Raw genomic sequence first — 125,117 nt, forward strand, 5'->3', positions numbered from 1 at the left:
GCCAAAGAAGAAGAAGGGGAATGGCAAGAGGGTGGTCGGCAAGTCGTTGCAGCCGGCTGATGACGACAGCCCAGAACGGAGGAAGTGGACGGACGCGGAGAACGTCGCGTTGTCCAAGGCGTGGGTGAGTGTTTTCGATGATCCCCTCGCCTCGAACAATCAGAGGATCGTCAACTTGTGGGCTAAAATAGCAGCAGCCTACAAGCCATTTTGCCCGGAGGGGAGGCCACGCAGCGGGGAGGAGTGCCGGAAGGGGTGGGACCGAATCAGGGTTGGGGTCTCTCAATTTTCGGGCTTGTACACCAACGCCCTCCACATGCAGACTAGTGGCCAAACTGAGGACGACTGCAGGAGGATAGCGGAGAAAGCCTTCCCTGTGCCCGGGTTTTATAAGGAGTTCACCTACTGGAACTGCTATGAGGTGCTGATGGACTCCAAGAAGTTTCGGGCAGGTGTCGATGCTGGCTGGCCGAAGAAGCAGCGCCTGAACTATACCGGTGATTACAGCGGCGGCAGCAGCGGCTGTTCCCACGACCTCCCCGAGGATGTACAGGAGTTCCCGTCCCCTCCCGCGTTTGCTCGCCGCACTAGTCCGGTTGGTCAAAGGCGGGCGCAACGGGCTCGCCAGGCCTCCCAGGAGGTCCAGTCGGCATCCCCCCTGTTGGCGGGTTGACAGCCGAGCTCCTCTTCTTCGCGCGTCAACAAATGCGAGCTCAGATGTACAAGATCTTAGCTGAATGGAGGGCGGCAACTGACCCCGAGAAGAAGAGTTTTCTTCCCGCAATGCTCGTGAGTATGCGGGCCGATTTGAATCCCGCCGCGGCACAGGTGGGGGCTCAGACGCGGGCTCAGATGCCGCATATTTGGGGGTCCCGGATAGCGGCGGCGGCGACAGCGACGACGGCGAGGAGTTAGGCGGAGGCGAGGGGCTCGTGTGTGGCGGAGGAGTTTTTTTTTAGATTAATGTGATTTTGTTTTAATTAATGTATGGCTGGCCTATTGCTTGTCTAGTTATTTGTCTTGATAATGTGGCAAGAGGAGTTTTTAGTGCTGCTGATGTGGCAGGAGGAGTTTGTGGTTAGGCTATGGTTGAGCTATTTAGCTGTTGTGGAGACTGCATACACGGTACACATGTTCAATTCTGGATACTGATCACAAAATACTACTACTACAAGTACTATTAAAAATGTGATGATTGAACAAATTGAATAAGGTCTATTGTATTAGAAAATAGTATTGCGTCTGAACTAGATCAAATATCGGGGCATTTGTAACTTTCTCGATTTTGACCTTTTTTCTAATACTAATAACTTTATCCATCCACAATTTAGAATTTCACTTTTACTTAGTACGGTTTCTAAGAAATGTCTACAATTTCAGATCCAAATTCATTTGACCTGGAAAAAAATATTATTTTTATATCGGACTCTAGCCTCTAGCAAGTATTGGTAACATTTTATTACTCTATAATACATTTATATCCTCTCTAGAAATTTTGAATATACTAATAAACAAATAATTTACATATTTATTAACGACTAAAGGTCAAATATGGTCCTAAACATATGAAAATTTTATGAATTTGGTCCAGAACATTATCTTAAGAATTATTTCGCCCCCCACAAATAAAAGCGGGTCACATTTAGTCTTAATTGGACGACACTGTTTAGAATTAACAGTCAAAGACCGTTAATTTGATTTTGACCGGATTAAGAGTTTATATTCGAATTTTTTTCTTTTTTAAAAAAATTATAATTTTATTCGATATTTTTTTAAAAAAAGAACCGCTTGTCTTTATAAAGACGCTGCAACCATAGTGATAATTTTACATTCTACTCCCTCCGTCCGTCATTAGGAGTCATTTTTTAGCTTCACGAATTTTAAGAAATGTTAAGAAAAGTGAGTGAAAAAAATTTAGTGGAATATGAGTCCTACTTGTATATACGGCCTCCGTCGACAAATTGTTGTCCATGTTTGACCCGACACGGATTTTAAGAAATGTAAAGAAAAATGAGTGGAAAAAAGTTAGTGGATTGTAGGTTTCACATTTATATATTGGTTTTATAATAAAAATGTGAGTGTAATGAGTTAGTGGAAAGTGAGGACCATTTACCAAATTGAAAAAAAAAACAAAGTGGACAACCTTTTGGGGAACAGACTAAAATGGAAAATCTGGACAACATTTCACGGATGGAGGGAGTATTAGTTTTAAATGAAATGTGAATGTAGGTCCCTATTACCATTTATGGTAAAAGTGAACCGGGACTCTTATTCGCAGACGGACTAAAATGGAAAAACGGGACTCCTGTTCGCGGATGGGGGGAGTATTTCTCATTCATCTTCTTCCTCTGTTCATAGTGGAGAAGAACCCTAGTTCTTGTAAGAACCTCAAGTAACCCAAACTCGTCAACCATGGACTGTTCGATCTACAGTAGAGAGACCGGTGAGAGTGGCAGCGGATGTGACCTCCGATTCTGGTACGAATTTTGTCATTGCAGGAATCGGGCTTCACTCTGAATCGTCAACACCCATGGAAAACCAACAAGGGGGAAGCTATACTTTATTTGTGAAAGAAAATATTGCCGTTTTTTCAAGTGGTGTGAGCCAATCAACGAAGACGACGCCGTGATTTCTTCAATGTCACTGTTGGAGGCCGAATGTGAGTTTTAGTTTGATTTTGTCATCAACCAATGAGAATAATAGGGCAATAGAGAAATTACGTAGTGTCGGTTGAATTTTAGGTTTTTCGCCGATTGAATTTTAAGAACCTCACCGGTTAGAACTAGGGTTTTCCAATTGTGAAGAGAGAGCGGGGAGAAAGACAGCGATTGTTTAGGTGTGAAGAGAAGAGGAGGGGAGAGGCAGCGATTCATTTCTTTTTTTTGTGAAAATCATTTTTAGGTTTTAAATTATTCTTGGAAAAATCATTTTAAGTTTTAAGTAGACAGTGCCGTCCAATTCTTGGAAAAGTCATTTGCAAAAATCATTTAAGTGTTAATTAGACATTAATAAAGCATAATTATTAACTTAATACGGTTAAAATCAAATTAACAGTTATTGACTATTAATTTGAAACAGTGCCATCCAATTCGGACTAAATATGACCCATTTTTATTTGTGAGGGATAGAATAATTCAGAATAATTCAAAAGATAGTGGTCTTGATCAAATTTGTAAAATCTTCATTTATTTAGGACTAAAAATGGCCTTTAGTCTTTATTAAACCACCTTAAGTAGCTGATAATATTAACTAAAAATATACTATACTCCATAAGCTAAGCCAACAAAATGCAGAACGCCTAATTCAAAAAATCATGCACATAAATGGAGTATTTAAAAAGGTTGGCTACAATACAAAGCACTACCAAATTATTGACTCAGGCTACAAAAATACAGCTACAAGTCATAAAAAGCAGCACTAAGAATACAATCAGTACACAACAGAAAACTAGTTCTACAACACAAATAAAATAACGAAGTTATCGAAACTGATACTCAAATAAAGCAACATGAAGAGAGTGTACAAGTTGAAGATTTTCCAAACCACATAATTGATCTACGACTGCTTTGAGAGAGCGCCAGCAGCAAATAAAAGGTTTCTTCTGGAGAACTGTTAAAGCAATCAAGAGTAGATCCGGTTAGATAAAGCAAAGGGTTAAAGGTGAAGTGATGGATGATTTTACCTGCAGAGCATAAACGGGAGTAGATTTGGTGGGCAAAGTTTTCAGAGATCTCAGTCTGCTAATGTTTCCATTCTTGCCACTGATGATGAAGACCCAATTATACATAAAACAATAATGATGAAAATTATAGTATAACTATATATCTTATAGTTAAACTTACTTCTCATCTGATTTTGGCACTCTTGAGCTTGCAGCTACATCCCATATTTTCACAGTGCAATCAGCAGAACCAGAAGCTAGAAGCGAACCTTCACAGCTGAAATGAAGGTATTTAGCGGTAAAAAGACTGAGAAGTCATCTTCTACTTGATACAAGACCATAAAATTTAAAGTAGAAGATGCTAGAGAAGCACACTGTACCTGAAAGCCAGTGACCAAATGCAAGAGCCATGGCCGACTAATGGGACAACGCAGCGACCAGATGCAAGATCCCACATCATTATCGCACCATCTTCGTCACCCGATGCCATATAGCGACCATCAGGTGACATTGCCAAACTTAAGATCATACTTCTGTGACCAATGAATATTCTAACACATTCACCACTCTGGACATCCCATAGGCGCACTGTTTTATCACTAGATCCGGTGGCAAGATAGTTGCAATTTGCATGCCATTGCACGCACTGAAAGATAGAAACCAAAGAAGGCAATATAACTTCTCCAATACTCTGAAGATTGTACTAGTAGAACAAACATGCTTAGCCACCAAGTGAACTACTTACATCTACATCAGATAAATGACCTGCCATAATCCTTAGAGGATGTACTCTGTCCATTGACCAGATCCTTGCTGTGCGATCATGCGAAGCACTAGCAAAATAGTGGCCAAGTGGACTAAACTGCAAGAAATTATCACAGATACATTAGTTCAGGCATGAATATATCAAAATTTATACAGGTCTTCTCCTCTGTTTATCCAATAAAGTGAACGGGAGAGGAATAGCAATATACTGCAATACTATATGAATAGGAGAAGAGACAGTTCATAACATTTGGAGCATTAAGCTTTTACTCCTACCTGTACATCCCATACAGGGTAATTATGACCCTTGTAGCAGACAAGATTTGCATTCAATTTTGAACTCCATAGTCGAACTGCAATTCGATGACATTGCTTGCTTAAGGGAAATGAGTAGAGAAGCAGAGGAAAGAATTATAGTGAACTACTACTATAACTTACTTGTAGAATCTGATGAAGAAGACAGAATGAAATCCCCAAACGGACTAAAAGTGGCAGAATGCACAGGTCCAGCGTGACCTCGAAATAATGTGTAATTTCTTCCCCCAGCTCTTGAGCTTGGCTCATTGGTAGCCAAATCATTTTCACCCTGCAAATGAGCTGACATTCTAGAGTCAATATCGACATACACTGATAAATGTACATACATCATGTTTTGACATCAAAAAGGGGAAGACTCCTACATAAAAACCATAGGGTAAAAAATGGCATGAAAATCACCAACATAACTTCAGAGATAATATAAAAAATCTCACCAAAAGTGTCCCTAGAATCTCAAGATTATCTCTATCTATATGCATGACCAAAATCACAAAAAAAATTCAAAGGGGGATGAGATCAACATTAAGCAACTCAAAGCAAGAAATATGACAAGGGTAAAGACTCGCTAATCACCATACTATAGCTTGTAAGCATGAACAAATATCCACCTACACTGAAGCCTTTTTCACTTACGGTAAATTCATCACTCAGATATTAAAAGTAGAACATAAAGAACATAAAATTTATTTTAATGGGATAATTATATTTTTACATCCCAAGTTTGCCAAATTTAAAAAACTATATATAACACACCCCAAGTTTGCCAAATTTAAAAAACTATATATAACATACTCCCGACTTTTACATATTAGTACTCAGTAAATGTATTCCTTATTCAAATCTACAGTCCTAGACAGGGTCAACTTTTTCGGTACCAGATAGTTGTGTTGGCAGTCTGACATCCACATGGAATTTGAGCAAAATATAAAATAGTGAGGCAGATCTATCATACTATCATATTATAAAAATTCAACACAAATTTCAGACTGTCACATGGGGTATACGGTACTGGAAAAGTGGAACCGGTCTAGATTTGGAAAACAGAATACATGTAATGGGTAGTTATATGTCAAAATCATGCATGGTCTATTCTGAAAATTGGGAATACTTTGGGTTGGAAAGTGTAATTGGCCTTTTATTAAAAAAAGTGGAGAGAACTAATAAATCAACTTACAGGTTACATTCTGTTTCCCAAGCTTTGCCATGTCCCAAACCTGTCCATTGAACTTTAATTAGCACATCAATGAGAAAAGACAACTGATTATGATAATAAAGTGCATAGAACAATAAGCAACCTTCAGTGATGAGTCTGAAAATCCACCAGCTACCAATGACCCATCATGAGATATTGAAGCACAATTCAAGCTACAGAAATTAACGGTTTTAGTTATCACTATAATATCAATACTCGTAGACTGCAAATAGAATTAATATTTATTTATTTACGAAAAGCATACCTGTCATGAGTGTTGATGAAAGTATATAAGCTAACAGAAGGCAATGCCATGCTACTCAGCTGCACACGGTTTCTCAAATCTTCAAGGATGGACTGTTCCACCTCTACTGGTCTAAATATACAGAAAATTAATAATTAGTCAAAATTCTCTTCCCAAATTAGCTAGAAAAATTCACTTAAGATGAACCAAGGAATTCCAGATGTATACTATTGGCAACTTGGTATTAAATGAACAAATTGAGGTAAGGAATACCAATTGTCTAAATTAAAAGGCTCCCTATAATGATTAAGCTACTATCTAGTATCTACCATGAAACAGGAAAGGCATTATTATTATTATTATTATTATTATTATTATTATTATTATTATTATTATTATTATTATCATCATCATTATCATTATCATAGGAATAGGAATAAAGCACGACCCGACAAGGTTAATATAGATATACATTACTGGCAATGCTAGCTCAGGTTTTACACGTGGTGCTCCAGACGCAGCAACACTATCTGAACGATGAGCTTTTGCTGTGGCACCAACAACAACCTTATCCTTTTTCAACTTTTTGGGTGTAGTGCCTTGCTTGCCACCATCAGACCTTTTCTGGATATAAATTGTAGAAAACATTTATCAGCTAGATGAAAAAGGAGAAGGTTGCTTCTGCCAGTAATACAGTTTGAGAGAACCTCTATACAAGCAAACAACCTTATTTTCTTCTTGTTCACCTTCTCTTACTTCTCCATCTGCTTTGTCGGAATCCATATTTGGTGCCCCCATCTTTTCCAACCTTTCTTCCAAAGAATCTTCAAGCAACTGTTATATTTATACAGTATAAGAATGCCAGGATAAGATACTCTTCCAGCTAAAGTATGCTCTTTACAATAAGCAATAAGGGGGAAGGAACTGTAACAAAGATACTGAAAAAATACAGATGACAAAAAACAAACATAATGTCTTAATACCAGCTCAAGCATTTTTTATTAGATTATCTACCAGTTGTTTGAATCCATCAAGTATCAACCACGTGCCTTTGTAAACATCCAGCATATAGAGAAAGGAAAAGTTCTCATTTCTACACTACCAACACAATAGAGCAACAACTTGAAATATTGATAAGTAAGATCCAGCATGATCATTGATCATCAATGAATTCTAGAACCAAAACCAATTAGAGATTTATCCGTTCTTAAAGAAGTAAATAGTTGAGGACATAACATAGCCATCTGTTATCACCACTTCATAATAAGTCCAAATGAATACTGCAGTGAGTTAAATCTCTCCTCCATGGTATTCCAAATAGTGCAAATATGAAGATCTATTAGCATTAACTTTGTAAATAATACGCATGTGATGCTAAAATTAAGGGGACAAAGTGCAAAATGACTAAAAAAAGAAGCCCTATGGCTACTGCTGACTCACCCCCCAGTGAATTTCTTTCTGGTTAATTAAATTAGCAGCATCCTGTTCACTTCCAAAAAACGTGACGTATTCAGCATCATCAGCAATGGAGTTCGGTTGTCCAGGAGAAACTGCAAACCAGATTAACAGTTAGTATCTTTATTCACCATGAAAAAAAGTGCACCAAAGGGGAGGTCAAAGCAGATAAAAAGCACCAATAAAATAATAAAGAACCAGGAAGAAGAGGGAACTGCACCTTGAAAGTTGATGTGTTCATTGACAATTCCAAGCATTGTAATTGATTGAGATTTGTGCAAGTATTGTAGAAGTAGATCATAGGAATACTGAAATGAAAAATTAAAAAACTAAGCATGGACCAGACCCTCTTGTTATGTAATTATACATAACTCATGTTTAGAGCATCAGTGAGTTTCTACTCTCGTATGTAATACATGTAACACAAAAAGGAATTTGCAAGAGAGAGAGGCAGAGAGATTACTTGACAGATCTTGATGCCAACTTTGCTCTGTCTTAGAGAATGTGCAAATTCCATTTCCTACATAAAAGTAAGTGGAGATTTTAGGATGGTTTGCACTTGCGCTTGAATGCATCAACTTACAGAATTTGAGATATCATTCTAGGAAAGTGATGGACCTCCAGATGTGAGGGAGAAAGAACACCTTCTAACTTTTGAAGGTCGCGTGTATGCATGACTTCATGGTCTCCTCGAAAGCTATTAAAAAAAGATCGGGCTGGAAAAGCAAGCGATGATTTCAAGCAGTTGCATTCGTGATGTGTTTTGGAATTTCAAAATATTTAATTCACCTTCTTGGATATGACCCTTTGCAACAAGATCCATGAATGCGTGGATAAATACTGGATACAAGACTCTAACCAACTCATGCTGCATGGAAATGGGAAGCATTGTTACAGAGTAAAGTCAAATTAGTCTATCTACTAAAGGGTCCAAAATAACAATGCTGCAACCCTTTGGTTACTGGAACGAATTAAAAATTGCTGTTAAACAACGGCTTTGTCCCAACATAAGTTTTAATTGGAAATGTAATCCCATAATAGCAAAATAGGGGGTGGCAACCTGCACTAATCTTCGGAAGGGCAGATGATACAATTTCAAAATGAAAAAAAACAAACTTCAAACTGGAATATGGAAATAATCTTCAAACTGGAATGTATACTTCATGGCCTTCCTGATTGGATCAGGGGCATTCCCAACTCTTCAACCCTGTTGTAAGGAGTATTTAAAACAAGCACCTTTACTCCTAAGTTATGATACCTTCCTTCCCATCTTCACTCTCTCTTCAATTTCATGCAAATCATTGCTTTTTATTTTGTTGTACCATATTACTGAAGGAATACCAACCATAACTCTCAAAGAGATACTGAGTTATAGTCGCACAAAATAAAACTGATAATGGGAAGCCTATTTGTTAAACATAGGAAGATAAATTAAAACAATAAGAGTGCCAATAGAAGCACAGATTGCTATATTAGACTTAGAGCCTCCAATAAATGTCAAATAGACCTACCGCAAATAAAGGTGCATTAACAGTTGAATAAAAACAACAACACTGCGTACAAGCCAGCAGAAGGAATTCTCTTTTACACGATTAACAAATTAGTATAGTGCAGAAAGCAATAAGAACCACGAGAAGATACACATTAATCACCTGGTACTGATCCAGAGAACTATAAGCCCAAGACCGTAGCTTGCTATAACCTTCCTGGTACTGCGCGGGCCCATCGACTCTGAAAATCATGATATACATAAAACCGTCAAATGCCAAACACCGATCAATGAGGATTGACACTCTTCTGCAATTTTACTTTCACGAATTTAACAGAAACATCACAGTTTACAGCCTGTTGATATCGATACAAATAAAAGGGGATAATATAATCAGGATAGCTAATAGCAGTCGATTTTGCAGCTCAGTGAACGTGTGAAACTGTCGTACAACTCGGGCTGAAGAGCAACTAAACACGCACACACACAGACACACACTTGAATTCTGTCTTCTACCAAACAAATAGTTATATTCACAAAATATAACTAAAATTCAGCGTAAATTGAAGAATGCCGGAAAATATGGGTAAATTTTGGTTCATACTCAGAGAGAGAGAGAATTTGTTTGGCAATATCAGGATCAATCTGTGCAGTGGAGGAGGCGTTGCTGCCTTTACTGTTTTGCTGCTTCTCTTGCTGAAGAGCGAGGCCCGCTTGCTTGAAACCCCTCTTGTCCAAGTACGCGAGTACCACTTTATCGATCTCTTCTTGATCCATTGTCTCTCTATGTTTTCTGGGTTGAGAACAGAACCCTAAACCCCCAAAATTTAAGTGGATTGTAATCAAACTAGTTAACTTCCTCTGTCGTGATGAAATTGCTTTATATACTTTTCTAAAGAACACGTACAAATTAATTACATAACATAAAATACTAGTAAATTATTTTATGTGGAGGGTAATTACAATACAAAAAAAAAATCATAGAAATGTATAGCAACAGTTTAAGTATAGAAGAACAAAATATTACTATATCAAAAGTTGATTTGGTAATTAAGTTATTTATAATAAATTAGCTAATCAAATTATATATTCACCTTTTGTATTCATTGCTGATTAAAAAGCTATTTAATAATTGACTTCTTAACAAAATAAACATCAATCAATAACATAATTATGATGAGTTACCCAATCCATAATATTTTTCACATTCAATTACGTGTAATAAGAATATAAATACATTCCAGGTTATTAATAGTATTAATTTTAATTCGTATATAGTATTTAACTTTCATCTTGTGATGTGATATAAGTTGCCATAGCTTAATATTATCAAATATCAGTATAAGTTTAATTTTAATAAATATATTCAAAATTTCTAACTATCATAGGCTTATTCACTTTTAACTAGATTTGTATAATATAAAATATAATGAATACATTTTAAAAATAAAAATTACAATTGTAGCCAATTATTACGAACGTAATGAATGCGTAGTCGAATGCGAATTCATAGTTTATACTTTATATATGTATAATTAAATATATATTTTTTATTTCTTTTTTTTTATTCACTCGGTTTCATTATTTCACTTTTTTTGTTTTTTCCCTTATATATTGTGAATGTTACGATACCCACGGTCCTGTCAGGTTGAGATTTTTTTATATTGAGATGCATTTTCAGCAACTCATCCATAACATTTTCGAAATGTCAATTGCAGGTAGATTATATCAACTCGGGGTATTATCGTCAATAGCATGCACATCAAATGTCAACAACTTATAGTTGACATTATATGTGTATAGTTGACATGAATTGTATGCGTAGTTGACATTATATGTGTGTAGCTGACATAAATTGTATATATAGTTGACATGAATTGTACATATAGTTGACATTATATGTGTGTAGTTGACATGAATTGTATATGTAGTTGACATTATATGTGTGTATGTAGATGACAAAAAAAATTTAAAAAATATAAAAATAAAATTTTAAAAAATATTCATTGAATAAAATGTACCATTAAATTACCATTCTGCATTTCATAATTAATTAATCTATATATATTTTCCATGTGGCAAATTCTGGATCACTCATTTAATAAAAATGAGAGACTGATAATGCATCTCAATTAGGCTTAAAAATCTCAATTGACATATACCCACAGTGTGAAAGGTTTTGTCTACCACTTTATAGATAATATTCTCTTCATCCCAATTGCATATGAAAGTATTTCATACAAAACCAAAGCATTTAATTTTCAATATTTTTTTAACTCTACTAATTTATCACTTATTTACTAGTACTACTATTCAGTCAGTTACGCATTTCCACCCAATTTAACTTAAACATGAGTACATTCCCACTCAATTTAACTTAAACATGAGTACATTCTTTAATCTTTATGTCTGAAAGAAACACATCAATTAAGGTGGGATGGCCGGACGGTGAAATATTTTTTTACATGAGTTCTTTTTATATAAATGTGTAATATTTGATCCAGTTAATGGTGTTAGACTCTGACGTCCAAAATTTCAAATCAGATCCTGAATTCTACTATTTTAAGGACAACTGTTCTAGGGATCACAATTTTTTGTTGATTTTCAATTTCATGTTACAAAATTTTCAAAATTTGCAATTACAACATAGACTATATTTTCAATAAAACAAATATGACATAGTTAGTAAATCGACATTGTTTCAGCTCCTTCATAACAGAAATAGAAAAAGTGCCCCAACCAGCAAACATCAAATTTACACAATAAAATACTTTTCAGTAATATAACAATCATGATGGCACAAAATCTTGACCCATTCGATTATAATAGTCTTTATAGATATAGATCACTACCTTCTGCATCAACATGGATAAATTCAAGTCAAAATGTGAAGAAATGAACAAGGAAATGTGAAAGTAAAAAAATTAAACATAAGAAGAAGTAAGAACAAGACTAATTTCCTGGCTGTTTAATGGATATGCTGGCGCTGTTCCACCACCATCTTAGGTTTCTCTGTTGATTCCCCTCACATAATTATCAAACATTTTCTTTGTCTCCCATCTGCTTCAAAGGGGATTAGATCCGTGAAGCAAAATAGCTTACATATGCAGATAGATCTAAACATGAAAATTTCCAGGTTAGGAATCAATATGGAGCACTTCTTTAGCAGCCTTGTCTTCTTTTTTTCGTGATCTTCTTTCTCTTCCGATCAGATTGAGGTTCTTTTGCTTTTAGATTATTGGAGACAGTGGCGGATCCAGGACCCGAAAATGGTGGGGGCGGAACTTATATTTAAATATTTAATTTAATATTATTTTTAATAATAAAATAAATAAATATTATATTAATATTTAAGTAGCACTAGCTTCATTAATAAAATATAAACATGCTTCAGCTTGCAAATATGTATTATTCATTTTAAAATAAAAAATTATATAAATATAAAAATGCTTTAGCTTGCAAATATGTATTATTCATTTTAAAATATAAAATTATTGTAAATATATGTACATTTAAAATCACTGTAAATATTATATACAAAAGTGATATAAGTAGAGCACTAAATATTTATATTTCAAAAATATTTAAAATGTTTATTTTGTTACATAGAGAATAATTAAGATGCATGGATCAAATTATAAGTACTTTAGGATAAAAAAGACTTTAACACAAGATTAAAAATTGTTTTCCTAAAAAACGTTAAAGTAGTATGAACATAAATAATAATGAATCTGCGATCTTATCTGCTTCTCTTCCCCTTCACCAAATTGATGTAGAGAGAAAAAGTAATTAAAGTATTGTTAGTGGAGAATGGGTCCCACTGCATTAGAGAAGAAAATAATAATTAGAAAGTGCATATTCTTATGTGACAGACTAAAAATGAAATAACGCACATTCTTGTGAGAAGGATGGAGTGGTAATATTCAATTTTATGTGTAATATTTTTACAATTTTTAAATCCCAAATCTTAAATTCACACAATCATAAATGCAAAACACAACCCAAATCCCTAACTATCTCATTTCAAAATCAATATATTAAATTATAGTATAAATTTACAAATTTGAATTAACTATCGTAATTTTTAAATGTGCAAATTTAAATTGAATACATAAATATAGTATTGAGCCTCGTCTAGATAATTTTAAAAAACTAGATTCAACTAGAAATTAGAAAATATTTAATTTAATTTTACCGTTTCTGATAATCTGATCTATTGATCATCTAGATCATTTTAAAAAGAGCATATATATAGCACATATTTAATTAGATTTTAACTTATATTTTCAAATGAAATAAGTGAGTACAATTTAGTATATTAGAAGTAAGTAAATTGGTAGTAAATGTTAAACTCTATAAAGGGGAGAGTGATAGCTGGTAAATATAGGTGCCTATTTTCTTATAGTGATGTATTTTGTGTGGATTGGGACGAGTGATCACGGAGTCCATTTTGTTCTTAGTTTTCTAACTGAGCTTCCTCTTCAAAGATTGTTGTGACACAAATTGATGCTAAACTTACAAATTTATTTATCAGCTTTTATTAATAAAACATTGTCCAATTATTTGAATAAGACAAAAATAAAAACAAAAACAACAAAGACTAACACACTAAGCAGAGGTCCACAATTCCACCATCTTCCCGAGCGCCGCAACCGAAGATCCCCCATTCGCCATGGCTTCCCTCGCTTCCACGCTCTTCTTCTCCACCTCCCTCCTCACCTCCTCTGCCCCCTCCATCAGCTCCACCACCCGCTTCTCCATCTCCTCCGCTGACACGAACCCCTCATTGGGCGGAGTTCCGGATGCCGTGGGGTCGGGGGCTGTTGGGAGGAGTCTTCCGGCGGTTCTCCGGGGACGGCGGTGGGGTCAGCCGACCCCACGCGACCCCACCTGCATCCGCCGATGATTGGAGAAGGACCTCAGTGATGCAGATAGATGATCATTGCGATGAGCTGAAAGCAATCCCAACAAAATCAAAGAATCCGTAATCATATAAATTAAAAATCATTCACGAAGAATATGTGAAAGAACAAAGATAAACCAGATGAAGAGGAGCTGCTGTGTTATATACCCAACGATCACTGACAATAAAGTTTTGACAGTGTATGTATGTTATGCAGTTAGAGTGTGCATTAGATGAATCCATAGAATCTTACCAGAAAGTATGACGTCTTCCATGTTTATAGACTTGCGACCAGCATGCTGTGCAAAAAATTCAACGTCTCTTGCTAACTGCTCTGTATTTCCAACAACAGTAGGTTTACCTTTAGCAAGAATTCAACCCCTCTTTTCATAATGTGTGGAGATATCTCACAGCTGTTTGAACTGATAGGACTATGTACCCACTAACAAAATTATTGACTCTTACAAATACTACATACAGACCTCTTACCAAAGAACATATCGTCTCTCTCATTTCCCTCATCTCTCACGATTCTACCTCTCTCGCATACCAAACTGAACCATGACGACGACACCAACAGTTCTAGTTCATCGGAGTCAGGTAGTTCGACATCTGAAGCCTTAGATGCAACCGTTGAAGATGCCATGGCGGAATGCTTTGCGGAAATGTAGCGCGAGGAGGCGGCGGCAGCAGCGACGGTGGCGGCCGAGCAGGTACATAGGCCTATTCGACGTCGGACGTATGTCCCACGCGACCACGCGGCAGCTCACCAACGTCTGGTTGAAGACTATTTTGCCGATCAACCACTGTGGGGACCGACTGTTTTCCGCCACCGGTTTAGAATGTCGCGTTACCTTTTTCTCAGCATTGTTCGGACGTTGTCGTCACGTGATGAATACTTCACGTATCAGGAAGACGGCATCGACAAACCCGACCTTACACCATTGCAAAAGTGCACGGCTGCAATCCGTCAGTTGGCCTACGGCACCACGACGGACCTATTCGACGAATACCTCCACGTCGGGGAAACAACCGGTCGCGAGTGCCTGAAGAGCTTTTGTAGGGGGACCGTGGAGGCCTACGACAACACATATTTGCGCAAGCCGACTGCCACTGATTGCCAGGGCCTGATGAAGATGCACGAGACAGTGCACGGCTTTCCTGTGATGCTAGGGAGAATCGACTGTATGCACTGGCAGTGGAAGAATTGTCTGATGGCATGGAGAGGCCAATTCACTAGTGGTTACAAGGGCAGCCACCCGACGATGATCCTCGAAGCCGTCGCTGACTATCGACTCTGGATCTGACGTGCTTACTTCGGCGTAGCCGGATCGAACAACGACATTAACGTCCCCAACTCATCCACCCTCTTCACCGAGGAATGTAACGGCAGCGGCCCGACCATCGAGTTCACTACCAATAGGCGCCAATACCACATGGGGTACTACTTGGCCGATGACATCTACCCACGATGGCCTATTTTTGTGAAGATGATCAGCTATCCAATTGGTGAGAAGAGGGTTTTATTTGCGCACAAGCAGGAGTCGGCGAGGAAGGATGTCAAGCGGACATTTGGTGTGCTCCAAGCACGGTGGGCGATTGTGAAAGGCCGGCTCGTTTCTGGTTCAAGGAAGCATCACAAGTTGGAACGAAGATGACGGTGCATCTAGTTCGTCCAGCACGTCGACCGAGCCAACCGCTAGAGGATTACCGTCGGGCTTCAATGAGGTTCTAGTTAGACAGGTCTCAATGCGCAACCAACAAGATCATGCTTAGCTCATGAACGACATGGTTGAAGAACTGTGGGCCCGTAACCACCGTCGTTGAATTTGCGTATTTTTTTTAATTCGTACTGTAATGTATTAATTTTTATAAATGAAATGAAGTTTTTTCCTATTTTTTTTAGTTATTTAAATATTCAAATAAAAAAATGCATAAGGCGCGCCTTAGAGTGCCACACTGCAAGTGGGGGTAGGAGGATAAAACTGATGACGTGGTGCGACTTAAAGCGCCCCATTGCTAAGGCCATCCACAATAGGCGCCCAGCGACCGCCCAGCCGAGCGCCGGCGCTGGGCGGTTCGCTGGGCGGTCTATTGCAGTCGCCCAGCGGACGATTGGAGAGAGAAACCGCGCAGCGCTGGGCGGTCCGCTCGGCGCTATTGCAGCGCCCGGATCGCCCAGCGCGATTTTTTTTTAAATTCGAATTTTTGAAATTTGAATTTTTTTAAAAAAATCAAATATAAAAAAATATTATTTATTTATAAAAATTGTTTTCTATATATAAAAATCAATTTTTATAAATAAATTTATACTACAAATTCGTAATAGCCCATATATATTTAATGGGCTTGCGAATTTATGAAACTCATTATTGGTTGTCTCTCTTTTATAAAGACATCCTTGAATGTTTTATGTTCCACTTTCGATGTGGGACAAACTCATTCTTGGTTGCCTCTATTTTATAGAGACATCCTTGAATGTTTTATGTTTCACTTTCGATGTGGGACAAACTCATTCCAAGGATGTTTCTCTTTTATAAAGAGATATCCTTGAATGTTTTATGTTCCACTTTCGATGTGGGACAATCTCATTTAAGGATGTTTCTCTTTTATAGAGAGATATTCTTGAATGTTTTATGTTCCACTTTCGATGTGGGACAATCTCATTCAAGGATTTTCTATAAAATTGTATTTTAAATTATGTCATTTTTATTTTTTTAAGATTTTAATTATGTCTTTTTTTTTATTTTTTTACTCTAAGTTGTAATGTTATTTTAAATTTTCATTTGTAAATTTAATTAATGTAATTTTTTTAATTATGTACTTTTTAAATTTTATTAATATTAGTGAATTTTCCCGTATATGTCTCGTAAATTAAATTTCGTATATTACGTTATTGTTAATTATTGCATTTTGTATATATTTGTTAATAGTGATGTGGATAGTATGTGGCTAGGCTATGGCTGGGCTATTGCTGGGCTATTTGCTTGTTTTGATGATGTGGCAGGAGGATTTTTAGTGCTGCTGATGTGGCAGTGGCTAGGCTATGACTGAGCTATTGCTGGGCTATTTCTACTGTGGATGGCCTAATGGTCTCAGCCAATCAATCTACAGATTTTGAGTTAGAAATTCTAGGGCCCCATCGCTCGATTCTTAAAAAAATTGGCAGAAAACAAATTATGCGCGGGAAAATAGAGAGGAGAAGTCGTAGGGACGAAACAAAGTCGCTTTCTGGTTACAGCTATTGAATATTTTATTGAATGTTTTTTTAGTCCCACGTTTGCGATATTTTAATTCATTTTTTAAATTTGTGATATAGAAAGAAGTCATGTACTACTAGAAGTTAATTTAGATACGTCAAAAAGGATAAAAAAAGTACAGTAAAAACTAAGTTACTTTACATACAAATAACTCTCTATCCATTATAAAATTAGCATAAAATTAAATTCAAAACGGAAGATTACATGTTGCATCCTCAGCTGAAATGTGTACTACTATCAGCCAAAGTTTGGTAATTCAACAGCATAATCTGTAATGATCAAGGATTAAAAAAAAAGTAAATGTGGAGTTTGATAACTCTATTTCTGAATCAAAAACTTAAAATGACAGTCCCCTCTCTCGATAAAGAGAATTACAGTGAGTTGCTGGACCTCTTCACTCCGCTCCTCTTTTTCCAATACGCCTCCACCAAAATCCAATTTTCAAGTCAATAAATTTATCTTCTGCTTGTCATTTGCTGCAGACCACATCCGCAATCCACTGATACCCTTGTTTGTTCTTTGGTACCAAATGTTAATGGGACAAGAGTAGGTATTGATCCATTTTCTGGGGTGGGTTGCTCTATTTCTCTACTTGGCTGCTGCCTGGGTCGATTCCAGCTGCAATTATATACCATGGCTGCATTTGGGGTTTTAGCGGTGGTCTTGAGTGTGTACTGTATGTGTTTTTTGGTGGAGGGGACGTACATGGTTTACAACACCTCGGGAGGCGTTGTTCCAGGGAAGATTAACGTGCATTTGGTTCCTCACACGCATGATGATGTTGGGTGGTTGAAGACTGTTGATCAGTACTATGTTGGATCGAATAACTCAATTCAGGTACTTTGATTCGTCTATTGATGAATTGGGGGTTTTGAGTTTCTTTCTCCCAGTTGACTTAATTGTTGGCTTAATATACTGATTGAATAGTTTGTGTGGAATTTGTTGAGTTGCAAAAATGGATCAATTGATTCCAGCATGCTTGTGTAGGTTGCATGTGTGCAGAATGTGTTGGATTCACTTATTCCAGCGCTGTTGGCTGATAAAAACCGGAAATTCATTTATGTTGAACAGGTATCAGTTTTCTGAAATATAAGCCCGTTTATTCGATGAAAAAGTTGATGGAATGCATTGCTTATGTTAGATGCTTTTATGTTGTGATAGGCGTTTTTTCAGCGGTGGTGGAGACAGCAGAGTGATGGGATGAAGGATACGGTCAAAGTCCTAGTTAGCTCGGGTCAACTTGAGTTCATGTACTAATTTTTATATTTGTATTGTTATGAAAAATTCGAAAAGAAGAGAAAATCCTATGTAGCTGGTAGGATGCACTGCTGTATGTTTGTTTTTGAGGTTTTGTTGTAGAGGTGTATGTGTTAGAAGCATCACATGGTTCACATCAGCTGATGAGGATTTTGGTTCATAGTTTTTCATTCTCATGTTCCGTTGAATCTGCATTTGCAGAAATGGCGGTATGTGCATGCATGATGAGGCAGCAACGCATTACATTGATATGATAGACCAGACAACACTAGGCCACTGGTACATTAAACGGGACTTCAATGTCACTCCTAGAATTGGCTGGCAGATTGATCCTTTCGGTCATTCTGCTGTACAGGCTTACCTTTTGGGAGCAGAGGTACCATTTTCTAGAAAATGCACCTATACGCACTTATGTTTTCTGACTTCTGATTTACATGTTTTTGATCTCTTGACTTTTTTATAGTCATTACAGAAGTAATGTATTAATAAATTATACTCCAGTATATTTCTTTATCTAAGTTGAATCCCTGTTCTTGTCGGACTCTTAGGTGGGCTTCGACGCTCTATACTTTGCACGTATTGACTACCAAGATAGAGCCAAGAGGTCTGCTGAGAAGAACCTCGAGGTTATCTGGCAGGGTTCAAAAAGTCGTGGTTTTTCCTCCCAGGTTTCAATACTTTTAACAATTTGATAAAATCTCAACTTATTGCCTAGTTACTGGGCCGTCTGATTTTCTTTTAATTACTGCAGATATTTACTGGTGCTTTCTATGCTGGAAATTATGAGCCTCCAACTGGTTTTTATTATGAAGTCAATGACGATTCCCCTATAGTACAGGTAACTCTTTAGAGGACCATGTGTCGCCTCAACTTTTATGTTATGCTGATACTGATATTTTCCATGTTTCTTGACTGAAGGATGACATCGAGCTGTTTGATTACAATGTTCAAGAACGTGTCAATGCCTTTGTAGCTGCTGCCTATTTTCAGGTGCGGTCTAACATTTATGGCTGCAAATCTATTATTTATTGTGGACTTTTGCTGATGCCTATTCAATTCATACACTGTTATCTTCACCATTTCATTTTCCTTTCAGTTTGGTTTATATGTTGTGATTTGAAACTTTTCAAATAAGTACGTTTCTGACAAAAATCATCTTGGTATACTTGTTAATTTCAATTGGTTTTGTTTGCAGGCTAATGTTACTCGTTCCAATCATATAATGTGGACTATGGGAACAGATTTCAAATATCAATACGCGCATACGTGGTTCAGGAATATGGACAAGCTCATACATTATGTGAATCAAGTTAGTGATGCTTCCTGATGGTTAATGATTATTGGCAGAAATATCTGTATTTGAACTTCTTACTTGCCTTCCCTGACACTCTTAATTGTTTGTTACATGAAGATATCCTATTCTATTAGAAACCTACACACATGAGGAAGTGTGTCATTATTGTCTTTCGTTAATGAACAGCCCAATATTATTTTCTAGGAAATTATGTTGTTGCTTATGAAGTGTTATTGCCAACAATCAACTATATGAATAATATTGATGTGCGTTTGTTCTGTTTTCAATGATATGTAGTTTATATTTCTGAGCCTGCTTGCAGGATGGCCGCGTCAATGCCTTCTATTCAACTCCATCTATTTACACTGATGTGAAACATGCTCTGGATGAATCGTGGCCTCTTAAATCCGATGACTTTTTCCCGTGAGCTCAATATTAAATATCTGAGGTTTATGTACAATTCTACTTCAGTTCTTTATTAACAAAATCAAGTTGTGTATCAGGTATGCCGACCGTGAAAATGCTTACTGGACTGGATATTTTACGAGTAGGCCTACCAGTAAAGGATATATCAGAGTGCTGAGTGGCTACTATTTGGTATGCCTAGAAACTCCTCTATATGTGTTTGATCATCAAGGATTTATGACATTCCTTACTTGTATACTTATTAGGCAGCAAGACAGTTAGAGTTCTTTGTAGGAAGAAACAAATCCGGTCTTACAACTGATTCCTTAGCTGATGCTTTGGCAATAGCACAACACCATGATGCTGCTACAGGTACTGAGAAGCAGCACGTGGCTGATGACTATGCAAAACGACTTTCAATAGGTTACGAGGAGGTAGGGTCTCCCCCCGATATTATGAATTTGCCATGAGTATAGTTGCTCACCTCCACTTTCTCTTTTTTGTGAAATCATTATCTTCTGACCTGAACTGTGCAGTCCAAGGATGTTGTAGCTGCTTCCCTTGGTTGTCTAACACAATCACCATTGTCTTCAGAATGCAAAACTTCTATCACAAACTTCAACCAGGCAAGAAATCATGCACTTTCCGTTCTATCTGACTTATCATTTGTTATCTATGGATACATGGAGTCCGGAGTGTTGTCTTCATTTTAACCTCGTTTATGTTTCCCTCACCATTTCAGTTACTAGTTCGATATGATAATTTTTCTTGCGGAATTAATTATATGCATGAAATGTTTTTTTTACAGTGCCCGCTGCTGAATATAAGTTATTGTCCTGCAACAGAAGTTGATCTTTCCGCCGGGAAAAAATTAGTAAGTAATATATTGACTTGACCGTGTGACGATTAATTAAAATAATAATTCACATGTTCTTTTTCATTATATTTTATAATTTAACTTGCTCTCTGTTTTCCATCTGCAGGCAGTTCTTGTTTACAACCCTCTTGGGTGGAAAAGAACATCTGTTGTCAGGATTCCTGTGAGCCTCTTGTGTTCGCTTCATTTTTTACTAAATTGTTAGTATGGTTTAATAAGATCTTGTTCATTTTCATTCTTGATCAACTTCACCCAGGTCATCAACGAGAATCTCTCCGTATCAGATTCTACTGGAAAATTGATTTTGTCGCAGCTTCTTCCTATAGTTAACGCTTCAGTAGCCACGAGAAAATTCTATGCTAGTGCATATACGGGTGAATCCCCTTCATCTGTCCCCAAATATTGGCTCGCTTTCACAGCAGTAGTTCCACCTCTGGGTTTTAGTACTTATGTGATCTCAAGTGAACAATGTAAGCCTTAGATCTTATCTTTAAAGCAGTGGAGTATAGTGCATTACTAATACTTACATGTTGCAATCTAGCTTCTGCCACGACTGAACTTATACCAAACACCGTTGGTATTGGTGGCATTGAAGTCGGGTCAGGCAATTTGAAGCTTATATACTCTGGAAAGGATGGCAAGCTTATGAAATACAGTAACCTCAGAAACTCGGTAAGCCAATTAGAGAATGTGTTATTATATTAGTCTTTTTCATGTCATCTTCATTCAATCAGGTAATATGCTCAAGGTCAAAGTCAAATATTACTACTGTCTATTACTAGCCATTCTTGTGCCCAAACGATATACATTTTTTTGTTGAAGGTCAATGTCTCTCTGGAGCAATCATATACTTATTATGTTGGGAGTACTGATGAACTTCAGGTAATCCTTATGCGTGGTTGAGACTTCCCTTGTAGAGTTATTGCATTGAGTTTAATCTGTCATATACTTACTGCTTGAAGGCTTCTGGAGCATATGTTTTTCGACCAAATGGCACTCATACAATACAGTCTGAAGAAAAGGTATTTGTATTTCTGATACTGCTACAGTTTTTTCTATTCTGACCCGATCAAGCTGTAATTGTTCATCGCGTGTTGTAGATTCCGCTAACAGTATATAGGGGGCCACTCTATGATGAAGTTCATCAGGCATTTAGTTCATGGGTACATCAGGTATGTTACACAAAAAAAATCAGGTATGTTACAGATTAGTTATAATAACACTTTTTAGAGAGAATGATTGCGCTCTAACACGTGACGGGCTTTATGAAGAATTGGGACCTCTTGTTGTACGATAACTTTTTTCTCTTTTATAGATACCTATGTTTCTTTTGATATTATTGAAGCAAAGTTCAAAATTATGTTTTTGGTTGACTGATTAACTGTGTTTGCATAGACCACAAGAGTTTACAAGGAGAAAGAACATGCTGAGATTGAATTTGCTGTAAGTTAATAGTCTTTCTTCGGTAAATTATATGCTATCAATCTGTTTAATTTAACTCTGTTATATGTCAAGTTTGAGAATATAAAAATAATCGAAATTCTCATATCAGAGACCTTATTAATTCCCTTAATATTAGGTCGGACCCATACCCATAGACGATGGGAATGGAAAAGAGATTGTGACTCAACTCAAAACCATGATAGGAAACAACAAAACATTCTATACAGACTCAAATGGGCGTGATTTTCTGGAACGGGTATGTATATCTGCTGTTAAATTTTAAATATTCCATTCCAAAGTGTGTTCATTCTAGTTAATGCTAATATCAAAATTTGTGCTGACGTTGTAAGTTTAACCGGTTCTTCTCAGGTTCGAGACTACAGAGCTGACTGGGACCTTAAAGTCGACCAACCAATTGCTGGAAATTACTACCCAGTATGTTTGCACTAAAGTCTCACATAAACTGTGTTTTTTCCTTACAATGTTATGTTGTGGTTTATGTACGGAGGAAATTTTGTAAGCTTAGTAAAAAAGCCTTAAAAAGTGTGAATCCATGAAACTCATACATGAAGGATTTGCTCAGTTGTATGCCTATAAGCATCAATCCATGAGAAAAGTCGTAGTTTCATTGGATGTGGTTACAACATTTGTAATTTCTTAAGGTTCATTTCACATACTTCTTGCTAAAACTCACTTTTCGGCGGAGCAAGATAGATCTGACCTCACTATTTCTGTACTCGAAAATGGGAAATCCACGGAATGCAAATTTAAGATCAGTCTTGGTTTATAGTAGTTTATCTTATGCACACCTCTGTTTCCCTTTCAGATTAATCTTGGAATTTACATCAAAGATACGAGCACAGAGATGTCAGTTTTGGTGGATAGATCAGTTGGAGGGTCAAGTATTATTGATGGCGAAATTGAGATAATGCTACACAGGTCTATCTGCTCCTTTTGTCTTCTATGTAAACATTCACTTGTTTTCTTTTGTCTCACTTAGTCACTTTTTTCTAGTTTATAGAAGTATTAATAATTTATTCCGCAAACACATGCAGCTTTAAGATATTTACATTTGGCATCAATTGCAGGAGGTTGCTTCATGATGATGGTAGAGGTGTTGACGAGGCTCTAAATGAAACAGTATGTGCCCTTGATACCTGCACAGGTTTAACTGTAAGTATAAAATGCTTACATGGATTTATTTTATCCTTGTTCTGAATGCCATGATAGCAGATGATGGATGTTTGCAGCCATTTATGTAGTTGTTGGCAAATGATACAAACATATCTCACATTGGTGTAAAGAGAGAAGTAGAACCACTATTTAAGTCTCATGTGCTACTCCACTTATCACCAATTGGTTTTAAGATGGAACCCATGGACTTGTATCATGGTATCATCATCGTCATCATCGTCTTAATATGTCCCACATCGATGTAAAGAGAGAACTCAAATGATTAGATATTGCCTGGTTTTCATGGTTAAAGATTTATATATTTTGAATAAGATTTATCAATGATATTTCACACAGGTCCAAGGAAAGTACTATCTCAGATTTGATCCACTCGGAGAGGGATCCAAGTGGCGTCGATCGTTTGGACAGGAGATATACTCACCTTTCCTCCTGGCCTTCAGTGAGCAGGTAAAAGCCATGGATAAGCTGCCCCTGTCACCGATTTTTCGACATTTATGTGCTTGATATTGCATTCGTATACAAGCAGGATGATAAGTGGACACATTTCCCAACACCAACTTTTTCGGCCATGGATCCTTCTTACAGCCTACCTGATAACATCGCAATTATAACACTCCAGGTAAAATAGTCAAAATGAAGAAAGTACGAAGAATATTGAATTTTATATATACCAAGACATGAAGTATCATGCGAGGTGATCATTGTTCTTGTGTCGCATCAGGAACTTCAAGACGGCGCTGTTCTCCTCCGTTTGGCGCATTTATATGAGGTTTATGTTCTTATATCATGCTTTGTGTGACTGTGTCAGTTCCCACTTCGGTGCACCTAAAGATCCAATTTTCCCTGCAAAATGCAGTAAATTTCTGAAAAATAGCATCAACTTCTGGTGCATAACTTCATACACTGATCTATTTCTCATATGGTATCAGGTTGGAGAGGACACAGATTTGTCTAGCTTGGCAACTGTGGAACTGAAGCGGGTTTTTCAAAATCGGAAGGTGAAACGACCATAAGTCGATAATAATCCTTATTATCATGGTTCTCTCTTGGAATATATTTTCATATAATGGTCTATTTTCGTATCAGATCAACAAAATCAAGGAAATGAGTCTATCTGCCAACCAAGAAAGGGCAGAAATGGAAAGGAAAAGACTACCTTGGAAAGTAGAGGGCTCCAACACAAAGCCGCACTCTGATTTGAGAGGTGGTCCTATAGATCATGTGAAGCTGGTAGTCGAGCTCGCCCCCATGGAAGTACGGACCTTCATCCTTGACTTCAACTCAGATATTGTTCCATACAACACGAGGTGAGTTAGTTTTCATGCTGCATTCTGGAGCAATGCTCGGGAATGACATCGATCTTGTTAGTGGGATGCCTATGTAAATAGCTCGATAGAGAGCTCGAATAAGATAGAGAGCTCGAATAACGGGTCCTGACATGTCGGATGGATCAGAAGTTTCGGCTGGTTTTCTTGGTGAGATGTGATCATTATTGCTTTGTTGTCTCTATCTCTCTTGTATTAGAAACATGGATCAGTTGTGACTTTTTACTTGTGTAGTAGTAATAACAAGGACTTTTCCTGCAATATTTGAATTCATAGCTGACGAAGATCTATGGTTCAGTATGTTCAGAATTCGTGATTTGCTAGAGGGGAGAACTAGAGAAGACAACCACATTTAAAAGTTTTAACTTAAAACTAATGTAATTATGAAACTAAAAATTAAAATGAATAGAAGATTAAAAACTTAATTCCAATTAAAATTTCGGTTTTTTGGATCGATTCACGGTCAACTAATCTAACCTAAATCTAACTAATATAATTTTCGATCCTCATTTAACCTATAACTAACATTTTTGGTTCCCTCAATTATAATTTTGAAACAAATACAGTCAACCCGATCCAAAGGATCCGATACACTCACTAAACAACACTCGTAGTCGTAAATCACTGTACGGAATCAACAGTAGAGGCGGACATCAAGTGACACGAAACCGAATCCCTTCACAAAATCCGCCCCTGCTACAGCCCCCGCCGGCGCACCGTGTAATATTCCTCCATTTGCCCCATTTCTACCATCAACCTTTAATCTATCTCCGGCGCTCACTGGATCTCAAATTCTATCGATGGCAAAGGGAGACGACGTTGCTAGGATGGAAATCGATCAGGATTCATCCGCCTCGGATCAGATTAGTAACCCTAAATTCTCTATCAATGGTGGTTCCCTCTCCTTCTGAATGGATCAGTTTATCTATACGTGTGTGGATTAGATTCCTTATTTTGGCTGTGAATTTCGCAGTGTTGCAGCTATTGAAATCAGCACAAATGCAGCACGGATTGCGCTTCAGTGATTACGCTCGTTACAGGTAGGGCTAAGTCATGTTTGTTTGAAATTCAGGCTTACTCATGCAATATACCTATTGGGGATCTGCTGTTTGGCTGGGAGGAAGGTTTCTGAGCATTATGGGTATTGAGATTGATGTTATCATCACTGAGATATATTGAATTTCGAATTTGATTTTTCAGGAGGTACTGCACTGCACGCTTGCGGAGATTGTACAAGTCCTTGAAATTCACCCATGGCCGTGGAAAATATTCCAAGAGAGCCATATCGTCATCTACTGTTACTGAAGTCAGGTACTATGTAATGCATTTCATTTGTATTTTGTGTCAACAAACTGGTTAATTCCTGAATCTATGGTCCTCTTGCCACTCTCAATGAGAGGCTGTGATACTCCTTATGGAGCTAATTCTAATACGTGCTTTTTCTTTCTCTGGCCAAGAAGCAAATAACCAATTGTCAAATTCCGGTGTGCAGCTGGCTGCTATGTATGTTCATGACTTCCCATTCAACATTTAGCTATAGATTTAGTTATATCCTGATCCTGAAGTAGGTTGATGCTTTTCTTGCGTGCTGTAATAAGCATCCTACAAAATAGTAGGCAATTATTGATAATAGAACTAATAGTAGTAGTTAGAAGCATTAACATCATAAACAAACTAATGGGCTGCATTAATCTTTGCTGATCCTCCTGCCGGCATCTGAGATGATCAGTTGATTCAGTTTTCTAAGGCTCCTGGAATTCATTTTAGGTTTCTACATTTGCTTCTATATGCTGCTGAAAGAGCATGGAGCCATGCAATGGAAAAGAAAACTTTACCAGATGGCCCAAATGCACGTCAGAGGAGCTACCTAATTGGCAGGTTAAAGAAGGCCGTAAAATGGGCTTCCCAGTTTCAAGAGTTGTGTGCCATCAAGGGAGACTCGAGAACATCTCTGGAAGCTGAGGTGTGAATCAGATCTTTTACTATAAGCTCCTATTATTTTTTCGTGCTAACTTATGGATGATTTGTTTGACCGTCTTCTGCTTTCCCTACTGAAATGATACATTAACGTATGCTGTACAAATACATATTTTCTTGAAGATGTTCATCTTTTCTGTGAGTTGATGTTGAAAAACGATCTTGTGGAGCTATGATCTATATTATTAATTTTGTGACTCCACAAGCGTTTCAAGAACATTATAATATAAATAGGTCAAACAGTTTTATCAGATTGAGTCTTCTTCAAAAATTTATATTCTGTTTCAAGAAGCTGGGGCCAAGAAAGAAGGGCGCACGACTTCACTTGTCAGTGTCCCCAGTTTTAGGATCACTTGTTATGTTTATTTTCCAAGCTGTGTAGGCCACATATTTTTTGACAGTAGTTCCCATAATTTTGTTTTCATTAAGGATTAAAAGTTAGTCTATATTGGTTGCTTGGAGTTTTACAAAATATGTCTTTTCTTATGGAGAACCTTTTTTTGGGTGTAATATCCAGGCGTATGCCTCTTATATGAAAGGGAGTTTGTTATTCGAGCGAGATGAACACTGGGACATCGCGCTAAAGTGCTTCAAAAGTGCCAGGTAATTTTTATCTCAAGTTTCTGGACAAATAAAATTAATAAATGGTTTTTCTTTTGACTTATGAAATTGGCCTTAGTGGCATATTTTGCTAGTTCATCTCTTCTACTGCTTCATTAAAAAATTTAAGCTTTTGCTGTAGTTGCTCTCACGAAGACTTGTCTGTTGATGGCTAACTTCCTTCATTTTGACAGGGCCGTGTATGAGGAACTGGGAAAGTATGGGGATCTAGAGAACCAAGTTTTATGCCGGGAGCGGGTTGAGGAACTTGAGCCTAGCATAAGATATTGTCTACACAAAGTTGGGGAGTCAAATTTACAGACTTCTGAACTAGTCCATATAGGAGAAATGGAAGGGCCTGCCCTGGACCTTTTTAAAGCTAAATTGGAGGTGAGTCTATATCATCAAGGCAACGTACGATATATATTTATTAACTGCCAGCTCCTTCACACACGAATCTATCTCAAAGCAGTTTGTTCTGTCCTTTTCAAGTTTTGTATCCTTGCTGCATTTCTCATTCCGTGTATTGTTATTGGTAATTTGATTTGCCATCATCACCAGGCGGTCATGGCCGAAGCCCGATCTCAACAAGCGGCATCATTGACTGAATTTCATTGGCTTGGCCACAGATTTCCCATTTTAAATGCAAAGATTCGGGTTGCCATACTCAAAGGTACATGGTTTTTGGATGCATTATAAGTACCGTGGAGCGTGGACATGAACAAATCCTAGTGAACTTGAGCAAATGCCTTGAATTGCAATTAATATATAACTTTGGAAATGCTGTAATTACAAACACCATAGTTTAGTTGTTTTTGCAACATCCTTCAATTCTTTTTGACGAAATTTGTCGCATGAACGACTTCATTTGCAAAAATTGTAGATGTTGTATTGCAAAAGATTCAAATATGATGTCGCAATAGTAATGTTTTAGAAATTGTGTTAATGTTAGTAATTAAAAATTGAGTCAATATTATGTTTGCAGCAATTGACCCTTTCTTTTCCTGCTTGATGCATAATGGCATGACAGAAAAAGGCTAAGTGAGTTGTGTTTGTATGGCTTTTATAGAAGACGACCAAGCCATGTATCTGGGAACCCATAGTGAAGCCTTATCTTTGTGCCATTTTGGATGATCATGCTTCCAGGAGCTCCTTAATTCAGTTAGTTACTGGATGCACCTAGCACTAACTCACAATGTGTATTACATTTTTAGTTTCCATTTGATCAGCCTAGAGTTTTGTTTTCAATTTTCCTGCTGTGGTTGAGCTTAGGCTAACACATATTTTAAAGGTGAATAGAACTCATAGTGGAAGTTTTAGCCTTATGTTTGCATGCTATTTATGTATGGGAAGCTCTGCATATATTTTCATATTCCTGAAGCCTAATTTTTATTTTTCATATGACGTATAGCTCAGTTATGTATGTGCAGCACATATGCCAGTTGGATTTTATCGGGTTCCATTACTGCTATGATTATACTCATGGATTCTTAAACTCGCAAATACCAAATCTAAAACCCTCTTGTTTGATTTTTTTATCAGCCCAGGAACTGGAGAAAGATATTAATGTTCCAGTAGTGGATTCCGTACCTGCAGAGAAAAAACTAGCCATATTTGACAAAATATTTGCTGCTTATAGTGAAGCCAGGAGCTGCATAAGGAATGACTTGGTGAGTTCTGCTTAAGTTATGTGATCTGTGCTTACCCTATGTATTTTCTACATGTGCCAGTTTATGCATTAAAGTGTTTGACCGTATTTTTTCTGCTGTAGGCTAACACAGGTAATTCTGAGAGCATTAAGGATGACCTGAGTGGCCTTGATAAAGCTATTGGTGCTATCCTAGGAGAGAGAACAATCGAACGTAACCAATTGCTTGTGCACATTGCAAAGAACAAGCTCAGTAAGGTTCGTGATGACAAAAATGAAAAGGTTACAAAACCTGAAGAGCTTGTCCGATTGTATGATCTCCTGCTACAGGTGAGTACCTAAAGACTGACACTATCTTCATATTAATATTAGCTCTAATTAAGTTTTTAAAAAGCTAAGCAGCTTCTTCTTCAAACAGAATGCTGCTGATCTTTCTGATCTGGTTAGTTCGGGAAGAGACAGAAAACCAGAAGAAGTGGCCCTCAGTGAAGAATGTGAACTGAAAAGTTTAGTTTTCCGAGCAGAAAGGTTTGGCCCTTGTAATGTTTTGGAGTCCATTGTATCTTGCTTTTATCTCCAGACAGTTTATGTTTCATGTTGATTTAGTTCCATTTTGGTATCCAGAAAATTAATTTCCTCAAAGTAAAAATGATGCATACCTATCCTCAATGTGATAGCAGTAAAGATATTTGTTGTTTATGAAACCATTTCACAGTTGTTGGTTTATTGGTTTATGAAATAGTCGCCGCACTTTATTTACCAGATTTAATTTTTCTTATTTACTTGTTTCCTAGATAAATACCTAGCTCTTTTTGTATAGCATCTTCAAGATCCCTAATGAGCCTTCTGTTTTTGCTTAGCTCACCTTTGTTTCTGAATGGCATCCTCTGGGTAATGATCTATTCATCACTTTCCTGTAGGTGCTTTTACTTGGCAAAATCTTATAGTTTGGCTGGAAAAAGGGTAGAAGCATATGCTTTATTCTGCAGAGCTCGTTCTTTAGTTGATGATGCTCTTAAGAAGCTTCAGAGTTCGACCCATGCTGATCAGGTCCTTGCATTGCATTCCCTACTACTTCAGTATACTCCTTTTCACTGCCATCTGACAATATGTTTCCTTGGCCATGCTCTGTTGTATTGAAAACTCCTTTTAAATAAGTGGGAAAACACTATTCCTTATTCATATGGTGGCCTAAGTGGTTAATATCTGTTACCAATTAGAGTAGGGACTAGGGAGATTTTCATTTGCAGTAGCATAGTTCATTTGAACTTTTTATTGCCATGTGGCCGGTGCAATTTGCTTGAATCTAGTAAGCATCATGCATTTTAAATCCGTACTTTGGGAATTCATTTTGGACTCAAACAATACTTGTTTTATTACAGGCTGCTATCAAGGAACTGAAGATGCTTTACAATGACTGTCGATCCAACATTTGCATAGAACATGCAACAGGAGTTATGGAGGAGGAGAAGGCTCCAGAAAATCTTTCTAAAAAGATATCAAGTATCTCATTAACAGGAAATGACAAGAAGGTATGCATTGTAACTTTATCTTTGCCTTGGTTCAATCTGGAAAGTAGTTAATGATTTTGAGATTCTGATATATCTTCTTGTACTAACTTGTTGGTTGGGAGGACTTGTACTTTTTCTTTTTCTTTTGGCCTATGTTACTTGAATAAATTTTTAAACTAATTAGTTGAAAATTGAATTCACAGCAGCTAGAATTTTTAAATTAATAATTAATATCATAGTACTTTGTTACTTCCTTTGAATACTTTCCTAAATAATTTTACCTATTTCTTTGCCTAGGCCAACTATTTTCAGGAACCCTGAACTAATGAGATTCTGTATTCAATCGTACAGTATGTATGATCTTGATCAGTGCTACACCCATAAACTAAACAGAAACAGAGAAAAAGTTATCAGTGCTTGAGTTTATCAAATGACCTTTTGTGATAATTCCACAACCAGCCCAAGAAACGTTACTTATACTAATGTATCTGAAATATATCTATATTTTAGGTGGATAGTGTTTGTGCTGTGAAGTTCTAGTCTACAACAAGAGTTGACTGTGTGAAATAAGAGAAAAGTTATGGATAGATTTCTGTGGCCGGTCTCTGTATGGGTCGGGATGGGTTCAAGTGTAGGCTGGGGTGGGTTTTCTTATGTTTGAGTTTAGGGATCTTTTTCTCTACAATCTTTTTTAATACCCTGAGATGACTTTTTATCCATGTACTCTGTTGCTTCAGCTTGAAAAGCTGCTAATGGAGAACCTGGAGAATTACGAATCAGCTGTTGGTGATCCTGCTACAAAGTCAATCCCACGCATTTCGGTCTTCCCGCCTGCCTTTCAAGCAGTCCCGCGCAATCCAGTTATAATGGATCTTGCCTACAATTCCATTGACTTCCCGTCACTGGAGAACAGGATGAAGAAAGACAAGAAAGGATTGCTGAGTAGATTTTGGGGATAAATTTCTTCTACGGATTAAATCTAGATTTTGACCCTTCTTTCTTCTCTCCTTAATTTGTGTTTGAAATATTACCGGGCAGACAGGAAAGAGAGCTTCTTACTTAAGGTGAAAGTTTTGACTTCTCAGGCTGTAAAACAGCTACATAAACTTGTGAGATGGGTAATTGTTAATTTGCGAGAAAACGTTCAAGAAACTGGTTCTTGGTGTTGAAATTTAGCAAAATATACGTAGTGTGACAGTCCATTTTCTCATATGCTTGCCGTTTGATTCAAATTTCTTCTAAAAACACATTTCTTTTTGTAAGTACTTGAGTTCTTTTCAACATTAGTAATCTATACATATATGAAACCTCAATTGAGAGAATGAAATAAACCTTAATTGACCACAATTAATTGATATTATTGTGGTATGAGTAAAACATAAAACAAGTCTCTATAAATACCCACTCACAAAACTACTTCTTTCAGCGAAATTCCAACAATAAAAATTAAGAAGAAAGGAAGGTTGGCGAGTGATCCAAACTAATAAGGAATGCAAATTGTCGAATTTGATTTTAAAACTAGTGAGTATTTTATGAAATTTTATAGTCATGAACTTTTGTTACTATTGCGATTTTCAATAGTGGACTTCTTGCATAATTTTATATCATGTACTATTGTGGTCAAACACAAGTTACAATATAAGATCCGTGAGTGATTTTTGTTTGAAGTTCTTTCCAACGAATGGAATGCAAACTGATTGGATGAAAAAAATGACACTGGCGTATGACAATGGAAGTGCTAGAAAAGATTACCGAAGAAGATGAAGATTACTTATATAATGGAGGCGGAAAGAAAAAGTTGGGGGAGAATATAACTTAAAAACGTATTAAAGCATATATAAGAGAAGGTGGTGGGGAATTCTTTAACCTAATTAAAAAAAATTCATTATTTATTGATAAATGGTTTGTTGATTGATTCTTTAAGTGATGTAATCATGGAATGCTAATTGAGTTTAGCACGGAAAGTCTACAATCATTTATACCAATTAGCATGGAATGCTAATTGAGTTCACTTTCAATAATATTGATATCATTTGGATAATTATACAGTGCCAATTGGAAGGTTTAGATTATTCCACTACCAAGATTAATCAAATATTGGATGTATATTAAAATATTATTATATTATATGAAATTGGTATTTTTTTTTCAATCAGCATACAATAATGGGGAATGCCTTCTTGGGTAATTAGGAGGATCTGATGAGATGCGTAATCAATTTAAACATAAATAGAGAGTATAATTTTTTACATTACTAAAATAATCAACAACAAAATTCACTTATGGAAAGCTATTTTAAAATTTCGAAATTACCAAAATAATGATCATAATCATTTATAGGATTGTTTCCTAATTAATGGAATTGATTGGTACGTAATTAATGAGATTATTGATATGAATTGCTTAGTGAGATTAATGAGGTTATTTTGTTAAAATGTTTTTTTATTTTTATTTTGTAAACAGTGGATTTAAGGCGTAACTTAAATAAATTGCATAACACATATAAGTATGTTTAATGTGTTTTAATTTGCAAACTTTGTAATTTATTGAATAAATTATACATTTAATACATAAATTAACGATAAAATGTCCTTAATGCAACTGGAAAAGTATATTCCAAAATAAATGGATGTAGAATATTTTTTGTTTATAATTTTATAAAATTATTTCATAAATTCAAATAAGTATGGAAAAAATAAAATGGGTCGTGCATCGCACGGGAGTGGTACTAGTTATTATAAATGTTTGGTTCGACAAATATAAGAGTAAACAACTATCTACTATTCAAGTAAAACATCATGTCAGTACAAAATAGTAATAATAAAGTTCTCTTATAATTTATAAACAACTCCATCCTATCAATACGAGCAGACCAACTATCGTAAAATCCGAAAAAACTTTTAGTTAACGATAATTAAGAATGTCGTTAATCCATTACATACTCATATAATCAATTTTAAGACCATTAGCAGTGGGGCGCCCTAGAGCAAGCCACGTCATCAGTTTTATCCTCCTACCCCCACCTGCAGTGGGGCGCCATAAGGCGCGCTCTATGCATTTTTTTATTTGAATATTTAAATAACTACAAAAATTAGGAAAAAATTTCATTTCATTTATAAAAATTAATACATTACAATACGAATTAAAAAAAAATACGCAAACTCAGCTACGGTGGTTACGGGCCCACATTTTTTCAATCATGTCTTTCATGAGCTGAGCATGATCTTGTTGGTATGCGAGAGAGATAGAATCGTGAGAGATGAGCGAAATGAGAGAGACGATATGTTCGTATGAACAAGTGAATGAGAAACGAGGTTTAAATAGGAAAATAAAAAACGCGTGTCATCGTCCTCGACCATCGTCCGCCGATCCCACAGTGGGGCGGACGATGGCGCCGACGATAGGCCATCGTCTGCGCTATACGCCGCGGACGATCTATCGGGCATCTGCTTCGGGCGCGCCCGATGGCAGGCACCCACAATGGTGCCATCGTCCGCGCCCGAGGACGATGGACGCCATTGGACGTGCCATCGGGCGCCCCATTGTAGGTGCTCTAAATAATTTCTCGTAGATATTACTGCCCCAAATTTATCTCTCTCATCTTATATTCTGAGCAAAAGTGCTTCGTGGTTCAACACGATTTTGTCACACAAACTCATCCTCTGCACAAATAACAACCCTTATATTTTCAATATATTTTGTGCTAGTATCGATAAAGATTAGTTATTTGCCTATAAATTTCTATACTTTTTGATGAATTCTAATTACTTTAAACTTCAAATACAATTATTAAACTATTAATTTAATCTGTTTTTGCAGCGGATGAAAATTAAAACATATATTAGCTGGTTAACTACTACTGCTAGTAAGAGCATCTCCTAGGAAGAGGCTAAATGGAGAGGTAAAGAGAAATAATTACCATATTTACTTCTTCTTCATAAAATTTCATACTCCAAGGGAAAATGTATTTTGAGAAGGTATTTTTAACTCTTCTTGATAGAAAAGGTATAAAGTTAGTTATTTTATTTATTTTTTTAATTTACCTTCTTTCCTTGGAATCCATTACTTTTTAAGAAGGATAATAATCTTTTTGAAAAGCTAAATGAGAAATATATCTTATCAATATATCTTTTTCCCCTCGGAGATGCTCTAAAACGAGGACATAATCAGTGAGAATTAAAACGACATCGTATGATGCGTATAAAAATGTTAGAAAAATAATGAAGTATGGGTGGAAACATCACCCGTTACAACGCTCTAGTTGTCTTGAAGCCCATGACCAATCTCTCTCTCTCTAGTTTCTGTCCCATCAACTATTAGCTCACAGTATAGCTCCGCCCAATAGCTCACCTTTTGAGCTTCCTTGCTTCACGATATCCTTGCTTTTGTGTTAAATTCTCTAAATTCTGTTCCACGCCGACATGGTGAAGATTCAATCTAATTTATATAAGTGTAGACAACCCTCCCCTTAAAAGGCCTTATAAGGGGAGGGTTGTCCACACTTATATAGATTAGATTGGATCTTCACCAAGTCGATGTGAGACAGAATTTAGAGAATTTAACACGCCCCCTCACGTGTGTCCTGGAAAGGACATCGGTCTTCCACTCTTAGATAAGAAATAAGAGAAAACCATAATCGACTTGGGCCCACTCTAATACCATATTAGAAATAAGTCACTCACCACCTGTAAGGTAGATAAGAGAAAACCATCATCGACTTGGGCCCGCTCTGATATTATATTAGAAATGAGTCACTCACCCCTTAAAAGGCTAAGAGAAAACCATCATCTACTTTGGCTCGCTCTGATACCATATTAGAAATGGACCACTCATCTCTTAAAAGCCTTATAAGGGGGAGGTTATTCACACTTTAGATTAGATGGGATCTTGAACATATTTGAGGGATTGTCTCATGGGTTTCCTTTTTTTTTGTTAGCTTTTCCTAGTCAGAAATTTATTTAGCTCTCTGCTCATAGTTTGGGGGTTCTTGGTTGTAGGTGGAGGCATCCACTAATCAGAGCTCGGACCAGCAGATGCCAGTGTACAATCTTCCTTCTAAGATCCTTTTCCGAGTGGTTAATGTCCAGTTGAAGGTACTCTATAATTTGGTTTAAGTATTTGCGAGAGTTGTAATTTCAGCTATTGGATTTTCGGGGTTGTATAAATTGTTTTTGGGCTCTTGTGATTCATGTCTTACTGTGATCTTGTGCTTGGTTGGTGATCAGGCCGAAGCAGATACAGATGAAGTGTTTGCTCAGTTACATTGATGCCTGAAACTAATGTACATGCTATGATCTGTGTTGCATTATGTACATGCTATGATCTGTGTTGCATAATGTACATGCTATGTATTTCCATGTTTTAGTTAAATGTCCCGCGGGTTATTTTGTACTAAGTAGATTTTCTGTTGCAGCAAGATGAAAATGTAGAGAGGAAAGAACCACCTCCTCCTCCTGCGGCACACTTCCATGTCTTTTCTTTTTGTAAAACTCTTACTGCATCAGATACAAGCACTCATGGTGGATTCTCAGTGCTCAGACGTCATGCTGATGAATGTTTGCCACCACTGGTTAGGACGACGCCTCCTAAACTCTGTGAAGTTCACTTCCTGGGGATCTTTTTTACTGCTAGTTATAAGGTTTTGTCTTCTATGATAGGACATGTCATGGCAACCTCCAACCCAGGAGCTAGTGGCCAAAGATTTGCACGGACAAGAGTGGCGGTTCAGGCATATATTTCGTGGTACATATATTATCTACAAAACTAAGTTCACAGTTAAAACAAGATGGACAACTGAATGCAACCTGTACTATAAGTTCACAGATATAACTTTCACTTTAGACTGGAAAATGTTCACTTGTGTAGGGCAATTTGGTTCTGAAATGTCAGGTCAACCACGCAGGCACTTTCTTCAGAGTGGTTGGAGTGTCTTTGTTAGTTCAAAGAGGCTGGTTGCTCGGGATGCCTTCATATTTTTGAGGTTTGATGCTGCTCTAGATATTGCTGTATAATGATTTTACTAATATTCATAATCTAAAAATGAGCGCTGAACTTGCAGAGGAGAGGATGGAGAGCTACGTGCTGGAGTTAGGCGCGCCATGAGACAACAGGGTAATGTTCCATCATCTGTCATATCTAGCCACAGCATGCATCTTGGCGTCCTTGCAACAGCTTGGCATGCTATTCAAACTAATGCCATGTTCACTGTTTATTACAAGCCCAGGTATGTGACTTGATTCATGGTTGACTTGTGTCCCTTCTGTCTTGGTGAATTAGCCCATTCATGTCTCTGTTGTTTTAGAAGCAGCTGAGGGTTTTTGTCTTCTGTTAAAATTCTTGATATCTTGTCCCACATCGACTTGGTAACGATCTTAGCTCACCTATAAAAGTATGGATAACCATCCCCCTTATAAGGCCTTTTAAGGGGTGAGTGGCTCATTTCTAATATGTCTTGTTTTCCTTTTTAATGATAGGTTATCTTATCTATCTCATTCACCTTTGTCAAGTGTCGATTAAATGTTGAATTCTTGTGTGTGTGATCAGTATGGATGCTAACCCAATGTCCTTATGATGTCTGTTATATGTTACAGGACAAGCCCAGCTGAATTTATTGTTCCATATGATCAATACATGGACTCTATTAAAAAAAATTATTCAATAGAAATGAGATTTAAAATGAGATTCGAAGGTGAAGAAGCTCCAAAACAGAGGTAGGGGGCATCCTAGCATATCGTGACATCAACAAAGAATTCAATGAGCCTTGAGTGAAATTTTTATTCCAATGTTGATTACGTAGGTTTACTGGAACTATTGTTGATACTGAGGATGCAGATCCAAATAGGTGGAAAAATTCTAAATGGAGATGCCTTAAGGTATAGTATTATTTTCCCTCTAATGATGACTAGGATTCAAGACTCATGCTATCCCACTATTAATGTTTTCAACTCATCATTCTGGTAAGCTTATCGCATTTTTCCTGGTTAAGGTGCGGTGGGACGAAACTTCAGCAATTGTTCGACCTGAGAGAGTTTCGCCCTGGAAAATTGAACAAACACTTTCTCCTCCTGCATTGAATCCTGTTCCAGTGCCCAGACCAAAAAGGCCTCGATCAAGTGCCCTACCCTCATCTTCTGATTCCTCTGTGCTTACTAGGGAAGTTCTGTTTATTTCTGTTTTCTCTCTCCTGGAGGAACTGCTGTTAGAGCTGTATAATCTTATTATCAGCGGTTGAGTGTATCTCTTACCCAATCTACTGTGGTGCAATACAGGTCCTACAAAGTTGACTGCAGACCCTGCACCTGTTAACAATGGGTCCCCACTGGTCTTGCAAGGCGAAGAATCATTGACCTTGACAGGCACTTTCTCTGAGAATAATGAGTTGGGTTCCTCTGAAAAGTCATGTTTATGGAAGCCCTCACTGGAAGACGAGAAGATTGATTTTTCTGCTTCAAGAAGATACGGAGTAGATAATTGGTCGCCTTTAGGGCGCTCTGAGTCATCATTTACAGATCTGTTATCAGGATTTGGTTTGAAAACTAATGTGCCCCGTGATCTCAGTATGCCAATTGGCAATCAAGCAAATTCTAAGCGACAAACACTAGAGTGCGATGCAAAGTTTAGCTTAATGGGGAATATTTGGTCTTCTGATGCCTTCTGGTCGTTCACTTAATCTGATGGATTCTAGTATGAAGAATCATGTACAGGGCACTGAAGCTTCTTATCTAGATCGTGGAGGTGGTAGACATGGAGCCTTTGGAGACTTTTCCATGATTAGTGATCCTAGAGGTGACAATCAGGCATCAAACTGGTCAATGCCCCCAGCTGTTTCAACATGCCTTCAGATGAGGCCTTCTCAGCCAAGAGAGTTGATGCCAAAGCCTATATTTGCAGAGCAACATGGTGCTATGAAGCCAAAGGAAGGGAACTGCAAGCTCTTGGTATTCCCCTCATAAGTAAATCTTCATCATTGGAGCCACAAATGTCAAATAGAAATGTGCTAAACCCATCTGGTTTTACTCAAAATTCGGGCCATTTTCATTTCTCTGCATTTGAATTAGATCAGAGGCCAGATCAATCAAAGGGATTGAAAATGGGAGATCATGGAGTTTCTGCCAGTGATCAAGAGAATCAATTCCAATTCTTCCATCCTTCAGCAACAGAGAGAGAAACGATAGGTCATTCTGGTTCAACAAGGAGTTGCACCAAGGTTTTCATCTGGAGCTTGATGTTTTCTGTTTAGAGGAATGTTTATTTATTCCTTTCTCTTTTTCTGAAAGTCTTGTGATTTCAGGTTCAAAAGCAGGGGTCCGCCCTTGGTAGGTCTGTGGATCTGGCCAAATTCAACAACTATGATGAATTGATCTCTGAGTTGGACAATCTCTTCGAATTTAAGGGTGAACTCAAGGCTAGGAAAAAGAACTGGCTAGTTGTCTACACTGATGATGAGGATGACATGATGCTTGTAGGAGATGATCCTTGGGCGTAAGATATTACCTGGAACATGTCAAAGAATTTTAAATTTGTCTTTGGAATGCTGATTTCACTATAATTCCTTCTAATATCGTCGCATGCTCATATTTTCTGGTATCTCCTTGAAAACAGGGAATTTTGTTGCACGCAAGCTCTTAATCCTTACAAAAGAGGAACTGCTATTGATGAATTTCTCAATCTCTGTGTAAATAATGTAATTTGGAGAGCACTTAAATTTTAGCTGCTATGCTATTGCTATCTCACAGGTGTGTTCAAGCATGGCCTGGCTGTATAATCCATCTGACCATTGAATTTTGGGAACATTGAATGGTGTCCCTTCAGCATGACGACCAGATTGCTCTTATTATAAAGATACACCTAAGAAATTGCAATTTTGGATCCGTTTTGACATAATTGCTCTTACCGGATCACAAATCCGTCGCTAATCCGTCACTAACTGGGAGAAATTGATCCGTCACTAATCTATCACTAATCCGTCACTAACACGGTGCGGCCGTTGTGGTTGAGGGAATTCCACAGTAGGGTTTCGTGGCTAAGACGAGGAGGTTGTAGGAGGCGGCGCAACGGAAGAGCATGGCGGCGACGGTGTTCAGCTCGTCGGCGGACATGAGGCGGTTGGAGGAGGCGTTGAGGGCGGCGTAGTGGAGAAGCGTGTCGAAGACGGAGTTGGGGAGGCTGGATTTGGTCCCCAACTTGACCTCATCCTCCCAATCGTGATCCACCTGCGGTTCATTTCACTGCTTTCTCCTCAATTTTGATTGCCCTTTTTCGGCGTAGACTCACCTCTCTCAACAGAGAGAAACAACAAAACACCTCATATAAATAAATACACCCAAAATCCCTCTCTCTCCCTCTCTCTATCGGTCGTCGCAGCTTCGGCATATGGCTTTACATCTGTTGCTAAACCACATTCCTCAAACCTAACCTCACTTCCCTCTTCAATTTCAATGTCTACTGCTACTCTCACACTCCTCGTCGTGGCTCTTTGTGCCATTCTAACAAATAGCTTCACACGCGCCGCCGTTGGCCCCCGAGATCGAAGCCTTACTCTCCTTCTAGCAGAATCTGCACGATCCACGCGGCGCATTGGGCTGATGGGACGCCTCCACTCCCGCCACCCCCTGCGATTGGCGTGGCAATGGATGCTCCGCCGGCAGAGTCGTCGAGCTCCGCCTGCCGGCCTCCAGCTCAGCGGCATCCTCATCGACTTTCTTGCTGGTCTCTCCCAGCTCCAGAGGCTGAGGGATGAGATGGTGACGACGGTGGTGGGGGCGATGAGGGGGAATCGGGAGGCGGGGAGGGCGGCGGAGATGGTGGAGATGCGGGAGGAGGGATGAGGGGGGTTATTTTTTTATTTATAATATAAAAGTTTTTTATTTATAATAATAATTATGGATTAGTGATGGATCAGTTTCTCACAGTTAGTGACGGATTAGTGACGGGTTTGTGACTCGGTAATTAAAACCGTCAAAAATTTGACGGAACCGTCCAAAATGGACCAAATGTGATCTGATTTCAAATGTGAGGGACCGAATAATTCAAAAGATAATGTTTTGGACCAGAATAAAAAAAATGCAATATGTTAAGGACTAAATTTGGACTTTAGTCGGTGATTCATGTTTTTTAAAATCATGTAACCATTGTCTTGATCTTAGATACAAATGCAAGTTTATAATCAAATGCAAACTCGAAGTATTGTACAAACTCCAAACTATGACCTAGACTGTTAGAAAATGTCAATAAATTATAAAATAATATTAATAAAAAATGTCTACCCAATGTCAAAGGTTGGTGCTATATTGTCATTTTGTTGAAACTGTGTTGACGTTTTTTGTTGTTGTTATTTTGTCATCTGTTGACATTTTTTAACGGTCCAAATCATAATTTGGAGTTTGTATAGTATATAGAGTTTGCATTTTATTACCACCCGACTTAAGAATAAGGGAGCTCTAATTCAATAAGTGTGTTGATGCAAATTAGACGACTCTCCTATTTATAGGCTCAACCCACGATATGGGGCCTCCTGTTATCAATTCAGCTGGAGAAGTCACTGTCCTATTGTAAATGCTCTGAATAGATGCAAAGTTGTTAATTGCGAGTTTGCGACAATTATGAGTAGGTGCAAATTTGTTAATTCAGTCCGATATAGATTCATTTTATATAATTTGTTACCATTTTTCTTAGCTTACTCGTGTATATAGATCTTTGAACTTAAACTTGTTACGAACATATCAAACACAAGTTGACGACCATAGCTAAGAGAAAAAAAAAGGAAATAGATTACACAATTTTCATGCCTCTGTATAATTAATGATAATGACATTTACCATAGAACTTTTAAATAATTACGGCTCCAAAACCAACTTGTTAGGCCATTATGGTTTACAATAGAAACTTATTCTCACAAAATTATCTTGAAAATAATCTTGGTCAACATGTATGTTTCGATCACATTAAATGCAATTAGAATTTCCAAATTTGCACAATTTTATATAATCAATGATCATGACAATTATAGCATAGAGCTTTTAAATAATTGTGGCCCGAAATACCACTTCCTTGATCTTTTTCATTATAATCTTTTCGATTATAACTTAGTAAAAAATACATGTCATAAATTTCACACCTTCTATTATTTTTATAATCTTAATATAATAATACGAACTCCCAAAAATAAAATTCCCAAAATTCCTTGTTTCTAGTCCCCCGTCACAAGAAAAATGAAACATTTCTTTTGGGCATGAGATTTAATAAATTGATATTTAAATAGTTAAAATAGAGAGATGAAATTATGAGAGAGAGAAAAATAGAGAAGTAAAGAGAGAATAAAGTATGTAGAGAATAAGTACGAGATGATTTTTTTGCTAAAAGGGAAATGACTTACAGTTAATATCTTCTTTAGACTTGTGTTTGGGAAGAGTTATAGAGGTGATCCAGGATATGGAACGGATCCTTTCACGGATCTTCTTTCCAAAACTCTGCTTGTAATTGGAGGGTTTTTTATGGAGGATTACTCAGCCTCTCTGGAATGGCTGCAAAGCTTGATAAGAATTTTCATCACATGAATTCTTTTTGTCAAGAATTGATTGAAGAGCATATGAATCGGAATAGGCCTAAATCTATGGAAGGTGACTTCATCCATAGTTTGTTAGGGATTAAAGAAAATGGACCCTCTTCCTTTCCTCCTACTTTAAACCACATCAAAGTTGTACGTACTATTGGTAATGAATTTTATATTGAGATTAATTCTAGATACAATAATTTGAGTAACAATTGCTTAGGTGATTAATTACGAGTTTGTTTGCAGGATATGATAACCGGAAGCAGCGACACCGTAGCAAGTGCTATATAGTGTGGACAATGACGTCGACGGCGTTGATGAAGAAGCCTTTGGTGATGAAGAAGTTGCAAGAGGAGATAAGGCGGTTGGCCGGAAAGAAAGATATGATAGATAAACAAGTGCTATATAGTGTGGACAATGACGTCGACGGCGTTGATGAAGAAGCCTTTGGTGATGAAGAAGTTGCAAGAGGAGATAAGGCGGTTTGCCGGAAAGAAAGATATGATAGATAAACAAGTCATAGAGGAACTTCCATATTTGAGGACAGTTATAAAAGAGGCTTTGAGATTGTATCCACCAGCTCCACTTTCAGTGCCAAGAGAGACTACTAATAAGTGTAGTGTAAATGGTTATGAAATAGAAAGTGGAACTATGGTGTATATCTATGTTTGGGCTATCATAAAATTGCCAAAGCTATCATATAAAGTTTAGTATTTTAGATAGGCCTGCTTATTCGGCCGGTTCTGGTTCTACCCGGTTGCTAATTTTCATGAATCTTGGACCCGAAATCGGACGGTTCCGGTTCGGAACCGGAACTGATTTGTAATGTTAATTTTAATTTATATATAATAAGTAACGGTAAGTTATTTATTATTTGCCATAATTTTAATCTAACACCACCAGAATTAGCTTAGATTCAACAAAAATCACACCATCTCCACTAAGTAATAGTAGTATGAAGAAATTTGATCCTCCCATTAGCTCACGAGCTGCGGTCAACCCAAGCTAGCATTTATGTTAAGCAATATCCAAGTAGCAAAAGAATACATCCAGTAAAACTAAAGAATTAAAACCAACCTTGACAAATATTATTAAATAATTTACAATTAATTACTATACTTAAATTTTAGGAAAAAATTTCAGTTTTATAAAATTGAAAATCTAAAATTGATATATTATTTGGTTCCAGGTAAGAATCGGAACCGGAATTTTTAAAAACATTAGAACCGGTACCGGAACCGGCTCTCTGGTTCCCGGCTCCTCAATTACCTGGTCGGTTCCGATTCCGATTCTGATTCCGATTCCGATTCCGAGTACTTGAGAACCAAAGAACCGGTTAAGCAGTCCTAATTTTAGAGAGTAATCATCTCCGTAAATAAAGGATTCTAATAAAATGAATCTGCCGAGATAATATTTAGAAATATTATACTCACACAATGATATGAATAAGATTATTTTTTTTTACTTCTTAATAGCTCCTTCTTCAATTCAGAGTAAAAATCACACGGTACTATTTTCTGTTATCTATATGAGGAGGATAATCTACGGGTGCACAATAATATTCTCTATTGTATCAACAATTCATTCAAACAATATTTATAACTATAAGCATGATCGTATAGGCACATACAATCTTATTTTATTGTCAACCTTCACTTTCAAAGCATACATCTTTGATCGATTTAACTCAGAAACCCTAATAGTTCGGAATTCAAAAGCTTAGTCGAAAGCCCACGCTCTAGATACCAGTTTGTTATGACATAATAGATTGATTGTGTAATCGAGACAAACAGAAACGTAAATAGACACAAATTTACGTGGTTCACCTACGTCCACATGCAGAAAATGAGCACAGATATTATAACGGTTTCAGATTACAGAGTTTGGTGTCATATATCTATATATACACACACGAACGGGCTAAGCCCAATATGACAATTAAGCGAGACTCTTGTTTAGCTAGCGGAAAACTACGTAGATTCAAGATATACTAATAAAACCCTTACACACTATCAATAAACGCTCATTTATATATGTTGAACACGATAACATTAATTAATGCTTTAATCACAAAATCCAAAACATTAAATATTATATCATCTACTCCTTCCGTCCCTGAAATTTTGTCACATTTTTTCATTTTCGTCCGTCCCACAAAATTTATCACATTTCACTTTTTTTTACCATTTTTGGTAATAGACTCCACATTTCACTAACTTATTCTCACTCATATTTGATTATTCCCTCCGTTCCATGTTAATAGAGTCATTTTTCTATTTTTGGAAGTTCCAAATTAATTGAGTCATTTTTATTTTTGGCAAAAAGTAATTCTCCATTTTACTTTATTCTCTTTTCATCTCTCTTATTTTTTTACCATCCATTTAACACACTATTCTTAAACTCCGTGCCGAAAAAAAATGCCTCTATTAACAAGGAACGAAGGGAGTATAAAACTAATACTTTAAAGTAGGACTCACATTTTATCAGCTTTTTCAACCCAAACCCGTGCCCGGTCAAAGTGTGAAAAAATTTAGAGGGATTGACTTCTCTAGTTAATACATAAAACATCACTTTTTTAAGGGATTGTACATGACCAAAAGAATGAAGTATTGGAAAATAGGGGCAGAATAGGTAAATCAAGAAAATCCAACCTACCAAATAATCTCGTCCTGCCATAGCTGAAGTAGCTGAGTACACGCTTTAAAGGATTGTACATAGTTTACTATCGTACCCACTGCCTCTAGTAGTATACATGTTATCCATATACATGATAAATGAACTGAGGCCGTCAGATCGTATTGCTTTCGAATCAAACGGCTATACCAAGAATTTGGAGTGTGCTTGTGGAAATAGTACTATAAGCTAATGGTAGTAGCGTAGAAGAAAACGGTAACGTAAATTCCGTAAATAAGAAAATAAAATCAAAGAGGGGAGAGAGAGAGGCAATTATCGATTTATCATCCACATTTATCTATATATCTCTTGCATATCGGCATTTGAGCTCGTGGAAATCCGGCCGACTAAATTTAGGGTGGTTCTTCTTTTTCTCTCTTGAAAACGGAACGGACCCTTTTCCTACCTTTTTTTTTCATCAATCTCATCCTCTTTAATTGTTGGATTAGTGTATCTGCGATTGCTTTTTTCCTTCATTCCAGTGAGTTATTCTTCTTCTTCACCTGATTTACCGATGTGGGTTCCGGTTTAATTTTATGAGTTGTTGTGGTCTTCGATTAATTCGAGGTCTCGTTGAAAAAAACCTGGTCTTTCTCTCTGTTGCTTGCGAGCGGTGAAAGCTTGTAATTGAAATTCAGTGTTGCTTTGGTCAATTTATTGTATACAAATCAGAATTGATTTTTGGGATTTTGGTAGTATTGCTTACTATTAGCATGTATCTGTAATTAAATTATGCAAATTACTGCTGGTTGCTAAGATTTGAGCTTTCCACTCTTATTAAAATTCGGACGGTATCTTGATCTCATTTCAGCTGGTGGCAGACTTCAAGTATATTTTTTGTTTGTAGAGAAAGTTGATTTCATGTTAATTATTGTCTCTGGGATATGAACTGTGGAATTTGTTGATTGTAGGGATACATGTTTCTTGTATGTTTATTGCATAATGATCAATCGAGTGTTGGTACAGTGACTTTTCTAGCAATACTCTGCTTGAGAGACCTGTCTAACTGCTTTTGTTGATTTATACCCAGTCCTTTGGAGGTATACATGGCGCACGTTTTAGTTCAATCAACCAGGTTTCCATCTTCAGTTGGTTTGGTAAATAATGGGCAGTTTGAGGGATCAAGCAAAAACAGAAAGGCATCCACAATGCTCTGCTGTACAAAGTCGGCCCCTGTGAGAGTGAGGAGTTACTCAGGACTTCGAGGAGTTAATGCCTTGGACATGTTGGTGAGAAAACGTGGTCAGACACTCCAATCAAAGGTTGCCTCAGCCACCTTTGGCAAGCGAGGGAAGAAACAGCGAATGGTGCCACGGGCAATGTTTGAGCGCTTCACAGAAAAAGCAATTAAAGTCATTATGCTTGCACAGGAGGAGGCAAGACGGCTTGGCCATAACTTTGTTGGAACAGAACAGATTTTGCTGGGGCTTATTGGTGAGGGCACTGGTATTGCTGCAAAGGTGCTCAAGTCCATGGGTATCAATCTCAAGGATGCACGTGTGGAGGTTGAGAAAATAATTGGACGAGGTAGTGGATTTGTGGCAGTGGAGATCCCTTTCACGCCTCGTGCAAAGCGTGTCTTAGAACTCTCTTTGGAGGAAGCCCGTCAGCTTGGTAAGTTTGTTTTGCACGATTGTGTTTTTCTTCTTGCATTTTGTGTTCCTCACCTAATGGATACAACTATTCCTGCAACATTGACTATGTTCTTTTGTTTTTAAGATTTAGCCCTTTGATTATCGAAATGATGCAGTACATGTATTGGACCTGTTCACTGTGGGTCATCTATGTTTTCACGTTGGTGCTCCCTGTTAATTCAGGTCACAATTACATTGGATCGGAGCACTTGTTGTTGGGATTGCTGCGTGAGGGTGAAGGTGTGGCAGCTCGTGTCCTTGAGAATTTAGGTGCTGACCCTAGCAACATTAGAACTCAGGTAAGTATTTCTTCATTTTTTTTGTTTACTTCACAATTCACATTTTTTTTGTAATTTAGAAACTAAGTAAATTATTATGGTGATTAGGTTATCAGAATGGTGGGTGAAAGTGCTGAGGCTGTTGGAGCTGGTGTTGGGGGTGGGAGCTCGGGCAACAAGATGCCCACACTAGAGGAGTACGGTACTAATTTGACCAAGCTAGCAGAGGAGGTAATATTTTTCTTAAGTTCTATATCATATTAAAAATTTTTATTAATGAACTTCTATATCTAATCCTCATGATTATTTTAGGGTAAGCTAGATCCAGTTGTCGGAAGGCAGGATCAAATTGAGCGTGTGACTCAAATTCTGGGACGTCGCACTAAAAATAACCCCTGTCTCATCGGAGAACCAGGAGTTGGAAAAACAGCAATTGCTGAGGGTCTTGCTCAGAGAATTGCCACTGGGGATGTTCCAGAGACAATTGAGGGGAAGAAGGTTAGCTAGTGGACACTGTTACGATAAGAGTAGTACTTAAAATGTATATGCAGGTTGCTAATAGTTAATCTTGGAGGGACAAAGTACAAAAAGATGCAGATACTCAAATTTTGAATATATTAAATGGTGCATTTGATAATGAATAATGATGGAACATGAAAATAATTGGAGGGAAAATTTAGTTTATGTGCTGATACACGAATTTTCTCTCTCCTTTTTTTTCTGAATATTGGTGCTACTATTACTGGAACTGCAATTTTGAGGTTTATAATTTTGAGGTTTTTATTTGGTTTATATCAGGTTATTACTCTAGATATGGGTCTTCTTGTTGCTGGGACTAAGTATCGTGGTGAATTTGAAGAAAGATTGAAGAAGCTGATGGAGGAAATTAAGCAAAGTGATGAAATCATTCTCTTCATTGATGAGGTGCACACATTGATTGGAGCAGGAGCTGCAGAAGGAGCAATCGATGCTGCAAACATATTGAAGCCTGCTTTGGCTCGTGGTGAATTACAGGTAAGCTGGGATATAGATTGTTGTATTTGCTAGCTACTTTTTGCATAAGTCACTATGAAAGTTTCTGTAACATGCAGTGTTGAGATCGAATAATCCAGTGCTTATTAATGTGATGAAATGTCATCAACAAAATTGTGTTCATGTTTCTAAGATGTACTTCACTGTGGGGGTTTTTTTCGAGATGTATTTACTTACTAATGCCAACTATGATCTACTTGCAGTGTATAGGTGCCACTACACTTGATGAGTACCGGAAACACATTGAGAAGGATCCTGCGCTCGAAAGGAGGTTTCAACCTGTCAAGGTCCCTGAACCAACGGTAGATGAAACCATTCAGATTCTTAAAGGGCTTCGAGAGCGCTACGAGATCCACCACAAGCTTCGTTACACTGATGAATCTTTAGTTGCTGCAGCACAATTGTCCTATCAGTATATCAGGTATGGAGGTTTCAGTCTCATTATTTGTTAACGTTTCTCTCTTTCTTTTTTGTTTTTTTTCCCTTTTAAAATCTTTTTATCAGTAGCTCTTTTCAATTTTGGTATAGTTGGTTATATGAACACTCTGTACTTACAATCACTTTGCCTGTTCCAGTGATCGATTTTTGCCTGATAAGGCAATTGACTTGGTTGATGAAGCTGGTTCCCGAGTCCGACTTCGTCATGCACAGGTAGGCCCGTTCTTAGAGGTTTACTTGCTTTTTCTTGGTGTTATATGTTTTGGTGGTAATATATGGTGGTGATTTATCATTTTATCCTCTGCAGCTACCTGAAGAAGCTAGAGAGCTCGAGAGAGAACTCAGGCAGATCACTAAGGAGAAGAACGAGGCTGTCCGAGGTCAAGACTTTGAGAAGGTAAATTTAGATTTATGATTTATGGTGTATGTTCTATTTGTGCCTGGTTACCAAACTAAATAACGTCAAGCAAATTGTTAGGCTGGGGAGCTGCGTGATAGAGAAATGGATCTAAAGGCTCAGATATCGGCTCTCGTAGACAAAAACAAGGAGATGTCGAAGGCAGAGAGTGAGGCTGGGGATGGAGGTCCAGTAGTCACAGAGGTTGACATTCAACACATTGTTTCTTCTTGGACCGGCATCCCTGTAGAGAAGGTGTCCACTGACGAATCCGACCGACTCCTCAAGATGGAGGAGACCCTTCACACGAGGGTCATCGGGCAAGACGAAGCCGTCAAAGCCATTAGTCGTGCTATTCGCCGGGCCCGTGTTGGTCTCAAGAATCCAAACCGCCCTATTGCTAGCTTCATCTTCTCCGGTCCAACTGGTGTGGGTAAATCAGAACTGGCTAAAGCACTCGCTGCCTACTACTTTGGATCTGAAGAGGCCATGATCCGGCTCGATATGAGTGAGTTCATGGAGCGACACACTGTATCAAAGCTTATCGGTTCGCCTCCTGGTTATGTTGGCTACACTGAAGGTGGACAGCTAACAGAGGCCGTCCGGCGCCGCCCGTATACCGTTGTGCTCTTTGATGAAATTGAGAAGGCTCATCCTGATGTCTTCAACATGATGCTTCAAATTCTTGAAGATGGAAGGTTGACCGACAGCAAAGGTAGAACCGTGGACTTCAAAAACACGCTGCTCATAATGACTTCAAATGTTGGAAGCAGTGTAATTGAGAAGGGAGGCCGTCGTATAGGTTTTGATCTGGACTACGACGAGAAGGATAGCAGTTACAACCGGATCAAGAGTTTGGTGACGGAAGAGCTGAAACAATACTTCCGGCCAGAGTTCTTGAACAGGTTGGACGAGATGATTGTATTCCGGCAGCTCACCAAGCTTGAGGTGAAGGAGATTGCGGATATAATGCTGAAGGAGGTCTTCGAGAGGCTCAAAACCAAGGAAATAGAGCTTCAGGTGACAGAGAGATTCAGAGATAGGGTGGTGGACGAAGGATACAATCCGAGCTACGGAGCTAGGCCCCTCCGAAGAGCCATCATGAGACTCTTGGAGGATAGCATGGCTGAGAAGATGCTCGCACGTGAGATAAAGGAAGGCGATTCCGTTATTGTGGATGTGGATTCAGATGGGAACGTGATCGTTCTCAATGGGAGCAGTGGTACCCCTCCCGAACCGGCAGCGCCTGAGCCCATGGTAGTTTAGACTTGGCCTTTGAGTTATCGACTGTGGTGGTGTTGTCTGTATTGCGTTTGAATTTGTCCGCGAATGGTCATCCGGCGATGCAGTGGTCATCGTCCGTGAACAGCGGCCAGCACCAGCAGCTCTTTAGATTATTATATCAACTTCTCTGATGAACTGCATGAGAATTGTAGCCTTTTAGTAGGGATGAGTTGTGACTGTTGCAGAGTATATGTTGTTTCGGAATGGTGATTCGCTTGAGACATTGCTTCTCTCTGTTTGTTTCTTGCTGTCTGTATTAAACTGTTGATCGGTAGTAGCATAAAACTTATTCATCAGCATTTTGCAGAGTCAAGATGTAATAACAATTTTGTTTTTTGTAGTATGTCATTGTCATTGAAAGTCATTTTTGAGTTACTACTTATATGGGAACACCAACCAAAATGAAACACCTAGTACTTGATTTTAACCTAATAATTATGTATCCTGCTTACTACAAAACAACTAAGTCGTTGTAGTATAGTGGTAAGTATTCCCGCCTGTCACGCGGGTGACCCGGGTTCGATCCCCGGCAACGGCGTATTTTTTTTATTTTTTATTTTAAATTTTTGATTGATTTTAAATCAATTAGCGCCAGTAGGACCCTACATAGTAATTGGAACTTTACCGAAAGCAATTGAATTTGAATAATTTAATCAAATCAAAACATCATAGAAGATGCAACTTGAATCAAATAAATTCAGTGCAAAGACTACAATTAGACAGTGTTGGAATTGGAATAATCCAAAGCCCAAACTCATGTAACCTTTGAATCCCGATTTCACCCATTTCACAAAATTAGTAGATATATTAGAAATTCGAATGGAGCTTTCATGTCCTCATGGATCTGGACTACTACAACATAGAATATACCAAAATTCAAACTAGAATTATTTTTCTCCCCCTCCCTCGCCAAATCCCAATCTCAAAGATTGTATCTCAAAAGAAAAAAAATCCCACAAAATGAAGGTATCAAGATTTGTTGGCAACAAGCTGTTCAATGAGATCAGCAGCTTCCTGGATGCATGATATGTTGTCTTGGTTATCCTCTTGGACTGTAATGTCAAACTCTTCTTCCAGCCCCATTACTATTTCCACCTGCACATCATAATCACACATTCAAAATCAGATACTACTCAATATTCCATTCTGTTTCCAAATCCACGACAAGGCGGCAAGCCAGCTTTTTCGGATTTGTAGGCAATCAGAAATCTAGAAATAGGCGAATGACTTTATTCATTCACACGGTCTGTTTCCAACATGATCTCAAAGTACATGAAAAAGTGGGTATGTCCTATATCTGGAACTTGGAAGGCAAATCCATTTGTTATTGTCAGAAGTATGAGAGACTATGTGAAATGTAAGCTCGTTTTTTTCAAATCTACTCAGTAAATTCATCTTATTTTCCAAATCTAGGAAGAGCATATTTTTTGGTCAGTTCTACATTTTGAAATCGAAGTTACACTGTTCTGTACTAATGATCATTATCGAAAGCATGAGACATTTATTAAAAAAGGGAGCAGAAGTAAGTGAAAGAGAATGGTGAGGGTTGGTTACAGTGTCAAGGGAGTCAGCTCCAAGATCTGTAAAAGTAGTCTGAGGGGTGATTTCCTTGTCAGCAGGCAGTGCAAGCTGCTTCCTCACTATTTCACACACTTTGTCCACTGTTTCTTTCTTTGCCTGCACCATAAACATATCTCAGCATGAGAGAGGGGGGAGGCGAGATGGGGAGATGTAAGGATGTATGGGTTCTTACAGCACAAGTAATTTGGAAGCGGGAAGTAGTTAGACGAGATGTACTCCTCCAACCAACTGTCGCCAATCTTAAACTCTTGCACGGCATCATCTGCCATTATGTTATTACATCACATTCTATACATAATTAAACATACATTCCAGATCTGCTTCGTAATTATTATCTTAGTCTTGATCCAGCGTGTGAAATAATGGATTCATAAAAGAAAGAATGCAAAAACAGACTCTAGCTACTGGAAGTTTTCCAAAATTGAACATGGAAATGCTATTATAAAAGCTAAAATCGTACTAACAAGAATATAGAAACTTTTTGACCTGGTTGGGCAGTCGAACTGCACAAAGAAAATTGGTAGAAACAGAAGGCATAGTTGAGTAGAGACGATGAAGCAAGCAAAGCAGAAAGTGGAAACTCAAATTTGGTAATTAATCGAGGTGTGAAAAAAGAGTGGTGAATATTCAGTCTTATCAACTGCATATATATCCTCTAATTTGTTGTTTTCTGCAATCACCTTTGGATTAGTAGGGCCCTTTTTTCTGACTAGTTGGCAAACTATCCAACAATTTTGTTTGCTTTTCACAAAATCGGATGCATTAGTCGGTCAAACTCAAAAGGTTGGATTTGTTAAACGATGGTGCGACTCAGAAAGATGGATAAATGAATACTACTGTATTGCCCAATTTCAAAGATTAGATGCGCTACTTAATCAATGCCCAATTTGAATTTTGTAGCACACTATTATTCTTTAGCTCTAGAACAGTTTTGAGTATATAATCGACATGAACGTTTCGTGTTTTTTATTTTTTATTTTTTTTATTTTGCGCCTAAATATACAAACGGCAATGGTTCAAGCTTTAAAGACTTCATCTTGAAATGAAACCTCCAATATAACTGTTGTTCCAAGTCTAAATACACCGCATAATTTACATAATTTTGAATTTCAACGAGCTAAAACGAAACTTGAGAAAATGAGTAACAGAAGCAAGAAATTAAGAGATAAAGATAAACAACTCACAAATTCTAGTCCAGCCAATTTGAAATAATCCGCTCCAGTAAATGCACAACCTTCTCTGAAACACAAGTATCCCCATCACTCCCTGAAGTACAACTCCCCAATGCAGCATTGAGCTCCAAAGCTTCCCTAACCCTCGCCTCCCTCAACAAACCCCTGTAAACACAAACCCTAATTTCATCCCCAATTACCAATTTTTCACATGCCATCACGACTCTTAAAACACGGAGACTGTCCAACATCATCCCATTCCTGCAAAATCCATTAACCAAACCAGCGTAGAGTTCCAGGTCCGCCGCCACACCTCCGGGAAAATCGGGCCGCGCCACCCACTGGAAAATCTTAACGGCCATCTTCGGCCGACCGTTCTCGAAGAGTGAGGCGAGGATCATTTTCACGACGGGGATTAGAACTGAGGGATCCGATGCGTTAGGGTTGAATTTGAGGGAGTTGTGTCAAATTTTGATTACGGTGAAAATCAGAGATGAAACATGAAGAACAAGAGGGGAAAAGAAGATGTTGCTGCCATTGATGGAGAACATTTACAGAGATGGAGAGAACCGAAATTTCACTATGGACTACATTTTATCAAGTTGTGTTTACAATGAACCATGGAAGGCCTATATATAGCTAATCAACTAACCGACTAACCGCCTTCCTAACTAATTCATAACTGCTAGTCCACGTCATACTTCGAGCTGTCATCTTCGAGCTGTTGCTTCCTGTTGCACACTTGCTGCACTTGCACCTACTCTAATAGCCCCCTCAAGATGGAAGCAACAATTGCTACCATCTTGACAACAAACATCAAACTACATGAGAAACATAAAAAAAAAATATGCATCAAACTACAAAACTAATTCACTCAAATTCCACGCATGGTTGAGCAAGGTGGTCCAGCAATTGATCAAGCAAGTAGCAGCTTGTATGTGATCAATCGAGCAGAAGCGTCCTTTATCAAGCATTGATTTAGATCAAGCGAGTAACAGCTCCATCTTGAGCATCCAACTGATCAAGCAAGTGACAACTCCATCTTGAGCATCCAACTAATCACGCAAGTGATGCAGACAGACATTTCATCAAAAGTTTGAAACAGATAGAGAGAATCATGACAATATTTCACAACACCAACAGATAAAAAAAATGAAAAAGAGGAGAACAGACTTGATTAGAAAAGAAAATCGAAATAGAGATGGAGAAGACAATCTTAGAAATAGAAACAGAGGATTCATCCGACGATTTCATCGGTGAGAATTGAAAAAAAAATGAAAAAAAACAGAGAATCATCCGAGTTGAGAGAGAACAGATATTGAGATTGATATTTCGGATTCATAGAATCCTATTTCAATCCTTGAGAATAGAGAAAACCGAAAACTATCGATGAAATTAGAGAAACCGAAATCTATCGGTGAAATCAGAGAAACCAAAAAAAAAAAAAACTGAAGAACTCCGTCGATGCGGCGGAGAATCGAACCGATTAAAAAAAGAAAAAAAAGAGGTATAGATCGAGAATCAGAGTGATATGCTGAAGATTTTGCTCTGATACCATGTCAAATTTTGATCACGGTGAAAATCAGAGATGAAACATGAAGAACAAGAGGGGAAAAGAAGATGTTGCTGCCATTGATGGAGAACATTTACAGAGATGGAGAGAACCGAAATTTCACTATGGACTACATTTTGTCAAGTTGTGTTTACAATGAACCATGGAAGGCCTATATATAGCTAATCAACTAACCGACTAACCGCCTTCCTAACTAATTCATAACGGCTAGTCCACGTCATACTTCGATCTGTCATCTTCGAGCTGTTGCTTCCTGTTGCACACTTGCTGCACTTGCACCTACTCTAATAAGTTGAGCAGGTGCATTGGGTAGGTGAGATCGGGTTGGGAAGCGAGGCGGCTGATGAGAGAGGAGACAGGGAGTGAAGCGAGAGGAGGTCTGGCGGTGGAGAGGGCCGCGGAGATGAGATCGGTAGCTTCTTTGAGGTGGTTTGAGTCGCATAGGCGGCGGATTACGGCGTTGATTTGGTTAACTTCTTCCTCGGTTAGGGCGTTGGTCGTTATTGTAGACGTCTTCAATTGTCTGGATGAAGAGTATGGAGAGAGATTGAGGGATGAGCTTCGGTGGAAGAAGCGGAGCTTCTCCGCCGCAGATCGCATGGCGGCGGGTAGGAAAATAGAGTGCGTAGAGAATTCAAAGTTAGTAGTGATAATGGGTAAATAATAAATATTCGTAAGCTAGTTAAACATTGATCCTATTTTTAAATGTTACCGCAAAATATTTTTGTGACACGAAAACCTATTAAAATGAAAAAATATAAAAAAATGTACATATTGTAGGAGTATTAACTAGCATGCATATACCTCAAAAAACCAGTACTAGCACAATTCGTTTTTAAATTGCCTCTAATTATAAGATTGCGAGCATCAACCAAATAAGAATTACAGTAGTAATCGTAGTACTAATACATTACAAAACACATGCCATACAAAAATTCAATATTTTTCTACATACCAAAAAATATCAATTTAAAAGCTTTCCGTTCGCGCATTTGATGGTTACTACTATTAGTTATGCAAATTGGGTTTAAAATAGCCATGTAATGTAGTGTATTAAATAAACATTGATTAAAAGAAAGTGACGATCATAATATCCTGTTTCGGAATATCTTTAAGTTGCTATGACATTTAAAATTACTTTGAGAATGGACCCAATCAACTAGAAAAGCAATATCAACCTCTCCAAAGAATAAGTTCGAATATCTAAATACGTACTCCATAATACTACTTCTTATACGATACTATTATATATCAATTATTTCTTGATATTTTTGTATTATTGCATTTGTCTAGTTTTGTTTAAAAGTCATTCAATCACGCAAGCATGTACGTCAGAATATGTGCGTCACCAATATTCCAAAATTACTGTGACAAAAAAAGAAATACTCTCGTTTGTACTGATACTTGTGGGGCAGTCAAGATTATCTCTTTCAAAACATTTCATCGCAAAATTATACTAGTAGAAAACAAAAACAAAATCGGTGGAGCAATTTTTTCGTACCAAAATTATTACATTTTGATCACTTTGTCTAGAATGTAAATTTTTTATCTTTGAAAATCTATATAGAGGAGGAGAGAAGAAACTAAAATATGAGTTGTTCTAACGTTTAAACTTCATTTTCTCTAAATAATTTCTAAAATAACTAACGTCAATAACAATTCAGGTTATTTGAATCGAAGGTATAAAGCAAAATAAATAGTAGTACTAAAAGTAAATTAAGTAAAAATGTTGCTCATATAACATATTTAGCATAACATCACTTATTTGTTATGCATTAATATTTTATTACTAGTATAAAAGATAAATGACAATTAATATCTATCGAGTCGATTAATCCAACAAAGATTGGTTGATGGAGGGATAAGTGGTCCAACATAGTTTTGCCGGCTTCAAGAACACAACAACAAGGGAGAGATATATAGTTTGTGACAAAATTCCATTGTTTTATGCTTTGGTGGCCTAAGTAGCTAGCAAATAGGATACATCTATCAACAACAAGGCCACCTATATAGAATAACTATATTGCATTACACTTATTCCTTTATTCATATATTCTTGTGTTTCATAATCATATCCTAATACATTAAGGTGACGTTCGATTGCCATGACTACTATCATGAGACTATCCATCTAGAATTAAGTTGTGGGATTATTTTAGTTGGAGGGGGAGGCTATGACTAATTATCATGAGACTATCCATCTAGGATTAAGTTGAAGTGTTCAATCTTATGAACCAAACATGATATATATTTAATTATGAGATTTAATCTTGCCAACCGAAAACCCCCTAAGTTTATGCATTGTTCTAACTAACACCCCCCACCCCAAGACTTTGCATTTTGGGTCCGGCATGAGTTGGCTTTAAAGTGTGATAAAGTTGTGGTTTCATAGAAATTGGACTCATGTGTCATAAATTCAGTTTCCTAGCCCCACTCTTAGTGATCCTACACACATTTGTTGGAATCTAACATTAATTTCCATCCAAATGTATATCGGTTCAAAGAACACTGAACAAATACATAGATGTAAAATATATTTGTGATGACGTGGAAAATGGACTTCCACAAGCAGTTCTACTTGATATTTTTGAAAATTCATATCAAGGCTTTAAAAATACTTGTGTAATGAAAAATAATTTTCCTCCAAAATTATATTGGTGTGATATAAACTAGTACATCACCAACTCAGATGAAATATAGTATATTAACTATAATGAAAGTTCAAAAATCTCATTAACAGTAAATTCACATGCAATGAAGATAAAGATTGCTTACCAAATTTTAGGGATTTTGGAGTATCTCTATTTTCCATCACGAATCCTAATCGGATTCCATGGAGTGAGTCAAGTTTCCATAAACCCAAGATTCTGAAGATTCTCTCTCTAGAATTTGGAATCTTGTTCTTATTCTTCTCCATTTGACATTATTAAAAAGAGAAAAACTGAAATTAATTTCCATTCGTTGCATACCTACTTTACCATTTTGAATAACAGAATTTATTCCTTGATAGTATGATTTTAAGGAATCTTCGGATTATTGCGAATTTCGGAATATTAATTGATTCTCTGCATGAAAATTTTCTCCCAACTACAAGTTTTGTCATTTTCGAAACTAAACTAGCTTCATATACAAAACATAAAGAGGATTGCATCGTCAAGTCACTCATCAACAAGCCCTCAATACGGAATATCTAATTTAAAAAATAGAGTATGTAATTAATATAAGTTGAAATAGTCTTGTATATTTGAAAAAGAAAAAGCAAGAAGCATGGAACGAGTGCAAAAAAGGATTTGAGATTTCTATATAAAAATACTATATATGAGCCGAAAATTGTTCATTTGAAACGAAAATAAATACCACAGTACTAACTTTAATTATCAAAAACTGAATAGTCGACCCATATAATTGATTAGTAGAGAAGACATATAGTTATCAGTAAAGCATCTCCAATTCATTAGTATGGTTGGTTGAACCTCACCACTTGTTCGCCAACTACTCTTGTGAGGAAAATAATACTCCACCGAGTAATAATAATAATAATAATAATAATAATAATAATAATAATAATAATAATAATAATAATAATAATAATAATAATAATAATAATAATTTCCATCAAAGAGCCTAGGCTGCCTGCAATCAAATTATTTCTTTATTTTTTTATGGGAAGAAAATCAAGTTTAGTTTGGAAGAAAAATATAGTACTACTTAAAATTTGATTCATGTCACTCCTTGTAAGAGCTGGCTCAAGTTGGCCACTCTAAACAGATGAATATTCTTATCCATATTTTAGATTATTTTTTGTTCTATTTCCGAAAAACAAAGTGTGCAATTTGTAAATTCCAACGCTGTTTAAAAATTGTGATGTCTGTTGACGCTGTCAATAAATAGAAGGCAGAAGAGTGATAATTAGCAAACAAAGCAAGTTGTCATTTTAATTGATCTAGTGCAAAAAATGGCTCTGCTCAACGATCTCATCAACTTGGATCTCTCCAACGTTACCGAGAAAATCATAGCGGAGTATATATGGTTAGTTATTAATTCGGTGATGTTTTTATTAAATCCTTCATGTTTGTTTCATACATATATGTTATGGTATGTGTTTTGATGATTGATCAGGATTGGAGGAAGTGGTCTAGATCTCCGAAGCAAGGCCAGGGTAATATATAATTCTATTGAAACATACTATATATATGTATGTACGTTGGATGTTTGGTTTTGATAATAAGCATAAATATGTTTGAATGAATCCAGACGCTCGCCGGCCCTGTTAGTGATCCATCGGAGCTGCCAAAATGGAATTATGACGGCTCCAGCACCGGCCAAGCGCCCGGTGAAGACTCTGAAGTCATCATCTAGTACTAATTTTCCTCTAAATCTCTGTTTCATTCTAGTTATTTATGTTAGTTATATGAATGCAATAAATGGAGTATTTGTTTAGTCCTCAGGCAATTTTCCGTGATCCTTTCAGGAGAGGAAACCACATTCTGGTAAGACATTTTCTTCCTTGTATTGTATTGTACATATAGATAGCAGTATGTATGTATGTATGTATGTATGTAAATTGATAATAAGTATGATATTTGTAGGTGATGTGTGATGCATACACACCAGCAGGGGAGCCTATTCCAACCAACAACAGGCATAATGCTGCTAAAATATTTAGCCAGCCTCAGGTTGCTGGTGAGGTGCCCTGGTATGGCATAGAGCAAGAATACACTTTACTGCAGAAGGAGGTGAAGTGGCCGGAGGGGTGGCCGGTTGGCGGCTTCCCGGGGCCTCAGGGGCCATACTACTGCGGGATTGGTGCCGATAAGGCTTTCGGACGCGACATTGTAGATTCTCACTACAAAGCATGTCTGTACGCCGGAATCAACATCAGCGGCATTAATGCCGAAGTCATGCCTGGCCAGGTTAGTACTATGTTTTTCTTTTCATCAATCAATCTTGTTTTCATCAACTTCCTTTCCTTTCCTTAGTGGGAATTTCAAGTTGGACCTTCTGTCGGCATCTCTGCAGCTGATCAACTTTGGATGGCTCGTTACATCCTTGAGGTATCATTTATCAGTCAATTTACATATATGTTCTTTTTTTAAAAGCTTCATTGGTTGGTGACAGAGGATTACAGAGACGGCCGGGGTTGTTCTTTCCTTCGATCCTAAGCCTATTCCGGTAACCTATTGCTCATTTCAATACCAACCTAAGCTACGTTTCTTTCAACTTATTTTGAGTGTTTTGTTTCTTTGGGTTAGGGGGATTGGAATGGTGCAGGTGCTCATACAAATTACAGGTACATATGGAGAGTGTATTTTAATTATTTTTTTATGACAAATGAATTAATGGTTGAGATGTGAAATCAGCACAAAATCGATGAGAGAAGAGGGCGGATACGAAGTGATAAAGAAGGCGATCGAGAAGCTGGGACTGAAGCATAAGGAACATATCGCTGCCTACGGTGAGGGTAATGAGCGTCGTCTCACCGGGAGGCACGAGACCGCCGACATCAACACTTTCTTATGGGTAATAATCTTCATTTTAACTACTACTCTTACACAAGACTTCTATTTACCCATCTTAAACTTGTTCGTATTGTATTGTTGATGAAGGGCGTGGCAAACCGGGGGGCCTCGATTAGGGTGGGCCGGGATACGGAGAAGGCGGGCAAGGGCTATTTCGAGGATCGAAGGCCGGCGTCCAATATGGATCCCTATGTTGTCACCTCTATGATTGCTGAGACAACCCTCCTTTGAGGATTCATTGCATGATTTGGACAAGGATTCTAATAAGCATTTGTTGCCACTTTTATTTTTATGAACTTCTCTTTCTTGATGTACTAAATGTGGGATCTCTTTTTCTTCTTCGTGTGTGTATTTATTGCTCTTATTTAGTTTTGCATCCAATACCATTGTATTATGGTTGGTAATTATAACTCTTATTGCCAAAGATTTGTATTTTGTCGTTTTTATTATTTTCACCATAACTCTTTGGTTGCCAATTATATACTCCTAGTAACTAATTTGATTTTGTTTTTTATTTCCATTTTGAAGATCATCAATAACGTGATTACAGCCACGAATGTCTCTTACCGTAGTCTATTTTATTTGTGCAAATACACATATTAATGATAAACAAGAAAACAAATCGATCAACTTCCTTTCCCACCGGATGGGTCTAATCTTATAATTGTTGTTAAATAGATGGACGTCAATATCATACCTAATGCTCAATATTTTATTTTCTAGCCAATTGTTTCATATGTAATGAAGTCGTCTTTGCCTCTTTGGAAGTCATTAAAAATTGATTGAATGTCACTCTTTGAGCAGAAATAAAAGCATCGGACAAGTAATTGCTCATGGAATGACAACATCTCTAATATCATGGCTAGTTTAAGTATAATTATAAGATTAGATTTCGTGATTTTCATTGGAATAGTCAAAGCCAATTAAGTTGTTGCAATGCCTAAACCTTAAATACTAAACATAAAAACCATCACTTCTGGGTCAAGCGCATGAATCACACGTTCTGATTAATTTATTAGTACTACTTTTTTAACACTCGAATGCTTTTATTTAATAGGATAATGGTGGATGCAAATGCATCATCAACCCAACTTGGAGGAAAAGCATAAGAGATAAGATTAAGTCACAAGAAATGTTTGCAAAAAAGTCACTTTTCTTCTAGTATATATTTAAGATAGCACCCATGTCTGTGGAATGCTCTTTTCGGACCAATACAGATCCACATAAGAAGTATTACCATCCAATATCCATTTTTTCAGATTATCTGTTTAAATACTAATCTCTTTAGTATTGATCATATACAGCACATTATCCTTCACTAGTAAGAAACATGGACAATTTGACCCAGCCCATATGCAAAAGGAAAATATTTTGTTGGAAAATATTTATAATACACTCGGGTGGATACTGTCATCCTATTCATCGCCCATAATTTAGTTACTTTCTTATGTTTCGAAATTCAAATTTATTTTTTAGGTGAATACATATTGGACTTGACCACTAAAAATGTCAAATTACTCGTATTCTATATGATTAAATAATATTTTACTATATAGGCCGACATCAATGTAATGTTGTTTGTCATTCTAGAAATATATTTTTTGATAGATTACTAATCTTGTATGTGTATTTAAATGTAAAAAATGTTACAATTCTAAACTTATATATTGAGTGGTTCAGTTTAATTAATTAATTGACGTATTAATTATATTATAATTAATAAAAATAAAATTTGTTCAACACACGATTGAAGGTTATAAGATTTCCTTGCATATTAAATACTCTCTCCGTCCTTCAAATATTGTCCACTTTGACCTGGCACAAGTTTTAATAAATGTAATGAAAAGTGAGTTGAAAAAATTAATGGAATGTGAGTCATACTTTTATATATTAGTTTTATAATAAAATGTGAGTATGAATGAGTCAGTGGAATATGAGTTTCACTACCAAAAAATAGTAAAAAGTGAAATGGAACAAATTTTGTGGGACGGACAGAAATAAAAAAAAATGGGATAAAGTTTCAGGAACGGAAGGGAGGGAGTACATAAATAAAGTAAGAATTCTAAAATTAGTAAAAATAAGTATATTCACTAGTATAGTGCGTCTGGACTCAGCATGGAAATGCAATTAAATGAAAAATGAATGTGCATTGATGGATTTCATAATCTGATTAAGAAGGTCCATTTAATTATATCGGGAAAATATTTTTTGTCTCAGGTTCAATTCATATCAAAAGTCATCCCAGTGTTTTCCAGTTCAAATTCTCAACGTGACAACGCATGATTTTGTGGCTTGATTGATAGTTTCTGACATGAATTGAGCAAAAAACATAGATTTACCAATCAAACAATTGACTTTATATTTTCTTGCTCATAAAATTAAAATTAGACACATACATGCATATGCATTATATTGACCGATCGAACAATTGAATAGATGTTGAGGAATGGATTGGCATGTGGTTTGTTTTCTGTTATTCTGTAAAGGATGCACATGCCTTTCCCTTTTAATCCTACACAAGTTTATAAAGTTCAAATTAATACACAATCTTATTTTTCTATATGTGACCCTTACCAAACATTCCGGCATACTATTTTGTCGCAATAATTCACATATATCACTCTTTTTTCAATGATCACATGCCATTCCACGAAAACCCTCCAACTCCACCCTTTCAGATGAGATTGCAACTTAATTAATAAAATATTTCTCCACCATTCAATAATTCTCTTAGTTTTTTTTCCGACATACTTAAAATTAATCCATATCAAACGCTACTATATAAATCACTAATTATCTGAAGGAAACAAAAACCAGAAATTGGAACGTTCATAAAGATTAATGCGATCCCCCAATCATTATGGCTGCAAACAATTATTTTTGTTCATCGCGTCAAGTTAGTTAGCTAAGCCGAATAATAACATTATAATCTGTATATAATAATTTGCAACACAACCGACTATTATGATACTAATAAGGAAGATCTTCAAACTTTGGCGTGAAATTAAATTTTAAAAAATTGTAGTGCTACAATCGTGGTTTCGAAATCAATATTTAAATCAGTCAGATTATTATTATTATTATTATTATTATTATTATTATTATTTTGATTCATCATTACAAAATATAGCTTTTTTATGCAAATATTTGACTTCGCTATTTTTGTTATTATTTTACATAAGAGCGCAGATGATAATTTTGCATGTAACACGGATTCTTTCCGCAATGATGATTTCGGCTCTAACCAAATGTGCTCCTTAGTTGTACTATGACATAAGTTTAGTATAAAACGTTTAAAAATAACTTTCAAGTTCTAGGGTAGTAAGTGGTTTTCTTTCACGAAATTTCATTAACCTTTCTTCTTCTTAAAAGTAAAAGTATTTCTAATCGGTCATATGGCGTCATACTCCCTCCGTCCGCCATTAGAAATCTCATTTTTTAGCGATGCGGTTTTAAGAAATTTGAAGAAAAGTGGATGGAAAAAAAATAGTGGAACATGAGTTTCACTTGCTTATATTAGTTTTAAATGAAATATAAGTAGAATAGTCAGTAGAATGCGAGACCATGTTATCATTTATAGTAATATATATTGAACTGAGATTCCTATTCGCAGACCGACTAAAATCCTATTTGTGGACTGAGGGAGTACAATATATACTTCTTCCATCCATGAAATAATAGTCTCATTTTGTCATTTCGGAATATCCAAAAAAATAGTCTCATTTCAAAAAATGTAAATTTTCTCTCTCATATTTTATCAACTTTTCTCTTACCTCTCTTACTTTATCCACTTTTCCATCTTTTCTCTCATACTTTACCAATTTCTCGTAAATATATTGCCGTCTACAAATGAAAATATTTTTTTAGACAGAATGAGTATATATTAAGAGAGGGGTATATTAGTTCTGATTATTTGTATTAATTAAATTTATTTAAAAAATCGAAAATTAATAATTAAAATAATGAGGTGTTTATTTATTTCATAAAAACAATATAAATTTTATCTAGTTCATTACTTGGGATCTGAATTATTATAAATATAAATAAAATCATCATGAGTAAGTGCAGGAGTAAACACCCGCATACGACGCTTGAACACTGGAAATCGATGGCATACGCGTTCATACTAATATACTCCTAGTCCTAGGCTTAATTTTTTGAATCAATAATCATAATTAAAGAAAGCATGTGAGTGTTTTTTTAAAAAGTTATGATAGGAGTAATTTAGTTCCCCCAACCCCATTGCCACATAATGTCTGAGTCAAGAGGCCCGACAATTAATTTTAATTAGGTTTATTTAATTTTGTTTTGGTATGATTTAGTATCTATTTTGAAAACCCATTTATAACAATATAAATTTAATCCAACATGCATTCAAAATAATCAAATTCAGAATAAATTTACTACTCCATCAAATTCAATTAAGGGGACAAAAACATCTTGTGAATTTACATATAGAGAGCAGAGCCCACCACCCATCGAAAGGTCTATTCTATATAATTAATCAGTGGATGAACCATTTCAGTCATCATCCACAAAAACCTTCAATTATTTCCCCCCCATTTGTCGTCTCCCGACAAGCATAAATTAGAGCTTATTATCCCACACGCCGTTACCAATTTGCAAATTTTAATTCTTGGGCATACTAAATCATCGTACTCATACTATATCAGAGACGCAGATTTCCGGCATTGCCGATTTTTGTGGAGCTAACCGCAACTGTTTTTAACCGAATTTTACCCTTCTTTTGATTTCTTTGGAGGGAGCTTCTTTTCTCCCGGGGAAAAAAGATTCATTTTTTTCATCTGCTCTCTAAATTATCCCCAACAAACAATCCCTTTCCTTTTCCGATTTCGTTTGTTTGTTTATCATGCAAATCATGAAGCTAGTTGCTTTGCCGTCTCGCACTGGGAGGCATCTGCAGCGCTATAATAAGGGATTTCGTCAGGTTGTTGGGTATGTTTCTTATATCCTCTTTCATTCTCAATTTCTCGTCTGATTTTTCTGTCTTTTTCGCCAACTGTTTGTTGAATTTCCCCTTTGGCTTTTATTTTCTTAAAATTATTATCTTTCTTGAATTCTGTCTAATATTCTTTCCCGTTTCTGCAAAATTATGCAGATGTGTTCCATATAGAATCAGAGACACCACAAAAACTCAGCTGGTCGATGATATCACACTTGATGACTTGGAGATTCTTTTGATCAGCTCTCAAAAGAGTACAAGACTTATGTTCCCTAAGGTAAAAATTCGATGAACGCCTTAATATTCTTATATGAAAAACCAAATTATGACATGAAAATATGTAGTCTTGAACATTGATCTAAACATTGGTTGGTTTGCAATTGATTTCATCAGGGTGGATGGGAACTCGATGAAGATATCGAATTGGCAGCTTCACGAGAGACCTTAGAGGAAGCCGGTGTAGTTGGCCTTCTAGGGGTAAGTTGCTGGCTAATATTATCGATAGGATACATATGTGTATTACTACAATTCTGGATTCATCACTAATGCTCTTTATTTTCCATTTACTGCAGGAAAAATTGGGTGAATGGATTTTCAAAAGCAAAAGCCAAGAGAAGTTTCATGAGGGATCCATGTTCCCATTGTATGTTACCGAGGAATTGGAAATATGGCCAGAGAAAAACCTTCGTCATCGTGTTTGGGTATGCCCTCAAGCTCCTTGACTCTTAAATTGATAATATGAATGCCATTATGAATCTAACCTATAACTCAAAGTAAACAACACCTACATAAATGTGCAAACTTTTACGAACATGATGGTTGTTATACGGTCCTAGTTCTGATGTGGGCTGTATCATTTTCTTGCAGATGACTGTTAATGAAGCTCGGCAAGCTTGTGCAGCTGTGTGGATGAAAGAAGCTTTGGAGGAATTCGTTTGCCAGTTCACATGCCGATCAAGAAAAGTAGAGGTCAACCAAGACCCTCTCACATCTTGTTTATTAGCATTGTATGGCAGCGAGGATTTAAGCTTCACAGCGCAAACTGCTGACAAGGAAGTTGATCGCTACTTGATAAGTTGAAGAAGTCGATGTGCTCGAATCTTTCACCAAAATGGAGCTGCAACATGAGTTGCTTGAAGATGAGGAGTACCAGATTGACAAAAGTGTATAAATTGCTAACCTTTATTCTTCCATTCGTGGAAGATCTGTTGATTCTTCAAGCTGTTGTGTTTTCGAAGTTGTTGGGAAATTAGGGGCAAAATCAGCAATCAACTTCTTTGTCTGTAAATGAGATCTGTGATGAAGAAATTCATGTTATCATGGATATAGAGCTAGGCCATTGCATTATTAATCGATGTCCAATGAACGTATATATACTAAAAAAAAATCCTTTGTACATTCACTTGGATTATTGGAAAATATATTTTATGGTGTGTGTATATCTCTTGTATGTTCTGGGGATTATTTGTTTGTTCGTTGAGCCTACAACATAAAGAAGTTTTGGTTCCATCTTATATTATAAACAGAGATGTGATGAGAATGCTGCTGAAAGAGGCTTTTCCAAATGTGAATGACTTGAAAAGCCGAGGTGCAATCTCCCTTGGATTAAAGGTTAACTAAATCATCTTTTTATCGAATCTTGAATAAATTACCATTAGAAGGGCTAACACGCTGTATCAGTAGGCATCTCCAACAAGTAAATTTTGAAAAGAAATGTTTGTCTAAACACACATTCATACTTTTGACTATGATAGCAGCTTCTACGATAGAGACTCAGGCTCTCTACACGCTTCCATGTCATGATGTCATCTGCCTCTGGCTCTTGTAAGGGATGCTGTCATCACGGATTCCATCATCGGAGATGGCTGCATTCTATGTCTCATTCTTGGATACTGTTATTAGCACAGTCATGATTCTGTTGATCTCCATGAATATCTTCATTTGATAAGCAGCAGCAGCAGCAATCAAACTCATGGGCATCAAGGATTTCACTAGCCAACCCTCGCACCATGATATTCTCTTCTCTGAGATAGGGTGAGATTATCAATAGTAGTATCAGGAGGTGTACAAATACTTAAACCACCCCACATTGAAACCTCATTTCTAGGTGATAGTTTCACTCCCTCAAGAATTTCAGTTATTGAATCAAGTTCAGGCCAAAAAGAGTTGCTAATTAAGATGCACCTAGAACCTAGACGCGTTCCACAACACGTTTCTGAATCCAGTGTCTAAATGATAGCTACATTTGTCCTACCAATTGCTACATTTCTTACTTCACCATTATTACTATAGCTAATATTAGCTCACAAGAAATCCATTGTATTTTCACAAATAATTGAATGTAAAGATAACGAGTCGATATAGAAGGGAGAAAACGAAGAAGGTATTAGAAATGGGCCACTCACAAAGGGACAAGTTATAAGAGTTTTAACACTCCCCCTCACGTGAGGGCCGGAATGATTGACTTGAGCCCGCTCTAATACCATATTAGAAATGAATCACTCACCCCTTAAAATGCCTTATATGGGGAAGAGTTATCCATACTTATATAGACAAGCTAGGATCATCACCAAATCGATGTGGGACAAGTTATAAGAGTTTTAACAGAAGGTGATCCAAGATTCCAACTCCATCAATTCGGAGACGGACGAAGCCACACAAGTGAAGATCACCACGGGTTTTACATCTTTTGGTGTAATTTACATTGTTACGTTCGGCTACTTTTCTTCATTGCTCTTCCACAATGCATGGATTATATTATAGTACTAGATTTTTATTTACAATTATGACTTTCTTTGGTTTCAATTCTCTTCTTTTAATCATGATCATTTATGCTATTGTAGAGACATATTTCTAGCTTTCTAGATGAGGAATTTAGGATTATTGCTTGTTTAGAGTAGGAATTTTGGATGGATAAAATGAATTTATGATTTAGATATTAGATTACTACGGTTTCGTAGATTCTTTAATCTGTTGATTATGAATGTGGTGTTGGTATTTTTAGGGTGTAGATAATTTGCTGGTTAAGAGTACAACTTAATTCTGAGTATTTTATAATATCGAATATTTACTTTTAAACTGAAGAGTCCCATTCTAATTCCATACGTTGAAGTTCAAATTTTGAAAGAAAACGTTAGGTTAGACAAAAAGAAATTGGAATTCCGAGTTTAGACATGCTCTGGTGTATCATAGCCCCATTCGACTCTTAAATGAAAATGATAGCGATATGTCATATGTCTAAATATTATGATTTCGACACATTGGCAATATATCTAAAATTATTTAACAATTAGAATATATGGAAATAGTTCCTGTTGTTTCTAATGGAATAAAATGGGCCCCTCCTTTTAATAACTGCATGGAATAAAATGGGCCCCTCCTTTTAATAACTGTACTAGTTTTGCTAGTCCCTTCACTCCCTTCGTCCTATTCTAACTAATACTCCCTCCGTCCCACGTTACTTGAGGCGTTTCTTTTTTGCACGAGATGTAAGAAAATTGTGTTTAGTTAGTTAAATAAAGTAGATGAGAGAATAAAGTAATAAAAATAAGAGAGAGTAAAGTAAAAGAAAGAATAAAGTATGTGAGATTGGATATTTTGTTTTTAATCAAAAAAGAAATGACTCAAGTAACTTGAAACAACCAAAAAAAGAATACGACTCAGGTAACTTAGGACGGATGGAGTTTACATTTTTTTTAGATCTTATTCTAACTGATATATTTTTAAATAAAAAAACATCATTTTTGTATTTTTTCTTTTATTCATAATACAATAATCTCATACACTAAATTAAAAATGTTTCACTTAAAAATGAGATAGGGAAAAGAGAAAATATTGGTTACTAGCGTTTGCAGAATCCTACGGTCATCACTCACCAACTAGATTTAGATACCTAATTGGATATTTTGCTATGTTTTTAAAACTATGGAATTCGATGTTTGGGGACATTAGAGCATGCACAACGCATGCGCAAGAGCATGTCTGTGACGTCAGCATGGCATAGCACAAGCTTGCCATTGAGCTTGTGTTCAGCACGGCATAGCACAAGCTTGCCATTGAGCTCGTGTTAGTAGCACGAGTGTGCTCTTGCAAGCGAGCTTTGCTCAGCGGCCAGAGCACACGCGCCCATCTCAAGTGGTGCGTCATGGGCTGGGCGTGACGCCCACACGCCCCGCCAGTGGGCGTCGTTTTTATCCATTTAATTTATTATTTTAAAAAATTCATAAAAAAATTTAAAAACAAAACAAAAAAATTTTAAAAAATTCTCACATCCCAAAATATGACCCCTTTTCCATTTTTTTTTCATTTCTTTAATCCTTAATTTATCTAAATCATCTATAAATACCCTCATTCAATACCCTATTTTTTACATCAAACCAAACAATCTCTCAAATATTTTTCTCAGTTCAAGTATGTCTAAGGGACGAGACAGGCCAAACCAAACGATCCACGATTCTTCCACAACGATTTTATTTGAAATGTTGTACGTTGCTACAACGATCGACACTTCCCGTATGTCGCCGTCAAAATGAGCGACACGTCAACAAACAATTGCACTCCTTATGTCTCGTTTGAACATGCCGCCACCAGAAGAGTAACTTTTTTAACTACTTCATGATTTAAAATTATGTAATTTTTACTGTGATTTTTAATTTTTAGGATTTAAATTATATACTTTTAAAGCTTTACTTTACGTAAATTTTAAATTTTAGGAATTTGTAATGTCATTTTCGGGTTTTATATTAAATTTTTATTATTAATGAAATATTTTTGGTAACTGTAGCATTTAAATCGAATAATAGAATAGTGCGACCCATATATAGTGAAGAGCATGCTCTTGGGAAAGCACATGATCGTGTGTCTTAATTAAGAGCAGAGAGAATAAAATATGAATACAAGTGGAGCGGAGCCCATGAATGGTGAAGAGCAAGTTCTCCGTCGAGAGCATGGTTGTTCTTGCTCTTATGATTCAGATTTTACTAATTAATTGGAGTTAATTAATGTTAAAACAGTTTATCTATTATTCAATGATATGATAAATGTTTTTAAAGACATGAGAATATTCAATATACCTGTGCTTTAGAGCATCCTTATCCATGCTCTTGCCAAAGAGCATGGATGTGGGCCCATACCCACATTTATTAATTTTTTTACTTCCTACTATTCCCCAAGAGCACAACACCCACATCCATGCTCTTCCGCAAGGACATGCTTAAGGGTCTCACCAGTCTATTATTCAATTTAAATAAAATCATTTCCACAATATTAAAATGCATTACAAATATCCAAAATACTATTACTAATTACTAAAAAATTAAAAATTACATAATTAAAAGCCTAAAAATTAAAAATTTCAAAATTAAAGTCTAAAAAATAAAAATTACATAATTTAAATCCTAAAAATTAAAAATTACATAATTAAATTCATAAAATTAAAAAAATCCACTACTCGTTGCCGAATTTCGCCCAAATGTGTTTGATTAGGTCTTCTTGCAGTTCAATGTGAGTTTTGGTATCACGCATTGTGCGTCTTGTTTCGATATTGTTCATAGTATTCTTGTTCTTCGCGTTCCGCTTCCGCAATGATATCGTTGATATCTATTTTTGAATTTAGAGAGGGTTTGAGTGAGAGAGGAAGATGTAGATGAGTTGTATGAAAAAATATGAATGAGAGATAATTTGATGTGAAAAATGGATGATGAATGTGTGTATTTATTGATGATTTTGAGATTAATTTTTTTAAAATATATTAAAAAAATCTAAAAAACGTTAATAAAACGGCTATATTTTTGGGATTCCGAAAATTAGTTTTTAAAATTTTTGGTATTATTTTTTATTTAAAAAAAAGAAAAGAAAATGCCAACGGCTAAGCCGTTGGCGAATAGAAACGCGCCACGTCGCCCTGCTCAGCGGCACGGACGTGCTCAATACATTGAGCAGCGCCGTGCCGTCGGCAAGAGCACAATGGCGGAAGGGGGGTGCCGCGCCGACGGCACGGACGCCGTCCTTCTCCACAAGTACCGATGGGGATGCTCTTAATAACTTGAGCACAGTTACATGTCTTTTTAATCAACACAAAAATCTCTAGCACTAAATAGTTGAACAGTTAACATTTTAAACTATTCATATAATATTTTCATTTTATTTAAAAATACATTAAATACTAAATTTTCAGATTTTTAAAATAATCAATAGTGTTGCCTATGAGATATGTTTAAGTGGTAAAGTGACGACAATACAAAAGTTTTTCACAGGGAAAGGCCTTCATTCAAGAATTTGGTATGCGTATGTGTGATATATTTGTCACATGATAAGTGTCATGCTCTGTCGGGTGCAAATTTATACTAGGATGTAAATAATGTATAAGTATTTTTCATTTCTAACTAGTTTGACAGTATATACTAACTTTTAAAGAGTGAGCTAAAAACAAATTATATGGAGTACATACTTAGTGTTGAGTAGATAATACCAAACGTGAATTTAGGATCATACTCTTATTATTGTTGTTTTAACACGAATTGGGTGTATTTAACCATTAATCTATTTATAATCTTATTCACTCTCTCTGGCGTCCCAGCCTGGACATATCTCCGTGTCTCTCTATTTCTCATAGAAACACACACAATTACAAATATACGAGAGAGCACGCATTGATAGTGTCAGCACAACTCCCCATCCAAATTACCCTTCCTTTCTCCCTCTCCCTCTCCCTCTCCCTCTCCCTCTCTTCTCACACACACAATGGCGACTACACTCCAACTCCCCCCATTACTGCTACCGCTTCTTCTCCTCCTCCTCCTCTCCGCCGCCTCAGATCTCTCCACCGACCGCGCCGCCCTCCTAGGCCTCCGCTCCGCCGTCGGCGGCCGCACCCTGTTCTGGAACATCACACTAACCACCCCATGCAACTGGGCGGGCGTCGGCGGAGGTGCTGGGGAAGGGGAGGTTTGGGACGGCGTACAAGGCGGTGCTGGAGGTGGGGACGGTGGTGGCAGTGAAGAGGCTCAAGGATGTGACCATTTCGGAGAAGGAGTTCAAGGACAAGATTGATAGTGTTGGAGCTATGGATCATCTGAATTTGGTGCCTCTTAGGGCTTACTACTATAGCAGGGAGGAGAAGCTTCTTGTCTATAACTACATGCCTATGGGAAGCCTTTCTGCACTTCTACATGGTCAGCCCTCTGCCAATCTTGTCTTCATTTATATTGTTCTGATTTGCATTGTGGTGTGGATTTGTGGGATTCAAGAAAGTGAGGATGCATGCTTGTTTGATAGTTCTTGAATTGCATTGCTGTCTTAGTTTATGGTTCTTGATTGTTTGCCAATATCTTGTGTTTAATCCTAATTAAATGCTAGTACATTACTTTGATTGAGATAGTTACCTTTTCTTTAGTGTAGCTTTATTGTAAAATGCTAGTAGTCTAATCATCACCATTTCCAAGTGTTAACTTGCTTTATGTGGAGTTGTTGACATGAATATCTATTGCTGCTGCTGTCTTGCTTTATTGTGTGTTTGGTTGGTGATGAAAATCTGTAGTGGTTCTTGTTCTTGACCAGGAATTATAAGGGAGCTGGCCTGACGCCGTTGAACTTGGCGATGAGGTCCGGCATTGCCCTTGGAGCTGGACGTGGCATCGAATACCTCCACCAGCAAGGCCCCGGCGTCTCCCACGGCAACATAAAGTCATCCAACATCCTCCTCACCAAGTCACACGATGCACGCGTCTCAGACTTCGGCATGAACCATCTAGTCGGGCCCCCATCCTCCCCTACACGTGTTGCTGGCTACAGCGCCCCGGAGGTGACAGACCCCCGCAGAGTCTCCCAATGGGCTGATGTCGGTGTCCTCCTGCTGGAGCTGCTCACGGGGAAGGCGCCCACGCATGCCCTCTTGAATGAGGACGGTGTGGACCTGCCGCGGTGGGTGCAGTCTGTGGTTCGTGAGGAGTGGACCTCAGAGGTGTTCGACCTCGAGCTCCTCCGCCACCAGGATTTGGAGGAGGAGATGGTCCAGCTCCTCCAGCTCGGGATAGACTGCACGGCTCAGTACCCGGACAATCGGCCCTCGATCTCTCAGGTCGCAGCCGGTATCGAGGAGCTCCGGTCCTCCGGCTTGAAAGGCTTTGAAGAACAGCCTGATCAAGTGAGCGAAACAGATTGATTTATAATTTAACTGATTGGTTCTAGTTGAGATTTGAAGGTAAAAAAGAGAAAGTAGCCTCAACATTTTTACTCGATCTTGATCTCTGCATGAAGTTGTTGTACTCGTTTGTTAAATTTGAGCTCTCAATTCTTGTTTGTCAGAAATATACATCAACATTACGACTGACAGAACTACCGATTGACAAGTCCCCATACATAGTTGAATTGACGGGGTGGAAATGAATGATTTTGCCACGCCATTCGAGATATATATTTGGCGGGGAATATTTAAGGTCGCAAACAACCCAATACTTCCAACAACTATTCTATATGCACGACGAACAACACAACATCAACTACATGCATTAGGCAACGGCATAGAGGATCGCATACACTAATGGTCACATAGATTATGTTTTTTCATTATGTGATTTGATGAAATTTGTATTTTGAACTATAAATTTAATTAAAATATTATAAAATAAGTAAGTGCGAATTAAAACAATAAAAAGAATTGTGGGTAACAAGTGACATGAGATCATAAATACTACTCCATACTAAGTGATGGCTAAAGGACCCGACCCGTGTTAATGCTATTGCTACCGAAACTTATAAAAAAATCATCGAATTTTAATGTTGCACTTCATGTTAACTAATCTGATCTCGTGTTTTAGTGCATACATATTCTTAGTGATATAATATCTCCAATCAAGACATTTCCTTGAGGAACAAAAAATACCTTATTTCCATTTCTGGAGTAAAACCCAAAGATGAATTTCTGGAGCAAAATTCCAATTACGGTAAGCCAAAAATTCTATTTCATCATCGGTACATTTACATTGTACACAGTATATCTCTGTCTGTATCATAAACAAGATTAATTGGCCGAGATAATCCAAAATATATTTACAAGGATCGGAAACTGGGAATCTGTTCCCCCAAGAAATCATGCATGTATGCAGGTACAAGGGAGTAGGGAAATAGAGAGATGAGATCACCGTTACGTACTGGAATTCGTAGGTGGATCATCTTTCCAACCTTTGGTGAGCAAGTCGTAGTTGATGGATGCGAGCTGGGAAAGATTCTGTAGTCACCAAAAAATGAAACCAAATGAGAAGCAAATACAGAAAGAAAGGCTGGCATTTGAGCATGAGTAAGGTACTAGCTCTTTGCATTGCAGCAAGAATCAACTTTCTTGCCGCTTGGCATTCACATAAAAAATGAGAAATAAGGGCAGAAAAAACATAGTTCCCATTTTAAATGATTGACGTTCTGGAATTCTTTTATATCGAATGCAATCTTCATAACTAGAGAAGAAAACGTATCATTGGATTACCTTAAATGAGAAATTGCTGAATGAGTAATTGATATCATTGCTCAAGTCAAATTCAGCAAGTCCCCCACATTCATCCCCCTGCTATTGCCACCAAATTTTTAGTTAAGATGCTAGAGAAGCAACATAACACAACTAATTGGTTCCAATTATTTAAATAATGCAAGTACCACTTCTTCGCGCCTATTGCTTAGGCAACTGCTGCTACCACTTAAGCTTCCATTGTCACTGGAATCCTCAAAATCACTACCTGCATAAACATGTTCGTCTGTAGTATTCCAGGAGTAGCGACTAGTAAAGTAACTAGTATCCATTGCACCATCTGATGCAGGAACAAAAGCAGCCTGCGAGAGCACAAGAATATTAGGCATCACTGCATTTGGCAGGACAGACCAAAACGATGTTCATATACATATACAATCAAAACCTTTTGCCTAGCAAGTGTATCCCAGTTAATATCTCTGAAAAATGGATGCTCCTTGACCTGCACATTATGAATATATTTTTTTATCAGATGGATGATAGAATGCAGAAGAAATCAAATGGGACCATTACACGACATGTTACTACCTCTGAAGCTCCTACAGCTCCAAGTCTTTGATTAGGATCTTCAGTTAATAACCTGCCAGTGGATATGAAAATGAATAAAATATCCAGATCAAAAGATTTGTGAATGTAACATATATGCCAACCAATCTGTCGAACATGTGGTCATACTGAGATTTTGAAATTTGAATTGACAAAAAGATCATGTAAGCAGCAACTAGACAATGCAGAAGATTTTATAAATGATATCCGCACATACAGAGAACGTAAAAAAAGAACAAGCATGGTTTGAAACTCCAGAGGGGAGTTTCAAGCAGGTGAATTGAGTACTGACTCTTATTCAGAAAATCTGTGATACTAGAGTCTTCATAACATGAACTAACAAAGACAAGCAACTTAATAGGAAGAAACTTTAAAAGCAGAAATGCTTTTAGGCACGGTATGCATACTGTCCTTGCATCAGAAAGAGTAGAAACAGATACAATGATTTTCTTACCTATCGATCAAATCAAATGCCTCGTAGCTCATTTCATCAGGCACCTCAGGCCAAGGGATCTTCCGATTCAGAATGTTGTCAAATATTTTCTACAAAGAAAGTTAAAAACAAGAAATGTAGTTTTAGGACCCTGTATGAGGAGTAGCATAGCAAACCAAAATAAATGGATGGCCTATTCTCTTCAAAAGTCGAAATGATAATCAGGGTGATTTATAAATGATAGATTTTCTTGTAAAGGGGAGGCAGAGGATGATTTCTATTTAATCAGGGTCAATTGGGGGACATGAGTTATCTTGTTGAGAAATTACATTCCCGGTTAAATGTTTTTATAATTTGAATAAATAAGAAACACAGTCATGTTTCCTCAATCAGGTCTCACAAGAATTGGCATTCTTTGCTCAATGGTGCTATAAGCTCATCAGTTTTAAAGGTGGACATGTAAAATAACTGGTGGACTCGAAGTCATTTGATTTTTATGTGATCATTATATTTTATATAGAGAGATGTTGGAACCCCAAAATAATATCACAAGCACTAAAAAAACATCTTAGGAGGTGAATCACTATGCATAAAAAATGTAAGAGTATGATATTATCCAAAAACTAGATTGCAAAGAATGTGTTTTGTTGATTATGCAAAAAGTTGACAGTCAAAGAGGGAGCCCAGTGACATCCCTAAATTTCATGCAGAAGCATCTCATACATTTGTTTGTTCTAGGTTTCCAATCTACAAATACACGAATTCAAACTCAGATATGCACATTACCTGAGTCCAGCTAAACTCCGAGAAATAAAAAGTTCTACCATTCGGCATAAGTGGAAAAAAAATCACAACAACGCAGATGATTAAACAACATAGATATGATATATGAGCTCAAGATGACCTAAAATATCCTCAGATGTATAATGCACATTCCTATACTCCACGTAGAATTCTCAGCCATAAACCCAAAAAGAAGAATGTCTACGAATGAAAGTACATATAAAGCTATGATGGAGAAGATAGGATCAAAATTGAACAATATAATAACCTGAGGGTGCTCAGCATTGAAAGGAGGGATGCCAACAATCAACTCGAATAATATAACTCCCACAGACCACCAATCAGCAGTAAATCCTGAAGAAGGGCGCACATAAACAATATAGTTATGCATTTCAAATCAACAAGTTATATGCAAGATATAAATGAGAAAATCTCACTTGGAAAAATAAAATCTTAAAAATACCAAAAGGAGAAAAGATGCTAGAACTCATCAGTCGACAATGTTTATAATATAAAAAAACTGAGTAAAGATGAACAAACTGCAAATAGTTCAATTCAATACCTGGACCCCTAGTGGAGAACTCTTACTTCACAGAAATACTACTAATTTAAATTAATTCTAAAGTACAACACATTGACAAGCTTCGTTTCTAAAGAAAGCAAGGAATGCCACAGTCTCATTCTTTTCTTCTCTCTGCATTTTCTAATCATAAGCAGTACTAGTAGGTAATGATACCACTTTAGCAAGAACTACACTGGCAAAGATATTCTGCTTCATTTTAGCTGGTGCTCAGATTATCCTAATGAAATTGGTGTGGCACTTCTATGTACTTAATAAAACCAAAAATGAAATAGGAAAAGTTGCACCAACCATGCCCAGTTCCAAGAAGAATCTCAGGTGCTAAGTAATCTGGGGTACCCACAGCAGACCGCTTTTTACGCCTTTTTTGTTGATGCTCCGAAGCAGATAATGGTGGTTCGTCTTCATCCATTAAAGATGTTCCACTGACGGCCGGACCCGACAAATCATCAGTGGCAGTGCTGTTGATAAGACCCACTTTTGATAGTCCAAAGTCTGTTAACTGTTCACATTGTTAGCAAGAGTCTTTGTACCTCAGAATGCAAGAATCATGAGGTTCCCTTACATATAATTATGACATGACACAAGTTCCATGTGCTTCAGTTGTCACATTATAATTTCCTGTGAGAACTCCTACGTTTGATGTTTATAAAACCATAAATAAAATTTAATTCAAAGTTTATCGTATGACAGTATAGTGCTCATGAGTTGTTAAAAGTAAATTATTTTCTTAAAACAACAATTCAAGCAACCTACATATAAAATTTGAAAACAAATCAATTCCCCAGTTTCTGACAAATTCTATGTTAACCTATAATGCTCAAATACACGATAGTTGTGTGCGTGCAAGGCCAGTGATATAATAGTTACACAATCAAATAAAAGTTCACTAATGGAATCATAAATCAACAGGCAAACCAATAGAAGAAACATCCAGAGGCAAAAGTTAAGTAAATCTATGAGAATTTAACATAAAAGCATAAAATGACTATCGGGAAATGGGAAAACCTTTATATGGCCATCATGTGCAATTAACAAATTATCTGGTTTCAGATCACGGTGAACCACGCGTAGAGAATGCAGATACTCCAAAGCAAGCACCTATTCATTATTGTAGGCGAATCATGTCTTTTAGTTACCCTGTTACCCAGGTATAAGGAAACGGATAAGTGGAAAAGGTCGCAAAAGAAACTTACAACTTCAGCAATATATATGCGAGCAACATCTTCATCCAAGCAACCTAGATTTCTCAACATGGAATAAAGATCTCCCCCATTCAAGTACTCCATTACCAGATACAGATTATCACGACAAGTGAATGAATAGAAGAAGCGGACCTAGGAAATCAGATATAATTTTAAAATGAGATAGATGATCATAACACATAATTAGAGCAAATCATGATAATACATATATGGCTCACCACAAAAGGATTGCGAACAGATATCAATATATCACGTTCTGCTAAAATACTCTCCACTGCATTCTTGCGAATCATATCTGCTTTTTTAAGAACCTGCAGAATAGATAAATTAGGTACATCAAGCTACTCTGTTAGTTCAATATTATCCTTCCTATATTTTTATCTGCACTATCTAAAAACCAGATATGCTCTGGTATTATATACCCTATATGTAGAAGTTTTCCACATACCTTTATTGCAAATAGATCTCCTGTTGTTCTCTTTTTTGCCAGGAACACCCGACCAAATGCACCACGACTGATTGGTTTTATGATCTCAAAGTCATCTATCGAGGTACGGTCTTTGGAAGAATGAACTGGGCTACTTCGTAGACTACGCAAAACATCATCTTCCAGCGGAGCATCTTCATCAATCACAGTGCTTGTTATATCAACTTTATCATCATCGACTAGTTCACATAGTTGTAGATACTTCTCCCTGGGTGATTTAATAAATTATCAGAATGGTTACTCCATAACTAGTCTAAAACAATGTTCAAACAAGATCTCTAACTTGCCTGATTAATTTCTCAATACGAGCTCCAAAGGTCTCTACCGTTAGGGAGTCAAACTTCCTACGTTCCGTGACAACTTTCAAGTCTTCAAGACAAGAAAGCAGGTACTGCAAAGAGCGATCATCATCCAAAGGGGTGTTTGCTACACATTTAGTGATATCAGCGAGTTCATTCATCTGCATTGGCCAAAAGTCCATATGATATTGTTGACAGATATTGTTAAAAATATTAGTATTCTGTCCCACATCGGTGATGTGGCATAGCCTAGCTTAGTGTTTTGTACTATATATATGTGGCATGTGTTGAGTAATAAAATACACCAAATACACTACTACTTTCTCTACTATGTCTATTTACTTTTCCGCTTTATTCTCATTCCCAGTTCTGGCGGAAATCGCCCCCTAGCACCTCAACTAGGGTTTATCTTGTTCTTCATAATCCTTCGAGTGCTCTATTGCTGATCGATATGATACAACATCCTATCAATTGGTGCTCTCATTGATTACTCTTCCTCCATCAAAATTGATCTCTCGAAATCAATCAATCTTCCTCACGCCAGTTCACACAAATCATTCTGCACTATTATGGTTCTGCTATACCACTCTTTCCGAAATTACAGTTCTGCTATGCTCTACTCCGCTACTCTGCCCAAACTACGGTTTTTACGTTACTGCATTCTGCGCTATTATTTGCATGCTGTTCTACTCCTGCTCCGTTGCTCTGCGCTATTATCTGCCTGCGCTCTTGCTTGCTTTTTATCTACCTGTGCTCTGACTCTTGCAGTTATTATTCTACTCCTCTACACCTACTCTGCTACAACTGTCACTACTACCCTGCATCTACTACTTCTGCTCTACAGTTGCTACTCTGCTACAACTGTCACTGCCCTGCATCTGCTACTTTTGCTACAGTTGCAACAACTGCCATAAAGCTGCTACTCCTGCTACTCCGCTACAGCTGATACTAACTACCATGCATCTGCTACTCCTGCTACTCCGCTACAGCTGATACTAACTACCATGCATCTGCTACTCTGCTACAGTTGCTACTACTGCTCTGCATCTGCTACTTCTGCCCTATAGCTGCTACTCTGCTACAGCTACTACTACTCTGCCTTGCAACTCTACTTATGCAATAGCTGCAACTACTACTGCCCTATAGTTTCGGCTAGTACTATTGCTGCCGATGTTTGAGAAAAAACATTTTTGAGAACTTTGTACCAAGCTGGACAATATAGATGTTCCCGCTTGAGGGGGAGTGTTAAGAATATTAGTATTCTGTCCCACATCGATGATGTGACATAGCCTAGCTTAGTGTTTTGTACTATATATATGTGGCCTGTGTTGAGTAATAAAATACAACAAATACACTACTACTTTTACTTTCTCTACTATGTCTATTTACTTTTCCGCTTATATCTATATTTTACTGTTCTACAGATATGGTTAGCAAAAGTGTCAAAATTATCTAGCAAAGAATTGAAAGCTAATATACAACTATGTTACTACATCATAGTGCATAAGACCGGTATACTATACTTCTTAATTCTTATCGCATTAAAGCTGATTATCACTAAAGCATAGGCCCTATACTACATAAAGAATAGTTCCATAAAAGTTTAAGGATTAAGATAAAAAAAACTTAAGTTTTAAATGGAAGAAAGAGCAAGAGAGCAAGAGAACAGGGGAAAAAAATAAACTCACTGACTTGTAATTTTGAAATTGAGTTAACAAGACCCCTAATCCTCTGAGCAAAATATTTTTAACTTAAAACATTCAAAGGCATGATATCTATGCTAGCCTAAGGCATGTAGTCCATTTGAGTGGAAAAGCATGCCCAACCCTTATACAATGCATATCTTGATGGATCCTCCAATGACATGCAACAAAATAACTGGATGCAATAGACTATCGTATATTTACCAGAACAACAAGAAATCATTGCATTTTAATAGTTAACTTCCCATTCAAAAGCAGATGTCAAGATAATTATGTTACAAAAAATGAAAGACGAATGGAGACTGTAGAACAAAGCCAAGAAGGATGATTGCCATGGTAAGCTCAATAAGAAATTAAGATGCATCAGTTTCATCTGAATCTAAGAGGTGATGGTCAATTATAATTGTTCAAGCTAAAAAGACACAGTAGAAAAAAGATAATAGCAATAAATTATTGCAAGCCGGTGATATACCTGAGGAAGATCACCATGTTCAGAGAAAGCACCTTTTCCAGACAATAGCAAGTCTATTGGGCTCGTGCGTGGTGTCATTAATGGTGACCTAGGAGTCATGCTGCCTGCTGATGATGTTGTCATTCCTTGATCAGACTTTGGACCAAATCGAGTTTTACATGACATGGAAGTTTTCATATCATCCGTGGTACTATTATCGGGTTCAGCAAAACAGTCTAGCATATCTTCAGAGCCCCTGCGGGACCAGTCACTATATTTTGGAGAAAGAAGCTCGGACTCTTCAGTCACACTTGAGTTAGATACTTTAGCACCATCTGGGCTTACAGCACCATGTTGCATGTCCTTTGTTGAAAAAGATTCCATCAGTTTCTCAAGAGTTTCAGCAATTCTAGTGAGGCGCTCATTGACTCTTAGACCCTTTTGATCACATCGATCGGCAATGGCACATATTCTAGAGTGGTCTTCAACATGCAAAGTAGGAACCTCCTCCTCACAAATGCGACATATTATTGAACTTTCATCAGATACACTTGGCTGATCTCCCCAATACCCCCAGGAGGGTTTTTGTTGGTGCTTAGGATTTATGGATGTGGCATGTGCATCTTTAGAAGAGGGAAGCTCGGGCACCTTGTCAGTAGCTAGCTCAGCATCACTGATTCCTCTACTACCTAGTGTTTTTGAAGCTTGCATGATACTGTCACTACTCTCCTCCTTTACAGAGGCAGCTTGTTTTGGGCTTTTCCCAGAAGGAGAAGGAAATTTCTTCCAAGATGCCATCCTGTTTCTACTGGCAGCAGAGTCCAGGTTCTTTGTGGCTTCAGCAAGCAAAGGTTGTAAATTTACTGGTACAGCATGGTCTTTCTTCCATTCTGATTGCTCTTGACTGTAAAACTTCCTTGTAGATGTAGGCTTACTAACTTTTAAATCTATTGGATGCATTTCTTCTTTCTCTGGACCTTGAGGAACTTGTTTATCTGCTGTCTGTAGCGATTGACGAATAGGGAATACATGCTCATCCTCAGCCAACCCACTTTCTTTGTGAAATTGCAACAATCTAGTGCATCTGGTGAGAATAAAAAGGATTCGGGTATGAAGTTGCTTTAACATGCCCATGGGAAGTTCCTGACGACTGTCATCCAATTCTTGCACTATTCCTTCACATTGTAGCCAAAATTCACCAGAAGAACTCATAGCACAAGTCCGAGCCAGAACCAGCAAGTCCTCTATAGTCTCCTGCCAATCCGGATGAGTTTCGGCATTCTTTTCAAGAATTCCTACCAAATCTGCTGCAAAAATATGCAGATCGGCATCCACTTCTTCCTTTGCTTTGTCAAACTTAGTTCTTATCATAGCCAAAACCTCCTGTTTTAATTATTAAGTATCCATGAAAATCCAGAAGTAAAATAATCAAAAAGTCTTTTGTAGAGTAATTATTACCTCCAAATTATTTAATCTTCGAGGCTTCCAAAATGGGTAAGGACGTACACCTTTAGAATTCAACTCATGAGAGAAACTCTTGATATCACCAGGAAACCTCTTCCTAGGAACACTTGTAACACGGAGTATGGCTTGAAAACGTGGTGACTCAGACTCTTTTGGATTATCACAATCATATGTCTACATAAGCATTAAAAATTAGCTAGTTTGCAGACGTAGATGCAAATCTAAATTCAACTGGAAATTTAGAATTGGATGCTTTGTAACATCAAAGAAAATACACCCTTTCACCTTCATCTCAGGAGTACATGCATCTGAATTCCTGAGAGCTCCAGATTCATCCCATGATGAGCCAAATTGGCCTGAATAAGCCCAAGTGAAAGATGATGAATGCAGACTTTCCAATAAGAGGTTTTAATCAAAAGATGTTTTCAACATATTCCTTTATTATAATCATTCCTTCAACACAGTTCACATAAAGTAACATATCTTAGAAGGCCACATATGCCCAAGGTGTTTTCCATTATGGACACTATGGACGCAACAGGCTTGAGTGCCTGGACTCCACATGAGCATGAAGAAAAACAACAGAACAGGAGAAGATTGAAAAGTAAGCTACATAATGAAAAAAGGCAGTAATCTTTCAAGATTGCCTAGAAAGGTGCTATGTTGTAATTTACAAATGAGTATTTTGCACAATAATTGTGGATCTCCAGTCACTTGTAGTGTGAAAAACTGAGCCACTAGTGCATATCATTAGTTATCTTCACTTTGAAAGATAATAAGGTCCTGGTAAAAGCATTGATTAGGAATAGACATAAGTACCTTCTTCATAGTACTATTTTGATTTTTTTCGACAATTCTCGCTTACATATTTACCTTGAATGCTAACACCTTATAATATGCCAATCATGTGAACATGTTTCTTAACCAATACCTGTTGTCATTGAGTTTATTTGAAAGAGAAGGTATCCTTACAATCATTGTTAAGACCATCACCTAGATAAACTTGTACACAAACTATTTACTAGATTAAACTTGGTATGACTTGCCAAGTTACTTACAGCTTACTTTCTAAAACCAAGATGTGATTTTCCTTATAGATTCATTCTACTAGACCCTCAAGACTTTACATATTACACAACTATTAGCATTTAGCACATGAGAGTTGGTAACCTCCTAAGCATCCTCTAATGTTATATACTCCTACATTATACTCTAAATGAGGGAGTGATATGCTAATCGCATGATTCCATCATTTGACCTACTACTGTATTTAAGCAAAGTAAAGATATGATTTTGACATATTTTTCTCTAAAGTAAAGATATGATTTTGACATATTTTTCTTCTAAGTTTGTCTTAACTGACAATCTGGCCTGACAGTTGCTTTTAAGAAACCAATGTCAGTCTTGAGAATAAGAAGATTTGAGTGGTTGAGATGGTTTAGAAACCCAATCAGACAAATAAACCAAAATCCAATGCTAGTTGATCCTTGTTTAAATTTCTAGAATAAATGGGGTAAAGTCCAGGTAATCCAGTCAAAAAGTTCAAAACCAGTCAACTAGTCAAGAAATTTGACTTGAGTCAATTCTTTGCCATCTAGAATTCTAAAGGGAACGAGAAACTATTCTATGTTTCTCATGATTTAACTTAGCTGCAAAAGGTGGATTTCCACTTTAAACTAATTATAAAAAATGTGCAGAATAAAATATGAATTAAAAAAATCTTGTTTATTTTGGTTTATATATTAAGATATGATTGGCTTAAATTAGCTCTTCCTTTCATTACATGTTATGAAGGTAGCTGCTTTTGATTCTACATATGATGCAAAGGGCTTCAGAGAGACCTGGGGACCCATTAAAACTATTTGTTACTTATCACGCAGGGGGAAATTGAAATATCGGTGGTTGACCCCAACTAATCTTAGATGTCAAAGCAGTGTTATCCAATACTACTTTTATATTAACTGTGGTTTAAGATGCCTTCTAAAGTTGCTGCAGAACTAGATCAATGCTCTTTATTTGTACATTTCCTTGTATGTTAACTGAAAAATAGCCAAATCAATAATTGTGCCATACCAAAGTAAAGGCATGCATTCACTTGTGTGTGTAAGACTAAGAATAATAATTGGCCAAATAATGCATTTTTCTATGAGACTATCACCAGCTACACATAATAGGTGCTAAATAATGAAAGAAGAAGAACATATCAATTCCATTTTACCAGATTTAGCAAACTCATGCATTTTTTCGAATCAATTTGACCACATGTGATTTAGACCAAATCATGCACTTTTCGAATGATACTAAAGAAGCAAATAAATCATCTTCCCAAGTAATATGTTCGATAAATCAATTCCAAACCTAAAATGATGAATGGAACCAAGCATCAAGAAATGACAGCATACCGGTAGCTCCGGATGAAGATTCAGCATTCTGGAGGCGCGATCGTTCCTGCACCTGGAGCACATGAGGGCTCTGATCCCTAGATGCCCCACTCTCCGTGGACATGGTGTCCGAATTACTCCCATTATCCGCATTCTCAAGAAACGATTTGTCCTTCTTCCTTCCGCCATCATTGCCACCAATGCCCAACGGCCGCGATAAGTTACTAGCACCCAAAGAAACGCCCTTCTCCCTGCTCCCGAAGTTGAAGAAACTCTCCTGCGGCAGCGGCCCTGATCGCGTCTTTATCTTGTTGAGCCCCAGCGACGAAGCCACAATTGGGGACACAGACAACGAGGCCGGTCCCGCCTCCTCCAATTTCCTCAGCTGCGACGGAGACGCTGAGAAGCTCGATGTGGCCTTGCTAGGATTGGGCGATTCTTTCCCCTTCAACGGGGCCTTCTTCTTCAGAAGGCTTTTGGCTGCGCTTTTAGGCGTGCTGGCGGCGGAGGACGCAGGAGAGCTGTCTTTGGACTTCTTCTTATCGGATCGGATAGGCGAATTGGAGTTGGAGCCGAAAGATCGCGGGCTGTTGGATGATCCATCTGGGCTTGAAGTGTCGGATTTTTTGGAAGAGAAAAATCTGCCCTTGAACACCATTTTAAGAAATTAGAGTGATTTTGGGAGAACAGAGTGGGGGAAGAGGAGAACAGAGAAAGCATGGAACTGGAGGCGATGAGAAGAAGAACCCCTTATTTTCCGGTTTATTTAGTAAGAGAGTGTGGTTTTTGAACGGTTTGAGAGAGAGGGCGGATAGATTTGAGTGAAAAGGAAATCACTCTTTTGCAATTTAATATGTTAATATGGATTAGTAGGCAAAATTGAAGTTTTATTACAAGAGCATATTTTTACCACACTCATAGTCCATAGAATCAATTATTTAACCTTATAAAATGAAAAACTATCAATACACTATATTCTTTGAATTACTATAATCATTGACAATAAATAGATGGTGACACATGTAGACTAGACTCAACTAAATTCAAACATGGAATTTCTAAACCAAATTCAAACGTGGATATTTTTTAAAAGATGAAAACACGTCATTTGCCACGTATGCAACCGAGTCTGATTTTCTATGTCAATTAATTATGACAATATCATTAATCATGTGGAATCATGTCAAATTAAAGCAAGCCTAACATCATGTTAAAGAGCCCATCCAATTAAATAAATAGTCTTAGCCCAGCCATCTAATATTTCAGCCCAAAAAAGAGATCAGGCCCAACTCTTAATTGAAATCTAATAACTAAGGCCCAAGTGGATATGCCCAATCTTCCTTATTCACAGATGAAGTAAAACAGAAGATCCGCAACAATCGCCGTCGGACTTTCCTATCGAGCAATACCAGATTAAAAACGTGAATTTAGATGGTGGCCATTACATTCTATCCTTCTTAAAAAAATTCATCCCGAAATTTGCATAGCTTATTAATTAATGAGACATCTTATGTACTATCTTTCTTTCATTTTTTCCCTTGAGCTCCCATGTAACTCCCACGATTAAAAGGAATTTGATTCACTTATTGGTTAATTTGATGTGTCAAATTTACCTTAATAAAAAAAAAAGAAATAGGAGCTAACAAGTCAGGGCAAGTGAGAGGAGAAAGTTTGAAAAATTCTAAGCATGTCAAGTCTACCATTGGGGATTTCATTGAGTATAAGTGGTTGGATATTTTAGTGTAATCGGATTAACTTGATTGATCAATATGATCATCATGATACATCAAATAAGTTGGAAGTGCGTATACACTTACTTTGAATTCGTTATGATTAGACGGGGGTTCGAGGGCAGCGCCCCCGAGTAGCGGGGTCCAAAGGGCAGAGCCCCTGGTTGGGGTCGAGCTGACTTGGAAATTTTTTATTTCCATTAAAATTGTTGTATAGAAAATGCATCCGAAAATATAATTTCTGAAAATTTTGAAGGACTAAAATGCAATTTTCTAAACCCGTCAAAACTGTTAAAAACAGTTATAAAATTGAAGAGATGCAACGTTTCATCTTCAACCTCTTTTTGTTGATCATTTTATGGTTCAAAGAGACTGAACAGAAAAAAAAATATACGAATTCTTCAATACCTGAATTGTATCCGATCAAATATTGGTAGAACCACCATATTGATTTGATCTGAAAGTGTTTCACGCCTTTCAGGATATCCGATTTATTCTCATTTTTGTAAATCTCCCTAACATAAGCAGAGGCAACAAAATGAAGAATTAGTTACAAAGCAGCCGTTAACGCTAGACCCGAGAAGCCACACAGTTATGCGTGGCGACATGTGTGGTTCAAAGAACAGTGGACAAGGCTCCACCAGAGCACCTGAAGCAGATAGACCGGACCTTGATGTTGAGCAACGTTTGACACAAGCTTTTGGTAGGCCTCCAGATCGAGAGGCGAGAGAATTCGATGAGAATGATGTGATGGAGTTGGAGGAGAATGGGAGGCCAATAGAGGGGTTCGTGGATGAGACGGAAAGGGGCGAAGAGCGCTCTCTTTATAAGAGCTTTACAGACTTTGATTCAGTTGTACAGACCACATATTATAGTGTTACTTGAACCCCGTATTAGTGGGAAGAATGCAGACAAAAGTATTAGAAGGATCGGTTATCCGAACTTCCACAGGATGGAGGCTAATGGGTTCTCTGGAGGTATTTGGCTGCTATGGGATGACTTTTGGCATGTTGAGGTTCTTGACACGAAAAATCAATTCATTCACTGTCGGGTTTGGGACGAAAGAGATATGAATTTCAAGTTCACTGCAGTCTATGGACACCCTTCTCCTAGTCGGCGTGACATACTCTGGCAACAATTAACAGATATTCAAACTGCGAGTGAGCTGCCATGGGTTCTCTTGGGAGACTTTAACTCTATTGCTCGCGGCTCAGAGAGAGTGGGTGGCTCAGCGAATCGAAGTGGGGTTAGCCTACAATTTGTTTGGTGGCTTATGACGTCGGGGCTGATTGATCTTGGGTTTTTGGGCCCAAGCTTTATGTGGAGGAGAGGTACTCTACATGAAAGGTTGGACATAGGCCTTTGTAGCTCTGAGTGGCGGCTTGCCTATCCAAAAGCATCGGTCTTGCATCTTGTAAGATACCAATCTGATAATAGACCTCTACTTTTAAATCTTTGTAGTCCCTCGCCCTCTATGGTGGCTAGACCGTTTTGATTTATCACAGCTTGGATGTCTCATGAGAAGTATAATGCTTTAGTCACATATAATTAGGGTAAGAGGCATGATTTTGTGGATTCTTTCAATTCTTTCACAGAAAAATTACAGAAATGGAATAAGGAGGTGTTTGGCAATATTTTTTGCCAAAAACAAAAATTATTGACTCATATTGCAGGTATTCAAAGAGTACTTGAGCATAGAGGTGTCCCTAGCCTTAATGCTCTTGAGATATAGTTAAAAGAGGAGCTGGACAAAATCTTGTTGAAAGAAGAATCCTTGTGGCATCAAAAATCACACAATGAATGGGTGCATCTTGGAGACCGAAATACATCTTTTTTCATCTGCAAACTATCAGACGTAAAAAACGCAACAGGATAGAGATGCTTCAGAATGGAGAAGATGAATGGGTTCAAGACCAAGAGCATCTTAAGTTAATGGATGTGCCCTTCAATGATGACTTATATAGTGAAGACAATCTACACCGACCTTTATATGGGCATTGCAGTTTGTTTCCCTCAATCAGTCTGTTGCAGATAGAGGAGATACGAAAACAATTCACAGCAGAGGATGTCCGGGCTGCTCTCTTTGAAATGAAGCCTTGGAAGGCACTGGGAGTTGATGGGATACAAGCAGGTTTTTATCAAAAGCACTGGGAACTTGTAGGTGGTGATAATAGTGCTGAAGTTATCCGAATTTTAGAGGGAGGTGATATGAATGCAAGGATGAATCAAACTATTATTTGTCTTATTCCTAAAACTGAGGTACCAAAGTCGCTCCCTCAATTTAGGCCCATTTCTTTGTGCAATATTGTGTACAAGTTGGTCACGAAAACTATAGCTACCAGATTGAAGAAGCTTATGCATGTTATTGTCGGACCCACGCAATCGAGCTTTGTGGCTGAGAGACATATAGCGGACAATATTGTGATTGCACAAGAGGCAATTCATTCTATGCGATCTATGAAGGGAAAACATGGAGTGATGGGTTTAAAGGCCGACTTGGAAAAAACGTATGACCGAGTAAGTTGGGCTTTTCTGTATGATACTTTGAATGAAGCTGGTCTATCGGAAGCTCTTATTGATGTGATTATGACTTATGTTTCAACAAGCACTATGCAAATTATGTGGAATGGGGATATGGCAGATTCCTTCACACCATCTCGAGGTTTAAGGCTAGGTTGCCCGCTCTCTCCTTACCTTTTTGTTCTTTGTATGGAACGACTTTCCCATGGAGTTACAAAATCAGTTGAAGCAAGACACTGGAAACCTTTCAAAATTTGTAAGAATGGCCCTCTCCTATCTCATTTATTTTTTGCGGATGATCTATTATTATTTGGGAAAGCTGATGTTGTCACTGCTGAGAATATTGCACATGTACTGGACGAGTTTTGCACAAGCTCAGGTACGAAAGTTAGTACTACAAAGACTATCATGTCCTTCTCCAAAAATGTGAAAAATGCAACTCGGAGAAACTTGAAAGAGTTGCTGGGAGTGCGTGAAGTGGAGAGCTTGGGTAAATACCTAGGAGTCCCCTTATTGCATAGGAGGGTGAATAAGAATACATATGCTTACATTGTTGATAAAATGAAGGGAAAAATAGCGAATTGGACCACCGGTAGAATGTCATTTGCAGGGAGGGTCACCTTAGCTCAATCAGTGCTGAGTACAATACCCATTTATGCTATGCAGACAGCAAAAATTCCGATAGGCACATGTGATGATATTGAGAAAGTGATCCGAAAGTGATCAGGCAAAAAAGTCATGTTTTGGATTCATCATTGGGTGCCGAACATGAGGAGCTCTCTCTCAGCAGTGGCAGTGAGTGTCATACCCGATCATTTAATGTACAAGACAGTTGATTTTTTCGTTGATAGCTTAGGCTAGGCGTGGGATATGTTTGAGCGATTTATTCTAGCTGAGGTAGCTAGTATTATTGCTGCTACTGCACCTCTAAGCGCAATGGAAGAAGATGATGTATCTTTTTGGGGACCTTCATTGACATGAGCTTCACAGTCAAAACCGCATATGATAGCCTAGCGAGAGTGCATGAATCAGTAAGTTACTTACCGTGGGCGAGAATTTGGAATTGGTATGGGCCACAACGAATTAAGACTTTTTTTTTGCTTCTCTTGAAAAATGGTGTGCTAGTTAATGAAGAAAGAAGGAGGAGGCATATAGCAACCAATGATGTCTGCGGTGTGTGTGGTCTGTACACGGAGAGCCGCCTCCATATGCTTCATGATTGTTTGGATGCGAGAAGAACTTATGAAGGTCTACTTCAGTTTTGTGACCTTGAGGGTTTCTTTGATCCTTCCCTCCACCTAAATGACTGGATGATTCGCAACATCAGCTCTAAACTTCAAACCGAAAGTGGGGTGAAATGGTGTACAATTTTTGGAGTGGGGTTTTGGAATGTTTGGAAGAAAAGGTATGCATTCGTTTTGAATAATGAAAGATTGAGCTTCGAAGCCGTTATTTCAAAAACTATAATTATGGCAAAGAATGTGGAGGATGCGAGAATGGTTGTTGTAGTGGGTGAGCGGTTGCCAAGACAACCAGTGACAGTCTTCTGGCAACCACTGTTGTCGACTATGTTGAAGCTGAACATAGATGCTTCCTTAAAGAAGGGGACCGACCGTGCATATGGGGGAGGACTTTTCCGTGATGTTTCAGGACAGTGGATACAAGGGTTTGTCGCAAACATCGGAGTATGTTCTATTCTTCTTGCTGAAATTTGGTGCATTTTTCATGGTTTAGAAATTGCAAAAGCGCCGGAAATAAGAATGTTGGAGGTAGAGAGCGACAATCTTGTAGCTGTCGCTATGATTACTGGGAAATTTGAGGTGAATGTCAGTTGTCGTGCGATAGTGGGAAGGATTGGTAGCTTATTGCTAGAGTTTGATTCGGCATCAGTGAGACATGTGTATCGAGAATAATATGAATCTTGTTGATTCAAAAAACATATGTTGGCCGGATTTGTTCTTGTAAAGATACCCAACAACCCAAACAAGAAATATAACAATAAAAAAAAGATGTGGAAGGAAGAAGCTCATTGTATGGCTTTACTTCTCCTTCCCTTTGTTTGGCGCTTCCCGGATTCACATCAGAGAAGGAAATTTTGCTGCAGATTTCTTGTCACACCATGCTTACAACTTCGAGAGAGGAGTGCTTGTTCTTGAATAGCCGCATACAAGTCTTGTTATTTGGTTATTACATGATAGGTTTTGAATTTCTTATGATCGATAGTATGTAGTTTGGTTTGGGCTTTGCCCACTTTCATTACCAAAAAAATAGTATTGGAAAGAGTTTTACTTATTTTGAAAAAAGAAAAGAAATGTGAGTGAGATAGATGCTATTTGGGGCAGGGATTCAGCTTTAATCTTCCTGTGTATCGCAAAGTCAGGGAAAGACAAATATCGCACATATGTACGCAGTTATTTCTCACAGACACACACTCTCTCTCTCTCTCTCTCACACACACACACACACAGTCACACACAGTCACACACGCCCACGGCGAGGGGAGAAAGAGGGTTGGGGGGAGATGAGAGGCTGCTTAAATGGGAAAGATGTGAGACACTGATTCTGGTGAAGCTGAATCCAATGAAAAATTATGCAATAAATGGAGTGCGAGTGTGATAGTGACGAGTCGTGGATGTATAGTGACATGTGTGGCACTGAAAACCATGGCGTTTGGGTTATTATATGCATTTAAATGCACAAGGAAATGGACGACCCCATTCTTCTCTCTCTATATTGTTATTTAATTTGCGAAGTTTGATCTTATTTCAAATTACATCCTATTTTTTTTCCGAAATAATTTTCATCGTAAAGGATGTCGAAATTCATCACCATAAATTTGTATTAGATCTATATGTTGAAATGCAAATTTAATATCCAATTTTAACTTCTCACTACAACACAAAAATTGAGAAAAATTTATCGACTTACAATCAATGTCTTTGTCTATAAAACACTGGTGTCGTGGCCAATATTGATACCGTAAATATGTCTTCCACAAATGTTTTTTAAATTGCATACTTGATAAAAAAATGGATGTTGTATGACTTGATTGGAACCTATGCTGTAGGAGTTCTTATAATAAGTTGAAAAATATAAATAAGAAAATTGATAAACAATTTTTGTAACAATTATTTAACAAAATGGACATTACTTAATTACACAAGTCAATGAACTCTTCTGAAGCATCATATAATGTAGATGTACTAGCGCGTTATAGCATCCGCAGCGGTGAGCAGCGGGTCGTCCGTCCGTCCGTGACAGCGGCGCGACACCGCCTGCTCGCCGTTGCGCTCTTGCCGCTGGCGCGCGCTGCTCTTAGCTAAGAGCACGTCCGTGCCAGCGACCAGCTGACGTGGCGGCTCCTGATTGGCCAACGGAATTTCCGTTGAAAATTCATTTTTTTAAAAAAAAATTGAAAATAATACCATAAATTAAAAAATATATATTTTCAGATTCCCAAAAATATGGCCATTTTTTTTACCGTTTTTCTGGTATTTTTTGATTTTTTTTATTGCCAAAATCATCTGTAAATACACACATTCATCATCCATTATTCACATCCATTCATCTCTCATTCATATTTTTATGAATCGAAACAAGGAACACAATGCGCGATACTCGAGCCCACATTGAGCTACAAGAAGACCTAATCAAACACATTTGGGCAAAATTCGGCCACGAGTAGTGGGTTTTTTTAATTTTATGGATTTAATTATGTAATTTTTTAATTTTTAGGATTTTGTTTATGTAATTTTTAATTTTTTTATAATTTGTAATAGTAATTCGGATATTTTTAATGCATTTTAATTTTGTGGAAATGTTTTTATTTAAATTGAATAATAGAATGGTGAGACCCTTGAGCTTGTCCTTGCGGAAGAGCACGGATGTGTGTGTTGTGCTCTTGTCTAAGAGCAGGGAGTAAAAGTGGGTCCGGACCCACATCCGTGCTCGTTGGCAAGAGCACGGATGGGGATGCTCTTAGGTCTCATTCTATGTAGATAGTTCATCTTATCATAAGACGGTAAGTATTCTATTTGCTTGGTTATCACCTTCAAGTTTTTACAAATCTATGCAAAAGAAATCCCCTACAAAAGCTGCATCTCCATATATATACGAATTAAGTTGGTCTTTTACTTGATCGTTTTCAGTCGTTAATGACCCATCATAAAATAAATTAGTTACCCTTGATATTTGAATGGCATAACTAGTCTTCCAAGACTCCATATAACGGATAATAATCCCTTCACATGTTCTTTTGTAGCACAATTATTTGGTAGGAGTACTAATCTTTAATTATAGAGATAACGTCTTTTTAGGTCCGTGAACTTTGAAAATATTATTTTAGGTCCATCAACTATAAGTTAATATCATTTGAGGTATTTTGAACTTTTTTCGGACGAAAATACCCTTAATGCCTTCAAAGGGCAACTTGGACAATTCTTTCTCCACTCATCTTGACGGCAAATTTTTATATTTAAATTCAATTTGGATGGTAATTGATCTCCATTCTGAAATTCATATAAATAATACTCCAAATGACAATCCAAATTAATATAGCTATCTAATTCCAAAATAAATAAACTAAATATAATTCACAAATCACGTATAATAAGTTCTTAAAATGCAGTTTAGATTGAAAAAATAAAATAAAGTATCAAATCTCAATTCACTATCCCTAAATAATTGGTCATCTAATAATTGAAAAATTAACACATATTTTTTAAGGCAAATTTTAATTATATTTGAATTCAATTTTGATGGTAATTGAATCAAATAGTAGTAAAAAAAATTGTTGGACTCTAGGTCTTTGACGCAAGATGAGTGGCGAAGGAATTGTCCAAATTGTCATTTGAAGGCCTTAAGGGTATTTTCGTCCGGAAAAAGTTCAAAATAACTCAAATGATATTAAGTTGTAGTTGACGGACCTAAAATGATATTTTCAAAGTTAACGGACCTAAACCCTATACTTTGACAAAGTTTATTGACCTGAAAATATTCCCACTTAATTATATTCAATCATTTTCAATACTGTGCTGGTAACAGTACCATCATATATTTCTCCAAAAAAGTACCGTACATACATTATACACTACAGTAAAATGTAAAGTTCAAAGGTAAATCTTATCACTTTTTTTTAATCATAAATACTCACCAAATGTTAGTAACCCATACACAAATCTTAAATAATAAGAAGAAAATATTTGTTGCAGAAGAAGAGCTATTAATGCGAATCTGATGAATGGCTAGACATTTCATCTTTTTTGCGAATAGAAATCGACAGGTAATAAAAAGGGAAAATGCCCTCTAAATTTGACATTATTGTTCCTGAGCAAAAAGCTTCCCTCAAAATTATTACTAGTATTATTGATTGGCTTTCTTGACTTCCCAATCTCTGAGCGCAGACGAGATGAAATTCAATCCAATACGCGAAGACGACGACTCCGCAAACAACGCTTGCTGGAATTTCGATTTGCAGGAATGGCACGTGATCTCGAGCATGGAGGCGTTGATTTTCTTGGTGGCGTGGTCTCTGAGCGCCTGCGCCTTCTGGAGCTCCGCCTGAGCCGTCTTCCGGATCCGTTTTGCGCTGGCGAACTCATGCTCCGCCGCTTCCATCTGCCGCCTCGCCATCTGCCGCGCCTCCTCCGCGTAGGTCTTCTCCTCCACCGCGACCCGCAGCTGCTCATTCATCTCGCCGGCCGTGCCGCTCTCCCGCGGAGAGAACCGGCTGACCACGCCGTTGATCTCAGCCTCTGATTTGTCGCCGGTGATCTCGGACGAGCCGATCGAGAGCTGCAGCTGAGTCGAGTGGTCCTCATCGAGCTTGTTGGCGAGGAGCTGGAGTTGGAGGTTTGGGGGACGGGAGCTGCCGCATACTTCCCGCATACTGGGCAAGGCGAGCGCCGCCTGCCATGGTGCGGCGCTGAGATTGGTGTCGCTGGAGGGGCTAGGGCTCGACGCCGTCCGCGATAAGCACGGCGGCGGCGGGTGAATGCGCCCCATGCTGCAAGCATCTTGATGCTCGATGAAACTTTCCACCCTAGAAAATTAATAATAAATCGAATTATACCTCTAATATGTTGATAAAATCAAACAAATGAGAGGAAAATAGTAGCAGTTGTGGTAAAAGTTTTCAAGGTTGTAATGATTAAAGAAAGATGTGGAGTAGTAAAAAACTGCAGCAAAAGGACAATTTTTGAACAGAAGAAATGGGTTTTGAAGATTGAAGTTTGATACCCCATTCATCAAGACTGGTACTGCTACAAAAAAGAATAAAATCATTTCGTATCATGAGCATCTTGACCATCAAAACGCCACAACTTGTACAAATCATTCAAAACTTTTATCCATCTCTATTACCAAAATTATTATTTTTATCTTAAAACAACTTGTAAAAACAATTAGATTGGATTGGATAGAATGACATGAGTCAAAACCTAGTAGTCTATCAAGCAAGATGTTGCCTGCATATCTTTTTTTGACTGCTTGAGACTTGAGAGAGTGATTTGACACACGCAGAGAGAGAGAGAGAGGGAGAATTAAATTTAAATCCCCAAGCTGCAATTGCAAGACATTCTGCACTGAATACAAGAAAAGTCTGTGAAAAGACAAGATTCCCTGATTTCCCATATGCAATGACCCATACTGAAACAATCAACCGTTTACAATCTCTCTCCTCTTTCACTCTCTCTAGTAGCAGAGAGAGTGAGTGAGTGAGTATCTAATTACCTGGAGAAGACACGGCCGCAGTCGCAGGAGTGGCCGCGGGTGCCGCAGGTCTTGAGGTGGGCCTTGTAGTCGGACTGAACAGCGTAGCCTTTGGAGCACTTATGGCAAACCCACTGCTTGTGGTTGCTGTGCTTGCGGCGGAAGTGCTTCTTGATCCCGACGAGGTCGCCCAGGGCGTGGCAGGGGTTGTGGTGAAGGCAGCTTGGCTCCGGGCACACGAACACGCGCTTACGCACCACCGGCGTCTCCCTCTTCAGCAGCTTCCACGGCACCTTATGCCTCCTCCTGTGCATCTGCAGGTTCTGATCCCGCTGGAACCCTTGGTTGCAGATCTCGCACACGTACCGGTCCGACTCCATCAGCGTCTTCGGCGACAGCGACACCACCTCCGCATCCGGATCTACCTTATAATCCCCATTATTCATTAACCATACACGTGTGCGTATGAGTATGTTAATTCGTGTTGTTAAATTAATATACCTGGGGTTCCGGCAGGGCGGCGCTTGCGCTTGGTGGTGTCGCAGAAGGAGAAGGAGGGCTCCGGCAGGGAGGAGAGGTCAATGTCGGTGAGCATTATAGAATATACAGTACAATAAAAAGAAATAAAATCAAAGGGAAAGCATCTTTGTTGAGCTCTTTCAAAAAGCCCACTCTCCTCTCTCAAGTTCAACAAACATCTTCATCAGCTAATGTTATGAAAAAGCTGCCTAATTAAACTTGATGGGTGATGGGTGGGGTTGGGGGGCAATGACAATATATGGTTGAAAGAAAAACATCCCCATAAAGGAACAAAAAACACAGTCATAATTGTGATTTTCATGGGCAGACTTAAATTGCATGCATAAATACTATTGGCCAACTGCATATATACGTACACATTATTAGTAGCCTTATTTTTGTCTGCTTTCATACGCCCGCATTTCTCTCTCTAATCATCTCACTCTAGCTCACTCCACCCTTTTGCCTTCTCTTTTAATATCATTTGTAAAATATTCGCATCAATTTACTTAAATTTTACTTTGTCACTTCTATTCTCACTCTATGTGGCAAGCTCTCCTACAGTTCAAACTTCAAATTCACTATTTTCTTCTAGTTTTGGCCTGGGGGTTCGGCAATACCAAAGTTTTTCATAGGGAGAACATACAAACTTTCGGTATTTATAATGAGTAAAAGAGAAAAAAAAATCATGGTATTTAAAATGAGTAAAACTGTAAAAGTGATATGTAAAATTTGTAAGGGGAAACATTTGTGGACCTATTCTTATGATATATGTATTATTATACTTGGATGATTTAATAAAATGTATGCTCTCATAAAAGACCAAGGTCTGTCAAGTTTAAATTCCGTTTCACATTCATTAAATAAGGCTTTTAACATGGCCTTAAGAGCAACTTCTCCCAAATAACCAAATTTGGTGATGTTTGCACTGTTCATCTGCCAAAATTAATTTGGAACAGTGTGGTCCGTGTACTTTTAAAATAATAAATGATATTTTAAATTTTTTATTTAATTGTAATCAATGTGAACATCTATCTTTTACTTTTCATCCCTCATTCATTTATCTAATATACATGCTTATGCTAGGTAACATAGACTGCATGCAGGCAGGTTAAATTAAGAAGAATTGCTCTTTACATGGGAAGGCACACCTACCAGCGGCAACAAGGGGAACATCCAACCATCGTCATCGAAGTCTTAGTTTACTAGCGAGCTCTTGATTTGATATACTCCCTCTGTCCCATTAAATATGCAACATTTGGAAATCGACACGAGTTTTTATGTAGTGTTGTTTTGTGAATTAATGAAGAAAGAATAAAGTAAGATAAATGAAAAAGTAGGGATAGAGATGTTTTCATTTTAGAAAATGTTTCATTTTTAATAGGACAATCTAAAAAGGAAAACGTTTCATTTTTAATGGGACGGATGGAGTACATATTTTAGTGTGGTCACCTATCTTCAATTTAGTGTGTGTACTGGTAGGCCAATGTAGAACAAACTTTAACATAAATAACGAAAAGTTATAATTTAAATAACAATTATAGCTAAACATAAATCATAGTTGATCATATTTATTGGTATCGCAAAGCTGTCATTCCAAATACTAGGCAACTTCTTTGTTCAGAATTTTCTTTTGAGAATCAATTCCAAATTACATCATTGGCTCCTCCAATTAAACCGACCCAAACCGGTCACATTTTCACACACACACACACACGCACACACAAATGCAATTAATTCCTAAGTATACAATTTAACAATCCACTAATTAATCAAAACAAAGACCCCCCCCCCCCCCCCCCCAAAAAAAATGTGCGAACCTACTACGACACCTAAACAAAAAAAAAGAAAGTAGAATTTGGAAGGTAAGAGGAAATGGAAGAAGTAAGGTAGCTAGGTGACCTCAACCACCCCCCTCAATCCATTCCTAATCCTACGTACAATCTGGTAAACAAAATCAACGAGGGGCCAGCACAACGGCAATCCGACGTGGCAGGTGAGAAACCACGACTTGATTCTGTCGTAGATTCTAGAATCTTGGCCGCGCTGCGCGGGGTTGATGACGGTGGCGGAGAGCACGTAGGCCGACGCGGCGTGCTTCACCAGCTCGTTCCGGATATTGGGGACGTCCGCGTCGCCCCCGCCCGGCGACAAATTGGACATGACGTCCTTGAGGCTCGTGTACCTCGGCAGCTCGCCCTCGCTCCCCGACCACTCCGTAGCCGCCTCCATCACGTGCTTGAACGAGGAGACGGTGCGGAGCCTCGGGATGTCGCTCTCGGCCTCTGAACCCTCCGCGTGCATGGCCTTCACCTTTGGGATCTCGCCATCGCTCTCCGATCCCTGCCGGCTTATGGCGCCGCTCTCGATTTTGTATCTGAAGGAGGGAAAGGTCTTCAGCTTGTGATACTCCGCCTCCATGGATGTATTCTTCAACTTTGCGTTAATTAGGTTGAATTAAGTTGCATGCATGTTCACTATCTCCGTTTCTCTAATCTTAGAATTTGTGATTTGTGATGCTTTGGATATCCTATGATTAAGGATATTGAATAGGATAAAACTGTTGGAACCCAAATTAGTGGTCTAACTATTTTTATATTTGAGACCTCTTCAAGCTTGGTTGGTGGTGCATGCAGTAAATCTTCTACTCCCTTCTTCCCATAAATTTTGTCACATTAATTTTAATTAGACACATGTTTTAAGAAATTTTGTCCTACTTTTACACTTCATATTAGTTTTAATTATAATAAAATGTAAGTGAGAATGTGTTAGTGGAATATGAGATCCACTACAAAAATATGATAAAAAGTGAAATGTGACAAATTTTGTTGGATGGATGAAAATAGTAAAATGTGATAGAATTCAAGGGGCGGAGGGAGTAATTACTTATTGGATTCAAAAGGTTAATTGTTAAATATTCATTCATTTCAAAATAATCTTGATTTTAATCATGTGTAAGAGCCTAAGAAACAAAATTATCGTATCTTAATAAAATATCGTGTCAAGTTTATTTTTGCTACAAATGGAAATGTATGGTCTTAACATTAATTAAGTTGTCTCTAAAATCAAAATTATCTGAATTTTATTAGATTGCAAAATAATATTATTGAATTAGATTAACAATTTATGGAATTTATACCTTGCTAACTGCTAACTGTTCATTAAATTCATGCCCTTAGCTTGTGTTTTATCCAGAAAACTAGTTTTCGAAAGGGCTAATACAGTAGTAGTAATTTACTCCATTATAAGGCTCGTTGTCAATTTTATCTCAATAAAATTGACAATAAGGCTATACGTGAAATCAAGCTGGATGCTCAATTTATCAAGAATTTAGAAAAAATGAAAAAATTATATCGATTAAAAATAAAGATAGAGAGAAATATAAAAACCACAGCCGGTTTAAGCTGTATTTTGTTTTATGATTATTATTGCTACATTAATTTTTCCATTGTCGAGTAAAATACAAGTGACTATTTTGCTATACAAATAATGCTCCCTCCGTCAACAAAATAGTGTACATCTTGATCTTTAGTGTGACACAAATCTTAATAAAAATTAAATAGTAATAGTATAATTATGTAAGTAAAGAAAATGTGTCTGTTATTTTTTATTTTAGTTAATAGTACATATAATTGTTGGTCATGTTTATAAATAGACATGCAAAATGAAAGAAAAGTGTACAAAGAAAGATGTCCAAAAGAGAGAACGAATAAGCATGCACTATTTACGAATAGTAAACTGTGTGTATTAAACTTGCATGAAGGGATAACAATCGAAAGGGGATACGTTTGCTAAATCATGATAAGCCAATCTTTGGGCAAATGTTAACTCTATGATCCACAATTTCTGCATAGGTCTAAAATGAACATATACCTTATCTGTATTTGCTTGCAACCTAAGCTAACACATGTTCACATTTAGACAAGAGCTAGATCACCAATTGCAGCAACACGCCCGAACTACTCCTAACTAAATAGTTGCCAACTATAAAACTAGTCTCTAACTATTTCATCGGATGGAATCGATTAACACACTGAAATATCCTTAACAGGTAATCCCTTCAATTTTTTCATCAGCTAATACACTATATACTTCAGCATTAACTCACCCATAGCTAGCAAGAAAGGCTTAGTTGCAGTTAATGAGCATAAAGAAACTAATGTAGCATGTGCAACTCCTAATGAAACCAAATAGGGCACACCTACATCAACATAAAACAATTTCAGACACCTACTGGCCACAGCTCTCAAAACATGGCTTCCAGGAACGGTTACCCTCAAAAGTTTCAATTTTTACAGAGCGAGGCGGATTATATATCTTATCGACTTACATAGCAAAATAATAAGTTTAATCTATGCCGTTGCCCATCCTTTGAGTCCTAGTTTAGGAAACCAATGATCACTCACTAACAACAGTCTAGTTTTATTAAACTCTAATCTTTCACACACTTTTGTGACTTTTAATCACTTAACTAGACGCTGAATAACAGCTAGAGGATACATTAATTCTAGCAGTTACATCAGTGCCTTCCAAAATGTGCCATTATTTTCTTAGTATTTATAGCATGTAGCTATGGAAAAATCAAAATAGAAACAAGGCGCAAATAGTATATAAAACAAATTGATACTCAGGAAGTGAATTAGGAAACAAAACTGAATAAATTAAATCTCAACAAATCAATCCCATACCTTGTTACTAGACAAGACCACTGTTTTCGTTGAGCGACAAAAACGCAAACAGTTGACTATAATCTTATCCGTATTCACCAGGAGGCAAAATTATGAAAAATGTAACTCATTTCTGGAAGCTGAAAAGTTAGTAACCACCCAAAAGCTTCTGCTTCTAACCGGCTATTCATATTATATACAGCAGAAAGCGAGTGCTGCATGAACTTAGAAGCCAACCGGAGCATCTTCATCACAAACTTCATCTGATTGTCACAAATTTATTCGTACCATGTTTTGCCCAGTGACTCCTCAGATCAATTGGGTTAGAGAAGTTATATCCTTCTGATGTAAGTTTCTCCAGTACCTTTTTGAAAGCTCCAATGCTCATCTTCCTCCCGGCTATCCTTGCACCACGTCTCTTTTCACTCAGAGGCAATGGATACTCAGACATGTGAGTTGTACAGCAAGCAGATTGCCAACCACCAGATCCCCATCTATAACACTGCTGAGGCGCTCCAGTGCAGGAACAGATTGGTATAGGGATTTCTGATACATCCATATTAATTCCATTGATAACAATTTCGGCCCGCTTCTTTGGTGTCCTAGCACGGTTGGATGAAGGAGTACGCTCATGCTCATCCTTTGGTGCTCGAGGAGTTCTGGTCCTTGGTTTCTTCTCTTTCAGTGTAGAACCTGTGACCTTACTACCACCTCTCTTCTTTACTACCATTGCACTGCCGCTACTACCACCACCATCATCTTTTTCCTCGCACACCTCTTCCATCTTGGACATCACATTTTCAGTCTTCTGTAAATTGAACTGCTGAGGCATTTGGACAGATTGAGCAGATGATGTCTCAGGTGAAACCCCATAACTCGATTGATAATAAGCAGATTGGTGGTTTCCAGAATACATATTCAGATACTCCTTGTTCTGATTCATCCAATATTCTACGGGGATGTGGGATTCTGAAATACCACCAACACGATGGTGATGAAACGGCCCACCATTGATAGATGACATGACAGGGGAAGGGTGCAAGTTTTGGTGCTCACGAAAACCATCGCCACAACCCCCACCGAAAAGGGGCTTCTCAGTTATGGAAGGTATTAACTGAAGGCCAAGATGGTTCTTCCAATTACTTGCTGGGGGTTCAAGAAACGCCCAACTCCTTAAATTCATATTCCCATTTCCATCCATCTTATTTCCAAAATAAAATACAACAAACCCGTGCAAAATATGATTTTGATTTGACCGTACAAAATTCAATAAACTGGCAATGTAGTCCAAATTGAGATTTCACCACGTCTACATAAGCCACGATGATCAAATAACGCGAAGCCCTCGAAAATGATCGTAAACCCTACAAAAACCATACAAGAAACTCAACTGTAACAAAAACAAATCACTCAACGCAATCACGGATACCGTAAAATTCAGAACATATTAAATGTAGGGATTTTGGGGATTTTGAAGTCAGATCTTTCTAAATTCATAAAAATTCATGCTTGAACAAAACTAGAATTGCAAATATGGTCATTTAAATTAGGAAACACTACAAGTGAAGGAAGAGAACTTACAAGGAGAATGAGAGTCGGCCGATTTAGGGTTTTTTAATTGTTTTCTTCAGATTTAAGCCTTTGAAGAGAGGGGTGGGAGTGGGGAAAATGGGCACAAAAATAGAGAAATATTACTATCTTGTTTTCAAAAATACATTGAAATAATTCAATTATCTTGTTTTCAAATTTTGAAAACTTGTGTTAGATCACTAGATTGATACTCTTTTTTCTAAATATATTAAGGTGTTATTTATCTAATTTCTCATGGGATTTCATCTTCAAGAAAAAAGTAAAAATGGGCAGTTAAATACTACTGTATAAAAAGCTTAAAAAATAGAATTTCCAAAAACTCCAAAATGCATCCCAACACCACGCCCAGTAGGATGCAGCCACACAACTCAACTCAATCTTATTCCCTTGCGTCTCCCTGTCTCTCTTCTCTCTACGCTCCCAGAGAATTCGACTGAAATGGGACACTTCTAACTGAAACCTAATTATTTGCAGTTGATAACAACAACAAAATGCAAGTTTTGGCATTTCAGACTCCCCAAATTTTATCATCAACCACCTACAAAAATGCTCTTCCGCTTTCTGGGTCGATTACTACACTGCCATTTTCTCCCTTGGTGCCCAGAAAAATCACCAGATCATCTACTTCTTCATGTAAGTTCTTCTACTTCTTGATTCTTCTTAATAAAGATATTGGGCATTATAAGAAAGATTGCATCTTTCATTCTGGCTAGGATCCTCTTCGTGTGCCGGTGGTGTTATGATTTAACTGTATAAAAATATGTGTGTATGTGTGTAAATTATGGGGTATAACATTTAGATAGCAAGCTGCTCAATTTGGATGTATCTGTAATCAGTTGATTTCAAGTCATCTTGTTAAGTATAGGAGTCAATTTCATCTACTTGTTTCGTTGGATTAGTTTATTTCTACAGTTACTTTCTGCTGTTTATTTTCCTTGGGATATGTGGGAGCAGGTGTTTGATCAGTATCTGACTTCTGTGCCGTACGATAGATATTCCTAATTCTGGATTTAGCTCTGAAAAGATGCAGCCATTAGCACCATTGAATTTGAGTCCTTTAGGAAAACTTTAAGAATTTCCATTCTAATGAGTTGAAGTGATCTAACTCAGTCCGAAGAGCCGATCACCGGTCTGGCCTTTTGCTTGATCGCCATCCAAAGAAACACAGCAGATCGCTGAACATTATGCAGTCCTTTTTGTTATTTGATTGAATTTCTAATTGAACTGTCCAGTTCCTTTGTGAAGCATAAATACTATGGGTTATTGATTTAGATTTAGATTTAGATGAAGTTCTGTATAATCTTTCAAGAGTTGAATAACCCAATTGAGAAAGACGTGTGGCCTTTTATCGTTTACTTCCTGGCGTGGTACCTTATGGAGTAACCTAATCTGGAACAAATTTAGGGGTCATGTTTTTTTTATGGCAGTGACTGAAGTTAATACAACTAGATTGTTGGAGATGTATAATTGCAGACTGTCAAATTCTAAGCTTTCACAGCTTCTCAGAATTATCATTTGGATGTGGATATGAGGTTTTATAGAAGAGATTGATTTATATAATGTGAAGCATCTGAGGTTTTAATGTTCAAGTCTTTCTCTCAAGATTTTTTCTCATATTATATCTACTTTTTCTTTGTCCTTCCCTGAAAAGTTCAATCTACTCTGTTTATATTTATTCAGGCGTTACCTTTAGATAAATATATAGTTATAGTAATAATAATAATGATATCAACATTGATTTTTTTCTCTTCTTTAACTTTTGAAGACTTCAATAATTAGTTTCTATCCACTTTATTTGTTTATATGTCTCAAGGCAATGGTGATACCTCTTCTTTCACAGTGCAATACAGAGAGGCACCAAAAGATGCTGCTGGGAGCAGATTAATTAGATCACATGCTTTAAATGTTGGAGCTGGATCTGGCAGCTATGACGAGGGGCAGGGAAATGACAGCCAGAGCTCCCTTGGCAAACAACATACTGAAACTTCCTCAAAACTGTAAGTAGTTTGGCTTCAGCTTATATGAAATCCAAATACTGCTGGAATATCAATTTTGGGGAGAATAGAATTGTAAGTCGACTTTAATGTTTAAATGTGGTAAAAGATTTATATCTGGATCTTTTTACCTATAACAAGCATCACAAAAGCCCCACCCCATAAATTGAGAAGAGATATATGCAGTATCGTAATTCTTGGTGGACAAATGAACCATTCTTATTAATCATGACATCATGTTATTTCCTCATGATTCTCCTATATTTATCACATGAATAGCTAAAGAATAGTGTGTACTATCTTGAATCTTATTGTCCGGAGCCGGATCCTTTTTTTTTGGATTTTCATTGAAGATTAGGAATAGATGGACTCTATATATGACCCATTTCAGTAACGGGGTTCATTACTACTTTAGCGGCTTGGCAGGTTACTCAAGTTCTTGATGATTTCATTTCCTGATGTTAGCAATATACAGTGGGCAAATAGGATTATTTTCTTCTCAAAAATCTTTTACTCTTTTTCCTAATGTGGGAGTTATAATAAATTCCCATGCTTTCAGAGCCTGGAAAATTTTTAATCTTTCCCACCAATATCATGTGTTGGAGAAATACTGAAAGTATCATAATATGTACTACTTCCATTTTTTGTTTCTTATGCTCCAAGTTGTCTTTTCTTAAGCATGAGCAGAAACATGTCCATTCTGTGTTCCATATGTTTGCTCCGAATGCATCGAGTAGACGTTACAATGCCCTGACTGATTTGTTCAACTTCATGGCAGTGACAAATCTCCTGATCGAATTCCTTATCTTTTTCCTATTGCTGTTGTGCTGTGTTCATGCACTTTAGCATTCTTACTTATTCTTTTGAAGAGGCCTACATCAATCTTACCAGCACTAGCAAAGTCGGGCTTCACCGCAGCATTCTCATTAATATTTGTTTCTGAGATTGGAGACAAGGTATACTATTTGCTCATGGAGACATACTCCAACTGACACACAGATGCAGATTTATACATGTATATATTGTACAAAGAATTTTTGATGTGCTAGACTTTGAAGCCAAATGCTAAATCATTTAGGGAGCATTTACTTTGAGTGAACAGATTGATAAAACATAGGATTGACTATTTGAAGGATAAGATGGTCAAATAATCTCAAAAGTAATCAATCCATCAAAAAAACAATGGATTAACTTGGATTACATTTATCAAACCAACCTATCAAACAAACTGTGTTCTTCTAGTCCTAACCTGGATGCCTTCTGCAATTGGTTTTATGAGTATTTTGTGTGGGGTGTCCTTTAAAATGTACACCCTCTATTCCGCTATAGTTGAAGCATTTCTTTTCGGCACGGAGATTAAGAAAAGGTGTTTATTGTGTTAAGTGGATAGATAATAAAGTAAGAGAGAGAATAATGTAGAGAGAGTAAAGTAAGAGAGGCTTTAGTAGAGAGATCGAAGTAGTAATGAGAATAAAGCAGGATAGAGAAAATGTTTTAATTTTTACCATAAATGGAAATGACTCAACTATGGTGGAACATCCCAAAATGGATAAACGACTTAACAATGGTGGAGCGGAGGGAGTATTCAATTTATTCTAAAGTAAATTTAATTCTAGTAAAGGTTTATGTATATGTTGTTGCTTTGATCAACTTTCCTTTTTGCAATTGTGCTAGCATGTTGATATGATCATTTATTATAGTCCAGGTTGGCAGATGTTGCTCAGATTTTATTCAGTTTTTCTGCTTTCATTTGACAGACCTTCTTCATTGCTGCTCTCTTGGCCATGCAATATGACAAACTGCTGGTAACTCTCTCTCTCTCTCTCTCTTACACACACACACACACACACACAGATAAAATTGTCCACCCGCACACACACAAGCAAGCATGCACACCAAAACATTTTTCTGTGATGGGAAGGTAAGATGGCACGCTTACTCTTCATAATCGTGACTAGGTCCTTCTCGGATCAGTGGGTGCACTATCGCTCATGACTGTCCTATCCGTCATAATTGGCCGTATATTTCACTCAGTGCCTGCTCAATTTCAGACAAGTAAGAAGTAGTTATTTAGTTATTTTAGTCTAGGAATACATGTCATATACGGAATAATGTTATCTGAAGAAAAATGACAAGAATTTCACTCAATAAAAAGCAAAGAGAGCAAAATGGGTGAGTAATTTCTTGTAAAACAGTAATTGATTCTTGATGTAGGGTGCAAATATCTTAAATCCGGAAAATTGTTAAATATGTGACACTTCATTGTAACTAGGCATGGTGGGAATTTGATAGCTACAACTATTACTTTTCTGCTACATGAGGATTCTGAGAATCTACTAATCTTGGAACAGCTTTGCCGATTGGAGAGTATGCTGCCGTAACCCTTTTGGTGTTCTTTGGCCTTAAAGCAATTAAAGATGCATGGGACCTTCCTTCCGCAGAAGCTAAAACAGGGGAGTCGAGCAATCAGGAATCTGTCGAATTTACTGAAGCTGAAGAGCTTGTGAAGGAAAAGGTTAGTTTGTCATTAGCATTCCCAGGAAGATTCTTTGCATAATTGCTTATAACTATTGTCTGGATTCATCTCGACCATTTCACTACGCATCTTTCTGAGCTTGATACAAATATCCAAAATTTTATGCAATGGCAGGCCTCAAAACGACTATCAAATCCCCTTGAAGTTATCTGGAAATCATTCAGCCTTGTGTTTTTTGCTGTAAGTATTTTCCTTTATATGCCTGTTTTTCATATTTATGATAAAACATTACTCATTAAATTAATCTCTAGTTTGGATCATAGCTACATGAGAGATGGAAAACCATAATACAGAGGGAAACCCGCTCGAGATGCTACAATAGATTTTTAGCCAAACTAATACTATTGCCTGTCGCCAATGCAAGAAGTAGAGATTATGCTTAATTTTCCATGTTACGCGTTTCTGTATGCAGAAACTGTCTCAAATATATATGTGCCCAAAGATTTCATGTTCCTAAAGAATCAGTTGAATTTTATCCTTTCAGGAATGGGGAGACCGCTCAATGCTGGCAACAATAGCCCTCGGTGCAGCACAGGTATTTAGCGCAGAAACTCTGCCATTCTTCAAAAACCTGACAAAATAAGAATTTTTTTTTACTGTTGTATTGTACACTATTACTATAGTCTCCATGGGGAGTAGCCAGTGGAGCCATCGTAGGACACCTGATAGCGACATCTCTTGCGATACTTGGAGGCGCATTGCTTGCGAAATATATTTCTGAGAAGCTGGTAAACCTATCGAAACCATCCAATTAATAACAAAACGTTTGAGTTCATACTATTCTGAACCTTGAGTCTGTGTTACAAGCAGGTGGGATACGTTGGTGGAGTTCTATTCATTGTTTTTGGGATCGCCACATTTTTCGGAGCCTTTTAGCTGACTGTATTGATGCGAACGAGAAGGGATATCAGACTTGCAGGGCGACCTGGGGACTAAATAGCAAGGTTAGGATGAGTGGAGAATGTAGCAACTCTACATGAGCTCATCATATACTAATGTTTCTGACTAGCTAAGAGTTGTTGAAATTGTGAGGTGTAAATGAGTGGCGTTTTTTTATTAATAAACTGCAATTCATTGTCTATCATGCATAATTTGGAAATTTCGTTGAGAGATGTATTGCTGAAACTTCATTTTTTGAAATAGCAGTGATGGTGTTCTGTGATCTGATGGATTTACCTCTGACTCTGAATATTTGTCTTCTCTTCTACATCTGTTGATCAAGTTGGTGTCCATGCCTTTATGTTTTTGGTTTTACATAAAATCGACCTATTATGAAAATGTTTAATACTCCTATATAGTCAAAAGTAAAATTGATGGGGGCACTGAAGACGATATATGTCTCGATGGCAAGCACAAAACTTATGCGCATATGTAATAATTTAGTCTTTCAAATATAAGATTAATAAAGGCTCATTTTTAAATGTAGGATTAATTAACACCCACTTAATTATTCTCATAAACTCTCATACAAAGATCATCCACTCAGAACATATAATAATTCTATATTGTTTAATTTTATTTCCCAATCGGGAAAAATTCCAACTTACAAATCATTAACACCATGCTTTTCTCAAAAAGGACTTCATCTTATTAATTTGATCAACATAAGTATACAAAGCACATTCTCATGCTTTACACGGTTACAACCCACTATGTTTGTTCTTTTTAAAGAATAACAAATCTCTACATACAAATACAGTATAATCTACTACTTATATAAATAAACTTTACTTTATAAATTACATATCTGAAAGAAGCTGGTTTGAGGTAGTCCACCTGTGCAAAACCTCACCATACACATCGTAAAATGTAATTTCCATATCACTATCTGTGAATTGAAGTGACATGAATCCTTGTCCATCGTAGAAGAATTTTAGATTCTCATGACTCAGATTTTTAACATCTCCCCTCCAAGCCTTGGACCCGGCCCCACTCGTCAAAAACTGAATAGGGCTGAAATATACACAAAATTATTTAGAAACATCACATTTATTAATATTCTACTTACAACATCGTACCTTTTGTCGTCGCTAATTTGTTCGAGACAATGGTCATGACCATTCACGTATAGATCAACGCCATTAGCCTGCAGTTTTAGATGTTTATTACTTTATTCTTTAGCATAATAATGTTACTACTGATATCATATGAACAAATCTCAAAAATACAATGAAGTAGAAGTTGTACCCTAAGAAGAGGAAGAAGAAGATTTACAAGCTCTGCAGTGTCACCGTGGTGGCCCACACTTCTAATAGCATGATGTCCCACCACTATTTTCCATTTTGCCCTTGATTCCTTCAATGCTCTTTCAAGATCCTATATCATTATTATTATTATTATTATTATTATTAAATAAAATATGGATGTTACTCCTACAATTAATACATACCTTTAATGCATAAGTAGTGTAGCCCTTTGTAGGGATGACACCACGCCAATCATATATATGCTCTGGGTTGATGAAATAATCATTCACAAAAGGAGTGGTATCCAACATAAATAACTCCACAATTTCTGTGTAAAATTAACACCGTCGTTAAATATCAAGTAATGAGAAATTATAAATAAAACAATAAATTTCAATGTGTTTTTTCACCTGCATTAACAACAAAAGACCTCAAACAAAGCCATCTACTATCAATTTTTTGAAGATAGGGGCTCAATTGTGCAACTGCATCACCTCGATAATCATGGTTGCCTAAAACTGCATGTATAATTCATATATAAAGTAATTAAATTGTTTATTTAGGTGATCAAGGGAAATCAGTTACCTGAATACCACGGCTTTTGGAGGCTTTTGGCTGTGTAGATGTTGGTAAAAGATTCAACAAAGTTAGGGTCAGTCTCCCCATACAATCCATTATCATAAAAATTATCACCAGTTGAAATTACAAAATCTATATCTAATTCTTCCCCAATTCTTCCCATCTGCATGCAAACATCAAAATCAATTCAAATTATATATGTTGTAATATTGTGAAATTAGTATTATAGATGGAAATGGAAATGGAAATGGAAATGAATTAGAAACCTGAAGTGCGACTTGAGATTGGTTGTACTCTCCTTTTCTTCCCCAATCTCCAATAACCAAAAATTTGAGAGTGCCATCACCTTTTGTAGGATGCTCAAATTTTGGAAATTTAGCAGAAATTTGGCCACATATTAAGGAGATGGTCGCCAGCCAGAGGCACAACATAATCATGTTCATGGTTTTCTTCTCAGAAATACCCATTTCAATATTTTCTCTGACTGACAAGAAAAAGAGATGTTTATTTTTTTTCTTTGAACAAAGAAATTTACAAAAGTAAAGAGAAGGAAGAATGATAAAGAGAAGGTTTTATTTTTATTTTTTCAATTTGGAAAAGTGGTCAGATATATATTGATGTAGGTTGGCTCTGCGAAGTGCGCGCGGAGACGTCAACATATTTTTAGTAGAAGCAACACACAACGTACAATTGCTTGTGGTCTACTTTAATTTAGTAGTAGTGCATTTTTGTGATGCTGCTTTTTTTCACTTAAATAGGATTAAATACTCAATCAGTAAATACCACAATGAGAATAAAATTTCAAAGTTATATGTAGGAAACGATTAATTGGAGGACTCAATATTAGTCATCTTTCGGCAGAAATCTGTCTCACTTTTTGATATTCTTATTAGTCTTCATTAATATTGTTTTAACATGAAGTCAATATTCTGTATTATGATTATATTCATTTTCGTATTTTTGTATTAATAATATTTGTTTTGCTCCCTCAATTCGCTCTCTTAAAGTGGTGTTCGGTTTCTTGGATAAAATAGTATCAAGATACTATAATTTAGGATTGAGTTGTGAGATTATTTTAGTCACTGATTATCCATCTAGGATTGAGTTGTGGGATTGAATCTCATGAAACAAACATACTACATATTTAATCTCGGAATACAATCTTACAAACCGAACACCCCCTAAGTGTTTTGTGAATGGGATTGCTCTTTTTTTCTTTGATATATTTCGACATTGTTCACATGAAGAGTGCTCCGTTCAATAGGTCAGGCGCTGGTTGGTACGTATTGTGTAACGCCCCACTTTTTGAACCTTAATTTTCGAACCCTAAGACGATTGCATTTATTTCTTTTAATGTTGTGAATTAAATGACGAATTGTTATGTGATTTCTTTGGTGACCTAATTTTGGTTCGTAGTTATGATTTTGGGTTGACGGAGTCAACTTCATTGAATTGATGACATGACTATTTGAATATTTGATGCGGGGTGAAACATATTGCGGTGAATTATTTTTTTTCTAAGGGTGAGTGAGATTAAATAGGATCATCAATAATTATCTTGGCCATTTTATTTAGAATCTTGTGGATGATTTATGTTGAATGCTATGTGAATATGTGAGAACACAATTGTGAGATCTTGTTGAAGCATGAATATATGTGTTGGGATGAATATTTGGTAAACCCTAATTCGGAATTGTGAAGCCTGAAATCTGTAGTATTCGGACAGTAGATTCTGACGCATGTTTGACTGACCAAACGAACTCCTTTTTGTTCGATTCTTTTTTCAGAGTAACCTTTAAGGCGTCTTCTGTGTTGTGTGAAAATTTCAACCTATTTGGACGAAAGATGAAATTTTAGTGAATTTTTGAAATCGACTGCGCAGTTCTGCCAGAAATTATTTTCTCGACCAGTGGGTTTCGTTTTTATTTGACCGACCTAAAAAGGTTATTTTGATGTGAAATTTTAACTGGATGGTATTTGATGTGTTTACTGCATTGTGGTAAAATTTTAGCCCCAACGGAGGTCGGATGAAATTCTTAACGATTTTTACAAAACGCTTGCGCTATGCTGTCAGATTCCTACCACGATCAAATGATCTTGATGATTAAGTTTTGAATGATATACATGATGCATATGTGTTAAGAAACCAATTCGATGATGTAGTGATGTGTTGTGCATTGATACATGCTATGGTGTGTTTCCTCATGTTGACAAAACGAATCGATGGGAAAAGGGGAAAGTTGGGGACATACATGATTTTGAGTCGGTATTTGGGATTGATTGTGATACTCATAATTCAAAGGTGATAACTCGCGCTCTCAGCGTGACAGCAAGGGAAAGGAGATACTTGAAATCTAAGCAGTCAAGGTGGGCTTTCTTTTAAATAAGGACGATGTCCTAAATGTTTTATTGATGGGATATGAAACTGTGTTTATCATGCCTTGTTTGATTTTAACGTGCCTATCTGATATGACTTTATGCCATTATTATTTAAATCGAATTCGGGTCCTTGTAGGGCCGCAAACCTTACTTGGACTAGTGTACACCTATGGTAGACCGTGTGCTAGCATACTGGCTGGCCGGTCTAGTGACCTGGTTTGCGGCCGCATTCCTTGTCATGTATGAGCAGATATGGCTAACGTCTATGGGAAAATGACTGATCAGTCGACTTTTACTATGAGAAATGATTTTGAGTGCCTCGGGCCTTTCTAAAGCTAAACCCCGATGGTTACTTATGTATGGCATGATAAATAATACTTTTATTGAAAATGATTTCGGCAAGAGCCCACTGAGTATCTTTATAGTACTCAACCCTGCATGTGTTTTCCCTATGTGCAGGTTGAGCGGCGACGAGCGGTTGGCGGTGTTGAGCAAATCAATTAAATAAATGCTATTGTCTTGAAACTCCGAGTGTCGTCGTGTCTTCATACATGACTTCACTCTTCTCTTGGATGCTTCCGCTAAAACGTGATTATTTTGTCGTTAAGTTGATACTGATACTTTTGGATTTTCATTTTGAATATTGAAACACGTTACGTTTTTGAATTATTTTAAGCCATGCCTTTTTGACCTAAAGTATGATAGTCCTTCTTCATGGGATTTCATTGTTAAAGCGTCCCCTTTTCTTATACTTAATTGTTCATTAAATACTTTGGTCAAACCTCTTTGATGAAACTCTAGCCTATTTTTTTTCCTTGTTGCATTTAAGTCCGTTTAAGTCGCGATCGCCGCATTTATTATCTCCTAGAAGGGCGGTCGTGACATATTGGTTCCTTTCTGATCTTGTGAATTGGTTCTTTCTGATCATGTTTTATGGTTTTTGCACTAATTAATTCTTCGTTAGTTATGTTTTGTTTTGATTCTTCCTATTTCCGTTTTCACTATCTACTTTTTAGTTAGAAAGAAAAGGTGCATGAATGACCAATTTGGTAATACATTCTATTACTATAAATTAAAGTGTAGATTTAATAATAGTGTGTAGCACAAATTGTTTAACCCACTTCATATCACGGCTGAAGCCGTCGGCTTTCTCTAGCAATTCTTCTAAGTTCGCCGCCAGGCTGTTGTGATCCGACACAGATTTTCGAGACAACACAATAATGTCTTGGAGATCCTTGGTGTCCTTATTGATGCTCATAGCCATAGCGCGTGTTATATGTATCCCTGTATTTCTCGATGGTGCTCTCACGCTTCTTCATAAGTGAATGGATCCATTTCCTGAGCTCGATTATGAGCATCTCCAAGGGAGAGGGTAAATGGAGAGGTAAAGAGAAATAACTATCATATTTACCTCTCTACATTATTTGTAGGGTTTTGTCACATAATACCTGCGAACGAACTCGAGTAGCCTTTCATTATTCGTGACGTCCTGAAATGCCATGTCAAATTTATGTATCAACAAATTCTTGACTGAGATTCGGCCGTTGGTGTCGGACGTCAGGTTAGCACTAGCACGTACTAGCAGCAGCCATAAATATAAAATATATCAAGTTTGATGAAATTAAAGGAGTTTGTGCTTTAAAGAAGATGGTATTAGAATGCAAGACATGTTAATTATCACTTATCTCTGCTCTATATATACTCCACATGTCCACGTCGCCCACCACGTAGTTCTATTGTATTCTATACTAAGTTTAACTCAGAACACAACCGATAATTTGACAACAACCAGAAAACAACCATACCAGTTCTTTCTCGACTGAATCGTCACATTTAACTTGATCCCTAAAACAAATTTTAAGATCTTTAACGTAACTATCATAGACAAATCCAAGTACTGTACGTAATATTACATCAATTGGAATTTAACCCACTTTTATTCATTACATTCCTTTTTTTTTGGCAAACATCAAATGTACTATCATCAAACTTATATTTTCGAATTAACTCGTGAATTACGTGCTCACGGGATATGAGTGAACTTCATATTAATATCAAATTCGACTGATTTATGTAGCAAGTTTCAGAAAAACAAACTCAAGCAAATTTTATTAAACAGAAATCCCAATAATTGAATTTGACTCATCATGAGTGACTCACACTAATTACTACTCCCTCCGTCCCATAAAAATATGGGCAATTGATATAGCACGGGAATTAAAACAAAATTGGTAAAGTAAGAGGGATAATGGAAATGACAGTTAAAGTAATGTTAGTGGATAGTGAGACCTACATTATTAGTAGTCAGTGGCGGAGCCAGAAATTTTAAGGTGGGGGCCCAAACTACCTTTAAAATTTATTGAATATGTTCAATACTAACGACACAAAAATAGCTCAGATGTGAGCAATATAAAAAGCCACGCGTGAAAAATGGATGACGAGAAAAATAATTAGTAACAATATACTCCAGAGCAAGTGCACAGTAAAATTGGAGTTATTGGAGTATGATATATTAACGTAACTATTACATCATAGAGTTATTTTCTATTCCAGAAATTTTATAATAAAGGACAGTCACAATAAAATTGATTTTATTAATATCATATAGTAATATTTTAAATATGGACAAACTGCCTTAAAAATCACACACTTTTGCCAAATTCTGGTTTTTCCCATAAACTAAAAATTTGGCGTATAATGTCATGAACTTTACATTCTATCGCCGTTTTCCCATGACGAGTTTTCTGGCCATGGAGTAAGCTGATGTGTCATTTTTAGTTGACGTGACTATTGAATGTACAATGACGTGTTAAAAAAATTGCTAACTGGACTAAAAATCCCCAAATTTACCTTTACCTAATTTCACTCCCAATCAATGATCCAATGCAGAATTTAAGATTTGCGGCAAAAAGAAGAAGATTTAGAACTCGAATCTACCACAGTGGCGATTAGAACAGCAAGTTGAGTCTCTACCATATTTACAAAATGAGAGAGAATGGATGCCTTCCTCATGTAGCAAGCACCTTTAACCTCGGTCGTCTTTGGAAACAGCACTGATGGCTACAACCTTGGGCCTTGGCCACGCCAAATTGAACGGATTCAGTTGGCAGAAACGAGGCCGCTCACAACAGATTTCACGGGAGAAGATGAGTCGTCGGTTAGGTCGGAAACAAAAATGGCGGATCCGATCTTCAGCTCAGCAGAGAGAATGAGAGGAAGCTCCAACTCCGCCTTCCTCTTCGGATCATTTGCCTCGTGCAAAATTAAATCGCCTCCGCTCCCCAAATCAAAACAGAAATCGAAACAAAATGAAAAAAAAACGGGAATTGTTAGATATTGACTGAATTCGAAGCAATCTCTGAAAAATCAGAAATTCAATCGAAATTGGGATTAAAATCTGAATACTAGGGCTTGCAATTTGGGAGTAAAATCGAATTAAAGGTGTAATCTCATGAAACGATGTCGTTTTGTCTACGGAAAACGACGTCGTTTTACTATTTTCCGGCGATCTCCACCTCAGTTTTTAGGCTTGCCACATACGCAAGTTTTCAACCGGAAATTCGCAAGGTCGGGTCAAATGGGAAATACTAGCAATCCGATAAAGTTTAAGACATTATACGCCAAATTTTTAGTTCATGGGAAAAACCGGAATTTGACAAAAGTCAGTGACTTTTAAGGCAGTTTTCCTTTTAAATATTTATGGAGTGTGAGCAATATAAAAAGTGTTTTGGTCATAGAGCTAAAGGAAACTGCAAATGTTATTTTCATTACTACAACAACAACAATAACCGCACAGTCATGGGAATATCTTAAATCTAAACATAAACTAAGTTATAAACAGGAACATAACAGGGTTCACCAGAGCAAGTGCTTTTTCAGGCATCAGCACATCAGTATGTTGAATTGCTGAGCTATTCTCTAAGCACTCCGACCGATTCAGGGACTTAAACAATGAGAGCAGCCTCTTAATCGATACACATACACATACATTTGTATGAAGCCAATAGATCCTTGCGCCTTGCCATGTTTGCTTCGGGCATCAAGTCGAATTTTCAAATCTGCTATCTTCTGTACAAGTATTTTGACAATGGGAACTTCAGACTCCTTGCCACCTGTAAACCATATCATAATATCACATTGCAGACCACATTCCTGCTTACAATAGGAGGCAGAAAAGAATACAAATGTGTAATTTTTGATGAATTTGTTACCCTCAACACTATATCTTCAGACACTATAGATCGATACCGTGTTGAGCCTTCCAGTGGGCAGCTTCCACCTTTCGTAATAAAATTAGCACTACATAGACTGGATAATTGCAAGAGAATGTCGGACACTGATCCACTATCAGAACCATCAGCTCCCGATTCACCATTTTGTAGCCCTTCATCATCAAGTGAATATTCCCCAACTGATGTGATGCATTGATGTATGGCCAACAACCTCTCTAGCGGAAAAGTTCCTGGTCCTTTCATGAGTATTTCTTGTTCTTTCGCTTCTTTCTGGTCAATTGATTTTTCAGAGACCCTGAATGTAACGTTACAATGCAGAAATTTGTCATCCAGCAAGCAGGAGCATTTTTGTAATTTTAGAATAACTCTTTACATGATAAATACATCGTTGTGTTAATCCCTTACTTTCGCTTTCTTTTTCGATTGTCAGTTCCTCCTGTTGAATCAAAAAGTGAGGCATCAAGGGTTGCTGGATTCCGTGAAGCAAGAAAGGCAGAGATGAGCAGATATTTGGCAGAAGTAGACATATGGAACTCAATCTCATCTAAAGTTTCCCCAGGCTTCTTAAAAACAGACTTCCTCATGTTCCTATCTTTAAGCAGAGCTTGAGAAGAAAGGGTAAACGTCTCATTCAGGGATATTGAGATAAACGGTTGAAGATGACTAAATAATTTCCTCGTCATGTCTCCAACGGGGGCAGTTACCGAATCACCAAGTGGCTCACAATACTTCTTAAATAACGGAGAAAATGCAGTAGATAATTCATCGATCCGTCTTGTAATCCTATAGAATGGCCTCAACACCAACCTGTCCAATGAGAAACAAGGATACAGATAGTGTTAATTCTGCCTGGAATTGCAAAAGAACGAAAGTGAAGTATGCTTTAAGCACTGAAAATAACAAGTGATACGTACTCCAGTAAAGATGAATATAGCTTAGGATTTGCTTGATTAATCATGAATATCTGTCGCAAATCATCTTCTGTGTACTCAGGAAAATAGATGGGGAAAGGTTCAAGATAGCCTGTGTCTGACTGAAATGTATCCAGCGACGCTCTACTGATAAAAATCATACCAACCTCAGGGATTTTAAGAAGGTTGTACAAATTAAACAAGAGGGGTATTATACTCTCACTCTTATCCCATTCCCTTACAAGCTCTAGATGATCAAATACCAAGTAAACCATCCTCCCATTGACCTGTGAAGATAATTTTTTAGAGCTAGATTTTCCCGTATTCCCTTTGAGGCTCTCTATGAGAGCAGTCAAAGCTTCACGTAGTAAATTGACAAAGTCAGATGGCCTTTCACACCGTTTGGCACTCAAATAACAACCATTCTCATTCTTCCTATGAAGCAAAAGCTGATTCAATATGGACTCAAACAGTATCCTAGGACTATAACAAGAGACACAACTACAATAAATGAACGGACGCTTCAAGTGCCTGAACATATATAGTACGGTGCTCGTTTTTCCTGTTGAAGCACCTCCATAGACAAATAACGGAATCATGGGTGAATTTAAAGGTCCCAAAAACTGAACCAAATCAAGAATTTGACCTCTCCTTCCTGGAAAAGAACTGATCAACTCATCAAGGCTTATTGGTTCACCATGGAACACAAGGTCTTTGATAGTCAATGGCCGTGAAAGATAAGTAGCCTTTGGAACCTCCTGATGAGCTTTTGAGTTTGGTGTAGAATTCAGAGATGATCTTGTGGTTCTTCTACCAACTAGTGGACTTTCCTCTTTGGACATCTCTGTTTTAACCAATAATTGGTAATTGATACTGCATAAATTGAACAAAACTTACATATATGAAATTGCTTATATACTATACAGAGAAAGAACAGTGACCTTATTTGCCGCCAATGGTATTTTAGACCTTTCAAGTTCGATACATGTTAATCCTGATATATAAGCAGTTATAAACACAAATTCAATACCGAATTTTGGCATGTCAATCCATAAGCAGTTACTTCATTAATTAAATTTGAATTTTGAATTTCAAAAACTGCATTAAGAAAACTACTATAACTCGTCAGTAAATTTTTCAGTTTTAAACAAACTCATTTCAAACTGTATTCCACAATGTAATTTAATTTAATTTAATTTTGATTCACTCTTCCTAATCCAATAATGCAATTAAGATGGCAGTTTCCGATTCAATTAAAACACAAGCTGATTCTTTCCATAAAAAATGCTTATTTTAAGACATCATCACCATCACCGCATATTTCAAACAAATACACAGTAAGAGTAAACAGAGGCATCATTAACTCAAAATTCACAGGAAACACAGGATATCAAACAAATTCCAAGCAGAAAAAAAGCACGATGTCAACCACATTCAATTCCTTCTACAAATTCTGAGCCGACCAACTAAAAAAAAAAACCGAGCTCAGCACAAAAATTCCATCATGCAAATGGGGGAAAGGAGAAAAGGGGGAGACTGCGGTACCGTTTCCAGATGCAGAATCAAACGAAGACGTAGGCGGTTCTTTGCGCCGGCGAGAGCGAGAAATTGGGCGGGAAGAAAAAGGCACAGCAAGAGAGAGTCGTGAAGGCGGAATCGGGGCTAGTGAGAGGAATAGAATTTGATTCTGATCGGTTCTTGGGTTTGGAGGGTAATGGGCTGGGCGGTTAATGGGCCAGGTATTGTCATAAAATTAGTGTCTTCCAACTCTCTTTATTCAAATTGTACATTTGTAGTTATGTTTCACGTTAGATACCCTCTTCTTTAAAAAAAATATTATGTCTTTTATATTTTCTCTTTACTTTAATAGACTCAAAAGTTATACTTGAAATTTAGTGCTTTCAAAAGCATGATTACTTTAATATGTGTATATATAAGGTTGCGATTATTACTAAACTAATTTATATGATGCACAATCAAAGCTTAATCTCAACTACTCGATATTAAATCTAAAGACTAATTGTAAAATCAATTATCCCTCCGTCCACAAAAAATAGGACACAGTGAATGACACATGTTTTAATGTGGAATTGGTAAAGTAAGAGATAATGGAAAAAAGTAGGTTTTAATGTGGAATTGGTAAAGTAAGAGATAATGGAAAAAAGTAAGAGAGAAGTAGTGTTAGTGGAATGTAGGGTCCATATTATTAGTAAGAGAGAAGAGAAAAAAGTAAAGTAAAAGAGAAGTTGTTGAAAACTTTCCTTTTATAAATGTGCTCTATTTTTTGTGGACAACCAAAAATGGCAAATGTGCTTTATTTTTCGTGGACGGAGTGAGTATATATTATGACAAGTCCTAATATTATGGTAATGATATTAATCCCAATATATATTTTCTTTGCTAAGGATATCAGTTCAATCCAAAATTTACGAATTGATCCAAATAGTTCAACAATTTAATAGGGCTTATGGCTAGAAATTTATAGCTTGAAAAAAAAATTACAATTTGAATGACGCTAAACTGAAAACACTAAAAAACTAGAAACATGTTCCTCTCCAAATACAAAATATAAAAAAACTAGAAACATGTTCCTCTCCAAATACAAAATAAAGATGTAGACAATAATTAGAATGAAGTGTTGAATATAGAGCCTCAAAGGAAATAAATCAAGCTATTATATTTTATACTATATCTTTGTTTTTTCCTTAAGATATTTTGGGACATGTGTTTTAGTGTTACTGGGATTATGCATATGTTATCTATGTATAGAGTCGTTATCTCATTGTAAATTGTATCTAAAAATTATATAGTGGAGTTACAGGCTTGACATTGCTTCTATAAGTAAATATACATCGTATCTAATTGGGTAAACAATTCGTTGTGTTAATTTCTTTTTTATTTTGTGATTATTTGTGTATATTTTCCAATGACTATATCAAGAGCCTATGGTTCAACAGAAAGAAATCAAGATGGGGATAGGCAAGAAGATTATTATGGAGAAGTTCGACTAATATGATATTTGGGTTATAGGAGATGCAAATTAGGGATTATGCTATTGCTGTCCAGAGATATGGTGTATCACAATATTACAGCAACCTTCTATGACAAACAAGGTACACCTAACAAGACAATTCTTTAATTTTAAAATGTAAGGGGGAAAATGAGTGTAACAACATTTGAACAAGTTCAACTTGATCAACGTGTAATTGAACTCATTAGATATCAAATTCACTATTGAAATTCGTGTCCTAATTTGCAATTGTTCTTGTTGGAAAATTGTGTCGGCACAGTGTCAACGCCACAAAGACAAAATTGATGTTTGACAAATTAAGGGATTTGATTAATGGTGAAGAAATTCGTGGAGAGAATTAGAAACTTTTACAACTTGAGTGAAGATACTTTGAAGTGAGAATCCAACAAACATGTTTATTATAGATGATAACTTTAGAGCAAGTGAAATTATTCAATTAGTCTTAGAACTTGAAGCAAAGATAAATAATGTTAAGCGCATATAGAGAAAATATAAAAATATACTACCCCCGTCCCGAATTAACTGTCACATTTATTTTTTTGCACTAATTTTGTAAATATGATAATAAATAGTTAAAGTGGAAAAATAGTAAAGTAAGAGAGAGAATAATGTAAAGAAGACTCTTCTCTACCTTATTCACTCTCTTATTTTACTATATCTCGACTTTAAATATTTATTATCATTTTTATAAAACAAGTGCAGAAAAGCAAATGTGACACTTAATGCGGGACGGAGGTAGTACTACTAGTTATTTGAGAGAGTCCTTAAAGTGAAAGATCGTTAATTGTTAATTGTTAAATATAAAGTCTAAAAAGAAATAAATTATGCCAATATATTTCTTACTATGTTTATGATTTGGAATATGAATTGTTTGCATCAGATATATTCAACGACATAACATTAATTAATTAACGAACGTCGATATCAATGTTAGTCCAAATGTCTTTATTATTATGATAATAAAATAAATGACTCCAGAAATTTAACCTTAAAGTCATCATGAATGATGAAAAAGACCATTTAAATATTAACAGCTAATTAAAGTTACCTAATACCAATGGGGAAAAGAAATAATGGAAGAATCATAAAAGGTACACTTGCACGTAGACCTTTGTGCTTGTTTCTACATTATAAAAGCATATTTTTATAATTAATTCAAAGATGTTTGGTTTAGCTAAAAGAATTGAGTAAATGTAATTTTAAGATCTTATAAACACGATTGAACTCATTAATCTGAACTACTATAATCGGTTTGGATAGCATGATAAATCTTTAGTGTTACAACAAAAATGTGGTGAATAAGTTTTTCTTCTCAAATATAATTGTGACATATTCTTATGTAATTTTTATGTCTGATCATAAGTTCCAGACAATTCAAGCTGTCTTCCGCATTTCGATCAGTTGTTAACAGATTGTTGAGAGGTTGAAATATAATTATCGTAAAAAATCTCAGTCGCCCGGTTATTTTGTAGAAGAATTATACGAAATTATAAAAGCCAAGATTAGGAGACAAATTATCGTGCTAATTAATTAAATAAAGTAAATGGATATAGGATTCCATTCATTCTTAACAAATTGACTTTAGTACTCCATATTTTATGAAGCATGCTAAATGGTACACCTGTACTTTCTTCTCAATATGACCTCTCGGAAAATCCTTTCTCCAGACAAAATCAGTTAAAAACAATCTAAATTAAAATTCTAGGTGAAATTGTGAAATCTTGTTATAGGTAATAATACTTATGTGTCATATAAACAAAAGAATATCACTAAATTTAATTAGGTGACCGAGTGTTTGTTAATCACAAATTTTTATACTATAGTATTTTTAGGAAGCACTTTGAATTATAATCCAGACAATTCAAGTTGCATTCTACATTTCGGTCTTTCAGACCAATCGACAGATTCTAAAAATTTTGAATATATTATTATCGTAAAAAATAATCTCAATCGCTCTCGATGAATTATTTTGAAGAATAATTATATGAAAGCAGTAAAGTTAAGATAGGTCAAGAAAGTAGTAATTGGTTATATATAGTATAGGCGCCATCCATACAGTAAAAACTACCACTATCTTCGCTATATATTTTAATATGGAAGCATGCTAAAAATACTTTCTTCTCGAGGAAAAACAATTTCCTTTCTCACAACCACTTTTTTTGTTTTCGATCACGACTTTTCTTAAAGCAAATTACATTTCATCTTCATTCTTCAGTTTCGTCCATATAGTAGAAATTATACTGGTGGAATAAATAAAAAAGACACTTTACTATTATAGAGATAATAAAGGTATCATCATTGAAATGACCATCCTTATTATTTTGAGTTGTCCATCAAAATTATTTTTATTTATTACTACTATTATTTTGAGTAGTAAATTTGTATCTCCTATAATGATTGGATCCAATTTTACACTAACATTACTTTGACCTTTTCTTCACATTTCTCAAATTTACTGTAGAAATCATGGTATTAAATATGTCCGGTCAATGGATTTTGACCAAATAATAAATGTGACGAGACATTTAATTTTATGAAATTAAATGACATAGCGTCGATCTACATTTTACGTAGATAAATGTAGTATATTCACTTTCTCAAATCCGATTTCCGGTGAGTGAGAAATAGTGGATTAAAGTTGGGCATAATTAGCTTTTAATTAAAGCTTGGAGTTGGAGCTTAGGGAATAATTAACTAGTGTTAATTATCCCATATTGGAGGATTAACACATCTTTTAATGTGTATAAATTAAGTGACTTTATGTTACTTAATAATTATAGTGGACCAAGATGGGTGAAAGAGCCCACACGCGCGTGCCGCCGCCGCCGCCCGCCCGAGCCCGAGCCCATGCTCGTGCTCGTCCTCGTGCTCGTGCTCGATCTTGGATCTTGGCAATTGGTCTTTGGGTGGTCTTTGGGCTTGGGGCAAACTATTCTTTTTGGACCACCGCCGAGTCAGCAATCCAAGTGGCTTGACACGTCGTCAAGCGAGGCACAGTCACGGCTGCCACGTGAGAAATCCACACGCTCCACACACGGGTGGCATACTCCAGCCACACGCCTGTAACCGACGTCGGTTACGAATTTGCCATGATAAGCTCTCTCCCTCTCTTTGCATTGTTTTCTGTCGAAGCTCTGCCCTCTCCTCCATCCCGTTCGCCGGAGCTCTACTGATTGCGGTGCTGCATCAATAGAGACGTAGCCGTTTTACCTTTGGGGACGACACGCCAAACCGAAGAGCACTACCGGGGCGTATCTCGTCTTGCGGGAAGAGGCCTCCTCGACTCGGCTAATCATACTGGTTTAGTAGTTTCGATTCTACGTTGTAATTTTTAAGTTCAGTTCCTCCTTTTCCTTTCTTTTGGGTTGTATTACGCCCGGTTCTGTTATCTCTTGTAATCCCCAGAAACCAACAATCGCAAGACGAGATAACTTGCCTTTGAAGGGATTTGGACCTCCTAAACTGAACTAAAACTTTCGAAACAATTAAAACCTTTGTTGGAGATGTCGACTGAATCCAACAACGCTGCTGCCACCACCACCGCTGCCATTCCCTCCACCATGGCGACCACTGGACCGGTCAACACTTCATTGATTCCCTCGATGATGCCAACCCCCGGCTTCCCAGCCGCCTCATCCACCGTCCCTTGGGTTTGGGACAACCCCTTCGGGGCGTCCACTGGTTCCACCTTTGGTGGTTCGGTTGGTTCCACTTTTAGTGGTTCCTTCGGATCCTTTAATGGATCGAGTGTTGGTGCCTTCGGGCTCAATACTGGTGTTGGATCTTCCGGGATCAACACAAATGTGGGGGGCACTATGCCCAACACGAATGTGGGGGGCACTATGCCCAACCAAGTTGTTGGCTCCTTCGGGGGCAACGGAATTGGTTCCTTCAATGGACCAAGTGCGGCTCCTATGGCACCAAGAATGATGCCATCCGCCGAGAAGCCACCAAAGTTTGGAGGATCTGACTTCAAGCGGTGGTACCAGAAGATGTTGTTCTACTTGACAACATTGGGCGTCGCCAACTTCCTCACGGAAAACGAGCCGCCCGCGCCAAGTGACCAAGAGACTAGGCTCGAAGTCATGGCGGACTATGAAGCTTGGAGAAAAGGGGATTATCTATGTAAAAATTTTATTTTAAGTGCATTAGATGATAGCCTCTACAATGTATACTCCAATGTAACCACATCTAAACAAATGTGGGAAAGCCTAGAAAAGAAGTATAGCATAGATAATGCTGCAGGCACCGAGAACGTCATAGTAGCCAAATTCAATGACTACAAAATGGTCGATTCTCGTCCTATTATGGAGCAAGTCCAAGAGCTCCAAATGATCATCCACTCCTTAGTGGCTGAAGGGATGACCTTGCCCGATAAGTTCCTAAGGTGCACGATCATTGACAAGCTCCCTCCAAGTTGGAAGGACTTCAAGAGTTATCTCAAGCACAAGCGAAAGCAGATGACCCTTGAAGACTTGATCGTGAAGTTGCGCATTGAGGCCGACGTGCGCAAAAGTGATGAAAAGGCTAAGGGCTTCACCCCAAATGAAGCCAAAGCCAACCTGTTGGAGCGGGGCGGTCCCTCCAACAAACGCCCTCGCCCAAACCGTCCAAACGACAAAGGGAAGTGAAAGCAGCCTTCAAAGAAGTTTGAAGGCGACTGCTACAAGTGTGGCAAACCAGGCCACTTTGCTAAAGACTGTCGCAGCAAGAAGAAGAAGCCGGCAACCTACGTCGTTGAGAAGGAGTTCAAAGACTGGGATGAGAACGACC

At 37.2% G+C, this 125,117-nt stretch overlaps 15 protein-coding genes, 1 non-coding gene and 1 pseudogene across 24 annotated transcripts; 9 read left to right on the top strand and 8 right to left on the bottom strand.

Moving 5' to 3' along the window:
- Nucleotides 1-3,299: 3,299 nt before the first annotated feature.
- LOC121806749 (transcription initiation factor TFIID subunit 5-like) lies at nucleotides 3,300-9,960 on the bottom strand. Its single transcript, XM_042206883.1, has 19 exons — nucleotides 9,729-9,960; nucleotides 9,288-9,366; nucleotides 8,425-8,503; nucleotides 8,254-8,351; nucleotides 8,099-8,155; nucleotides 7,856-7,943; nucleotides 7,621-7,730; nucleotides 6,907-7,014; nucleotides 6,653-6,804; nucleotides 6,202-6,312; nucleotides 6,040-6,109; nucleotides 5,919-5,958; nucleotides 4,865-5,023; nucleotides 4,703-4,779; nucleotides 4,407-4,523; nucleotides 4,042-4,307; nucleotides 3,843-3,938; nucleotides 3,683-3,761; nucleotides 3,300-3,609 (listed from the first exon to the last, which is right to left on the bottom strand). The coding sequence occupies exons 1-19, from the start codon at nucleotides 9,899-9,901 to the stop codon at nucleotides 3,556-3,558; spliced, it is 2,013 nt and encodes a 670-aa protein (XP_042062817.1). The 5' UTR covers nucleotides 9,902-9,960; the 3' UTR covers nucleotides 3,300-3,555.
- Nucleotides 9,961-17,620: 7,660 nt separating this feature from the next.
- Nucleotides 17,621-25,343, top strand: LOC121809626 (probable alpha-mannosidase At5g13980). Its single transcript, XM_042210349.1, has 29 exons — nucleotides 17,621-18,124; nucleotides 18,275-18,358; nucleotides 18,449-18,537; nucleotides 18,746-18,920; nucleotides 19,093-19,212; nucleotides 19,296-19,382; nucleotides 19,463-19,534; nucleotides 19,740-19,853; nucleotides 20,161-20,261; nucleotides 20,342-20,435; nucleotides 20,510-20,677; nucleotides 20,780-20,869; nucleotides 21,052-21,117; nucleotides 21,227-21,283; nucleotides 21,377-21,590; nucleotides 21,662-21,792; nucleotides 21,943-22,002; nucleotides 22,083-22,142; nucleotides 22,221-22,292; nucleotides 22,516-22,563; nucleotides 22,700-22,819; nucleotides 22,933-22,998; nucleotides 23,390-23,502; nucleotides 23,652-23,736; nucleotides 24,094-24,204; nucleotides 24,284-24,376; nucleotides 24,479-24,526; nucleotides 24,687-24,755; nucleotides 24,844-25,343. Exons 1-29 carry the CDS (start codon nucleotides 17,921-17,923, stop codon nucleotides 25,066-25,068), a joined length of 3,036 nt encoding a protein of 1,011 aa, XP_042066283.1. The 5' UTR covers nucleotides 17,621-17,920; the 3' UTR covers nucleotides 25,069-25,343.
- A 281-nt stretch (nucleotides 25,344-25,624) lies between these two features.
- LOC121809628 (signal recognition particle subunit SRP68-like) lies at nucleotides 25,625-31,970 on the top strand. The gene is made up of 13 exons (XM_042210350.1): nucleotides 25,625-25,973; nucleotides 26,056-26,122; nucleotides 26,283-26,393; nucleotides 26,850-27,045; nucleotides 27,577-27,662; nucleotides 27,854-28,049; nucleotides 28,221-28,332; nucleotides 29,202-29,329; nucleotides 29,431-29,637; nucleotides 29,726-29,835; nucleotides 30,228-30,357; nucleotides 30,690-30,839; nucleotides 31,556-31,970. Exons 1-13 carry the CDS (start codon nucleotides 25,883-25,885, stop codon nucleotides 31,775-31,777), a joined length of 1,806 nt encoding a protein of 601 aa, XP_042066284.1. The 5' UTR covers nucleotides 25,625-25,882; the 3' UTR covers nucleotides 31,778-31,970.
- Nucleotides 31,971-34,780: 2,810 nt separating this feature from the next.
- On the top strand, nucleotides 34,781-39,582 carry LOC121808762 (annotated as a pseudogene).
- A 5,695-nt stretch (nucleotides 39,583-45,277) lies between these two features.
- On the top strand, nucleotides 45,278-50,448 carry LOC121807958 (ATP-dependent Clp protease ATP-binding subunit ClpA homolog CD4B, chloroplastic-like). Its single transcript, XM_042208294.1, has 10 exons — nucleotides 45,278-45,523; nucleotides 46,073-46,656; nucleotides 46,860-46,975; nucleotides 47,063-47,185; nucleotides 47,267-47,452; nucleotides 47,753-47,968; nucleotides 48,190-48,407; nucleotides 48,562-48,637; nucleotides 48,732-48,821; nucleotides 48,903-50,448. The coding sequence occupies exons 2-10, from the start codon at nucleotides 46,089-46,091 to the stop codon at nucleotides 50,085-50,087; spliced, it is 2,778 nt and encodes a 925-aa protein (XP_042064228.1). The 5' UTR covers nucleotides 45,278-45,523; nucleotides 46,073-46,088; the 3' UTR covers nucleotides 50,088-50,448.
- Nucleotides 50,449-50,571: 123 nt separating this feature from the next.
- TRNAD-GUC lies at nucleotides 50,572-50,643 on the top strand. Its single transcript has one exon. It is a non-coding gene; the product is annotated as a tRNA-Asp (tRNA).
- A 247-nt stretch (nucleotides 50,644-50,890) lies between these two features.
- On the bottom strand, nucleotides 50,891-54,728 carry LOC121806865 (acyl carrier protein 1, chloroplastic-like). 2 transcript variants are annotated; one of them, XM_042207032.1, is made up of 4 exons: nucleotides 52,871-54,728; nucleotides 51,859-51,948; nucleotides 51,660-51,782; nucleotides 50,891-51,200 (listed from the first exon to the last, which is right to left on the bottom strand). In XM_042207032.1, the coding sequence occupies exons 2-4, from the start codon at nucleotides 51,946-51,948 to the stop codon at nucleotides 51,075-51,077; spliced, it is 339 nt and encodes a 112-aa protein (XP_042062966.1). In that variant the 5' UTR covers nucleotides 52,871-54,728; the 3' UTR covers nucleotides 50,891-51,074. The 2 variants fall into 2 exon arrangements, with proteins under 2 accessions (XP_042062966.1, XP_042062965.1); XM_042207031.1 differs by lacking the exon at nucleotides 52,871-54,728 and adding an exon at nucleotides 52,173-52,394.
- LOC121806864 lies at nucleotides 52,876-55,457 on the bottom strand. 2 transcript variants are annotated; one of them, XM_042207029.1, is made up of 3 exons: nucleotides 55,388-55,457; nucleotides 54,724-55,034; nucleotides 52,876-53,317 (listed from the first exon to the last, which is right to left on the bottom strand). In XM_042207029.1, exons 1-3 carry the CDS (start codon nucleotides 55,421-55,423, stop codon nucleotides 52,876-52,878), a joined length of 789 nt encoding a protein of 262 aa, XP_042062963.1. In that variant the 5' UTR covers nucleotides 55,424-55,457. The 2 variants fall into 2 exon arrangements, with proteins under 2 accessions (XP_042062963.1, XP_042062964.1); XM_042207030.1 differs by lacking the exon at nucleotides 55,388-55,457 and having other exon boundaries at nucleotides 54,724-55,381.
- A 2,831-nt stretch (nucleotides 55,458-58,288) lies between these two features.
- Nucleotides 58,289-60,374, top strand: LOC121809870 (glutamine synthetase-like). The gene is made up of 10 exons (XM_042210701.1): nucleotides 58,289-58,460; nucleotides 58,551-58,590; nucleotides 58,686-58,789; nucleotides 58,873-58,921; nucleotides 59,021-59,344; nucleotides 59,411-59,485; nucleotides 59,550-59,603; nucleotides 59,684-59,721; nucleotides 59,792-59,951; nucleotides 60,038-60,374. Exons 1-10 carry the CDS (start codon nucleotides 58,387-58,389, stop codon nucleotides 60,179-60,181), a joined length of 1,062 nt encoding a protein of 353 aa, XP_042066635.1. The 5' UTR covers nucleotides 58,289-58,386; the 3' UTR covers nucleotides 60,182-60,374.
- A 4,100-nt stretch (nucleotides 60,375-64,474) lies between these two features.
- On the top strand, nucleotides 64,475-66,352 carry LOC121810071 (nudix hydrolase 18, mitochondrial-like). The gene is made up of 5 exons (XM_042210969.1): nucleotides 64,475-64,906; nucleotides 65,070-65,190; nucleotides 65,307-65,390; nucleotides 65,486-65,614; nucleotides 65,781-66,352. Exons 1-5 carry the CDS (start codon nucleotides 64,821-64,823, stop codon nucleotides 65,991-65,993), a joined length of 633 nt encoding a protein of 210 aa, XP_042066903.1. The 5' UTR covers nucleotides 64,475-64,820; the 3' UTR covers nucleotides 65,994-66,352.
- A 5,456-nt stretch (nucleotides 66,353-71,808) lies between these two features.
- LOC121808763 (probable inactive receptor kinase RLK902) lies at nucleotides 71,809-73,260 on the top strand (the record flags this gene model as incomplete). Its single annotated transcript, XM_042209344.1, has 2 exons — nucleotides 71,809-72,105; nucleotides 72,481-73,260. Coding segments are annotated over 2 exons (891 nt in total), but the record flags the coding sequence as incomplete, so codon positions are not given.
- Nucleotides 73,261-73,850: 590 nt separating this feature from the next.
- LOC121807680 (probable serine/threonine protein kinase IREH1) lies at nucleotides 73,851-85,588 on the bottom strand. 3 transcript variants are annotated; one of them, XM_042207947.1, is made up of 17 exons: nucleotides 84,784-85,588; nucleotides 82,667-82,737; nucleotides 82,376-82,555; nucleotides 80,939-82,300; nucleotides 78,752-78,924; nucleotides 78,426-78,672; nucleotides 78,196-78,288; nucleotides 77,969-78,109; nucleotides 77,781-77,873; nucleotides 77,064-77,274; nucleotides 76,461-76,546; nucleotides 75,431-75,519; nucleotides 74,959-75,010; nucleotides 74,816-74,872; nucleotides 74,559-74,732; nucleotides 74,392-74,469; nucleotides 73,851-74,139 (listed from the first exon to the last, which is right to left on the bottom strand). In XM_042207947.1, the coding sequence occupies exons 1-17, from the start codon at nucleotides 85,418-85,420 to the stop codon at nucleotides 74,056-74,058; spliced, it is 3,828 nt and encodes a 1,275-aa protein (XP_042063881.1). In that variant the 5' UTR covers nucleotides 85,421-85,588; the 3' UTR covers nucleotides 73,851-74,055. The 3 variants fall into 3 exon arrangements, 2 of the variants coding, with proteins under 2 accessions (XP_042063881.1, XP_042063880.1); XM_042207946.1 differs by having other exon boundaries at nucleotides 74,392-74,472; XR_006051999.1 differs by lacking the exons at nucleotides 73,851-74,139; nucleotides 74,392-74,469; nucleotides 74,559-74,732; ... (1 more) ...; nucleotides 74,959-75,010; nucleotides 75,431-75,519 and having other exon boundaries at nucleotides 77,064-77,267.
- An 8,645-nt stretch (nucleotides 85,589-94,233) lies between these two features.
- On the bottom strand, nucleotides 94,234-96,798 carry LOC121806200 (zinc finger protein SHOOT GRAVITROPISM 5-like). Its single transcript, XM_042206159.1, has 3 exons — nucleotides 96,222-96,798; nucleotides 95,742-96,141; nucleotides 94,234-95,052 (listed from the first exon to the last, which is right to left on the bottom strand). Exons 1-3 carry the CDS (start codon nucleotides 96,313-96,315, stop codon nucleotides 94,374-94,376), a joined length of 1,173 nt encoding a protein of 390 aa, XP_042062093.1. The 5' UTR covers nucleotides 96,316-96,798; the 3' UTR covers nucleotides 94,234-94,373.
- A 4,080-nt stretch (nucleotides 96,799-100,878) lies between these two features.
- Nucleotides 100,879-102,724, bottom strand: LOC121808628 (protein BASIC PENTACYSTEINE2-like). Its single transcript, XM_042209209.1, has 2 exons — nucleotides 102,488-102,724; nucleotides 100,879-102,270 (listed from the first exon to the last, which is right to left on the bottom strand). Exon 2 carries the CDS (start codon nucleotides 102,105-102,107, stop codon nucleotides 101,166-101,168), a length of 942 nt encoding a protein of 313 aa, XP_042065143.1. The 5' UTR covers nucleotides 102,108-102,270; nucleotides 102,488-102,724; the 3' UTR covers nucleotides 100,879-101,165.
- A 115-nt stretch (nucleotides 102,725-102,839) lies between these two features.
- LOC121808627 (protein PAM71-homolog, chloroplastic-like) lies at nucleotides 102,840-108,190 on the top strand. 3 transcript variants are annotated; one of them, XM_042209206.1, is made up of 10 exons: nucleotides 102,840-103,129; nucleotides 104,310-104,493; nucleotides 105,269-105,446; nucleotides 106,248-106,295; nucleotides 106,449-106,545; nucleotides 106,842-107,005; nucleotides 107,141-107,206; nucleotides 107,511-107,561; nucleotides 107,650-107,754; nucleotides 107,837-108,190. In XM_042209206.1, the coding sequence occupies exons 1-10, from the start codon at nucleotides 102,988-102,990 to the stop codon at nucleotides 107,900-107,902; spliced, it is 1,101 nt and encodes a 366-aa protein (XP_042065140.1). In that variant the 5' UTR covers nucleotides 102,840-102,987; the 3' UTR covers nucleotides 107,903-108,190. The 3 variants fall into 3 exon arrangements, with proteins under 3 accessions (XP_042065140.1, XP_042065141.1, XP_042065142.1); XM_042209207.1 differs by having other exon boundaries at nucleotides 104,337-104,493; XM_042209208.1 differs by lacking the exon at nucleotides 107,141-107,206.
- Nucleotides 108,191-108,612: 422 nt separating this feature from the next.
- Nucleotides 108,613-110,354, bottom strand: LOC121807093 (purple acid phosphatase 17-like). Its single transcript, XM_042207289.1, has 7 exons — nucleotides 110,058-110,354; nucleotides 109,798-109,954; nucleotides 109,623-109,730; nucleotides 109,416-109,540; nucleotides 109,214-109,342; nucleotides 109,045-109,112; nucleotides 108,613-108,979 (listed from the first exon to the last, which is right to left on the bottom strand). The coding sequence occupies exons 1-7, from the start codon at nucleotides 110,256-110,258 to the stop codon at nucleotides 108,766-108,768; spliced, it is 1,002 nt and encodes a 333-aa protein (XP_042063223.1). The 5' UTR covers nucleotides 110,259-110,354; the 3' UTR covers nucleotides 108,613-108,765.
- A 5,530-nt stretch (nucleotides 110,355-115,884) lies between these two features.
- Nucleotides 115,885-119,008, bottom strand: LOC121806345 (origin of replication complex subunit 5-like). Of its 3 annotated transcripts, none has more exons than XM_042206351.1 (6): nucleotides 118,859-119,007; nucleotides 118,255-118,307; nucleotides 117,317-118,157; nucleotides 116,808-117,209; nucleotides 116,382-116,697; nucleotides 115,885-116,282 (listed from the first exon to the last, which is right to left on the bottom strand). In XM_042206351.1, the coding sequence occupies exons 3-6, from the start codon at nucleotides 118,153-118,155 to the stop codon at nucleotides 116,232-116,234; spliced, it is 1,608 nt and encodes a 535-aa protein (XP_042062285.1). In that variant the 5' UTR covers nucleotides 118,156-118,157; nucleotides 118,255-118,307; nucleotides 118,859-119,007; the 3' UTR covers nucleotides 115,885-116,231. The 3 variants fall into 3 exon arrangements, with proteins under 3 accessions (XP_042062285.1, XP_042062286.1, XP_042062283.1); XM_042206352.1 differs by having other exon boundaries at nucleotides 117,317-118,186; XM_042206349.1 differs by lacking the exon at nucleotides 118,255-118,307 and having other exon boundaries at nucleotides 117,317-118,186; nucleotides 118,859-119,008.
- Nucleotides 119,009-125,117: the final 6,109 nt, after the last annotated feature.

Source organism: Salvia splendens, chromosome 6 (assembly GCF_004379255.2).
Source record: "Salvia splendens isolate huo1 chromosome 6, SspV2, whole genome shotgun sequence".
NCBI lineage: Eukaryota > Viridiplantae > Streptophyta > Magnoliopsida > Lamiales > Lamiaceae > Salvia > Salvia splendens.

Coding starts and splice junctions, on each gene's coding strand:
- LOC121807093 (XM_042207289.1), bottom strand. CDS start 110,258: ATGGGTATTTCTGAGAAGAAAACCATGAACATGATTATGTTGTGCCTC. Junction 109,955..110,057: donor AATCTCAAGTCGCACTTCAG/GTTTCTAATTCA, acceptor GTTTGCATGCAG/ATGGGAAGAATTGGGGAAGA. Junction 109,343..109,415: donor ACACTACTTATGCATTAAAG/GTATGTATTAAT, acceptor ATAATGATATAG/GATCTTGAAAGAGCATTGAA.
- LOC121810071 (XM_042210969.1), top strand. CDS start 64,821: ATGCAAATCATGAAGCTAGTTGCTTTGCCGTCTCGCACTGGGAGGCAT. Junction 65,191..65,306: donor CAAGACTTATGTTCCCTAAG/GTAAAAATTCGA, acceptor TGATTTCATCAG/GGTGGATGGGAACTCGATGA. Junction 65,391..65,485: donor GTGTAGTTGGCCTTCTAGGG/GTAAGTTGCTGG, acceptor CATTTACTGCAG/GAAAAATTGGGTGAATGGAT.
- LOC121806749 (XM_042206883.1), bottom strand. CDS start 9,901: ATGGATCAAGAAGAGATCGATAAAGTGGTACTCGCGTACTTGGACAAG. Junction 7,015..7,620: donor AGAAAGAAATTCACTGGGGG/GTGAGTCAGCAG, acceptor TAAATATAACAG/TTGCTTGAAGATTCTTTGGA. Junction 6,313..6,652: donor GAGCTAGCATTGCCAGTAAT/GTATATCTATAT, acceptor CTGTATATTTAG/ACCAGTAGAGGTGGAACAGT.
- LOC121808627 (XM_042209206.1), top strand. CDS start 102,988: ATGCAAGTTTTGGCATTTCAGACTCCCCAAATTTTATCATCAACCACC. Junction 106,296..106,448: donor TGCAATATGACAAACTGCTG/GTAACTCTCTCT, acceptor AATCGTGACTAG/GTCCTTCTCGGATCAGTGGG. Junction 107,562..107,649: donor TAGCCCTCGGTGCAGCACAG/GTATTTAGCGCA, acceptor CTATTACTATAG/TCTCCATGGGGAGTAGCCAG.
- LOC121809870 (XM_042210701.1), top strand. CDS start 58,387: ATGGCTCTGCTCAACGATCTCATCAACTTGGATCTCTCCAACGTTACC. Junction 58,591..58,685: donor ATCTCCGAAGCAAGGCCAGG/GTAATATATAAT, acceptor GAATGAATCCAG/ACGCTCGCCGGCCCTGTTAG. Junction 59,604..59,683: donor TCGATCCTAAGCCTATTCCG/GTAACCTATTGC, acceptor TCTTTGGGTTAG/GGGGATTGGAATGGTGCAGG.
- LOC121806345 (XM_042206349.1), bottom strand. CDS start 118,155: ATGTCCAAAGAGGAAAGTCCACTAGTTGGTAGAAGAACCACAAGATCA. Junction 116,698..116,807: donor AATCGAAAAAGAAAGCGAAA/GTAAGGGATTAA, acceptor CGTTACATTCAG/GGTCTCTGAAAAATCAATTG. Junction 116,283..116,381: donor CTGAAGATATAGTGTTGAGG/GTAACAAATTCA, acceptor TATGGTTTACAG/GTGGCAAGGAGTCTGAAGTT.
- LOC121808628 (XM_042209209.1), bottom strand. CDS start 102,107: ATGGATGGAAATGGGAATATGAATTTAAGGAGTTGGGCGTTTCTTGAA.
- LOC121809628 (XM_042210350.1), top strand. CDS start 25,883: ATGGCAAAGGGAGACGACGTTGCTAGGATGGAAATCGATCAGGATTCA. Junction 27,663..27,853: donor AAGTGCTTCAAAAGTGCCAG/GTAATTTTTATC, acceptor TCATTTTGACAG/GGCCGTGTATGAGGAACTGG. Junction 29,836..30,227: donor TTAGTTTTCCGAGCAGAAAG/GTTTGGCCCTTG, acceptor ACTTTCCTGTAG/GTGCTTTTACTTGGCAAAAT.
- LOC121806864 (XM_042207029.1), bottom strand. CDS start 55,423: ATGCGCGAACGGAAAGCTTTTAAATTGATATTTTTT. Junction 55,035..55,387: donor CTTTTAAATTGATATTTTTT/GGTATGTAGAAA, acceptor TTCCTACCCGCC/GCCATGCGATCTGCGGCGGA. Junction 53,318..54,723: donor TACCCAATGCACCTGCTCAA/CTTATTAGAGTA, acceptor AATTTGACACAA/CTCCCTCAAATTCAACCCTA.
- LOC121806200 (XM_042206159.1), bottom strand. CDS start 96,315: ATGCTCACCGACATTGACCTCTCCTCCCTGCCGGAGCCCTCCTTCTCC. Junction 96,142..96,221: donor CCGCCCTGCCGGAACCCCAG/GTATATTAATTT, acceptor ATTATAAGGTAG/ATCCGGATGCGGAGGTGGTG. Junction 95,053..95,741: donor TGCGGCCGTGTCTTCTCCAG/GTAATTAGATAC, acceptor TTAATTTTCTAG/GGTGGAAAGTTTCATCGAGC.
- LOC121807958 (XM_042208294.1), top strand. CDS start 46,089: ATGGCGCACGTTTTAGTTCAATCAACCAGGTTTCCATCTTCAGTTGGT. Junction 46,976..47,062: donor CTAGCAACATTAGAACTCAG/GTAAGTATTTCT, acceptor TATGGTGATTAG/GTTATCAGAATGGTGGGTGA. Junction 48,638..48,731: donor TCCGACTTCGTCATGCACAG/GTAGGCCCGTTC, acceptor TATCCTCTGCAG/CTACCTGAAGAAGCTAGAGA.
- LOC121809626 (XM_042210349.1), top strand. CDS start 17,921: ATGGCTGCATTTGGGGTTTTAGCGGTGGTCTTGAGTGTGTACTGTATG. Junction 22,003..22,082: donor GGAGTACTGATGAACTTCAG/GTAATCCTTATG, acceptor TACTGCTTGAAG/GCTTCTGGAGCATATGTTTT. Junction 22,820..22,932: donor GGCGTGATTTTCTGGAACGG/GTATGTATATCT, acceptor GGTTCTTCTCAG/GTTCGAGACTACAGAGCTGA.
- LOC121806865 (XM_042207031.1), bottom strand. CDS start 52,223: ATGCCTTCTGTTTCTACCAATTTTCTTTGTGCAGTTCGACTGCCCAAC. Junction 51,783..51,858: donor GCTTCCAAATTACTTGTGCT/GTAAGAACCCAT, acceptor TTTATGGTGCAG/GCAAAGAAAGAAACAGTGGA. Junction 51,201..51,659: donor GAGCTGACTCCCTTGACACT/GTAACCAACCCT, acceptor TATGATGTGCAG/GTGGAAATAGTAATGGGGCT.
- LOC121807680 (XM_042207946.1), bottom strand. CDS start 85,420: ATGGTGTTCAAGGGCAGATTTTTCTCTTCCAAAAAATCCGACACTTCA. Junction 82,738..84,783: donor ATCTTCATCCGGAGCTACCG/GTATGCTGTCAT, acceptor GGGCTTATTCAG/GCCAATTTGGCTCATCATGG. Junction 74,473..74,558: donor GCAATAGGCGCGAAGAAGTG/GTACTTGCATTA, acceptor TGGTGGCAATAG/CAGGGGGATGAATGTGGGGG.